At 43.6% G+C, this 144,179-nt stretch overlaps 1 protein-coding gene across 1 annotated transcript; it reads left to right on the forward strand.

Moving 5' to 3' along the window:
- The first annotated feature begins 42,682 nt into the window (after positions 1 to 42,682).
- LOC134609119 (protein THEMIS2-like) lies at positions 42,683 to 96,088 on the forward strand. The gene is made up of 6 exons (XM_063452615.1): positions 42,683 to 42,807; positions 73,124 to 73,264; positions 78,798 to 79,208; positions 89,446 to 90,467; positions 95,761 to 95,902; positions 96,003 to 96,088. Exons 1-6 carry the CDS (start codon positions 42,702 to 42,704, stop codon positions 96,086 to 96,088), a joined length of 1,908 nt encoding a protein of 635 aa, XP_063308685.1. The 5' UTR covers positions 42,683 to 42,701.
- The last annotated feature ends 48,091 nt before the right edge of the window (positions 96,089 to 144,179 follow it).

Consider the following 144,179-nt stretch of genomic DNA (forward strand, 5'->3'; position numbering starts at 1 on the left):
TGACGAACACACCCCCTCCTTCATTGGTTGATCCGGAAGGCTACAAGCACCAATGGGGAAAGATTTTCGGGCTATTTAAACCGGCAGGGATTTTACAAGCAGGATACCGATTGAAAAAGCCTTTCTATAAGGCGAAACGCGTCTCGGACGAGGACTCACCATTATTTTATGGGACTTTTATTTTGTATTTTATGTAAGTGTTTTACTACAATACATTTTAGATTGTCTACATGAGCCTACGTCCTGCATCTATTCTCCTGCTAAACAAAGAAGAGCAGTGCCCTCTTAAAGGCACATTACCTATCACACTGAGAGCCCAGTTTGAATTGGCTCTCTTAAAGGTGAGCAAGCACTTGTATTTGTTTTATTGACAGATTGGGTTGAAGATAATACACTAGGACTTTGGTCCATTGTTCCCTTTCTCTCCCTTTCTCTGAGGACCACCACAAAGCTATTGAAGAAGCCTGGTATTTGCTGTATAATACCCCTGCGTTTATGATCTGAGCCTATCTTTGTCTGGCTCTGAATCATGTGAGTTTGTTACATATACAGCTCTTTTTAAAAACATCCAGTCCAGATATACTGCACCATTGTTTCCATTTTAGATTTTTCCTTTTAGATTTTCTCGTCTGGCATACCCCTTTATTCAAGGGTGAGTTTAGCCAATTAGATTAGCGCTCCACTGGGTTCTGTTTGTTGTGACCCCTCTGTCTCACTTTCATTACCCCACTTTTTTGCATGCTATTGTGTTAAGGTTTGGAGGTACCTACACGTGTGTGAGCTGCTTAGCGGAATCAGGTTCTTCACCACACTATATTTGAAGCGCTTTAAAAGCCCGGTTTATTTGTTATTACTTGTCCATATGTTCAAGTATGAACAACTGAAAAGGTACCTCACCCACATACCTCAACAACCAGATCGGCATAGGGTTCTCACCCCCTTCAAATAAAATTGCATAGACCCTGCCCCACAACCACACGCAGTCTCTTACCTGTACTCCCTACTCCAAACACAAGGGAGTAAACCGGCACCTAGCTACATGGGGAAGTGGGAAGAGGCCCTTGAGAAAACCCTCACAGACACCCAATGGGGGAAAATTTGAGACCTAGATACTGCGCGTTAGCTAGCAGAACCCAAAAGACAGCTTACAAAGTTTTTACTCAATGGTACAAAACACAGCTATTTCCATTACTAAGTTCAGTTCGAATGCACGAACTGGGGCCGTTCGTGCAAATAGTCAAAGTTAAAGTGGCGTTCGATTTGTCGAACACCGTTCAACTCCCTTCGAAGTTGCGAAGTTTGGAGAAGGTAAAGTTCAGCTCTGTTCGTGCTGTTGCGTGTCCGATTTGGGTTCTAGAGATTCAGTGGTAGTGGTCGGTCACTTTCAGGCGTTGCATACGAACAAACTATCGAAGTGTTCCCCTGGCTCATAGGTAGCGTTTGTTTGCCTTGTTCGTCCGAACAAACCTACCGAACAGCACTTTCCTCGCTTGTCGAGGAAAGATGCAGGCGCTTGTATGATTTCACCAGTGTTTGTGCGGTCGAGTGTACGACTTATAGTTCCAGAACCTTGATGACCAGATCCCGCTGCCTGTGTTCATGCGACAAGATGGTCACCATTTTCTCCAACACGTGGCGTTCGGTTATACGATTGGCAGCCACTCAGAGAGAGCACTTAAGTCTGTGGTTTCTTTGATGATTAATGAGCCAGGGGGTGTTCGGTATTTGGTAGATTCATCAATGGGATTTGAGGTTTCATGAAAGAGGATGGAGAAAAGATTATTGGGAAGAAAGTAATGAGTTACAAAAATATTTATCAAACATTAAGTTAGTTTGATGATTCTTGCTATGAGCGGATGGTCTCTACATACTACAGGCCCATCTGTTGGTGGAATCATGCATCATTAATTCAGAGGGTGGATTTTATGGGTGGAAAGAAGGTTTGCATTTGCATCACTAGTCCAATCCACCACCTTGACCATATATATATTTTAGTATTAATTGTTGTCAGAGTTATAATTAAACAGTAAAATTGTATACATAGCAGGTGAGTACAATCGCAGAGATATAAATAAAGAGCATACATAAGCATAAAATCAAACTGGATATCACAAAAAGGAACAACTCATCCAATACTTACTGATGGAAAATAACAGTCCCACAGGTTAGCTCGTATGCTCTATGTGAAAGTGGCACACTCACTTACTTGCAGTATCCAGATTAAAAAGAGTTTACTCAAGCGGCTCTCAAATCTACTAAGTCCTACCATGCATATAGCTTATAAAAATCTCAATGTTATTAAGTGGGAAATTTTGACTTTTGTAGTGAAGCACATTCCCTAGGACACTGAACATGAAGTCTATGACATTATAATTGGTTTTGAAGGTAAGGAGCACCTCAAGGAGCCAGTGCATCCAACCTCATTGTGATCTCCTTAGACACTGTTTGTAACTTCCCGGAACCATGAGGTGTGTTACTCTTGTAGCTTTGAGTGTAGAATACATGTTTGCTTAGAAATCAGAAATTTTAGCAGTTTATCTCTGGGCTAGGCATGGAGGTGTCTGCTTCCGGTGCCATTATATCCTTCTTTAAGACAGCAGTCATCTTGAAAAGCAACAGGTAATTGGTGTTTTGTTTCACTGGGCTCAAGCTTTATTCAACAAAATAGTATAAAAAGAGCAACAATCTAAGAGTACATGTTAATGTCATACTTGTGGGGTGCCAATGAGCCTGTTGAGTGGGCAGGTGTCCTTGGCTGTTTCTCCTTTTTCTCTTATATCTGTCATGAGTTCCCTTGCCTTCTCCTGGACCTTTGTCACATTGGTCCTCTTTCGCATACCCAAACCCTAATCCTCTGTGGATGTTGGTTGTTTTCCAGTAGGCCGGTATTGACGCTTTAGCCGCATTCAAGAGGTGTAGAAGTATTGATTTTTTAATAGCTCGAGATTGTTTGTTGAGAGGGCGAGTTCTGCAGACCAGTCTGGGACATCCCCCAGCACCATAGTCACCTCAGTTTTTACCATGTCCCAATATGGGAGTATGTCGCGGCATTCCCACCATATATGTAGTAGTGTGCCTCTGTCCTCCTGGCATCTCCAGCATGTTGGTGGCACCGCCGGGAAAGTCTGATGTATTACATTCGGTGTTTTATACCAGAGGGATAGCAGCTTGTAATTTATCTCCTGGTAGTAGGAGCTCATGGAGCTTTTGTGTTGCCATATCAGAGCTTTATCCCATTGTGGCATAGTGAATGTCTTACCTAGGGACTCCTCCCATTGTCTCCGGAAGGTGGTATTGTTTGTTTGAGTATTCGTTATTAGTTGTTGGTATAGCGTTGAAACCGCATGGTCCAGTCTGGTTCCTTGTTCACAAAGTCCCTTGAACCATGTTAATTCCCTGTGTAGGCGCTCTTTATGTGTGAGCGTGATATAATATTGTTTCAGTTGTATGTATCTGAGAATAGTCATGATGGTCTTTGGTCTACCCTCCAGTAGCGATTCTAAGTCTCGTATTCCGCCAGCTCGTAGAGCTCTGCTTATGGGGATATATTCCCCTTCTCCCAGGAAGCTCCAAGCTCTGGCTGGCAAGCCCTCACCTATTTTACTATTGTGAGTAACTGGGAGCATTGGGCTAGGTGTGGGCGAGATGTACGACTTTTCCCTCAGCGATTTCCATCCACGTAATGTTTGTGCGACAGGTCCCTCGTTCTCCTCCCTTTTCTGGGGTTGCAGGGCTCCCCCCCAAACCATCGACTCCAAGGCCCCATCCGCGGCTTCTCTGTCTAGCGTCACCCAATGTTTGTGTGGGGGTTCATGTGCCAGTCTAGGATACGCTGTAGTACCGTGGCCTGATGATATTTTCGGAAGTCTGGTAACGCCATGAATCTAGTTAGGCACAGTATGTCGAGTCTTAGTCTAGATCATTCGCCTCGCCACGTAAAGCGTATGACTGCCGTTTTCAGTGAGGAAAATAAGTTTGCTGGAGGCGTGAGGGGTATGGTCTGCAGGAGGTATAGAACCCTGGGGAGCACGTTCATTTTATGCACGGCTATGCGTCCATCCCATGTTACATGGGGGAAGGCCCACCTGGTTAGGTCCGCTGTTATCTTGTGCAGCAGGGGCAGGAAGTTATGTTCGTACAGCTTTCCGCGGTCTGTGGTTACCCAGATGCCCAGATATTTCATTATGCCATGGCACCACTTGAAGTCGAATTCCGATCCAAGCTCCAAGTATTCTGATGTGGGGAGCGTGAGGTTCAGCACCTCGCATTTTGATAGGTTGAGCTTGAAACCTGATATTTTGCCGTAGCGCTCGAACTCCGCTAGAAGGATCGGTATAGTTATTCTAGGGTGCTTGATAAAGAAGAGCAAGTCATCGGCGTATGCTGCAACTTTATGAGTCGATCCCCGTCCGTCATGTCCCTGTATGTTTGGATTCAAGCGGACCGCTCGCAAGAGAGGTTCCAGGGACAGGGCGAATAATAGTGGGGAGAGGGGGCATCCCTGCCGCGTTCCATTGCTGATCGCGAAGTCCGCAGTACGGGCTCCGTTGACCCGCACCGAAGCCCGCGGAGTGCTATATATGGCAGATATCCAGGTGAGGAGCTTCTGTCCCATGCCCATCTCTTTTAGCTTGGTTATCATGTACTGCCAATTGACTTGGTCGAACGCCTTCTCTACTTCAGTTGATAACAGCAGAAGGCGCTCTACCCACGGTCCCACCGCAAAAATAATTTGCACAAGTGTAGGTAGGTTGACGCAGCTCAGGCCCCGTCCAAAGATAAGGCAACAAGCAAGGTGTAGTTCGGTCCGCTCCACCGAACCCTTCTCTGTGCATAAAATGTATTATCATGTTCTATATTTACACGTAGCTCACATATAGCCAAACTGTATAAAACATTATGAAAGAATAATAACAGGGTTTGAATCAACAGTCCCGTATCCCCCCTCCCCTTCTCTTTACACCCGCAGTACATCATATGGTATTGAAATTCCGGCCCCTCTCCTCCCGTTCTGGATCACCCCGTCCTCTGAGTGTTGTGCTTTATAGTGTCCTATGTGTGTAGAGATCTATATCTGTCATGAGTTCCCTTGCCTTCTCCTGGACCTTTGTCACATTGGTCCTCTTTCGCATACCCAAACCCTAATCCTCTGGCCCCTCCGTCCGTAGGGATTCCCGTGTCATTAATGAGTCTCCATTTTAAGAAGGGCTATCGTGTTTCAGGGTGGGGCTATCTGTCTGTATGCAGCTGTGTGTTTGGCCTACGTGGGTGGGTGTCAGGGGTCCGCGGGCAGCTAGGAGGGGAGGCTGCTCGCAACTTGCAGCACTCACCCTCAGTCCATCGCCGCCCGCGGTCTCCCCTCCTCCTACCTGTCGGCGAGCGGCGTCTCCTCTCCGCCGCTCGCCGCTCGCATCCTTCACGCCTCCCAGCGGCAGCATGTATAACGCTGCACGCTGGGAGGTCGTTAATTTATGCAAACGCCGGGGTCACGTGAGTGACCCGGCGTTAAAGCAACAGTACCACAATCACAGTGGGAGGCTTAGATATCTCCCACGTGTGATTGTTAATTCTGATTGGAAGTTATCCAATCAGAATTAAACCTAGGGTATTTATACTTACCTTTCCTGTTCCTCCCTGCCCTGTTGTGGTCTTTGCTGTATAGTATTGATTCTGAACTTGTGTTTTCTGGTTACGTACTCTCTGGCTTGTTTAACTGACTTTGTGACTTTCTCCTACCCCTTTGACCTCGGCTTGTTTATCGTTATCCTGTCTTCTGGTTCCCCTGACTCCTGACTATTCTGTGTGTGCTTAGCCCGGCCACTCTAAGGTCCGGTACGGCACCTTTTCTGCGTGTGTGTGTCTGTTAGCGTGTTGGGTTCCCGGAATTCGTGACAGTGGGGGGGGGGGTTTCTTGCCTATCTATCTATAGTCAGGGTGGTGTCTAAGGTGACCGTGGGTCCGCGTATTGGTCCCCCCTATCTGGCTCCCCTCTGTTGATCTCATGTACTTATGCCATAGGGCAACCCTATATGGGGCTCCACTCCCTCCCAGTCAGTTTCGCTTTTCTGTAGTCAGTGTGGTCTGCCTGGTCAGGGTGGTTTCCTGTTGTTTGAGGGTAGTGCTCGATTAAGTTGGCTTGGGTTGCCCCGGTCCCCATCTATCGCTGTCAGTGTCTGCTGTCTTCTGGTCCCCATGCGTGTAGCGTGTTCTTTTCCATCTTCCCCCTTTCCCCTTTTCCTAGTACCCCTCCCTGTAGATCGTTGTCATATCTTAAGTTGAGCTAGTATTCAGGTAGTAGCACTTTTGTAATATTACTAACAGGTAGTAACATATCACATTAGGCTGATCAGGGACTGAGATCGGATTGAATGAAATGATGGGGGTCGTCCTTCACCAGCAGCGTGGGGTATTCGTGTGAGAGCTATCGATGTGCCCTCCCCCTAGCTGCCCCTTAGATATTGTTTGTATACCCCTTGATGTCCAGGAGTCCCGTTTCTTGCATCATGGGGTAATATGTCATTGAGGTGAGTGTAGGTGAGTCCCGATCTCCCAAGCCCACCGTTGCCCCACCCAAGGCTTGTACCCCCCATCCTTGCCACATGGAGGGGCTATTCCTCTGCATGGTCTGCAGAATAGGAGTAAGAGAGGATTTCTGTGTAGCCTGGTATGTCCCGGTCCCCCCTCCCAAACACAGCAATTTTACCCCACCCCCCGAGCCTCCTGGGGCGTCACGAGGTCGGGCCCAGTGACATCATATGTCCTTTAGGGTGCACTCGGTGTTATGTGTGCACATGTCAGGTGCGCTAGTCTTGTGGGAACCTTGGGTAGCCAGCAGGGTAAGTAGAGGGTAGCATTAGTCAATGTCCCCGGGTGTGTGTACGGCGTGGTGGCGCCGTTTGCGGTTATGGGTACTTACTCATTCCTCCGGGGCCGTCGGATTCCTGTGCCCTTGGAAAGTGCGTCCTGGTGGTGAGCGTGTTTCTTGCCTCCTAGGCGGTCTCTGGGGTCTTGGCAGTGGACCCACCGGCCCCAGGATCCAGTTGAAAACTGATGTGGGCGGTAGGCCCAACTCTTCCATGAAGCGAGGAACCTCTTCCGGCCATCTCAACGGCACCCATCTGTTTTGGTGGCGGGCGAGTAGGGCGAACGGGAATCCCCACTTGTAGGTGATATTGCGCTCTCATAGGGCAGTTGTTACCGGTCTAAGCGCTCTGCGTGCCTCCAGTGTGATGGGGATAGGTCGTTATAGAAGGAGACCTGTGCTCCCCTCCCCTGTACGGCCAAGTAGGCCTCTCACAGGCTTTTTTCATTATTGCTTTCTTCACTGGGAAGGAGTGCAGACAGCACACCAGGTCTCTTGGGCCTTCTTCCAACGATCTAGGTCTCAATGCCCTGTGTGCCCTCTCAAATTCAAAGCATTGGGGGGTCGCCACTTGCATCAGTGTGTGGAAGAGTTCTGTAAGGACTTCCTCTGTGTTTTCTTCCCCTTTTGATTCAGGTACTCCACGTATCCTTATGTTGCATCGCCGCCCTCTGTTATCTAAATCTTCGGTGTGTCTGCGCATTGCTAATAGGATTTCGACCTGTCGGGCCACTGCTGTGTCTGTCGCAGTGAGTTTGCTGGCATGGGCCTCAGTGGCCTGCTCCAACGTGTGGATGCGGCCTGTGTGAGCGGCAACTTCTGCTCTGATTCCTGCCAGTTTTGAGCGCATCGTCTCTTGCAGGGTAGTGGTGAGACTATGCAGGTCTGTTTTGGTGGCCATGGAGGCAGCCAGGCTCTTCAGTTCTTCCCCTATTCGCTCCAGGATAGTGCCGTCTGATCTCACTGGGGAGGAAGGCGTCATCTTGGGGCTTCCCGTGTCGCTGCTCCCGCTGGGTTGGGGCTGTAAAAATCCATCAAAGGGGCCTTGTTGTGTGCCTCTCGGAGTCTGGGGGGCTTCCGGGCATCTATTGCGACCCATTTAATGTGCTTTGCTGACGATTAGGTGATGTAACGGGTCCGGCGGAGCGGAGCGATTATGCAGCCATGTTGTTCAGCGTCCGAGCCACGCCCCCCGACTATATTATTGTTGTGATACGTTTTACTATTACATCCTGCAATACCTCCCTTCACTGCCGGGCCACCGGGTGATCGATCCCCTGGAGCCAGGGCCGGCCTTAGGGGTGTGCGAGCTGTGCGGCCGCACAGGGCGCCATGGACCAGGGGGCGCCCTGTGGCTGACACAGCTCGCACTTTCTCCTAGTGACAACCTGTGAAGGAGAGCTCAGAGCTCTCCCCTAATACAGGCTGCGCTGTGTAGCGTGGCCGCGCTCCGCCCCCCTGCCTCTTAATGCTGCCCTCACTGATAGTCCCCAGACTCCCCACTCGGATCTCAGTGAGAGAAAGGGGGCGGGGTTAAACGCCGATCGGAGGCGGAGCTACATGGGAAGCGGGGCGGAGCTACAGGCAGGCGAACCCTCTGGTAAGTTGGGGAAGCAGGAAGGAGTTCCTGTTCCCCCATCTACCACCACACTGCCCCCTGCTCCCCCATCCACCCCAACCGTGCCCCCTGCTCCCCCTACCCTAACTGTGCCCCCTCCTCCCCACCTACTCTAACTGTGCCCCCTGCTCCCCACCTACTCTAACTGTGCCCCCTGATCCCCATTCCCCACCTACTCTAACTGTGCCCCCTGCTCCCCCTACCCTAACTGTGCTCCCTGCTCCCCCTACCCTAACTGTGCCCCCTGCTTCCCCACCTACTCTAACTGTGCCCCCTGCTTCCCCACCTACTCTAACTGTGCCCCCTGCCCACCACCTACCCTAACTGTGCCTCCTGCTCCCCACCTACCCTAACTGTGCCCCCTGCCCACCACCTACCCTAACTGTGCCCCCTGCTTCCCCACCTACCCTAACTGTGCCCATTGCTCCCCCACCTATCCACTGTGCCCTAGCTACCATAACTGTGCCCCTTGCTCTCCCACCTACCCACTGTGCCCCTTGCTTCCCCACCTACCCGCTGTGCCCCTTGCTTCCCAGCTACCACCATTGTGCCCTCTCTCCCCAGCTACCACCACTGTGCCCCCTCTACCCCAGCTACCACCGCTGTGCCCCCTCGCCCCCAGCAAGCTTATCTGTGCACTGCGCCCCAGCTATCCACTGTGCCCCCCTGCTTCCCCACCTACTCACTGTGCCCCTTGCTCCCCCACCTACCCGCTGTGCCCCTTGCTCCTCAGCTACCATCACTGTGCTCCAGCTACCACCACTGTGCCCCCACTCTCCCAGCTGCCACCGCTGTGCCTTCTCACCCCCAGCTAGCTTAACTGTGCCCCTGCTCCCCCAGCTACCCACTGTGCCCCTGCTTCCCCACCTAGCCTAACTGTGCCCCTGCTCCCCACCTAGCCTAACTGTGCCCCCTGCCCCCCCACCTAGCCTAACTGTGCCCCCTGCTCCCCACCTAGCCTATCTGTGCCCCTGCTCCCTACCTACCCACTGTGCCCCCTGCTCCGCCAGCTACCCACTGTGCCCCCTGCTTCCCCACCTAGCCTAACTGTGCCCCTGCTACCCCCGCTGCACACAGTGCCCCTCCTCCCCACCTAGCCTAACTGTGCCCCCTGCCCCCCCCACCTAGCCTATCAGTGCCCCTGCTCCCCCAGCTACCTACAGTTCCCCTTTCTCCCCCAGCTACTACCACTGTGCCCTTTCTCCCCCAGCTACTACCACTGTGCCCTTTCTCCCCCAGCTACTACCACTGTGCCCCCTCTCCCCCAGCTACCCTCTGTGCCCCTGCTCCTCCACCTTCCCACTGTGCCTCTGCTCCCCCAGTTACCCACTGTGACCCTGCTCTCCAACCTACAACTACACTACCACTGCTCCCCCAGTTACCCACTGTGCCCCTGCTCTCCTACCTATCACTACACTACCCCTTCTCCCCCACTGTGCCCCATGTTCCCCCACCCACCACTACTTTACCTCTGCTCCCCCACCTACCAATACACTACCCTTGCTCCCACAGCTACCACCACTGTGCCACCTGATCCCCCACCTACCACCACTGTGCCCCCTGATCCCCTACCTACCACTACACTGCCCCTGCTCCCCCAGCTACCACTACACTACACACCTATTGACACACACAGTACATGGATAAAGGGGTATGATGGGGGGGGGCGCTGTGAAGATTTTTTGCACAGGGCGCCTTAGGGCCTAAGGCCGGCCCTGCCTGGAGCGATCACTTCCAGGTTGTCCCACATGGCGCCCGGCAGTGAGGCAGAGCATTGGAAGCTATCAGGCAGGTTTCCAGTGCTCTGCCTGTGCTGAGTGCCTCGAGGAGAGAAACCCTGTAGTGTACGTGTTTTATGTGACAAATATCAAAGATTGAGATATTACTTTGTTGTTGAGGTCATTAATCTGCCTGAGCACTTACAGAACAACAGGAAGTATAAACTTTATATCGCAAAAGTGGTTTTCCTTTTTCCTGATATCAGTGTTAGATTGTTAACAGAGTTTGCTTTTGTTGTGTGTCTGCTTTAGTAATGATACTATAAAACAGCATGTAAATGTCAGCATCGTAGGCATCTGTAAGCACGGAATTTTCAGACCCTCTTCTCAAAAACAGCATTGTATATGACAAGTCCTCATTATAGCAGAGGCTATAGGGATATAATAAGAATATTAAGGAGGTCAGAAAGTGGGAAAACTGGGATGAGAGTTGTAGGCGCATAGTGGGAACATTGGGATGAATGGTGCTAACAAAGTATAATTTAGGGGGTGCTAAGGTTTCACAAATATTTTTATAGGTTTGTGGATATATTTTCAGCTAAATCGGCCCCATGATGCCCCAAACGCCTCCTAATTTCTTAATGTATATAAAGTGCTCTATTTAAGAAGCGTTCAATAAAAAAAGAGTAGCTTACACATTCATCCTCCTGCTCAGCTACCTCGCGCGCCACTCAGTGGAGCCGGGTGACGTCAAATCCCAACTCCCAGCATCACTGCGGGGCACAAGGGAGCTGGGCAGGAAGAGCTCAGAGGGCTCTGTCGCGTTCCCCCCCGCCAGCCGCACTGGGAGCATTTCAAAGCCTTGGGGGGCCCTGCATGGGCGAAGGAACCAAAAAAAATCTGGGGGGGGCTGGCATATTCTTATTCCGTAAACTACGAGTTGTTTACCCCATTGTACAGCGCTACGGAATTTGCAGTCGCTATATAAATGATTAAATAATAACATTAAACGGTCACTACAAGGAATGGGGTTTTACTTACCCGGATACAGCGCCGGGATCCTCCTGATGCCGCGCCCCCTATTTCGTCAAAATGACGAAATAGGAGGGTGCGAGCAGGGAGCAATAAAATGCTTCTATTCAGAAGCGTCATTGCTCTCTGGTGCGCATGCGCAGCTTTGCCGCACATGCGCAGATACTTCATAGGGCGGCATTCATGTCTCGACTAGGAGGCACCTCTAGTGGCCATCTGAGTGCCCACTAGAGGTATTCCTCAGCAGTAATGTAAATACTGCCTTTTTACGAAATGGCAGTGCTTACATTAAAAAGCCTGCAAAGACATGCTATAGACACCAGAACTACTACGTTTAGCTGTTGTGGTTCTGGTGACTATAGTGTCCCTTGAATATAGAGAGGAAAAAAGAATCATCACAAATGTAAGAAATAAAATGTCTGTATCATTACTCTAAAAATTATTTTAAAAAAATAAAAAAATATGCACATTCCTAGCTTAATTTTTAGCACGACATATGACACGAACATTTTGTACTTTGCAGATTACTTTTTATATTTGTTTTATACATATACAGATTGTGTAATACTGCCCCTGACTAAGGGTGACCACATTTCCTAACTGCCATTCAATGACACTGTCAGAAATGCATTCCATACATTTAACTACCCGTCTCTACCCCTTCCATTTATATTAGAACCCCACCTACCCCTTCCATGAATATTAGAACCATCCCTACCCCTCCCATGAATATTAGAACCACCCCAACCCCTTCCATGCACAAAAGAACCCCACCTATCCCTTCCATGCATATTAACCCCCCTACCCCTTCCATGCATATTAGTACCCCCCTAACCTCTTCCATGCATATTAGTACCCCCTAACCCCTTCCATGCATATTAGAACCCACCCTGCCCCTTCCATTCATATTAATACCCCTAACCCCTTCCAATATTTTTTCTACCTCCCCCTCCTCCCATCCATATTAGTAGCCCCCCTAAACCCTTCCAATTATTTTTCTACCTACCCCTCTCCCCCTATCCTTTTTAGTAGCCCCCCTAACCCTTTCCAATTATTTTTCTACCTACCCCTCCCCCCATCCATATTAGTAGCCCCCCTAAACCCTTCCAATTATTTTTCTACCTTTGTCCCCCCTTTTACCTGACATAGCAGGGGGACCTCTGGACGTCCGGCAGGCGCAGTGTCAGACTGAGCGCCGGGTAGTCACGTGACACCCGGCCAGGGCCGGTGCAAGGATTTTTGCCGACCTAGGCAGAAGTAAAGTTTGCCGCCCCCCCCCCCATGTGACATCACAATGCCCCACCAATATGATCTGCCATGTTAACTAACGCCAGTGCTGGAGTGCCGCCGTGTTTACATTAAAAGGCCTGCAGGGACAGGCTATAGACACCAGAACCACTACATTAAGCTGCAGTGGTTCTGGGGACTATAGTGTTTCTTTAATGTGAGGTAAATTAGAGATTAGTGCCACGAATAATATACTAGATTGCCTACTTACAACCAGATGAGGATGATGATGGGCTCTAGCTGCAGTCTAAAGCAAATAAAAATAAGAGCTGCGCCTATAGAAACTAAAATAAAAAGTCCAAAATTAGAACGAAGGATAAAAAGTCTTATCTAGATATATTAGGTGCAGTCGTCTGATATGGCAATATTCAGTCCGGAACACTCTTTCTTGATTAGTTCTTCCTTGTGGGTCCACTCATATGTAAGAGACAAGAAAGGGAGCCGGATAGTGTAGTAGGTTAAAAATAAAGAGGTAAAAATAATATAAAACTCTTGAATGCAAACTCACATTTGAGAGAGCAAGAACTTGCTCTGGTGTGAAGGGCGTGCAGCGGTATAATCCCCGCTTATGGGATATGCAGTGAGTGTTCTTCGTATTCGGTGTGTTTCCTCCGTCCTATATACGTCAGACACTCGGATAGAGAGAGACAACCAATAGTGTACACTGATAGGTGACTAATGAGTAAAATAAATAATAAAATGGATACTCACAAGAGGGGAGCAGGTCAACTGCTCCCTTTAAATAGCGCTGGTGGTATTATCCCCACCTAGGATTGCTTGGAGTCCGGAATAATGATAAAAAAGGCCAGGTATAAAGTAAGATAAATAGGTATAAAAATTCAATATTAAAAGGTGGTAAAATATACTTTAATATTAAAAATACACAATATAATAACCATAAACGCGTTTCGCCAATACGGCGTTATCAATATGGGGAAAGAACCTGATACCTGGCAATGGAAACTTTAAATAACAAACACAGTATTTTGAAATTGGCGCCAAAAAATTGGGCAACCAATCACAGCAAGAGTTAACAATAAGAAAATAAAATCGATTTAAAACAGTGTGAATATAGTATAACAGGATAGAGAGCCATAATAGCAGCATAAGTGTATAATTATATATGTAAAACGAACTATATGTACAACAGAACAATAGAATATAGCACGGTCACATGACCGGCATAAATGCCCAGGGGGATGTTGGGAACTGTAGTAGGACGCCGGTGGGCACTGCGCAGCCGCCGGCGTCTTAATAGGGATGCGGCTGGGGGGGGCGTGTATGAAATCACGTCAGCTCGCATTGGACATGCGGCTGACGTGAAGGAAAGGAACGACGGCCAGCACAAAGCTGCGGCCGTCGATATGAAAGGGGCGGGGGGAAGATGGCGCTGCGGTCGTCATGGCAACCAAAATAACAAAGCCGGTCGGCTCGCACAATAGTGCGGCCGGCCGGCCAGGGCAAAAAGCAAAAATAAAAAGGAAATAAGAATTGGGAATAAATGGAATAAAATAAAAACATAAGTTACACATCATGTCTGATCCATAAGACAGTGTGATCAGACATGATTGTAATAAAGGAGGGAAGCATAGATAAATAGTATATAGAGTATAAAAAAAAAAAGGAGAAAGAAAACAACTAAATACAGCATGAAATGGATAATACAGCATATCTGGTTGGGCATGATGGTATATAAGAAAAAAAAAAAAAACTGAAGCATATAAAAAACAGAGGACATCTTAAGGGGACAGTAATCTCAAAAAATATTAACACATAAAATATTAAAAATGCAATATATACAGAAATTATAAGAAGTTAAACAAGTCAAAATCAACATTGAGGCCAAGTGGGGCAAGGGTTTGGAGTTTGTAAACCCACTCCATTTCTTTTTTGCCTAAAATATTCTTAATATTTCCACCCCTCCATGGGATGACACATTTTTTTATCCCAATACATTTTAGCATTTTCGGGTCTTTGTTATGTATAATAAAATGTTTGGATACAGAGTGATTCTGGTATCCATTTTTAATATTTCTGCAATGCTCGCCCAGGCGAGTCTTTAGGCACCTCGTGGTCATTCCAACATACTGGAGGCCACAGGGACATTCGAGCAGATATATAACATTTTTTGTAGAGCAATTAATAAAATCATTTATTTTATAAACCTTATTCGTCCTATTTGATACAAATTCGGTAACCTTTTGAGGGACATCGGGGTTGGTGGTTCTGCATACTATGCACATTTTACACTTACAAAAACCTTTAATTTGTGGAAAAAGGGATACGGAGGGTTTTATTTTTTTATCTCTAGTAAAATTCTTAGTTAGGATAGACTTAAAATTTTGTGCTCCCCTAAATATAACATTTGGGCGATCGGGTATAATTTTGCTTAGTGTTTCATCTTGTTTTAAAAGATGCCAATGCTTCCTTATAATCTTTTTTACATTGTTACTTTTATTATTAAAGTTAAAAATAATTGGTAAGGACATAGCCGTACCTGTGACTTTAGGTTTGTATTTTAAAAGTTCAGTTCTGTCTCTTTTTTGAATATCCCTAATCGTATTCTCAAGTTCTATTTTAGAATAATTTTTTTCAACAAATTTTTCTTTTAGAAGGTCTGCTTGTACATTAAAATCTGTTATATCTGAACAGTTTCTTCTGAGTCTGAGCATTTGACTTTTTGGAGCGCTGTCTAACCAGGGTTGGTAGTGACAACTACTTTTATCTATAGCTGTATTTACACAGATCTTTTTAAAAAAAGTCTTTGTTTGTAGCTTACCATTTGTTATAAAAATATTAAGATCTAAAAAATTAATTTGTTCTCTGCTGTATTCGTGGGTCAGAATTATACCTCTATTATTTGTATTTAAATTAGTGATAAAAGAGTTAAGATCATCCTCAGTGCCGTCCCAAATAAAAAAGAGGTCATCAATGTATCTAAAAAAGGAGACTAGGTTTGCTCTCCAAGCGTGATTACCGAAAATGGCTTCAGACTCCCAATCAGCCATAAAAAGGTTTGCATAGCTGGGAGCAAACCTAGTCCCCATAGCAGTCCCTCTCTTTTGTAGGTAAAATGAATTAAAAAAAACAAAAATAATTGTTTTTTAAAATAATATTAATACCTTCTAAAATAAATTCGATTTGTTTTTCGGCAATTCTACCTTCTCTCGTTAGTATATTCTTTACAGCCTGGCAACCTATATCATGAGGTATGATTGTATACAGTGACTGAACATCGCATGTCACTAGTATAAAGTTAGGTTGCCATATAAAATTGCTTAAAAAGTTTAAAAGAGCCATGGAATCTTGTAAATAAGATCTCATGAGCCTGACTGAAGGCTGTAAAAGGATATCTATATATTGTGAGAGATTGCATAGGAGAGAGCCTATGCCGGAAACAATAGGTCTCCCTGGGGGGGAGGTCTTGTTTTTATGAATTTTCGGGAGAAAGTATATAACAGGAGTGACAGGGAATTTGTTGTTTAAAAAATTAAATTCATGTTTGTTTAAAATACCTAAAATTACACCATTATTTAAAAATTGAATAAAAGTATTTTGGATTTGTTTGATAGGATCAGATAAAAGTTTTTCGTACACATTTGTGTCATTTAATTGTCTATATGCCTCGTTTATGTACATTTGTGCTGATTGGATGACTATCCCTCCACCCTTATCGGCAGGTTTAATCACAATATTTTCATCTTCTTGGAGTTCTTTTAATGCCAATTTCTCCAAATGAGTAAGATTATGGGGGTCGTATTTACTATTTTTAATTTTTTCTAAATCTTTAGTAACTAGTTACTAAAGATTTAGAAAAAATTAAAAATAGTAAATACGACCCCCATAATCTTACTCATTTGGAGAAATTGGCATTAAAAGAACTCCAAGAAGATGAAAATATTGTGATTAAACCTGCCGATAAGGGTGGAGGGATAGTCATCCAATCAGCACAAATGTACATAAACGAGGCATATAGACAATTAAATGACACAAATGTGTACGAAAAACTTTTATCTGATCCTATCAAACAAATCCAAAATACTTTTATTCAATTTTTAAATAATGGTGTAATTTTAGGTATTTTAAACAAACATGAATTTAATTTTTTAAACAACAAATTCCCTGTCACTCCTGTTATATACTTTCTCCCGAAAATTCATAAAAACGAGACCTCCCCCCCAGGGAGACCTATTGTTTCCGGCATAGGCTCTCTCCTATGCAATCTCTCACAATATATAGATATCCTTTTACAGCCTTCAGTCAGGCTCATGAGATCTTATTTACAAGATTCCATGGCTCTTTTAAACTTTTTAAGCAATTTTATATGGCAACCTAACTTTATACTAGTGACATGCGATGTTCAGTCACTGTATACAATCATAAAAATATATTAAGTGGAGCGCTGATTAAAGGAATATGAGTGGGGTTAGACGAAATAGGATACCTAACAACCTATCAAATAACAATATAAATACATAACGAGACTACCCCTTCTCTAATAGTAGATCAAGAACTGACCTTACTAGCAGACTCAAGTTTAAATGTAAAAACAATTTATTGCAAACAATGCAGACAAAATATAAAAAAAGTAATTACTTAAACATAAAACTTTCCTGATACATAAAATTTAAAAGAAAGCCTTAACAAAGTCCAGACCTTATTCAGATGCTCGGCGTCCCGAGTTTGAATATATCATGTTGAAAAAATATAGAACGAATAAAAGTCTTTCTTTAATCCAAGTAGTGGCTTGTGGTGTTTGGAGTCAGACCTCTCCAGACGCGTTTCTCCGCTCCTGCGGCTTTTTCAATGGATGAGGTCTGTCTGACTGAACCCGCTTATATAGCTGATTCCCGGTACCAATTACGTCTCGGCGGCTTTTTCGCAAATTATGAATATAAGACAAAATGACTTTCATATGTCCCAATAGTCCCAGTGTATCTAAATACATCGGTTTATAACATTTGTTACTTCTATTGACCCACAACTAACATTGTTACACTTTTGTTGTTTAGCGTTACTATGGTAATGCCCGCCCAAGAAGATTCAAATGTAACTGCCGTTTTGTTATCGGGCAGAAAAAGAAATCCGAAAAAATTTAAATTTTAAATACAGAAAAAGTGGGATAGGGATATGTGTTATATGGGCAGGATTACATTATACAAGGGTATTTGCTGTTATTTTATAAGCAAAGTATTGCCTTTCTGGTATCCTGTTAGATCCCGATACCATACTAAATGAGATGGATTGAAACTTGTAAATGCAATTCCTTACATTACAGAACTAGAAATGAATAGCAATGCCTCATGTCTAAGTAAATGTGACCTATATCTGAAAGCAGATTTTTCTAAATTTGAAGCATATAAGTGTTTATTATTAAACGACAGAGTATGAATTACTGCCTTTTTTCCATTGTTATGATAGCATCTGCCGCAGTATATTTCAGAATGCCTGATCTTAAATTCTAATAGTCCAGCCAAATCAATTCACTTTCATTTTCATTAGTTTATAGGTATTAAACGATAAAGTATATATTACTGTCTTTTTTTCTCGTTGTTATGATAACATCTGCCTCAGTAAATTTCAAAATACCTGATCTTAAATTCTATTAGTCCAGCCAAATCAGTTCACTTTCATTTACATTAGTTTTATTTATGATATCATATTTTCATTGCTGTGGTAATATCTGCCTCAGCAGAACTCACACTGCCTGTTGTTCAGAAATTTATGGTAGAGAAAAAGAAATAAATGGTCAATATTACTTATACTACTGTATTGTTTTAAATGAAGCATTATTATACTGTAACTTGAGTATATACAGGTAATCCACAGAATTCTGGTCATTTAACCTATTAATGGTTTTCGAAAGGGGATTCATCCTAAGAAATGGCATAGTTCAAACTCAGCATTTAAGCCCTTGGGCTGCAGCGTGTCTAATTGGTACATCCATTTCATCTCGGCTATGCCCAGTTGTTTGGTGTGGTCTCCCCCTCTCCAGTTTTTATTAACTTTGCATATTCCCATGAAGTTCAAAAGGCTCATATCCGAGTTGTGTTTCTGTTTAAAATGGGCAGAAACTGAATGTTGCAAATATCCTTTCTTTATGTTCAGCATATGCTCTCTAATTCTGACGTACAATTGCCTTTTAGTTCTTCCTACATATTGGAGCCCACATGGGCACTCCAATACATATATAACGTTTGTACTTTGACAGGTGATATGTTCCTTTATTTTGAAGGATTCAGATTTCCTCTTACAGTTCCTTTTAGTCACTTCAGATACTCCTTTTGCCTGTTTGCATTTGCTTTCTTTGCATGCAATGCAATCCAAGCAATAGAAGAAACCATTCTTCTTAGATGTACTTGGGGTGTTTATTCTTTTCAGGTGTTTGTTTGTTATTTTCCTTCTCAAATTCGGCGCACCCCTAAAAATAATCTTGGGTTTATCTGGTAAGCTGCTTGCCAGTATCTTATCTTTTTTCAGTAAGTGCCAGTGTCTTGTCAGTATCCTTTTTAGTTTTAGATTATCTTTATTATAGTTCAATATGATTGCTGGGAAGTCTCCGCCTGGTTTTATTACTTGTGATTTGTCTTTATTTATTAAAAGTTTGGTACGGTCTAAGTTGTCGACTCTGCGTATTGCTTCCTCTATTTCATACAATTTATAATTTTTCGACAGGAATTTTTCTTTTACCATTTCTGCTTGTTCTCTGTAAACATCAGAGTCTGTGCAATTCCGCCTTAGACGTCTGAATTCATTATAAGGCACGTTCTTGAGCCACATTGGTAGATGGCAACTCTCTTTAAGAATAAAACTGTTCACATCTACTGCTTTGAAGTGTGTTTTTGTCTTCACTCTACCTGAATCTACATAGATGGTAAGGTCAAGGAATTCTATCTGTGTCTTGCTACAGATGGTATTCAGTTTGACTCCCCAGGTATTCTTGTTCACATACATCAGGAATTTTTGTAGATCTTCCATTTCTCCTTCCCATATGAAGAAAACATCATCGATGTATCGTTTATAACTCAGAATGTTCTTATTCCAGGGATGTTCGTTCCAGATGTAATTATCCTCCCAGTCTCCCATAAACAAGTTAGCGAAACTCGGGGCAAATTTCGTCCCCATCGCCGTTCCCTTCTTCTGGAGGTAGAACTGGTCTTCAAACAGGAAATAATTATTTTTCAAAATGAAAGCAATTCCTTCTATTATGAATGAGATTTGCATGTCTTCTAGTTCTCCATATCTCTTTAATATTTTGCTCACAGAGTCGCATCCTTGTTGATGGTCAATTATCGTGTATAACGAAGTCACATCTGTAGATACCAAGATATAGTCTTCTTGCCAGGAGATGGAATCGATTTCCTTAATCATCTGAGTCGTATCTTTGAGATGTGACTTTACTTTAGACACATACGGTTGCAAGAATGTGTCTATATATTGTGACAAATTCGATGTGATTGATTTGATCCCTGATATTATTGGTCGGCCCGGTGGTGTTCTCAGATCCTTGTGGATCTTTGGTAAAAAATAAAAGGTAGGGGTTCTTGGGAAGGGAATAGAGAGAAATCTATATTCGGACTCTCTCAGAATCCCATTGTCTCTCGCTTTGACCAACATAGTATTAAGTCTGATCTTGATCTCATTCAATGGATCATTTGATAGTTTCCCATATGTTTCAGGTTCTCCTAAAAGTCTGATTGCTTCTTGTAGGTAGTATTCACTTGACATGATCACTACCCCCCCCCCCCCTTTGTCTGCTGGTTTTATGCAGATCTCTGTATTGTTCATAAGGTCTTTGATTGCTTCCCTCTCTTTCTCGTTAAGTTATTCTTTGAGTAGTGGTTTTTCTTCATTTTCCTTATATCATCTGTTACCAATTCTTCATACATTTCCATTCCAGCAGAGACTTGATTAATAGGATAAAACGTAGAGTTTGGTCTTAAACAGCTGTGTAGGAACATATTGTTAGGCTCTTCTCTTACTGGGAGATCTGGCATTTGATCAAAATGTTTTTTGATACTTAATTTTCTAATGAACCTCTTAACGTCAATAGTTGCCTCAAATTTGTTGACATGCGCTGTAGGTGCAAATTTTAGTCCTTTATTAAGTGCTGTAATATGATGGTGTGATAATGTTATTCCTGCCAGGTTAAATATCCCTACTGGTTGTGCCTCTTGTTCTTTTTCTTGCTTGTCCATTGTTCTCCTTCCTCCTCTATTTCTTCTAAATTGGGCTCTTTTCTTTTTGTACTTCTTGGTGTCATTGGATGGAACCATGTGGTTATCTCTCTGGTGTTCCTCCCTAAAAAAACCGCCTCTCTTGTGTTGTTGTGTACCTCTACTTGTACTTCTCTTGTATTTTTGTGTGTCTCTGCTGGCACCGTTGTAATCTTATCTCCTGCGGGAGTGTCCTCTGTTGTGTTATGACTTCTTACGGGATTTCTTGTACATTCCCTGCCTGTGTTTCCTCCTCCGGAAATCTCCACATCCGCTGCGTGTCTTCTTCTTTCAGATGTGTATTCAATTTCTTTGTTTCTATTGCCACCCTGTTCCTTCCTTCTATCAAAATAGGTGTTGGGTAGCATTCTATGGCTGCGTTCACCCTGTCCACCTAATGTTCTAGGCTTTTTACGTTCTGTATTATGTGTCCTTTGCGTCTCCCCTGTTCTTTTGTCTTTCTGTGGGTTACGACTTCTTCCCATATTGCCCTCTTCTATATTGTCCTTAGGTCTCCTCCATCCCTCATTAGTGTATCTTTTTTCATTTAATGGGATGTAATTAGGATTTTCTCTTTCAAAGTGTCTCATTGGTTGTTGATTCGGTCTACCACTCCAATTTTGATTTCTTTTCCCATAAGAATGAGGATTTCGATTTTCAAATTCGTTTTTTTTAGGTCGTTGATATGTGATTCTTTCTTGATAATTTTTCTCGTATTGTGAGTCAAATTTCTTCTGAAAACTTCTTACTCTGTCATTCTTATAGTCATCCGTGTCACGTAGGAATTTCTTCTTCTTAGTCTTCTTTATATCCTCCTCCAGTCTATCTACGCTTTCTGCTATCTTTGCGACCCTGTCTCTTGGGTTGTCTCCTCCTTCCATGGATTCTAGGATCTTTTGTAATTTCTGAACAACAGGCAGTGTGAGTTCTGCTGAGGCAGATATTACCACAGCAATGAAAATATGATATCATAAATAAAACTAATGTAAATGAAAGTGAACTGATTTGGCTGGACTAATAGAATTTAAGATCAGGTATTTTGAAATTTACTGAGGCAGATGTTATCATAACAACGAGAAAAAAAGACAGTAATATATACTTTATCGTTTAATACCTATAAACTAATGAAAATGAAAGTGAATTGATTTGGCTGGACTATTAGAATTTAAGATCAGGCATTCTGAAATATACTGCGGCAGATGCTATCATAACAATGGAAAAAAGGCAGTAATTCATACTCTGTCGTTTAATAATAAACACTTATATGCTTCAAATTTAGAAAAATCTGCTTTCAGATATAGGTCACATTTACTTAGACATGAGGCATTGCTATTCATTTCTAGTTCTGTAATGTAAGGAATTGCATTTACAAGTTTCAATCCATCTCATTTAGTATGGTATCGGGATCTAACAGGATACCAGAAAGGCAATACTTTGCTTATAAAATAACAGCAAATACCCTTGTATAATGTAATCCTGCCCATATAACACATATCCCTATCCCACTTTTTCTGTATTTAAAATTTAAATTTTTTCGGATTTCTTTTTCTGCCCGATAACAAAACGGCAGTTACATTTGAATCTTCTTGGGCGGGCATTACCATAGTAACGCTAAACAACAAAAGTGTAACAATGTTAGTTGTGGGTCAATAGAAGTAACAAATGTTATAAACCGATGTATTTAGATACACTGGGACTATTGGGACATATGAAAGTCATTTTGTCTTATATTCATAATTTGCGAAAAAGCCGCCGAGACGTAATTGGTACCGGGAATCAGCTATATAAGCGGGTTCAGTCAGACAGACCTCATCCATTGAAAAAGCCGCAGGAGCTGAGAAACGCGTCTGGAGAGGTCTGACTCCAAACACCACAAGCCACTACTTGGATTAAAGAAAGACTTTTATTCGTTCTATATTTTTTCAACATGATATATTCAAACTCGGGACGCCGAGCATCTGAATAAGGTCTGGACTTTGTTAAGGCTTTCTTTTAAATTTTATGTATCAGGAAAGTTTTATGTTTAAGTAATTACTTTTTTTATATTTTGTCTGCATTGTTTGCAATAAATTGTTTTTACATTTAAACTTGAGTCTGCTAGTAAGGTCAGTTCTTGATCTACTATTAGAGAAGGGGTAGTCTCGTTATGTATTTATACTGTATACAATCATACCTCATGATATAGGTTGCCAGGCTGTAAAGAATATACTAACGAGAGAAGGTAGAATTGCCGAAAAACAAATCGAATTTATTTTAGAAGGTATTAATATTATTTTAAAAAACAATTCTTTTTGGTTTTTTAATTCATTTTACCTACAAAAGAGAGGGACTGCTATGGGGACTAGGTTTGCTCCCAGCTATGCAAACCTTTTTATGGCTGATTGGGAGTCTGAAGCCATTTTCGGTAATCACGCTTGGAGAGCAAACCTAGTCTCCTTTTTTAGATACATTGATGACCTCTTTTTTATTTGGGACGGCACTGAGGATGATCTTAACTCTTTTATCACTAATTTAAATACAAATAATAGAGGTATAATTCTGACCCACGAATACAGCAGAGAACAAATTAATTTTTTAGATCTTAATATTTTTATAACAAATGGTAAGCTACACACAAAGACTTTTTTTAAAAAGATCTGTGTAAATACAGCTATAGATAAAAGTAGTTGTCACTACCAACCCTGGTTAGACAGCGCTCCAAAAAGTCAAATGCTCAGACTCAGAAGAAACTGTTCAGAAATAACAGATTTTAATGTACAAGCAGACCTTCTAAAAGAAAAATTTGTTGAAAAAAATTATTCTAAAATAGAACTTGAGAATACGATTAGGGATATTCAAAAAAGAGACAGAACTGAACTTTTAAAATACAAACCTAAAGTCACAGGTACGGCTATGTCCTTACCAATTATTTTTAACTTTAATAATAAAAGTAACAATGTAAAAAAGATTATAAGGAAGCATTGGCATCTTTTAAAACAAGATGAAACACTAAGCAAAATTATACCCGATCGCCCAAATGTTATATTTAGGGGAGCACAAAATTTTAAGTCTATCCTAACTAAGAATTTTACTAGAGATAAAAAAATAAAACCCTCCGTATCCTTTTTTCCACAAATTAAAGGTTTTTGTAAGTGTAAAATGTGCATAGTATGCAGAACCACCAACCCCGATGTCCCTCAAAAGGTTACCGAATTTGTATCAAATAGGACGAATAAGGTTTATAAAATAAATGATTTTATTAATTGCTCTACAAAAAATGTTATATATCTGCTCGAATGTCCCTGTGGCCTCCAGTATGTTGGAATGACCACGAGGTGCCTAAAGACTCGCCTGGGCGAGCATTGCAGAAATATTAAAAATGGATACCAGAATCACTCTGTATCCAAACATTTTATTATACATAACAAAGACCCGAAAATGCTAAAATGTATTGGGATAAAAAAATGTGTCATCCCATGGAGGGGTGGAAATATTAAGAATATTTTAGGCAAAAAAGAAATGGAGTGGGTTTACAAACTCCAAACCCTTGCCCCACTTGGCCTCAATGTTGATTTTGACTTGTTTAACTTCTTATAATTTCTGTATATATTGCATTTTTAATATTTTATGTGTTAATATTTTTTGAGATTACTGTCCCCTTAAGATGTCCTCTGTTTTTTATATGCTTCAGTTTTTTTTTTTTTTTTCTTATATACCATCATGCCCAACCAGATATGCTGTATTATCCATTTCATGCTGTATTTAGTTGTTTTCTTTCTCCTTTTTTTTTTTTTATACTCTATATACTATTTATCTATGCTTCCCTCCTTTATTACAATCATGTCTGATCACACTGTCTTATGGATCAGACATGATGTGTAACTTATGTTTTTATTTTATTCCATTCATTCCCAATTCTTATTTCCTTTTTATTTTTGCTTTTTGCCCTGGCCGGCCGGCCGCACTATTGTGCGAGCCGACCGGCTTTGTTATTTTGGTTGCCATGACGACCGCAGCGCCATCTTCCCCCCGCCCCTTTCATATCGACGGCCGCAGCTTTGTGCTGGCCGTCGTTCCTTTCCTTCACGTCAGCCGCATGTCCAATGCGAGCTGACGTGATTTCATACACGCCCCCCCCAGCCGCATCCCTATTAAGACGCCGGCGGCTGCGCAGTGCCCACCGGCGTCCTACTACAGTTCCCAACATCCCCCTGGGCATTTATGCCGGTCATGTGACCGTGCTATATTCTATTGTTCTGTTGTACATATAGTTCGTTTTACATATATAATTATACACTTATGCTGCTATTATGGCTCTCTATCCTGTTATACTATATTCACACTGTTTTAAATCGATTTTATTTTCTTATTGTTAACTCTTGCTGTGATTGGTTGCCCAATTTTTTGGCGCCAATTTCAAAATACTGTGTTTGTTATTTAAAGTTTCCATTGCCAGGTATCAGGTTCTTTCCCCATATTGATAACGCCGTATTGGCGAAACGCGTTTATGGTTATTATATTGTGTATTTTTAATATTAAAGTATATTTTACCACCTTTTAATATTGAATTTTTATACCTATTTATCTTACTTTATACCTGGCCTTTTTTATCATTATTCCGGACTCCAAGCAATCCTAGGTGGGGATAATACCACCAGCGCTATTTAAAGGGAGCAGTTGACCTGCTCCCCTCTTGTGAGTATCCATTTTATTATTTATTTTACTCATTAGTCACCTATCAGTGTACACTATTGGTTGTCTCTCTCTATCCGAGTGTCTGACGTATATAGGACGGAGGAAACACACCGAATACGAAGAACACTCACTGCATATCCCATAAGCGGGGATTATACCGCTGCACGCCCTTCACACCAGAGCAAGTTCTTGCTCTCTCAAATGTGAGTTTGCATTCAAGAGTTTTATATTATTTTTACCTCTTTATTTTTAACCTACTACACTATCCGGCTCCCTTTCTTGTCTCTTACATATGAGTGGACCCACAAGGAAGAACTAATCAAGAAAGAGTGTTCCGGACTGAATATTGCCATATCAGACGACTGCACCTAATATATCTAGATAAGACTTTTTATCCTTCGTTCTAATTTTGGACTTTTTATTTTAGTTTCTATAGGCGCAGCTCTTATTTTTATTTGCTTTCTACTGTGTTATTTCTTAAGGGTATTTGAGGGTTTCCCTTATAGAGTTGCTGCCCACTGTTGTTATCTAGCGCTCACTCATTGTTCTGTTCTTTCTAGCTGCAGTCTGGCTCCACTGGTCTGGTGTAGAACAGGCTCTCTGGAGGCTGTTTGTAACTGTGGTCACAAAAATCAATGTTCTGGGAGAACGGGAAGCAGCTCAGTTTTTTGGGGGCCCTTTACACAGCTCAAGGTCTGGGTCCCAGGGTCCACCTTCATGTTCCACCAATTGTTCACAGGGGGTGGAGTGTGTAGGGGATGTCCTGATATGTGTGTAAGACATGCATTGTGTGAATCTGTGTTTGTATGTGTAAGGGCTGCAAGGTGTGTTTCTGTGTATGTACGGGATTCAGTGTGTGCGTGTGTAAGGGGTGCATTGAGTGTGTGTAAGGGGTGCATTGAGTGTGTGTAGGGAATGCATTGTGTGTTTCTGTGTGTGTAAGGGATGCATTGTGTGTAAGGGTTGCATTGCTTGTGTGTGTGTGTGTGTCTAATTCATTGTGTGTGTAATGCATTGTGTGTTTTTCTGTGTGCAAGGGGTGCATTGTCTTTGTGTGTAAGGGGTGCATTGTGTGTGATTGTGTGTGTGTGATGGATGTCAATCTCTCCCCTCTCTCCCTCCCTTGTCACTCTCTTCTCCCCCCTCTCCCTCCCTTGTCACATTCTTCTCCCCCTCCCTCCCTTGTCACATTCTTCTTCCCCTCCCTTGTTACTCTCTTCTCCCCCTCCCTTCTCACTCTCTTCTACCCCCCTCCTTGTCACTCTCTTCTACCCCCCTCCCTGTCAATTTCTTCCTCCCCCATCCCAGTCAATTTCTTCCTCCCCCCATCCCTGTCAATTTCTTCTCCCCCCCATCCCTGTCAATTTCTTCATCCCCCCCCATCCCTGTCAATTTCTTTCTCCCACCCCCATCCCTGTCAATTTATTCCTCCCCCCATCCCTGTCAATTTCTTCCTCCCCCCATGCCTGTCAATTTCTTTCCCCCCCCCCCATCCCTGTCAATTTCTTTATCCCACCTCCATCCCTGTCAATTTCTTTCTCCCCCCTCAATTTCTTCCTCCCCCCCTTCAATTTCTCCCCCCCTTCAATTTCTCCCCCCTTCAATTTCTTCCTCCCCCCCTTCAATTTCTTCCTCCCCCTCCCTCCCCCAGTCAAGTTCTTCCTCCCCCCCTCAATTTCTTCCTTCCCCCCCCCTCAATTTCTTCCTCCCCACCTCAATTTCTTCCACCCCCCTCCCCTACCTCTGTTGTAGCGTGGCCGAGCTCTGTATGGTCCGCGGGTACAGGGAGCTTTTGTTTCCTGTACCCGGCCGGACTGAAAGGAAGTGCACACTGAGTGTGCACTTCCTGTTAGTCCGGCCGGGTACAGGAGACAGATGCTCCCTGTACCCGCGGACCATACAGGGCTCAGCCACGCTACAGTGAGGGAGTGACAGGAGGGAGCGCTGAGCGCTTCCCTCCTGTCAGCCCCTTTCCTCATGCTGCGCCAGGGCGGCTGCAGCCTGAGGGGGGCCGGCGCTCCAGTCTGCAATGCGTGTGGTTTCCTGATGGAGCCGCACGCAGCCCGAGGGCACCCGTGGCCGGCGGAGCTGGGGGGGATTTCTTTATAACCTGCCCCCGCTTGATTTGCTGGGGGGATGCGTCCTCCCCATCCTCCCCGGTTCCTACGCCCATGGGTCCCTGAGGTGGAAGGGATTGCAGGGGTTAATTCAGTGGTTGCTGGGACTAGCAACATGTAACCAAGGGTCTGGTGCCATTAACCCTTTCACTTCCACACTCTCCCCACTGTCTCGGCTGGCCAATAGCCCACGTTTGTGACACAAGTGAAGTTTACCCTCCCCATGCACTCATTTGCAATGCAGCGAGTGTGGACATGCCTGCTAACCAGAGACCAGTGGCTGCCCAATATAACCGAAAACTAGTGTCTGGGCAGCTAGTACCATACAGGAAGGACCTGGAACATGGGTACAGGTGATGAGGGGGGGAATTGAAGTCATCCTTGTGTCCTGATATGTGTGTAAGGCATGCATTGTGTGAATCTGTGTTTGTATGTGTAAGGGCTGCAAGGTGTGTTTCTGTGTATGTACGGGATTCAGTGTGTGCGTATGTAAGGGGTGCATTGAGTGTGTGTAAGGGGTGCATTGAGTGTGTGTAGGGAATGCATTGTGTGTTTCTGTGTGTGTAAGGGATGCATTGCGTGTAAGGGTTGCATTGCTTGTGTGTGTGTGTGTCTAATTCATTGTGTGTATAATGAATTGTGTGTTTTTCTGTGTGCAAGGGGTGCATTGTCTTTGTGTGTAAGGGGTGCATTGTGTGTGATTGTGTGTGTGTGATGGATGTCAATCTATCCCCTCTCTCCCTCCCTTGTCACTCTCTTCTCCCCCCCTCTCCCTCCCTTGTCACATTCTTCTCCCCCTCCCTACCTTGTCACATTCTTCTCCCCCTCCCTTGTTACTCTCTTCTCCCCCCTCCCTTGTCACTCTCTTCTACTCCCCTCCTTGTCACTCTGTTCTACCCCCCTCCCTGTCAATTTCTTCCTCCCCCATCCCAGTCAATTTCTTCCTCCCCCCATCCCTGTCAATTTCTTCTCCCCCCCATCCCTGTCAATTTCTTCTCCCCCCCATCCCTGTCAATTTCTTCATCCCCCCATCCCTGTCAATTTCTTTCTCCCACCCCCATCCCTGTCAATTTCTTCCTCCCCCCATCCCTGTCAATTTCTTCCTCCCCCCATGCCTGTCAATTTCTTTCTCCCCCCCCATCCCTGTCAATTTCTTTATCCCACCTCCATCCCTGTCAATTTCTTTCTCCCCCCTCAATTTCTTCCCCCCCCCTTCAATTTCTCCCCCCTTCAATTTCTCCCCCCTTCAATTTCTTCCTCCCCCCTTCAATTTCGTCCTCCCCCTCCCTCCCCCAGTCAAGTTCTTCCTCCCCCCCTCAATTTCTTCCTTCCCCCCTCAATTTCTTCCTCCCCCCCTTCAATTTCTCCCCCTTCAATTTCTCCCCCCTTCAATTTCTTCCTCCCCCCTTCAATTTCTTCCTCCCCCTCCCTCCCCCAGTCAAGTTCTTCCTCCCCCCCTCAATTTCTTCCTTCCCCCCCTCAATTTCTTCCTCCCCACCTCAATTTCTTCCACCCCCCTGCCCTACCTCTGTTGTAGCGTGGCCGAGCTCTGTATGGTCCGCGGGTACAGGGAGCTTTTGTTTCCTGTACCCGGCCGGACTGAAAGGAAGTGCACACTGAGTGTGCACTTCCTGTTAGTCCGGCCGGGTACAGGAGACAGATGCTCCCTGTACCCGCGGACCATACAGGGCTCAGCCACGCTACAGTGAGGGAGTGACAGGAGGGAGCGCTGAGCGCTTCCCTCCTGTCAGCCCCTTTCCTCATGCTGCGCCAGGGCGGCGGCAGCCTGAGGGGGGCCGGCGCTCCAGTCTGCAATGCGTGTGGTTTCCTGATGGAGCCGCACGCAGCCCGAGGGCACCCGTGGCCGGCGGAGCTGGGGGGGATTTCTTTATAACCTGCCCCCGCTTGATTTGCTGGGGGATGCGTCCTCCCCATCCTCCCCGGTTCCTACGCCCATGGGTCCCTGAGGTGGAAGGGATTGCAGGGGTTAATTCAGTGGTTGCTGGGACTAGCAACATGTAACCAAGGGTCTGGTGTCATTAACCCTTTCACTTCCACACTCTCCCCACTGTCTCGGCTGGCCAATAGCCCACGTTTGTGACACAAGTGAAGTTTATCCTCCCCATGCACTCATTTGCAATGCAGCGAGTGTGGACATGCCTGCTAACCAGAGACCAGTGGCTGCCCAATATAACCGAAAACTAGTGTCTGGGCAGCTAGTACCATACAGGAAGGACCTGGAACATGGGTACAGGTGATGAGGGGGGGAATTGAAGTCATCCTTGTGTTACTAATTATAGCCCCTCCCCCCCCCCCGACCGCTCTGAGTGGGAGCATTAAGTCCCCCCTGTGTTATTATTTATCTCCCACAAGTATAAAACCTCCTAGCTGCACAGACACTAGTTTCGGTTATATTGGGCAGCCACTGGTTCAGCTCTAATGCAAATAAATGAACGAATGGTGCAAATAAAAATTTATCTGAAAAGGCAGTGTTTACATGAAAATGCCTGAAGGGAGCTATTATACTCACCAGAGCAGTTACATGAAATTGTAGTTGTTCTGGTGATTATAGTGTCCCTTTAAGTTTTCAGATGAAATGAACTAAAACCACAATTTTCTTACATTCCCACGTTCACATTATATATAGGATATGTCTGCCAGATCTGATAAAGAATACCTTTCTACACTCCATATCTCCAACATACAGATATAAGGTCCGAGTACATATTTTCTAAATTTCTCAGGTATATTATCTTTATATTGTCTTTCTTTAGAAATCTTTATGGTCATTGCAATTAGTAACAGCTCTTAATATACAAATACTCTTTGGCTAATCTGCCATTGTGAACTATTTTACCAAATCTGTCTCAATTAATCATAGATCTTTGTTTTTTCTCTACTACTGAACTTCCTAATACATTATGAAATGGTGAAATTATTTTGAGTGTCAAGGGAAACAATCTACACATATCAAAATTAAGTTTTGTTTATTATGTGAGGAAAAACATTTTAATTTATACCTGCAAAACACACAAACTTTAAAATGTTTAATGTTGACAGAGATTTGGTAATATTTACTTCCAGATAAAATATATTTCCTGGCTATTATTCATGGCAGCATATACACAAGGGTTAGCTCCTCCCCTTACAGCCGATAGGACAGGAATAAAACAAATAAGAGTATCCCTGCAGAGATCCTTCAGTCTTTTTCCTGTCCTACAGCCCTTAGGATGTGAATATTTTTGCTCCATTTACTCATGGACGTATGTTTTTTCTCTTCATTACTTTATTTGTTTTTTGCTATTTTAGGGTTCTTTTATTCAGTGGTTCATTTAAACTGTGGTGCATTATGCAGCTGTGTCTTATGCTGTAATGTCTGTATACTGTGGTGCATTATGCAGCTGTGACTTTACTGCCTTATGCTGTGATGCCTTTTTTTTTAATTAAGATGCCTTTAACCTTTCTTTGCACCATGTTGCCTTTTTATCACTTTGCAGGCACTTTTACTTTATGCTTCCCCTTGTTCCCAGAGATTTATTCCCGGCTCCCTGGGCGTTCAGGGGCCATGTATTCTGCAAACCAAGCTCTCTCCTCAGTCTCTAGCCAGCACATGCACTTGGAAGACGCCCGCGCATGTGCAATTTGTGCCTTAAAGGCCCAATACCGATGACTTGCATTATGGGAATACAGATTGCGGCAGCCTTCTTGGATTAGGGCAATTGCCAGAAAGTACCTAAAATAAAGGGAAAATTACTGTAAACATCCCAAACTTATTTGGAAAGTATTTGCTGGTTCTCCAGACATGGGTAAATGCTGTTTTCAGCCAGTTTAAATCTGTTAGACTGTTTTTTTGGTTATAGAATTTGACAGTGCCCTTTTGTACTTTTATACTTCGCCACATGTAATATTTTTTTTGTTTATTTTATGTCTGAATTTTTTTTATGCAAGTCTATGGATCAAAAGTGGACGAGGACCTGTACAAATTTATGCGCCTATTGATGCAGGATTTCACTGCTGTTTCTAGAACCATGAAAAGAGTGTTTAAAGATCTAAATGCTACTGTGGATAGAGATATTAAGAGCCAAAATTGGAAATGCAGTCTGGAGTCTTCAGGTTACAAACACTTCTTCACAGAAGCTTCCTTAGATGTAACTAGGATATTCTCTCGAACAAATGGCTTTATCTACAGCAGTTGGGAAAGCTTTTGATGAATCCATTAAAAAGCAGCTGAGGGCTGCAAGGTTTTTGTATCTCAAAACTGAAGATCCAAGAATTCGGTTCCTCATGATCAGACAGGAGAACCTCCAGTGACCAGCATTTATGAGATACATGCAATTACTGACCCTGCAGGGTATACTCCAGAGGTAACTAGTGGCAGTTGGTATCCTGCCTTTCAAGGTTCTAATAGAGCTATGAAGAAGGTATAGCACTGGAGCTTCAGACAAGAGAATTCACACAGACGAGTCAAAGGTATAGCACTGAAGGAATATGTATGAAACCTTCTGGACAAAGATGTGATATCTTAGTTCCCTTAACAAGAGCGGTTCCTGGGACAATGTTCGCCTCTCTTCTGATGCTAAAACTAAAGGCACATGGAAGCCTATAGTGGACCTAAGAAGGGCCAACAATAGGCTGAATGACAGAGCCTTTGGGATGGAGTCAATCAAATTTGGGATGGAGCCTTTGGGATGGAGTCAATCTCATCCGTACTCTGTCTTCTTCTCTTTCTCCACCTCTCACTAAAATTCTCAATCTCTCTCTCTTCTCTGGTATATTTCCATCGCCCTTCAAACATGCAACTGTAACCCCAATTCTAAAGAAGCCCAATCTTGACCCTAACTCCCCATCCAACTATCGTCCTATCTCGCTACTGCCTTTTGCATCCAAGATCCTTGAAAGAATTGTGTATGCGAGATTGACAGACTTCCTTGAGTCCAACTCTCTGCTAGACCCGCTTCAGTCTGGTTTCCGCGCTAAGCACTCTGTGGAAACGGCACTGATCAAAGTATCCAATGATCTACTCACTGCAAAATCTCGTGGTCACTACTCTATCCTAATTTTCCTTGACCTGTCTGCGGCTTTTGACACTGTTGATCATCAACAGCTTCTTCTCATCCTCCGCAATATCGGTCTACAAGGTATTGCTCTATCCTGGTGCTCCTCCTACCTCTCCCAGCGCTCTTTCAGTGTTTCTTTCTCTGGCTCTGCTTCTTCTCCCCAACTCCTCTCTGTTGGTGTTCCCCAAGGTTCAGTCCGTATTCCCCTACTGTTCTCCATCTATACTGCCTCCCTTGGTAAACTCATTAGCTCCTTTGGCTTCGAATATCATTTCTATGCAGACGACATGCAAATCTACCTGTCCTCTCCTGATCTCTACCCGTCCCTCTTGACTAGTGTCTCTGACTGCCTCTCTGCTATTTCTAATTGGATGGCTGCCCACTTCCTTAAACTAAACTTGACCAAAACTGAAATTCTAGTATTTCCTCCCTCAAGTGTTGTTACTTCTATGTCTGTCTCCCTCCAAGTCAACAGTGCTACCATCAGCTCCACCATGCAGGCTCGGTGCCTAGGTGTTCTCTTTGACTCTGACCTCTCCTTCAAGCCTCATGTTCAATCTATCGCCAAATCCTGTCATTTCCATCTCAAAAACATTGCGTGCATCCGCCCCTACTTAACGCCAGATGTGACTAAGGTGTTGGTCCATTCCACTGTCCTTTCTCGCCTTGACTACTGTAATCCTCTTCTCAGTGGTCTTACGTGCTCCCAACTTGCGCCGTTACAGTCCATAATGAATGCGGCAGCTATCTTCTGTCCGTACTCCCACCTCAGATGCTCGCCTTCAAGATTTCTCGCTTCCCTCCTCCGTTAGATGCTTACCCAGTCTCCACTCCTTCAAAAAATCATTACAAACCCACTTCTTCATAAAAGCGTATCAATTAAACTGTTAATAGCTCCCGACTGATTCCTTCTTCTGCAACTGTCACTAGTCTAATACTATCCTTACCTAATACTATAAAAACCTAGTCTCAAGGGCTTCTAATTTTGCAGCTTACTAGGAAAAAAAAACTTCTTGATCCCAAAATAGCAGTCAGATGTCTCCTTGGATCAAGCAGCTATTATCCCACTAATTAGAAATTATATCCCTGTATGTTATGTTTTTGCAAGTATTTATCCAAAACATCTGTATGGACTTTCTTTGCCTTAGATGGAATCTCCTTTCTTCCAGCCTAAATGTGTGACCTCGTGTCCTATGTATGGTCCCAATACAACAGTGCATGTTAATGAGAGAGGGAGACAAAGTGGTTAATTACATGCATGGTATAATGTCTGTGCTGTGCCTTCGTGGGCACCTACAAATCTCGAATAAACTATGTCTAACTGTCTACATGCAGCGGCAAAAATCCTCTTCGTACACCTGCAGAAAAATAACGTCTGTCCTGAGAGTAACTACTGAATTATCATAGATTTAGGTTAGGAGGGATATTGGAACCATAAATTATCTTAGCAGCAGTACTATCTAATTCAGGAGCATTGATCTGACTAACTAGGGATCAGCTGTTTATTCAGAGACTCTTTTGCAACATTGTTTCTTCAGATCACTACTAGTTTCTCACACTATAGTTACTTCCTATGAGACATGTCAGGATAGGCAGACTGTAATAAGCTCTGTACTTTTCAAGCTATAGTACCAATTAACCCTTAGTGTAAGCTACTGTTTATTGTAACATCACTACAGTTCTGTGATGTTTAAATGGGAGCATCATTTAACCCTTAGTGAAAGCTCCTGCTATAATTGGCAGAGTGACAAAAACGTTGTGCTTTTCTATTGCTCCGTGCTTAGCAAGAGATAACATCACTTAACCCTTAGTGTAAGCCTCTGTCATACAGGGACTTTATACACATTCCAGTGCATATGATCCTTTTCCTGAACATCTCTGTTCAGATATACAACTGAGATTGGGAAAAATCTTTTGTATATACTTTGTTTTGGAGTGTACATTTTACTCCTTTTTCATCTTATTATTAATTTTTGTTATTTTCATTTTGGTTTGGGATTTTTACACTTTCTTATTATTCCATCCTTCTCCTATTATTGGTTTAGTGAATACTTATATATATTTTTGGTAGCACCCTCGGAGATATCTTGTCTCCGTCCATTCCCTATGCTTCAGTATCTTCTGAGGTAATTAAGTAAGCAAAGTCTATATTGTATACCAGATTTTATATTAAAATCAAATTAAAAGTTAATTTTAAATTTCCAACTAGGACTTCGACTCCTGAATTAATAATTATAAATTGGGTCCATGCCCTGTTGTCCTAGGACCCACTATATTCCTCCCATTCTCTACTATTTCTACAATGGCTGATTACCCGAGCCAAGTAACAGTGGTCAAGGTGGAATGGCAACTTTGTCCCGACATATCCTCAGGTTTGACTCAGATTTGGCTGATACCCTATGTAGATCTGATGGCCACTTCTCGCAACTACCAGATCCAGAAGCTTTTTTCTCGTTTTTAGGACCAGAATGCTCAAGGTCAGGATACTCGGACACAAATTTGGATTCTCAGTCTCATGTACATTTTTTTTTCTGTCTTCAACGTTCCTAAAGGAAATTCAAACGAGACAGTGGAAGGCCACGAAGACTCTAACTCCTATGATGAGTAAGATGAATCTGGAACCTCCGAGGGAAATTCCAGTACATCCAGACCTATTATTACAAGGTCCCTTGACACACCAAGATCCTTGAGCTCTGGTGTTGATGCTGGTGTCTCTAGAAGTGTAGGCATCCCTGAGACAGTCAGTAAGATCCTCTTACAGTCCTATAAATACTTTACAAATTACAAACTTGGCATGTATTTGTCTGTTGGTCTCAAGAATAGAGGTTGGAATTACTCCTCAATCAGGCCTTGATATGGTGTAAATTACAACACTCTAGAGGAGCAAAGATTGGCACTTTCCACATGGATGGGTACCCATTGAGCAATGGAACCCCTGGTGCTTTGCTTCATGCAAGCAGCAATTAAATTCAAGCCTCCACTAAGGGTGTTGAAGTCCATAAGTGACCTACCTCTGGTCTTACAGGCTCTGACTAAACCACCATTCGAACCTCTAGCAGGAGTTTGGTGGTGTCAGCACAGAAAGTGCTGTTGCTGGTGGCTGGTACCTCAGCAAGGTCAATGTGTGAATGTGAACTCCAGGCTTGATCCTGTGTATCTCCATTCACTAATTTTCAACAGGATATGGTTGTCTTCCATTTAGCACCAGAAATCCTGCATAAGGTGTCATTCTCTACCTGTACTGAAGTGTACCCATTGAGTATTGGAGCCCCTGGTGCTTTGCTTCATGAAAGCAGCAATTAAACTCAAGCCTTCACTGAGGGTGTTGAAGTCCATATGTGACCTACCACTGGTCTTACAGGCTCTGACTAAACCACCATTCAAACCTCTAGCAGGAGCTTCCATGATGTTAGCACAGACAGTATTGTTGCTGGTGGCTGGTACCTCAGCAAGGTGAATGTGTGAACTCCAGATTTGAACCCGTGTACCCCCATACACTGAATTTAAACAGGATATGGTTGTCTTGCATTTAGCACCAGAGATCCTGCCTAAAGTGAAAACTTTTCAATGCCATTCTCTACCTGTACCAAAGGATTTCGGGGCACTCTCCACTAGTGCAGATGCAGCATTGCGGGCTTCCATGGCAATGGTCTCTGCTGAAACTTTGTAAAGTTGTCATTTGGACCTCTTTGAACTTGTTTGTCCTGCATTACATATTGGACATCACGTCCTTAACTCAGTTCCAATCTTCTAATCTTAGTAGAATTGTTCTGATTATTTGATTGCCAGTTATGTATGTTTCTGTCCCTCCCTGGTAAGCTTGGGTATTCCCATGTGTATATGCTGCCATGACTAGCCATGAAAGAGGAAAATGTATTCATACTTACCATAATTTTCTTTTCCTGGCTATTATTCATGGCAGCATATACTACCCACCCAGTGTTGGTTTTGCTTCTTCTGTGGGAGCTTGTTACTGACTGAGGGACCTATGCTGGGATACTCTTATTTGTTTTATTCCTGTCCTATCGGCTGTAAGGGGAGGAGTTAACCCATGTGTATATGCTGCCATGAATAATAGCCAGGAAATTAACATTATGGTAACTATGAATACATTTTCCTCTATTCTGATTGCAACTGAAAGTGGAATTTATATTGCATACTGTATGGCATCAGCTGGAACTTCTACAGGACTTTAATACATTAAATTCATAAGATGAAACCTGTCAACACAAAATACAAAAAACAGAGTAAAATGCATACAAGCTCAGGAAAGTGTTTTTTTTTTCTTTCTTTAATCCATATACCTGATATATCAAGGATTTTCTTTAATTCAATTTGTACCAGTGTTATTGCTAAAGTAAACAGTAGCGGTGATAGGAGACGCCCTCTGCATGAATTATTTAAAAAGACCAAGATATAAATCCTGATTCAAAACTTATAATGTTGGTTGTATGTAAAGCACTGAAACAGCTGTTATAAGGTTGGGATACAGAAATTATGCAGTGTTACAGACATAGAACTTAGGCAATCATAAGACTTCTCTGCATTTAAGCCCAACTGTGATCCCAAGCTATTAATAAAATGTATTACATTGAGTAACCTCCCATTATCAGTGCTCTGTCGTGGTTTCCATTGTGATTATCGAGAGACCGCAATTATGGTATTGATTCTCTTGGCTTGTTTATTGACTATTCTGATTTCTGCATCCCTTGGACTTTGGCTTGTTTCCTGACTATCCTTGACCTTTAGCTTGCCTACACTTAATATGTACTCTGTATTTTTGACCTTAGCTTGTCTTGTACTTTTCTTTTTAAACGTTATATCCGGCCGTTCTAAGGTTTGGTAATATGCCTTAGGGTTTTCTTTAATTTTTTTACTTGAAGTGAAAGGAAAACCCCTTTTCCTGCCACTATAGGTCCCTATGGTGCCCCCCTCCTGCACGGCTGAAGGGGTTAAAACCACCTCAGCCACTTACCTGAATCCAGCGCCGCAGTCCCTCGGCGCTGGGTCAGGCTCCGCCCACGCAATGGCCGCGTGTGCATTAGACCTCCCCATAGGAAAGCATTATTCAATGCTTTCCCATGGGGAAAATCTGAAACTAGAGGTCCGTGAGGATGTCCAGCGTGAGGTAATGGACTAAAAGTCAGTTTGGATTCAGGAAGCTATCCGGAAGCTGTCTGGTAGACAGCCACAGCGGGCAGACTTAGAGCTGCAATGTAAACATTGCTGTTCTCTGGAACTGCAATGTTTTACATTGCAGCACTAGGTGCAAAAGGGTCACAGCACCCAGACTACTTCAATTAGCTGAAGTAGTCTGGGTGCCTACAGTGTCCCTTTAAGTTCTGCGTTCTGGGCATATTAGTGAATCCTGACACACTGTCTCTCTACTCCGGTACAGTTTCATGGTTTGCACGGCTGTGGCGCCATACACTAGGGACAGATAAAATGTTGCTGGCATTGAGGATTTCCAAAATGGCGCCAGTGGCCGTGTCACATGAGGTTGACTTAATAATAATATTGTGAAAATTTATAGGGGGTTCAGATTTGTGACTTTGTGGGAATAGAGAATTTCTTTAGGAATTCCTTTTCCTTGACACAATAATGACATAATCTAGGAATATAAGAAGTTATTTTAGTATACACTGTTAGGCCATCTTGTCTCTGAGATGTTTAGCCTTAAAGGACCACTCTAGTGCCAGGAAAACATACTTGTTTTCCTGGCACTAGAGTGCCCTGAGGGTGCCCCCACCCTCAGGGACCCACTCCAGCCGGGCTCTGGGGGGAGGAAGGGGTTAAACTTACCTCTTTCTCCAGCGCCGGGCGGGGAGCTTTCCTCCTCCTCCTCTTCTTCCTCGCGACGTCATCGGCTGAATGCGCATGCGCGTCAGGAGCCGCGCTCGCATTCAGCCGGTCGCATAGGAAAGCATTCATAATGCTTTCCTATGGACGCTTGCATGCTCTCACTGTGATTTTCACAGTGAGAAGCACGCAAGCGCCTCTAGCGGCTGTCAATGAGAAAGCCACTAGAGGCTCTGGAGGCTGGCTTAACCCTCAGTATAAACATAGCAGTTTCTCTGAAACTGCTATGTTTATAAAAAAAAAAGGGTAAAAGCTAGCTGGACCTGGCACCCAGACCACTTCATTAAGCTGAACTGGTCTGGGTGCCTAGAGTGGTCCTTTAATCATCTTTTGCACCAGTTTGTAAGGGAATTGCACATGTAGTTTTCCAATGTGTTTTGCACCAACAGATAATTTAGGAATTTAACAGAATTCAGAACCAAGCTTAACTGTTTTATATATGAATGTCCCACCTCTGGGTTCTTTTTACGATTAGATATTTATCCAAAGTATTTATCAAATTCTCCCACTATATTCTTTATATTTAATCTATTAAGATTTAATATTTGCTCTGCTTGGAATCAAACACAAAAGGAATTCTAGATTTGGTAGCTCTCTTTTTTCCATTGGGCTGCTAATAAAATCACCGCTCTGTTACCTTGAGAGTAATTTGTTTTTGTTTCTCATTTCTGCAAAATAAAAGTGGCGTGATCCAGCTATAAAGCATCAAGTGGACTTTGTATTCTTTGCATCTTTTGTGATAACTTTAAAGAGATATGTGCTTTATTGTCACAAAGTTTGATGACATCAGGATGAACCTGTTTGTAGTTTTGTGGCCCAATTTATATGTCATTTGTACTTCTCGGAAGAAGTAGGACTTCCTCAATCTAAATCTGTTGCCTTTTAGTTCTTTCCAACTACCTCATTTTGCCCAGCATAAGATGTTTTGGTTTCTTTTTTGTTTTGTTTTTTAACTTATTTTGTGAAACCACTGTCTTCTGCTTTTATATTATTTTACAAAGTCACTCTACTGAAGTGAGTTAAAATGTAAACACCTTTTACAATACTTTCAGAAAATAATATAGAAATTGTGTAATAAACTGCACGGCATTCACAAATGTAGATCTTCATGTTCCTTCTTTCATCCACGTTGCTACTCAATATAGTGGACAGTTCCGCAATAATTAAATTTAAATATGCACGTACTTGCATCTGAAGGAAGTAAATGAACACAGTTCGCCCCCAGACGTCTCAAACGACTTTCACCCAAAATTGGGAGGCTGACCTCATCATTAGCCAACTTACAGGAGAGAGACGAGGCAGCAGTCATAAATTAATGGCACCATAATCACAACAATGAACTCTATAGCATATGGTGCTTCGAGTATAAAATATGGCAGGGGTCCTCACTAACTCCTTTTCTACTACTGCACTAGTTATTGAAATGATAAAATATATAGCAATGGATCCATGGATATTATAGGAGTGAGGGTGGGTGGTGAGGATGGAATGTAAACTTTTTAAAGTTTAATTACACACCATGATCTGTTGAAACAGTCAACCCTAAACGTTTCACCCTAAACATTGAGCTCCCAGTTTGATTCTGTTTTAGATTCCAAGGTTAATCAGTCCAGATGTGAAACCCATAACAAAATTATACCCACATGGCAAGTTGTATAACTCTTGCAAAACTTGGTTTCTATTGGTAGACAGATATAAAACTACTTTCTAATTTAGAGAAAGAACTATTTACAGGATATATATTTCTTTTTTTTTTTTTGCAGTAAAGGCGCGATTTCTATCTATTCAAGACCGCTACTAGGCATCAAAACCAATAGAAATATTTATAAATTGCAAAGATACATTTACCGTGACTTCATGCCACAAAATTAAGCAACTTAAGCCAAATATCACATATTTACAAAAACAAATGTATTTTGTGGCATCTCGTCATCATCTCAACATATTTGAACAAAAAAGCTTCTGGATTTATGTTAAAAAAATACAGGACAACGGGGGCGGGGTCTGACCGCCATCTCGGAAGGTCACATTGAGTTATCGCTCCTCCAAGTTTTTACTTGCCAAGCTATTCTACAGTGACTAAGCATGATTATCTTACCTTGTGGTGTAAACCCTGGCTACAGCACAACAATAGAGGCACTTCTGTCTACCTTAAAACCCGAGATGGCCCCAATATTCTGGAGATTGTGTTCCCTAGAGGCCGAGGCCTAGTCTGTCATCGAGGACGGGAGGCGGCCGCTCCCTCACTCGGCCGCACACGGGACCAACAAACCTTGTATCAGTGGCCCTGTTCTCCTTCCCCCCATCCCTATGGACCGGTGGGGGTTATCCCGGTCCACACAGGAGAGCTGGTGGCTTCAGGAGACACCTGAGGGGCCTCGGAAGCAAACTCCCTACTAACCGGCCAAGATGCCAAGATGGCTGCCCGGCCCCACAGCCCACACCTTGCAGAGCTACTGGCGGCCTTTGACAAAATATGCAGTGATTTCTGGGACAGTCTTTCACGGAGATCTGACCAGCTGAAGCGTGTTTCCCTCCTCACTACACCAACCTCGATTGCAGAGGGGAAACAAGAGGCAACAATGGAGGCGCAGACATCGTACCCACTCCTCATGCAACCCCGGGTGGGGCTGGACTTAAGCATTACTAACAGCTGGGTTCGTGGAAAAATGGTGTTGGCTTTACTTCCAACTCAGGGCTGGTGTGATCGCCTGATTGGGCCTACTCAGTGTGTCCTGCAGGACAGTCCTGGAGCGAAGATTTTGCATATACCTAAACTGAGCATAAAGAGCTCACTACCTTTTGAGTAATTCATGTCTCAGCTTTTTGTAGATTTTTGGCCTTGAGGCTCTCCTGTGTGTTTCTACTTTTTGTTTGCTACTCTATCACTACATTTAAAAAAATAAATAAAAAATGTGTTCAGTATATCTTGACATCTCGTGCTCTGTCTATACACTTGTATTTTAATGTTTTATTATGTACTGTATGTCACTATCTATATGTGCCTGTTTCATTGCACTTCTAAAATAAAGAATAAAAAAAATAAATAAATACAGGACATGTGTCGATCGGTCCAATTATAGTTTACATGTATACTACCACAGTACTTTGCATAAATATTACAAATGGAAATGCACACCTCAATTTATCTTTGTTGTTCTATGTGTTGGACTAACAGGTGTGGTTCTGGGAGACAACCTGCACAAGGTATAAATCCGAAAACATACCAGTGTGCAGTGTTTCACATTTGTATGTTTTCGCGATACTGATAGAAATTATGGTGTGGTAAATGTTTTGTTAGTGCTTAAGGAACATGGGATGTTGAAACAGAACTTGTCATCCCACATTAACCACACACAATTGAGACGAGTGTTTAAAGGAACACTATAGTCACCTAAATTACTTTAGCTAAATAAAGCAGTTTTAGTGTATAGATCATTCCCCTGCAATTTCACTGCTCAATTCACTGTCATTTAGGAGTTAAATCACTTTGTTTCTGTTTATGCAGCCCTAGCCACACCTCCACTGGCTATGATTGACAGAGCCTGCATGAAACAAAAACTGGTTTCACTTTCAAACAGATGTAATTTACCTTAAATAATTGTATCTCAATCTCTAAATTGAACTTTAATCACATACAGGAGGCTCTTGCAGGGTCTAGCAAGATATTAACATAGCAGGGGATACGAAAATCTTAATTAAATAGAACTTGCAATAAAGAAAGCCTAAATAGGGCTCTCTTTACAGGAAGTGTTTATGGAAGGCTGTGCAAGTCACATGCAGGGAGGTGTGACTAGGGTTCATAAACAAAGGGATTTAACTCCTAAATGGCAGAGGATTGAGCAGTGAGGATGCAGGGGCATGTTCTATACACCAAAACTGCTTCATTAAGCTAAAGTTGTTCAGGTGACTATAGTGTCCCTTAAACGTTAACATTTTTTTAATTTAATTTAACTAAAGTTGGGGAATTAATCAGAGCAGAAAAAAAATAAAAAGATTAATTTAATTCTAGGTTTGTTTGTTTGTTTTCATTAACAGTGAATGCCTCGGGAAGTTGTTATTTAGGAGGAGCTTTTGAGTTTGTTTAGGATAAGTAGACAAATGACGAGGCCAGTTCAAGTTCCTCATATGCATCACATCTAGCTGAGTTATGAGAAGTGTCAGGAAATGTACTGAGAATCTCCTTCTGTGAGAGCATTCTGCCTTAATTCAGTGAAGAACTTGTGATATTGCTTCTGTCTCTTAGTCCATACACTCTGTCATGGATGAGATGGAGAATGCTGTCCCTCTCCGGGATTTTATCGCATCACTGTCTCTTTCCTCTCTTCCAAGGATCCTAAAGATTGCTTCTGGAGTCTACTTTCAGAGTAAGCACATGGGGTCATATAGCAATAGTTTGGGGTTAAGATATTGTGTATATGGATCACTGGACACTGTACTATACTTGTGTATAGCATGTTGGTTTTGTGCATTGAAAGTACTAATAAGGCCTTATATAATTTAAAATTAATGCTATTAAATCTTAGAAAGTTAATAAATAAAGCCTAGAATGCAAATATATAAAACATACTCTATAGGAAATCTAAAAATTTACAAAAAGTGTCTATCTAGAGATGTTTACAGTTTACAGATGTTTACAGTTATTTGCAATATTATGTTCAAAATCCTTATATGCTTGTACTGGTTTGATTGTAATTTTTATCCTTTTTTTCAGCCTATTGACAGGTATCAGGCTAAGGCTGTGTTATAGTAGCTATGTTCATATCGTTCTTGTATGCACTTGCACAGATATCTAACAGTCATGTTTTGCAGGGATTGGAGTGAGTGGTGAGAACATATATGACAGTATGTTATAGATGGCACATAAAAGGAAGAATAAAAGGTTGCATAATATTTTTATAAATGCATATTATTACCCTGTATGCCATTCTTTGAATAACTGGTGGTATGGGGATGTATTAAACATGCAGTGTGATCTAATGATACAGTCAAAGGCCAAAGGGGTTTAAACAGCCCATTCTAATGTTAACACTCCTGCATTGATTTTTCTGCCAGCTTGAACTGTGTTAAGCAAGAGAATGAGAAGCGAGGGGTTGCGCCCTGTGGTGTGGGATATGTCATGCATATGTCTCTGTAGAGTGCATTTCATTTGTTCATGCAAAATGTGAGTCTCTACACCATTCCATACAGATATTAAAGTGGGGACAGGGTGTTAGAAGACGCAAAGTTTATATGAACTGACAATGGCAATACATACAAAGAACTACTGACAGTGCACACACACACACACACACACACAGCGGCACTGACGTGCATGCACAATGATATTGCACCTATAAATTGTTATGCACTTACAGAGTCACTAACTGGCACTCACACCGATATTGCAAACATTAACATGCACTATCACTCAAAAAATACCCTCAAGAGTACGTAAATGCACTTACAGTAAAACACATGCATTCACATGAACTCATATTTTTTGCACTGGCAAAAACATCACTCACATAGGAGCACAGGAACTTATACTCTCTTAACATGACAATCTGAAACACTTGCACACGCTCATAATAATATTGTGCAGACACATATTCACAATCAAATTACATAAATTTACATGCATGCATTCACATACTCACACACAAACATACTACAATAAAATGTATATTTTTAACATTTTAATTTCCTTAAAGTGAACTGATGCCCTGGTCATCATTTTGCCTACAGATTGGGAGTGTTGTGAACAAGGTAATATGAATGCCTGGTGCAAGTGGTGCATAAAGCTATGTTGGTAACTAAATATAACTGGAACTGTCTTTAAGATGGATCTCACAGCTCAAACAGCATCATTTTGTGTTTGAGACCTAAATGCACGATTGGCAGTTAATGAAGGCTTACTATGTCTACTGTGGTGGTATTATAAGTATTTAGTGTTGCTTCCAGACAACCAGAGAAAAGTGATGCCATACATACCCAAGTGGCTTGCTTTATCCTAAATTATTTGATCATTTCATATCACTGGATTTCCTGACTGGTCGCACAACAGGGATCCAGCAATAGCCCTTTTAACACCTTGGATACTGGACAGGCCTACCTAGAGATTCTATGGGTACAGCAAGGATGACACTGGTACGGGACATCTAGGAAATAAAGCAATATATATGTTGTAAAATACAGCATAGCATATATAGTGCACGTAACGCCAGAATTAATTTAAAGGAAACACATTTGTTAAAAACACCTAAAAACACCTAAGGCAACAATCAATGGGAATTCATATACAGCATATGATCATACATTGTAAAAGCCCATCAATGTACAATATTTTTCAAAGGTTCTACTCTAACAATCTCAAAACCATGCACTGAAGACCAAGGCGTAAGTAGAAACCATCGGGCACCGGTGCAAAAATTGCCCTGAGCATCCCCATGTGTCCCGTTCCCCTATGTGTCTCATTCTCCTCCCCAGCCCCTCCATGTGTTTCATTCCCTCCCCCCAGCAACTCCATGTTTCTTATCACTCCCAGTCCCTTCAAGTGTCTCAGTCTCTTCAGTCCCTCTATGTGTTTCATTCCCTCTCCCCCAGCTCCCCAAGTATCTCATTTTCTCCAGCCCCTGCATGTGTCTCATTCCCCCACCAGCCACCCATGTGTATAATCCCATCCGCACAGCCCCTCCATGTGTCTTATTCCCCCAGCCCACCAAGTATCTCATTCAACTTTGGCCCCTCCCTGTTTCTCATTTCCTCAGCAGCCCCACCGTGTGTCTCCTCCCATGCCCCCCAGCGCCACAATGTGTCTTATTCCTCCCAGCCCCTCCAAGTGTCTCATTCCCGCCCTCCCCCCGGTATCTAATTCTCCCCAGCCCCTCTGTGTGTCTCATTCCACCATCAGTCCCCTTATAAGTCTCATCCCATCCCCCCAGCCTCTCCATATGTCTAATCCTTTCATGTATCTCATTCCCTACCCCAGCCCCTCCATGTGTCTCATTCCCTGCCCCCGGGTATCTAATTTTCCCCAGCAACTCCATGTGTCTCATTCCCCCATTAGCCCCGTAATGTGTCTCATCCCATTCTTCCCAGCCCCTCCATATGTCTCATTCCTCCATGTGTCTCATTCCCCCCTGCCCCTCCATGTGTTTTATTCCCTCCCCCAACCCCTCAATGTGTGTCATTCCCCCAGCCCATCCATGGCTCTCTTGCTGGGCACTTCCTTTATTATTATTATTATAATTATTATTGCCAACAGATTCCGTAGCGCTTTACAATATTACGAGAGGGAGGATGTAACTATAAATTGGACAATTACAAGAAAACTTACAGGAACAATAGGTTGAAGAGGACCCTGCTCAAACGAACCTACAGTCTATCGGAGGTGGGGTATAAAATCATTAGGACAGGAAATATCAATTAAATAGGGTGGGACTGGGGCATAGCTGGAGGAGTAAAGCACTGCCCTATAAGAGAGAGCAAGAGACAGGTATGTAAGGTAGAGGTTACTCTGGGAGGCCATAAGTTTTCCTAAATAGATGGGTTTTAAGGCCCTTCTTAAACGATTGAAGACTAGGGCAGAGTCTGATGGGGGTAGGCAGGCTATTCCATAGGAAAGGAGCCGCCTGCGAGAAGTCTTGCAAGGGCGAGTTGGGCGTACTTCCTGTCAGACTACAGTCCACTCAGCCATGCAACACCCAGCGACAGCGTGCCTCGAAGTGATGCTGGCCCACGGTCGCAGGGGTCGACAGGGAGGCTGGGCCCCCTGCTACCGTGGGAATTACGCCACTGACTACGGAGAGACCCAGGTTAAAGGATATTCCATGTAAGAAAAGGTGGCATTAGGAAATGCTTAAACTGGGGTATATTAAGATTGTGGCCAGTGCCGGCACTTCCATAAGGTGGCATAGGCAGCTGCTTTAGGGAAAAGGTCTGGGTGATGGGCGGGAGGGGAATATGCAGGGGATGCATAACCGTAATTTTTATCAGATTAGATAAATAGATGTACACAACTATACAAAGCAAGGCAGAAAGAAATACAGAAGAACATATAAGTAACGGCACCCTGGGCATAAAAGGGGTTAAAAGCCGTTTAGGAGATATTCCCTTCCAGATATACAGGCAGCTACTGAAGACACCAATCATCCGAACAGGAAACCATGTGAAAGCCGTAAACAGCCGAACCGAAACCATACGAATGCTGTAAACAGGCAAATAGGAAAAAACATACAAAAGGTTTACACTCATAGCAGTCGAACTGGAACAGCATACAATAAATCCCCCCAAGAACGAGACAAAGCTCCATGTTGAGGGTCAAGCAGGAACAGAACAGATCTGTGTCTTTATTGGCCTTATATACACATTCTTACACATTAGTACTACCCACAGGGTTTTGCAGAACAACCAATCAATACGTACGATACACTCCCAGCAATTACACACAAAATCCTCCCCTCTGCCTGTGATATAATTACTAAACACAATGGGCTAACGTAATTATCACAGGCAGGAAAATACACAGTTTTACACAATATTCATAATTTTAAAAGTATACATCACATTCACATAAACTTACATTTTCAGAATCAGCATACTCCAAATACAAACATACGTCAAAATCATACAAATTGGTCCAGTGGTTCAAAAGATAGATGGATGTCCTATTTGACCGACTGGAAGCATGGCTTGGGTGTGGTAAGCCAATTATCTCCAGCATACAGAAAACATCTCTATTCACAACAACAGCAAAAATACACAAAAATTCATAACTACTATCATACTGAACAGAACCCCCACATTCAACCTATCCCCAGATGGCTTGGATCTGAGCGCTCAATATATCCAAACAGCGCTCAGATCCCACAAACACAGTCAAATCGCCATGGGGTTTAAGTTTAGCATGGGCTGATGAAAGGGGGCCATAGTCATGAGACAGGAGGCTGGCAATCAGGCTTCTCCATAACCCAGGGAAGCAGGACAATTGGTGAAAATAGGGACAAAAGGCGTTTTGTAACACAGGCTTCTCCAGAACATAGTGGCGAGGTGGGTTTCACCACAATATATATATATTTATATATCATTTTTAAATTGAGGCTTTAGTGATGAGTTAAAAGCAGAACATTGTATTTTGGAAACTATTTCACTTCCACTTCCTGATATTTAAGACGTGTCTTAGTATTAATTACAAGTTAAAAATTAATATACGTGTTTACAATAAATACTGACTTAAAGAAGCTGTACATTTATTTGAATAGTTTGATTACTTTTTAATTAAAAAAATATTATTTTCCCTTTAAGGCCACATTACAAATAATGTGGATGGGTAGGATGATTTACTACTCCTTTTAAAAGGAATTATGGGGTCCTTTTTGACGTGTGTCCTCTGTGGTTGTCCTGCATCACATCTAAAATTATTAAATGAGTGCAAGTTTAGCTTTTATTTGCTGATATAAGCCATATGGATTTATTTAAAGTCAGCTAGCAATTCAATAGTTTGGTTTCTATAGTAGATTAATAATTTTTTTTAATCAGGGAATTACATGTTTTGTAACTGATCATTTTAATAATTCAAAAAAGGAAATTATTTACCAGACTGAAATAAATTAAGAAAGATAAACACAAAAAAAATGTTGTTTAATTGTTCTTACAAGCTGCTACTGTCAGTGTTTTGATTATTTTGGAAACGACCATAACTCAATGGAAAAAATGAAAAAAAGGCTCTACAATAGAAAATAATCCAAGCTGGCCTTTCAATGTCCAGTTGCTAGCTAGCTCCAACTGACTTTTTAAGGCTGCCTGCAGACAAGTATCATTAAACATTACGGTCGCCAAAAAGCAAGAGCACAATGATTTGTAAATGTGCATGCTATTGGATCCATTAGGTCATACATACCAGACATACAATAAGAAAAACTGATACAAGTGCATAAGATGTCAATAAGTGTTGACGCTTGTTCTCAGAATAGATATGACAGGCAGGAAATTGTTGCATCAAGTCCTCTGATGTTTTCTCCCCAGCTGGAATTCCCCAACTCATTTAATTATTAACACTGTCTCAATGGGTTAGTTGTACTCATACACTGAGATTGCAATGCTGTGTTTAATGTTATTATTATTATTATTGCCATTTATATAGCGCCAACAGATTCCGTTAATGGGGAAGTTATTAGTATGAATTAATAAACTGCGATTATGAGCAAACATCACCAATAGTTTTAATAGTTTAGTAACACCCTGACCTGCTTGTCTTAACAGGACCTCCTCAGCTTCACTACTGGATTAAAGGCATTATAAGGCAAATGATTATGATGGGCCTAACTAAGAAAATATTCGGACAGAAAAACATCCCGTCTATTTTCCTGGTTTTCTAGTTTCGCTCTTTTGTGACTTCTTCACTCCTCTCCTTTACTAGTTAGCCACTTGCCCTGTATCCCTCCCTTCCATAGCTAGTCATATCTCCCGTCCCTTCATTCCCCTTCCCAATCAGCAATACCTGCTTCTCACTGCTACCCTCTACCACCCCAGTCATATTTCCTGACCTCTGCCTTCCAAGTCATTCCCAACCAACTGATGTCTTCTGTTTTTCTACCCATAACCTCTTTCCTCTGGCATTCTATGATTCTCCAATCAGTCATATTTCATTCTCTGTGACCACTCAACTCATATTTCATGACTCCTTAGTCTTTTATATTTTCTGTATTATTCCATCTTCTCTCTCCCCGGTAACATCTCCTATTAATATGCTTCCTTTCTTTTTCCAATATCACCTATTCATCCCCATCCTTTCTATTTAGTCATAATACTTCCTCCTCTGCTTCCCCAGTCTTGCATATTTGTCTCCTTAAATATTTTCATTTCAGTCAAATCCCTCATTTGTCTGTGCTCTCTTCTCTTTCCATGTCATCCACATTGGGTGTTCCTCTCCTATGATCAATTTAAAGTAATTTTAATTTACTGTCTTTTTCCCACTGGTAGTTTAGTTAAAATATTTCCCTTTCCATTCACATATATACCTGCCTCTTTGTCCATGAGCTAGCCCACTAATTGTTGATATAATGAAATACCCAATTACTGTGGTGCAATGTAGGCTGACCAGAAAGTTCAGAGCAGTAATTTAAGTTCTAGATCTGGACATGAAATAACAATAGGCTTGTAATCTCTCTTGCATGCTCTGCAGGGTAGTGATGCCACAGAGTGCACTAGATGCCGCAAATTGTTTTTAACTTGTTCACATTAGATATACGTATCTCACAGGGGATATGATAGCAATAACAGTACAAAGGGCTCTCTGGTAACATGTTACATAGCTACATATAAATAGCACATGATAATGCATGCTGAAAAAGAGAGGTTTTTTACTAAAGTCCAAATGGTTCCTTATTGAATGGGGCACACCTATCTGGCTGCATAAGAGGCCATTCGGATGCAATAAGCCGGACACTGTTCACATTTAATCAATTCCACATTGCTGTGTTTTTAGGGTTCTGCCTTCTAAATATATCCATCCTGCCACAGGAAACATGCACTGAGACTCAGACTGTTTGGGACTATAGCACTGTGATCTGCAGAGGGAGTAGGGGAGCATCATCCCAGTATCATTCTGCCGACAGAGCAGCATGCTTCATACAGTGTGACAATGTCCTGGTACAGAGAACAGCTGAAGAAGTCCAGAGCAGTCCAGATTTGGTATATAACAGAGAAAAGAAGAAGATGGACCATCCAACTAAAAGGGCCTAACCCTAATTGTTCAATTTAGGACTTGCTTAGTGTTTATTTTTTAGTTAGTCTTGTATTTAGGAGTTAGTGGCTGCGGACCGGAGATTGTGTTCACGTTAGGTCCTACCACTTCTTAACTACACTGGTATAGGGGGACTCTAGAGGCATCCATTAGACATGTGCAATTCGTTTCGGGATGAATATGTATTAGGATGAATTTCAGGAAATTCGGACATTTGGGTACTTCCGAATGTCCGAATTGCCGAAGTGCCAAATGGCCGAGGTCCCGAAGTTCAGAAATTACCAAATTTCTGAAGTGCCGAGGTTGCCGAAGTGCCGAAGCACAGTTTTGCCTAAGTACTAATATTACTTACCCTGTGGAGGAAGAAGAATGTTACACTTTATACAATTTTAAATAAAAAGTATACAAACGTAGCCAGGATTCCGCTGTAAGCATTTGCAACACTTACAACTATCAAGTAACACACATTCATATAAAATGTAAGTTACTTGGCCAGTCAATGTAATGACAGGAATGAATAAGTAGATAACTCCCTAATTGCCACGGTATTAGGGAGCTATCTACTAAAAGGCTGAGTAGGGGCATGCCTATTAAACAGTGAGCAGGCTGTGGCTGCTCACTGTAAAAAAAATAAAAAATAAACACGTCCCCTCTCCCCCTCCTAACCTGAAGGGAGGACCTATTGTCCTCCCCCCGGCCCCCACCTCTGAGCGGCGGGTGGGGGCCCTAAATCATAATGAGGGGGGGGGGGCCCTATATCAGAATGAGGGGGCTCGCGGTATAGCGATTAGGGGCATAATTTACTAATACTAAGTAATCTTTACTTAGTATTAGTAAATTTGGCTGAAAGACCAATTTAGGTATTTCAACCTTTTGGAAGATAACTCCCGAATACCGTGGGAATTAGGGAGTTATCTATCAAGCGGCTGCAAGAGAAGTTCCAAAACTCCGAAGTTCCGAAGTGTCGAAGTGCCGAATTGCCGAAGTGCCGAAGTCCCGAATTTCAGAATGCCGAACCGAAACGAACATTTTTCCCATGCACATGCCTAGCAAATGCCGGTGAAATAGCTCAGTGGGCTAATGCATCAGCAGAATTGAGTTCTAAGCCTTGGGTTGCAAGTTCAAATCCCAGCAGGGTTGACTCATCCCTTCATCCTTTCGAGGTAGATAAAATGAATACAATTAAATTGGGTGATAGTAACAACCCCTGGATGTACTTGGAAACCAGAGTAAATATATGTACCTTTCCTGGTTAATGTACCCTTCCTGGTTAAATACTTTGTTATTATTATTATTATCCGTGTTGTAAGCTCTGTATTGACTTAGGGAACCTGCCTTATAAGGCAGCCTCTAGATCTGTTCGAGAAAATTGCTTACTGATCGTAGTAGACTCAGGGATTGAGCTTGAACCCCACAGGGGTATTTCTTCCTCCAGACTTGTGGTTGATACCTATCTTATACTACACACTGCCTATATATTTCGGTGGGGGAGTCATATCCTACAGTAACTCAAGGGAGTATACGTGCTGTGTGCACGATTCAGATTGAACCGCACTCTTTATGCTCCCATTCACGCTATAATTTTGATCTCTTGTGTTGCCACTCAGGTAAAATAGATTAACACTATCAGCAACATTTTGTGGTTCTATCTGTATCTGTGGATACAGGTAGACTTATTTTCACCATCCCCGGTGTAGAGATTAATTCGCCCCTACTGTTGGACATTTAGTGGACATGCCACTCTACAAATACCCTAGCATCTAATAAAGGTCACCTGTGAGGGCATTGTCTTTTAGTTCTCTTTTTTATATGTTGTTCCTACATTTTTACTGTTATTTTGGGTTTTCTTTACATTGGAATTACTTATAGCTCTCCTATTAGACAAGGCTATCCAACATCCTTTGGGTACCTCTTTTGGGAATAACTCTCCAGATTTGCTATATGGTGGCAAACATATAGAGCATGTGTGTTATTTAGACGTAGGGTAGTTGTAATGTTGTAGGTATGTGCTATGTGGCTTTGTATGGTTCACTGTATGTGTGTGCGTGTGTGAGGTGGCAGCCTGTATGTCCATGTGTGTGGGAGGGGTGATTGGGTTGTTTAGCTGTGAGTGATGCCTGTTGCTGTGTGTAGGATTCAGTGAGGAATGTGTGTGGGTGGTAGGTGCAAGTGACATGTCTGTCTATTTGTTGGTATCTGTGAGAGATGTGTTGCATAGCGTGGGTAGCTGTGGCTGTTGTCTGTTACTGTGTTGGTAGCTCTGATTTGACTGTCTGTGGCTGATGTCTGTTGCTGTGAGTGTGTGTAGTTGTGCAGTTAGCTTTGAGTGAAGTGTGTGACTATGTGTTGAGATAAAGAATATATGTGGCTATTTGTGTAGATGAGTTTGGGCAGGCAATGTTTATTCCAGCTTCCCCACAATTCACTGTGTAATATATGTCAAAATAAAAATACCCGATTTGGCCGCCCCTGTTGTGGTTGCTAAGTGGGGTAATTTTTCTGTTATCTGGTGTCTAGTTGGGTCCGTTTTTTGTTCCCTGGCAGCCCAGTGAGGTATTTTCTCTGCTCCCTGTTGGCATGGCTAAAGGAGCTCATGGTCTGTGGGAGGGGTAGTTGTTAAATTGGGGGAAGAAAGTGTATTCAATTGGGGGAGAGCACTGTATTAAATTAGAGGAGGGGCAGTGTATTTGTCAGGATTACAAGTTGATCCAGCACGCAGTACTGTGTCACACCTAGGACTAAGGATAACGTATAACCAGACCTTAGAATGGCAGGACTTAACGTCTCCAAGAATAATCAAAATACTAGCCGAGGTCAGGGACACAGAATCAGACACAAAGATGAGGGAAAGCCAAAAGTCAAGGATACCAGATATCAGGGAAGTCAAAACAAAGCCAAAGTCAAATACCAGAAAATCTAAATCATTAACGCACTCTCGGATATCCATAGGCATGAAACCACGACAGGGCAATGAGCAAGAGGAGAGCTGGGTTTAAATACCCCTCCTGTGGATCCAATTGGCTGTAACCGGCCTTTGACCCTAAAGGCAATTACCAGGTTTATATGTGCTTGATTGCTGCTCAGCACAAAACCCTCGTGCGATTTTGATTAGCAATGACCGGCCTTTGACCCCAAAAGTAATTACCAGGTTTCCATGAGCATGATTGCTGCTCGGCACAACTTTTCCTGCCAGGACAGTAATGTTGCTCGACACAACTTTTCCTGTCAGGACAGTAAATGGCATTAACCACATTTTTATGTGCGGATGAATACGTGACATTACCCCCCACCTGAAGACCGCAGGACCAGGTTTGAGAGGAAACTTGGCGTAAACTAACACATTTTATGACCAGCATGGATATCAGAAGCCGAAACCCAAGAACAGTCAGCAGGCCCATACCCCCTCCAATCAACTAAATACTGTAAGTAACCACGAGAAAACTTGGAATCAATGATAGAGGCGACTTCATACTCCTTCTGTCCAGAAACAACCAAAGGAGGAGGGGGAACAATGGGACTAGTGTACCGATTGCAAACAAGCGGTTTGAGCAAGGACACATGAAAAGTTTTAGGTATACGTAAGGACGCTGGAAGGGCCAGAGAATAAGAAACAGGGTTGATTCTCCTAACCACACGAAAAGGACCAAGGAACCTCGGAGCAAACTTCATGCTGGGAACCTTCAACCTAATGTTGCGTGAGGATAACCAAACCCGATCACCCACCTGGTAAACTGGATTGGCACTCCGTCGTTTATCCGCATGAAACTTAAAGCGAGCAGCAACAGTTTCAAGAGCGGATCGAACCTTGGTCCAGGTATCACGAATAGAGGTAAGGTGATCATCCAGAGTATGGATAGCCGTATCAGAAAACACAGCAGGGAGAACAGCAGGATAACGACCCGTATTGACAAAAAACTGACTATGCCCAGATGAGTCAGCGTTATTCCTTGCAAATTCGGCCCAGGGCAATAATTCAGCCCAGTTAGACTGTGTACTATTCACGAAGCAACCTAAATACAGTTTAAGTGATTGGTTAGCTCTTTCAGCCGTACCATTAGTTTGAGGATGGTAAGCAGAGGAAAATTACAATTCAATGCCCAACTGTTTATTGAATGCCCTCCAGAACCGTGACACAAATTGGGAACCCTGTCAGACACAATATTTTGAGGAATACCATGTAACCTGACAATATCGCGTATAAATATGTGCACCAGGTCCTCAGACGATGGCAATTTTTTAAGTGGAGTAAAGTGTGCCATTTTGGAAAAACGGTCAACTACCATGAGGATGGTAGTATATCCATTGGAACAAGGCAGTTCAACAATGAAATCCATCAATAAATGAGACCATGGGATACTGGGTATAGGAAGTGGCTGTAACAATCCATACAGATGTTTATGAGGAACCTTCGAAACTGCACAGACAGAGCAGGCTTCTACATATTCTTTAATATCCCTCCTGAGTGACTCCCACCAAAATTACCTGGAAATGACAGATACAGTTTTATTAATACCCGGATGCCCAGCAGTCACATTGTCATGGAATACCTTCAGCACCTCTTTCCTGTCAGGCAATGGAATAAACAATTTATCTTGAGGTTTGTTGCCTTGGGCTGAGCCGCCATGATAGCACGGAGCAAAGGGGATGATAAAGAAAGGACAGTGGAAGCAATAATACACTCAGGAGATATAATAGGGGATGTCTCTTGTTCTAGATCTGATTCAATGTCAAAATGCCTAGACAAGGCGTCAGCTTTAACGTTCTTAGAACCGGGTGTGTAGGTGATAATAAAGTTAAAGCGAGACAAAAATAATGACCATCTAGCTTGTCTAGAAGACAGTCGTTTGGCATCCCCAATATATGCCAGGTTCTTGTGATCAGTAATAATCAGAATGGGATCCTTGGAACCCTCCAAAAGATGTCGCCATTCCTTAAGCGCTAGTATGGTGGCTAACAGTTCTCTATTACCAGTGTTATGGTTACGCTCGGCAGGAGACAACTTTCTGGAGAAGTAACCACAAGGATGCAAAGGGGCATCCTGACTCTCTCTCTCTGAGAAAGAACAGCCCCGACCCCTGTCTCGGAGGCGTCAACCTCAAGTAGGAAAGATTTACTAGTGTCAGGATGTCTTAATATGTCAGTAGATGTGAACGTTTGTTTAAGAAGCTCAAAAGCCTCTTTAGCTTCTTTAGGCCATATAGTACAATTAGCCCCCTTGCGTGTCATATTGGTGATGGGGGCTATTACCGAAGAGAAACCTTTGATGAATCTCCTGTAATAGTTAGAGAAACCAATAAACCTCTGTATGGATTTTAACCCACTGAGTAATGGCCATTGTAGAACGGCCTCTAGTTTGCGAGGATCCATTTGCAAACCAGAGGCAGAAATGTTATACCCCAAAAACTGAACCTCAAGTTTGCAATAAAGACTATTTTTAAGCAAAGTTTGTAAAACTTGTTTGACATGATCATGATGAGTTTGGATGTCGGGGAAATAAATAAGGATATCATCCAGGTAAACAAGCACAAAAGAGTAAATATAGTCTCTGAGTACATCATTAATGAAGTCTTGAAATACGTCTGGAGCATTACATAACCCAAAGGGCATAATAAGATATTCGTAGTGCCCACTCCTAGTGTTAAACGCTGTCTTCCATTCATGATCCTGCATAATTCTCATTAAATTGTACGCACTCCTAAGGTCAAGCTTAGTGAAGATCTTAGCACCCTGGAGTCTATCAAACAATTCGGATATAAGGGGAATGGGATAGGCATTTTTGATAGTAATCTTGTTTAATGCCCTGTAGTCTATGCAAGGTCGTAATTCTCAATCTTTCTTAAGCGACAGCAGGTGAGGATGATTTACGTACATGGCTTTTACTTAAAGATTCCTTGATGTACTCATCCATGATTTTACTTTCTTGTGGGGATAGGGCATATACTGCTCCTTTAGAAGGCATAGCCCTGGGCAACAGATCAATGGAACAATCATAAGATCTGTGTGGAGAAAGAGCATTAGTCTGGCTTTTACTAAACACCTCTCTAACCTCCCAATACTGTATGGGAATTTCGGGTGTCGGAGACATAGTAGCGGGTAAAGAAACGATGCCCACTTTTTTAGAAATGGGGGAAGCGATTATCTGGAAAGTAATGTCTTCCTTATGCAAAGCTCCTATCGTAATGCAAATATGCAAGGTCTCATGGGTAATAAGAGGTCAACCACTAAGCCTCAACCACTAGAGGTGATGATCTCTCCGGAAATGTCAAAGAGAAATCTGCTTCTGGAATTACTAGAGGACGTATCCATTACACCTAAGACCTGTCCCCTTAAGGTTCTTAGGTGAGGAAGTTTTCCGGACGTATAGGACAAGTATCTCTCAAATGCCCTTTCTTGCCACAATACAGGGAGTGCAGAATTATTAGGCAAATGAGTATTTTGACCACATCATCCTCTTTATGCATGTTGTCTTACTCCAAGCTGTATAGGCTCGAAAGCCTACTACCAATTAAGCATATTAGGTGATGTGCATCTCTGTAATGAGAAGGGGTGTGGTCTAATGACATCAACACCCTATATCAGGTGTGCATAATTATTAGGCAACTTCCTTTCCTTTGGCAAAATGGGTCAAAAGAAGGACTTGACAGGCTCAGAAAAGTCAAAAATAGTGAGATATCTTGCAGAGGGATGCAGCACTCTTAAAATTACAAAGCTTCTGAAGCGTGATCATCGAACAATCAAGCGTTTCATTCAAAATAGTCAACAGGGTCGCAAGAAGCGTGTGGAAAAAACCAAGGCGCAAAATAACTGCCCATGAACTGAGAAAAGTCAAGCGTGCAGCTGCCAAGATGCCACTTGCCACCAGTTTGGCCATATTTCAGAGCTGCAACATCACTGGAGTGCCCAAAAGCACAAGGTGTGCAATACTCAGAGACATGGCCAAGGTAAGAAAGGCTGAAAGACGACCACCACTGAACAAGACACACAAGCTGAAACGTCAAGAATGGGACAAGAAATATCTCAAGACTGATTTTTCTAAGGTTTTATGGACTGATGAAATGAGAGTGAGTCTTGATGGGCCAGATGGATGGGCCCGTGGCTGGATTGGTAAAGGGCAGAGAGCTCCAGTCCGACTCAGACGCAAGCAAGGTGGAGGTGGAGTACTGGTTTGGGCGGGTATCATCAAAGATGAGCTTGTGGGGCCTTTTCGGGTTGAGGATGGAGTCAAGCTCAACTCCCAGTCCTACTGCCAGTTTCTGGAAGACACCTTCTTCAAGCAGTGGTACAGGAAGAAGTCTGCATCCTTCAAGAAAAATATGATTTTCATGCAGGACAATGCTCCATCACACGCGTCCAAGTACTCCACAGCGTGGCTGGCAAGAAAGGGTATAAAAGAAGAAAATCTAATGACATGGCCTCCTTGTTCACCTGATCTGAACCCCATTGAGAACCTGTGGTCCATCATCAAATGTGAGATTTACAAGGAGGGAAAACAGTACACCTCTCTGAACAGTGTCTGGGAGGCTGTGGTTGCTTCTGCACGCAATGTTGATGGTGAACAGATCAAAACACTGACAGAATCCATGGATGGCAGGCTTTTGAGTGTCCTTGCAAAGAAAGGTGGCTATATTGGTCACTGATTTGTTTTTATTTTGTTTTTGAATGTCAGAAATGTATATTTGTGAATGTTAAGATGTTATATTGGTTTCACTGGTAAAAATAAATAATTGAAATGGGTATATATTTGTTTTTTGTTAAGTTGCCTAATAATTATGCACAGTAATAGTCACCTGCACACACAGATATCCCCCTAAAATAGCTAAAACTAAAAACAAACTAAAAACTACTTCCAAAAATATTCAGCTTTGATATTAATGAGTTTTTTGGGTTCATTGAGAACATGGTTGTTGTTCAATAATAAAATTAATCCTCAAAAATACAACTTGCCTAATAATTCTGCACTCCCTGTATAAGCACAGACTCTCTCTTCTCCTATACTGTTTCTCTGCCTCAGACAGTCCTGTACCCCTAACTGCATAGGTTCACGTTCAGACCGTGTCGAGAGGTCAGGGACAACAGGTTTGGAGAATCGAGGTGCTAGTGACATAGTCAAATGTCTAGTTCTGTTTCTAGTAATTTCCCTGGTCCTGAGTCAAAACAAAGCCAAAGTCAAATACCAGAAAATCAAGATCAGGAACGCACTCTCGCATATCCATAGGCATGAAACCACGACAGGGCAATGAGCAAGAGGAGAGCTGGGTTTAAATACCCCTCCTGTGGATCCAATTGGCTGTAACCGGCCTTTGACCACAAAGGCAATTACCAGGTTTACACAGGGCCGGCGCATCCATAAGGCGGCACAGGCGGCCGCCTTAGGGTGCACCGGCTCTGGGGGCGCAAAATTCCAGTGACCGGCAGGAGGGAAGTGCTCCCTCCTGCCAGGTCACCTCTTGGATCCCCGGCGCGGTGTCCGGCTGAACTGAATTGCGAGGCGGCGAGGGAGCTCTGATCTCTCTGATCTGCTCCCTCGTGCGCCTTTTGCTGATGCCGCGGGAGCCGGAATATGACGTCATATTCCGGCTCCCGCGGCATCAGAAAACAGCCTGCGAGGGAGCAGATCAGAGACATCAGAGCTCCCTTGCCACCTTGCAATCCTATTCAGCCGCACGCCTCCCAGCAGCCCCACTGGACCACCAATGAGAGACCCATGCCAGCTCTCCAGGTAGGGAGGCTGGGTGGGAAATCTAAATTAAATGTATATTATTAATTACTGTGAGTGTGTGTGTGCATGTGAGTATGTCTGTCAGTGTGTGTGTGTGAGTATGTGTGTCTGTGAGTTTGTGCGTGTCTGTCAGTGTGTGTGCATGCATGTGAGTATGTGTGTCTGTGAGTTTGTGTGTGAGTATGTGTCTGTCAGTGTGAGTGTGTATGTGTGTCTGTGAGTTTGTGTGTGAGTATGTGTGTCTGTGAGTTTGTGTGTGTGTGTGTGTCTGTCAGTGTGTGTGAGTGAGGGTGTATGTCAGTGTGTGTGTGTGCATGTGAGTATGTGTGTGTGTGTGTGTGTTTAAGTATTTGTGTGTGTAAGTATGATTGTCTGTGAGTTTGTGTGTGTGTGTGTGTGTGAGTGAGTGAGTGTGTGTGTGTGCATGTGAGTATGTGTGTGTATGTGTGGGCATGCGAGTGTGTGTGTCTGTCAGTGTGTGTTTGTCAATGAGTCTGTCAGTATTTGTGTGTCTGTCAGTGTGCGTGTGAGTGTCTGTCAATGAATGAGTGTGTCAGATAAGTGAGTCTGGCTGTCAGAGACGTCTGTGTGTTTGTCATTGAGTGTGTGTGACTGTCAGTGTTTATACACCCCCGACTGTAGCGTGGCCAAGCGGAGTGTACCGTGGTACAGGAACTTCTGTTTCCTGTACCTGTCAGGACTGACAGGAAAAGCTCACTGTACCGGGATTCGCTCCGCTCAGCCTCGCTGCAAGAAAGGTAGGAGGCACACCAGGAAGGGGAGGGGACCACTATGGGGGTGGGTGGCGCACCAAGGGACAGGGAGAGGAGGGGAGAGATGAACACTAAGCGACAGGGAAAAGAGGGAGGAGGGGAGAGGAACACTAAGGGACAGGGAAAGGAGGAGAGAGGGGATAGGAACAGTAAGGGTCAGAGAAGGGAGGGGACCATTAAGGGACGGGGAGAGGGGCTGGATGTGAAAAACACACAGCGGGGCTTGAGAAGGAAAGAGACACACACAAAGGAGCTGGGAAGAGTAAAAGACACAAAGGGGCTAGGAGAAAAGGAGTCACACAAAGGGTCTGGGAGGAGTAAGACACACAAAATGTAGGAGGATGTAAGAGTCATACAAAGAGGAGAGATAGGAGACACACAAAGGCAAAAATAGGAGATATACACTAAAGGGAGTCAGATATTTAAAGACGGGATAAGAAACACAAAAGGGAGGTTAAGAGGCAGACAGGTGAAGATGTTTTTGGGGGGGCGGAAAAATGCATCTTCGCCTATGTACCCAAAATTCTTTGCACCGGCCCTGGGTTTACATGTGTTTGATTGCTGCTCAGCACAAAACCCTCCTGTGGATTTGATTAGCCATGACCGGCCTTTGACACATCCATATCTCCTTAAAATAAATTAGCTCTTTTGTTTACTTTGAAGCCCTACGAGTGTGAGGACGTCCTAAAATAAACCTACGTTTCTATGAAAACTGAAGTTTTGTTTTTTGTTTTGCAACCCACATAAACTTAAACCTTGTTTATTTGGCCCATAATATTGTTCCTATACAGGGGCGGACTGAGAACCCTCAGGGCCCCCGGGCAAAATAAATCAAGGGCCCCCTTACAGGCCCCACCCATACTCCGCAGCAAGCGCCACCCATGTCCCTCCTCCATGCTCCGCCTCCAGCCACACCCTACACAATCTTTAGACACAAGGAACAAAAGTGCAATAATCCCTTCAAGGCCCCAGTAGAGACTACAATTGAGGGCTAATGGGCCATGGAGGGGGGTCTTTCTAGCAGAGGCTATCTCAGTGTCCTTTAGAGAGTGTGTTAGAAAGAATCCCCTCCAGGCCCTATTAGAGACTACAATGGAGTCTAACAGGCTTGGAAGGGGGTCTTTCTAACAGAGGCCATCTCAGTGTCCCTGCTGGAAACAGTCGCCTCCAGGCCCCAGTAGAGACTACAATTGAGGGCTAATGGGCCATGGAGGGGGGTAGCATTCTAGCAGAGGCTATCTCAGTGTCCTTTAGAGAGTGTGTTAGAAAGAATTTCCTCCAGGTCCCATTAGAGACTACAATGGAGTCTAATGGGGCCTGGAGGGGGGTCTCTCCAACACTCTGGTTCCTATTCACAATATAGCAACACAACATAGCTGATACCTAGGCCAAGTTGGTTCCTCTTACCTTAATTACTGTTGCTGGCTGGCAGTCTGTGGGCTTGCTGGAAGGCTGTGGGCTTACTGGCTGCGGCTGGCAGGCTGTGGGCTTGCTGGCAGGCTGTGGGCTTGCTGGCTACTGCCGGCAGGCTGTGGGCTTGCTGGCTGCGGCTGGCAGGCTGTGGGCTTGCTGGAAGGCTGTGGGCTTACTGGCTGCGGCTGGCAGGCTGTGGGCTTGCTGGCAGGCTGTGGGCTTACTGGCTACTGCCGGCAGGCTGTGGGCTTGCTGGCTGCGGCTGGCAGGCTGTGGGCTTGCTGGCTGCGGCTGGCAGGCTGTGGCTTGCTGGCTGGCAGGCTGTGGCTTGCTGGCTGCGGTTGGCAGGCTGTGGGGTTGCTGGCTTTAAGCCTAACTGGTGGCCTGTAGGCTGGCTGGCTGTCTACTGGCCAGCCTGTGGGCTGGCTGGCCTGTGGGTTGGCTGGCTTGCTGGCTACTGGGGCACTCGTAGATTATTTAAAGAAATAATCCATGCACAATAACCACTACTACTCTGTGTAGTCGTTATGGTGCCAGGAGGGCCGGGCCCCCCTCCCAGAGTAAGTAGTCAAACCGTTTAAGAACAGTTTGACAACTTACCTGGGGTCTGCTGGGATATGAGGCTGTAGTAGGGTATAGGAGCAGTGGTGCAATGTGTAAGGGGTGCAGTCTGTGTGAAAGGTTCAGTGTGTGTGAGGGGGTGTAGTGTGTGAATGTGTAGGGTGTGTGGGGCAATGTGTGTACGAGGGGGCTGTGTATGTGTGTGGCAATGTTAGTATGGGGGGCTGTGTGTGTACGGGTGGGCAGTGTATGTGTGTGTGTGTGAGGCAATGTGTGTAAATGTGTATGGTGTGTGTGGGGGCAGTGTGTGTGTATGGTGTGTGTGGGGGCAGTGTGTGTGTATGGGGGGCAGTGTGTGAATGTGTATGGTGTGGGGGCAGTGTGTTTATGGGGCTAAAGTTCACTCTCACCACTGCGACCACCAGGAATACCTGGTGGTCACAGTGTTGAGAGTGAACTCTAGCCCGTAGCTCCAGGGCTAGAGTTTACTCTTGCAAGAGCCGTAACGTTGCCGTGGTAACCGCGGCAACGATCTGTGCTCGCGCAAGAAGGACCCAGAGGAGCTGCAGGCTGAGCTCCCGGGTCCTCTCTTCCTCCCTCCCCTGCCGGCTGCCCGCACGGTGCCTGCGGACAGGGGAGGGGGCAATTGCCCTCCTCTTACTCCCCCCTCCCCCTCTTCTTACCCCCCCTCCCCCTCTTCTTACTCCCCCTTCTTACTCTCCCCATCTTCTTACTCCCCCTCCCCCTCTTCTTACTCCCACCTCTTCTTACTCCTCCCTCTTCTTACTCCTCCCTCTTCTTACTCCCCCCTCTTCTTACCCCCTCCCCCCTCTTCTTACCCCCCTCCCCCCTCTTCTTACTCCCCCTTCCTCTTTTTACTCCCCCCTCCCCTCTTCTTACCCCCTTTACTCCCCCCCTCTCTTCTTAATCTCCCCTCTTCTTACTCCCTCCCCCCTCTTCTTACTCTCCCCTCCCCCTCTTCTTACTCCCCCCTTCCTCTTTTACTCCCCCTCCCCCTCTTCTTACTCCCCCCTCCCTTCTTACCCCCTCTCTCTCTTCTTACCCCCTCCCTCTTCTTACCCCCTCTCTTCTTACCCCCCTCCCTCTCTCTTCTTACCCCCCTCCCTCTCTCTTTTTACCCCCCTCCCTCTCTCTTTTTACCCCCCTCCCTCTCTCTTTTAACCCCCCTCTCTCTTTTAACCTCCCCTCTCTCTTTTAACCTCCCCTCCCTCTCTCTTTTAACCCCTCCTCTCTCTTTTAACCCCCCTCCCTCTTTTAACCCCCCTCCCTCTCTCTTTTAACCCCCCTCCCTCTTTTAAACCCCCCTCCCTCTCTCTTTTAACCCATCTCTTTTAACAACCCCCCCCCTCTCTTAACCCCCCCTCCCTTTTAACCCCCCTCCCTCTCTCTTTTAACCCCCCTCCCTCTCTCTTTTTATCCCCCTCCCTCTCTCTTTTTACCCCCCTCCCTCTCTCTTTTAACCCCCCCTCCCTCTCTCTTTTAACCCCCCCTCCCTCTCTCTTTTAACCCCCCTCCCTCTCTCTTTTTACCCCCCTCTCTTTTTATCTCCCCTCCCTCTTTCTTTTAACCCCCCTCCCTCTCTCTTTTAACCCCCCTCCCTCTCTCTTTTAACTCCCCCCCTCTCTCTTTTAACTCCCCCCCTCTCTCTCTTTTAACTCCCCCCCCTCCCCTCCCTCCCCTCCCTCCCCTCCCTCCCTCTCTCTTTTTACCCCCTCCCTCTCTCTTTTTACCCCCCTCCCTCTCTCTTTTAACCCCCCTCCCTCTCTCTTTTAACCCCCCTCCCTCTCTCTTTTAACCCCCCCTCCCTCTCTCTTTTAACCCCCCCTCTCTCTTTTAACCCCCCCTCCCTCTTTTAACCCCCCCCCTCTCTCTTTTAACCCCCCCTCTCTCTTTTAACCCCCCCTCTCTCTTTTAACTCCCCCCCTCCCCTCCCTCCCTCCCTCTCTCTTTTTACCCCCTCCCCGTAGCGTGGCCGAGAGGCTCTGCGTCCGCGGTGCCGACCGGATTGATAGGAAGGTGCACACACACTGAGTGTGCACCTTCCTGTCAGTCCGGCCGGGTACAGGAAACAGAAACTCCTGTTCCGCGCGGAACAGGAGTTTCTGTTTCCTGTACCCGGCCGGACTGACAGGAAGGTGCACACTCAGTGTGTGTGCACCTTCCTATCACTCCGGCCGGCACCGCGGACGCAGAGCAGCTCGGCCACGCTACGGGGAGGGGAGGTGAGAAGCTGCAGCCGCCTGAGCGCTCTTAAGAGAGCGCTCAGGCGGCTGCAGCATTTAAAGGGGCGGCCGGGCCCCCTGATGGCGGGCCCCCCTCCCGGCCGGGCCCTCGGACCATGTCCGAAGTGCCCGACCGGTCAGTCCGCCCCTGTTCCTATATCTTGGCTGTGGCTGTTCAGTAACCCTGTTCTAAAAGAGCTCTCCTTCTCATTTTACAATGTGTAGAAGTAGGTGACCAGGCCCCAAGCAGGGAATTCCAGAAAAAAAGCCTTATGAGTAATATAAAAAGTACCGTTATTATTCCATCGCCTGTAATACAAAAACTGTAAACCTCAGAGGAAATGATTGTCTAATGTGCTTCATAAAGAACACAGTATAAAAGAAATATCTACAGGCAAATAGTAGGCGCTATATATTTAGTGATAGTGAGTACAAATATTTATTTATTCCAAGTGAAACAATCTTAAAAAAGCTGCACCGGGGGCGGAGCTAGCTAGCTAACGGAGCGGTCGCATGCACCCTGAGCTCCGACGCCGAAAACGACTGAATACCCACATTACCCCGATCGGAATAACGGGTATACGCTCCCAAAACATCACCCGAAGCAGGAGAACATGGGCAAACACTCCCGCAAATCTCGGGGCTCGGGTGAGCACAACACCCGAGATATTAGCTTTTTACTCACCCAGACACCCAGGCCTAAAATGGCGGACCGCAGGGCAGAAACACCTCACGGCTCCACATCGGCCTCCGAGGAGGAAGATCCTGAACTGGAGGAGACTCAGCTGCACACCCGAAGTGGCAGAGTTGCCCCCCAGAGGCAATCCGACCCGCAACTGGCTACAAAAAACGACATAGCCGCGATGGTGGCGGAACTCAAAACGTACATAGCCTCTGAAATGGCGGTCCTGAAAACGGACCTCAGCACTCTAGCAGGCAGGATACAATCCACAGAGGAAAATGTCCGCGGCCTCGGGGTTAAACAAGACATCACTGCATCCCAATTGCAGGGAGTAACCCTCGCATGTGCAGAGCTGACAGCGAAGGTGGGACAGCTGGAAGATGCGGCAAGACAGCGCAACCTCAAAATTAGAGGGATCCCAAACAACATTGATGCTGGAGAGCTCCCACAGTACGTCAGGAGATTACTCTCCACTACACTGACACCCAAGCAGGCTAAAGGTATGCAGCTTGACGGGATATACCGCCTCCCGGGTAGCCTCACAACCAAACCCTCGGGGTCAAGGGATGTCATTGTTTGCTTTCGAACACGAACCGACAAGGACATATTCATGGCGCAAACTAAAGGCCAATCACCATTCCTCTTTGAACAGCACGCACTGTGCTTTTTCCAGGACCTCAGCAGATCTACACTGCAGTGGCGCGCCACATTCAAGGAGGTGACGACTCAACTGCGTACAGCAGGACTTCCGTACCGGTGGGGGACCCCACGGGCACTTGTGGTAGAGAGAAGTGGCAAAAAACACAGACTCACCTCACTGTCCGACGCTAATAACTTTCTGCACTCCCTGGGACTGACTGCTACCACCACCACCAGTCAGAACGGCTCAACACACGTGTGGGATGTCGACAACGTAGCGGTCTTTACGCCCGCCAACTCGAAGGCCCCAGGATGAGGCGCCTCATGGACAGACTCTCTCTTTGCTGACACACAGCCTACAGTTATGCTTGCGTTATGCATTGTTATACTCATGCAACTGGTTTTGTTTATGTTTATGTTCTTTTCTTTTTTTTCTCCTTTTACGCTCCGACTCACCTAACCGTAGATAAGTCCCACGGGACAAGCGGCCCTACGAGGGTAGTTCATGCCTTTGTGCAAAGCGCTATAACCAGCAAGCGCTCCTGAAATGCACCCCCCCCCCCCACAGGCTCCGGGGATATGGAGCTTACTTAACTCCCCACCGGGCTCAATCCGCTTCCGCTGTTTATGTGCACAACACAGCCCTTACAAGCTGACAGGACACCGTTATGTCCATTAAACACCCGCATTGGGGTTCCTGGGAACCAAAACTTTCGGTTACCCACCTGCCACTAAGTTCTCCCTTCCATGCCTTGGCGTGGCTCATTCACCGAACCAAAATTTGGCAGTCTCACTGACTAAAATGTCCCTCCCGGCAACCCACCTTGCGGCCGGCTATCGGTGGCAAACGTACAAACGCATACACAGTGATAGCCCTAGCATGTTCCTCACGTTCTAGCTGGCCTTCCCTATGTGAAGGGCAGTAATAGACTGCAACCACACTAATATCACGACACTCTTCAACATTACTGCGCAATGTACAGTTTTCCATCAATGCAACATGTTATTATCATAAAAGGTGCCTTATCGCTGACATATGTTGATACCCTAAAGTTATCCTTAACTTATATTTTATGTATAGCACTAATTGTCTTTATATGCTTGTTACCCATCTTGGCACTACAAAAATAAAGAATTAAAAAAAACAAAAAAAAAAAAAAAGCTGCACCTTAAAGTACAAGAGGTTAAAAAATCCTGGCGAGGAGGTGACCATATACAGCACATAGGTAGAGAGGAAATGAAATGGGTCCATAAATTGGGAACCCTGGAACCAATGGGTCTTAACATTGAATTTGATCTTTTTAATTTTTTATAAAGGATTAATTTATTATAAAAGATTTTTTTATGATGTTTCTGAACTCTTCAATTACCTGTACTTCTTCTATCTACAATGGTTTTTAATCTATTTTACTCTATTTAGTAGGATGTGGGACATTACAATATAGCTGCTACTACATCTGGTATGACATTTTCTATTTTATGGTATTATATACAAAATAACAATATATATAGTTATTTTACATTTACTTGTATTTAGCTTGTGTTTATAATATTCTTGCATATTAAAATGTTTTTAATTTCCTATATAGGCAAGTGTGAAAGTGCTAGTATTATTAGCTTTTATATTTCTTCATTTTTTAACCTAAAAGTGCCGTTTAGGCGATATGCCCAAAACAATAGAGACTGGACGTTTTAAGTATGGAGTCATCAGGTGACCCAGAACCAATAGACTTTCCTCTTAAGAAATCCACGCCCAGAAAGATCGTCATAAAACCGACAGGACAGCAGGATCCAACATGTGATCTGAGGAAGCCAATCTGGCAAAACGCGTCATCACGCACGACGTCACCACGTGATCGCTCCGAAACCCGGAAGTACTGACTCGAGGTGACACTACCTATCAACCGGCGGATACAAACAGCACATATCGTGACCGCTGGACGAGGAGAATCATTTGGACTGGTGACTTAGAAGCTATTTTTATACATTTTATCACTTTGTGTGAATTACTTTTTAAATTCTTTTCAAATAAAGTGCTTCAGAAGGATTTGTCTGCTGTCCTGAATATTAAAGGTCTCTGAGTCCTGAGATAAGAGGACTTCTGCCATCATAGTTAGAGCAGACTTTTACTGCTCTACTTTTGTAAGTGTGAATATTTCCCCTTACATACACTTGGAGTTTTAAAGACATATTACCCTATGATCTCTGTCTTTTTGTGTTTGTTTTACATATTTGCATAGCCCTGAGGGGTGATCCACGCCAGTGGCGTTAAAATTGTGAGTGTGGATTTGCTACCCCATTTTTCTTCACGTGTTGCACATTGCACATGCACTTTTAACAATAATATTAAGAATTATTATTGTATTGTACACTATTAAGTTATTTAAAGTCATAGCGCACCTTATTTTTCCTGCAATTGTAATGTGCTTCATGCTTTTGAGCATTTAATCAGAGTTTGTGTATCTAAGCACAAAGTACGTTGGACAGTCGTTTCTCCATTCTGTACCATTTAAGTTTTTTTTTTAATCTAGATTGAGGCTTTTTCTGGTTTCCACTGCTTGCGGTCTGGCAGTCTACTTGTAAATGTGGAAATACAGCATGCTTGTTCAGTTGGGCTGCTGAATCCACCTCCCACAATGTATATTTTCAGGAAATGCAAAATGGTTCTGATCTTGTAAAGGAGAGCTAGATGTCCATGTCCATGGAGAGCTAGATGTCGGTATAATAAAACGAAATCACAGTTTAGTTTAATGGGAATTTAGGAATGGGAGCTCTGGTATCTTGTTCTGAGAGATCTTGTTCTGTTACACTGCTGGTTCCTTTTCAGCACCAGGAACCATGGCAGAAGTGCTTGTCCCAAAGGAGTAGTTACTCCAGGATATGTAGAAGCTTTTCCTCTCATTGCCAGTAGACACCAGATAGAACTTTTTGGAAGAAAACAGATTTATTGAGCTGCAAACAATGTTTAAATAAAGGACAATATTTACATCATGGGGACAAACAATGACCACAATGAAGAGTCAGGACAGTGAGTTTGTACAGGACTTTTGAGGCATGCCCTGCTGTACAAACAAGTGATACAGGAAGAGGGTGGATAAAGGTGCACCCACAATGAGCATTGAATACATTTTTATTAAAGTCCAGACACAAAACAAAAATGTAAACCCTTGTTGAAGGGGCATCACGTGATTTAGGCTCAGGGCCATAGAGATCACTTCAAGTCCATACAAAAACCTGTCCATAATCTCTTACCATTAATTATCTACGCATGCCATATGATCTTTCCCTGATTGATGAGTGACAGGTAGGTAGTGGGGGCGCTGTCTTGGGGAACCTGGAACAGGAAGCAGTCAGAGCAACAACCAGAAGAAGAGCTTTTGCATAATCTTTGTAGGTGTATTTGTTTCCCAAATAAAACTGTATAACAGCAGTATGTCCCCATACATTACTTTTTCTATAGTTTTATTTGTCTTGCTAAGGTAGACCATTTTCTGGGGTGTTCTGATTTTAAGTACGTCCTGTGATGGTTGTAAATTACTTTGTAAATTACTCTATAGAGCGCTCAGGTGGCTGCAGCATTTAAAGGGCCGGAGATTGGGGGCGCAGGGCGCCCCCTCCTATTTGGCGCCATAGGCGGCTGCCTAGTTCGCCTTATAGGAAGCGCCGGCCCTGTCTGTATACTTTAGGAGCAAGAATAGGGCCCTTCCACAATGTGTAGATAGCAAGGAGAATTAGAAGATCTATTTGGGGGTGAGGGGATGGAAGGGATTAATTGGAAGAGGAATGTGGCCACTTTTTTTTAGGGTGGGAGAGAGTTTGTTGGCAGGGGAATGTGCCAATCTAAATTGTGAAGGAAGATGGTTAATTGTCAGGCAAATATTGCTAATTTAATTTGGGAATAGAAAGGGTTCATAGGTAGGCAAATGTAGTAAAATCTAATTTGGACAGGGTAAAGGCCAATTGTCAGGGACATGGGGCAATCTAAATTGAGAAGGGAAAGGGTTAACTGGCATTGGGATGTAGGTCCTGGTGACTATAGTAAAGGCTATTTGGCAGTGCCAAGTGGGGACATTTTAGGGAAATGAGAGGTTAAAGGGACACTCCAGGCACCCAGACCACTTCTGCTCATTGGAGTGGTCTGGGTGCCAACTCCCACTACCCTTAACCCTGCAACTGTAAATATTGCAGTTTTTCATAAACTGCAATATTTACATTGCAGGGTTAACTCCACCTCTAGTGGCTGTCTATTAGACAGCCACTAGAGGTCACTTCCTGGGTTCTAGCACAGGTTTCCTGTGCTAGAGCGTCGCTGGACGTCCTCACGCTCAAAACCCCATTGGAAAGCATTGAAATTATTTTTCAATGCTTTCCTATGGGGAGACGTAATGCGCATGCGCAGCATTTCCGCGCATGCGCATTAGGTCTCCTCGGCCGGTGAGCGAGATTAGTCTCGCCCACCGGCCGACATAATCACTAGGAGGAGCGTCGCGGAGGCGGAGACAGCGGCGAGGGACATCGCCGCTGTCCCAGGTAAGTGACTGAAGGGGTTTTCACCCCTTCAGTAACCGGGGATTGGTGGGTGGGAGGGAGAGGGACCCTCCAGTGCCAGAAAAACGGATCGTTTTTCTGGCACTGGAGTTTCCCTTTAATTGTCTGGTGCAGTAGTGGGCACAAAAAAAACCTCTTGCACCAGGGCGCACTGTTCATAAGCTCCACTATTGGTGTTTCTGTTCTTTGTACCCTACCATCCTTAACAGATGGAACAAAAGACCACCTAAGAATGCACATAATTAAATACAAATTAATGTAAGAGACACACTCCTTTACTATTCTACTCCCCAGACATTATTATCAGTATTACCCTTTACTTAACCAGTTCCACAGTGCTGGCTACATTGAGTAAAATGTACAATAATAATAATAATCTAAAAAATATTTTGAAAGACAGAGCAAAATATAGTAGGAAAAAAAAGGATTACCTGGAACAAATATTTCTAAGTAGTGGTGCCGCCGTAAAGACGAAAATATGTATATAAAAAATAAAATACGGGGGGCGGAGCCAAGCTACCATGCTGAGAGGTCGCACATGAGACAAGCTCCGTGCAAAAATGCTCTAAATAAGCCAAATTTGGGGCGAAAACCACAAGTTGGATGGCTGGGGGACCTGGGGAAGTGAGCACCAAACCGGAGTGCCAAGACTCGGGTATCCAGACCGAAATCGGGGGCATTTAACCAAAAATAGACCCGAGGCCTACTCAGACAAAGCGAGGGAAGTGACCGATCTCCACACTGCCTGCAGCCACGCACCCGGAGGTCTCCCGGTACAATTCCTCCCCCCCCCTGCCGGTGAGGGATATCCCGGCACCTAAAACTTCAAGCCTGAGACACAGCAGCAAATCCGAACCGGGGATTGCCCCACACAGCCGGAACAACACCAGCAACCATTAGGCCACTGGGACGCAGCTAAGATGGCCGCCCAGCGAAGGCCCCGAAAGCAGAGCACGTACGCCCAACCACCCACGCACCCCCTGGGGGAGTTCGACCGGCTCTGCGAAAGCCTCTGGACCATGCTACACAAACGTGGAATGGCTTACCACCGGGCAGCAAGACTAGTGGCTACATGGATTCGTCCAGCGACCCGTCGGCGCCATTATTAGGCACCCACCACAGGCATCCAGAAAGGCCGCCAAACTACGCAATCACCGCTGTTCACACTTTAATGGGTGCGGGACAACTAAACAAGCCTGCCATGCCGGTCTCTCACCTGACCCGAGAAACGGCGCTCAGCAGAGCTCGATCCCATCCCTCCAGGACGCAGCCGCAAACCGGGGTACCACACAGTTTCACAACCCACTGAGTACCAGAGACGGACCCCGAAACAAGGCCCTGCACACGAGCGCAAGGAGGAAGAGCAAGGCGACTGAGCAGCAAGGAGCTCCGACGCAAAGCTGGTGGAGATCAGCGACAAAGCTCTCTATGGAACAACCTTCCTGGCTACTGGGACTTTATCCGACGGGCATGGGCTGAACCACTGACTTTCTGCAACCTACCAGCCACAATGACTAGACTTCCACGGACATACCAAATCTTTTCCGAACAGCGGTATTTCTCACTCTTAACATGTTTTCGATATGCTATCTAAATTTTATGGGCCCTGCGTGCATGTACAACTTGCCCATAGGTTGCCCCACGCTAATACATATGAGAATCTTTACCTACTGTGGCCCGCGTGAGAGGAGGGCTGACTTGAGACTAATCCCGACACCAGCTAATTGGACTCGGCAAACCCACCAGCCCAGGATAAGAAGCAAGTTATTAACGTGTTATAAGTTATGCCATACTAACTAAAAACAAAATACAACAGGGAACAGCGCGCACACAAACTATGTTAGCAAACAAATATAGGGATTCAGTTCCACCACATGGTCATATTGTATTAAGCCCACCACTACGTCACAGTACCCCAATATCGGTGGGTCCTACACTAATGTTAAGGCACAACATGAGCTTACACAGACTGTGATGAAACAAGGAGCAGTATACATCAGTGGTGGTTATTGGTTAATTTATTGATGTTTGCCAACATAGACATCCAAAGTTCTCTGTAGTGGCATGTGGCAGTAAAGAGAGAAAAACTCCAAAAGGCGACAGAGTGGTATGGTAATGAAGACTTAAATGCTCAACTAGAAACATTTATATTGAATATTCTTTATTTTTTTGCAATTGGTAAAAAAAAAAAACCTCAATAAAATAATTGCAAAAGAAACAGAATAACAATGGAGGGAAACAGGTGACAGTATGACAGTGAATGGGGAAAACTTAAAGGGATAATGTGGTTGTGAAGGTAGAATTCAGCAGTGATCATCCAGCAGGAGGTAGTGTGGCCAGTAGGGGAAATAAACAGTGCTTTGAGAAATGTGTTAACTCTTGGTACATCACGCCCGTAGACATGTATACACTTTATTATGTTGCCACCCATTAAAATCTTCGACAGTTCCTTATGAACCTACACCGGTGCGTTTGTCAATATTCATTGAGGGGCTCCTCCAGCACTGCAATAAGGGTCCAGGTTAAAACAGAGATCTCGAAATTGGCATCCTGGCATGGCATTCCGGTTTATCGTATACAAGTGTTTTCACCACTGAAAATAACTTTCTTACATCATGTAATGCATGTACTTATTTGTGAACATCAATATATTTAATACATTATTTATTTAGAAGCATTTTATATACATTTAGATCCTTATTGCATAAGTTGGTGTGTACTATGCTATACATGGCATCCTTCCCTGCTCATATACAGTTTAAACTTCCTACTTTAAATTCTCGATATTTACTGTCTCTGATAATGATTAGTAGTTATAAATAAAATCAACTAATTGTTGCCAAGAGTTCCAATTTGGAAACACTCTTCATACAATAAATTGCTTAATCTCAGATAGAAAACTATTTACAAGACAACTCCTGTTTTGTTGTACCACTATTACGTGAGGTCAGTCTTTTATCTTGTACTAAAACAAAAACTATGTTCTAAATTAAGGTAATATATAGGAACAATACTTGCACTTATGTTGTAAAATTTATTTATAGACACAATCATTGTTTAGAGAGAAAAAAACAATGTAACTTGTTCATGTCAAGGGGTTAAATACGTTCTATTTATGTTAAGAACAATTAATAGAAATTCAGTTACATTGTCTGTCATTACAGACATGAATTGCTCAACTCTCCTGTGTTGCATTTTGTGTTGATTAAAGCTTCTTTTGCAAAAAAAAAAAAAAAAAATATAAAAATAAAACTGTTTTAAAAATATGGTTATTAACAGGCATTACAGGGTTATTTAAAAAACATATTCCTTTAAAAAGCAAAATATATTGTTTTCATCCAATGTGCAATGTATAATAATATGAATTGCTTTACTTTCAGGTTCAGTATATGATATACAAGGCACTGAATGCTGTTTATCTACTGGGGATGTGGTTAAAGTCATAAGCACGCATTTGGTGTCTGTTTCCTGCATGGATCTCAGAACAGGGGAAGACATTGATATGCCTTTAGATTTTCAAGGTAAATATAGATTCTTTGGTTTAAATTCATGTTTTTGCAGGTTTCTTGTGCTTGTACAGTAACATAAATATATTTTAAAAAAAAGTTGAACTTACTAGACAGGCCTAACATTAAAGGACCACTATAATCACCCAGACCACTTCAGCTCAATAAAGTGCCAAGTCCCCCAGAGAAACTGCTATGTTTACATTCCAGGGTTAATCCAGCCTCTAGTGGCTTCCTGACAGCTGCTAGAGACGCTTCCCCGACGCTCAATGCGAAAATCGCATTGAGCACGCAGAACGTCCATAGGAAAGCATTGAGAAATGCTTTCCTATTGGCGTTTTTAATGCACGCGCGGCTTCACTCAGGAGCTGACGTCAGAGGATGAGGAGAGGTCACCAGTGCCGAGGGAGCCCTGCGCTGGATAAAGGTAAGTGTCTGAAGGGGTTTGAACCTGTTCAGCCCAGGTAGGTGGGGGGGACCTAAGGATTATATAGTGCACAAACGAGTTTGTTTTCCTGACATTATAGTGGTCCTTTAACTCACCACTGCAAGGTTGGTGGACCCACGGCATACTCACGAGGAGCAAATTTCTACTCTCTAGGGCTATTTTTTAACCACAAATACAACAACACAAATACAACAACAAATTGTAGATATAGAGCAAAGGCACAATATAGTTCTGAAATAATCAGTGTGCTGAAGACTTTTCATAACAACAGTGGAGTAATATTAATACTGACAGGGATGATTAATAAACTCAGATTTTTTTTGCACATTAAATGAAAGGAAAAACTAAGGTAAAAATTGCCGAATTGTGATTGGCTTAATCTGAGAATTTTTCCAGGACAGCTAACTTTGCTTCAGTTCTGCCTTTTTGATTTAGATGTTGGTTTTATATTTTTGGATAAGCTTTGAAAATGATTTACTATTTTTGGATCAACTTTAAAAATATTTTGAAAAATGTTAATATTTTTATATTTTTTTATATATTGCCATACTTTTTTAATATTTTGAAAAAACTATATTAAAAGTGTATCCAAAAATATTAAATAATTTGCAAAGCTTATCTGAAAAAAATAAATTGAGGCCTCAATGAATTAGTTTAGTAAATAACCTAGTATAGGTGTAAGTGCTATATAAAAACATATTACACCATATGCAGGGTGCCATTAAGGGGTTACAAGCTGTACTTCAGTACAGGGTCTGCTCAATTAAGGTAGATGCCAATGTGTTGCCTTAATTTCTACTCATGGATGTCATATTACATCCTTATCATGCTCTAAGAAAGCCATGCACCAGTTCACATGAAGTTGCCCAGCTATTCCAGTCCCACTCCCACGAAACACCAGAGAAGTCATCCTCCTGTGACAAAAAGGTATGCACGCAGAGGTGTGGATAAAATCAATATGTATAGTGTATATTTTGTGTATGTTTTTTTATTTGTTTGACAATATATAGGATCCTTTCACCATTGTTTGCATTGTTAAGACTGCCCACATTGGATGCCGGTATTTTCATAGACATGTCAGGCATCCCATAAGATTGATCAGTGGGCTGGCACCATGGGAGAAGCTTTAGGGTCTTCGGACTACACCTTTTAGGCACCAACAATTTGACAGGTACATAGCTACTCAAGTGATTGGAGGGTGGTCATAAAGCAAGCAGCTTCTCGCCTCCTAAACATATAACAGGAGCTAGATCATGTTGGGCCATCATGTAGTTGTTTTTAATGGGCACTATGTTTGACTGATAAAGGCATGTTCACTTTTCAGTTGATCTGACAGGCATGAGTAAAATATGTCGACTTGTGGTTATTGTAGGGTAAAAGAGCATCTATTCTCAATTATCGAGGTAGTTGATAACCACAGGGCTACTTAACATCTTTGGGGCGGAAGAAACTATGTTGGACTAACACTGTCTTTTTAGATCTTTTTAGAAACCTACCTAAACTTAGGTCCCGAACCCCTCCTTTTAAGAAATGATTAAATGTGTATTATACTCTGTTCCAGCTATATTCTGTGTAAATTGTAACATTTTCACTTGTGTGCGTTTATTATGCACACTCTTGGAAAACATGCAGATTCTTTGTTTTGTAACTTACTATTACTACACAGGGACATTTTATTTTCCAAATGTCTATTGTGATAAGGTAGCACAGGTGGCGCTTTAGTTTGCAAAATCCTAAATGCCCTCATCAGGACTCTGTACTCAGGGCCAGAATATCCCATCCGGCCACCACATGGGCACAAGTCATGCAGAGCTGAAGTGCTGAGGCTGAACAGGTTAAAAAAGGACAATTGAGTGCTAAGAGACTGAATGAGAAGGGAATTAAGTGAGTTGGAAGAAAACAGTGAAGAGTGTGAGGTGTGAAAGGATGAGTGTGAGGAGTGAAGGAGGAGTGTGAGGACTGAAGGAGGAGTGTGAAGAGTGTGAGGAGTGAAAGGAGGAGTGTGAAGGGGAAGAGTGAAGTGTGAAAAGTGTGAGGAGTGAAAGGAGGAGTGTGAGGAGTGAAGTGTGAAAAGTGTGAGGTGTGAAAGGAGGAGTGTGAGGAGTGAAAGGAGGAGTGTGAAGAGTGTGAGGAGTGAAAGGAGGAGTGTGAAGGGGAAGAGTGAAGCGTGAAGAGTGTGAGGAGTGAAAGGAGGAGTGTGAAGGGGAAAGAGTGAAGTGTGAAGAGTGTGAGGAGTGAAGGGAGGAGTGTGAAGAGTGTGAGGAGTGAAAGGAAGAGTGTGAAGAGTGTGAGGAGTGAAAGGAGGAGTGTGAAGAGTGTGAGGAGTGAAAGGAGGAGTGTGAGGAGTGAAGGGGGAAGTGTGAAGAGTGTGACGTGTGGCAAACTGCATCTAGGCCTGTGTAGACAAAAATCCTTGCACCAGTTCTGCCAAGTGCCATTATATTTTGAAAAAAGTTATAATGGAATCAGTACTTTGATTCTAAAAATCTGGAAACAGTTATCCATGTCTTTGATGTAGTTAAGATATGGTTCGTAGGGCACCCCTGTTCTCATTGTTCTCATATACGTGTCACCTGTCACACCCATCGTTGTCCCCTTCATAGGCATGCGCAGCCTATTGCATTAGGGTGTGCACCCTAAAGCTCAAGCACATGGCGTGTGTATATGTATGTATGTATATATATATATATATCTGTATATCTGTATATACACATATATACACACACACATACATACACTGCTGTGTGTGTGTGCTGTGTGAGGGTGGTGTTAGGGTGCTGTTAGTGTGATGTGTGTGTGAGGGTGCTGGTAGTGTGCTATGTGGGTGAGGGTGTTTGTGAGGGTGCTCTTAATGTACTGTGTGTGAGGGTGCTGTTTGTGTGCGGTGTGTGAGGATACTGGTAGTGTGCTGTGTGTGTGTTGGTTAGGGACCTGGAAGTGTGCTGTGTGAAGGTGATGTGTGTGTGCTGTGTGTGGGTGTCGTGTGCTGTGTGAGGGTGCTGTGTGAGGGTGCTGTGTGTGTGTGAGGGTGCTGTTTGTGTGCTGTGTGTGGGTATTGTGTGTTTGTGAGGGTACTGTTAGTGTGCTGTGTGTGAGTGTGCTGTTTGTGTGCTGTGTGTGTGAGTGTGCTGTTTGTGTGTTTGAGAGAGTGCGGTTAGTCGCGGCAACGCTCAGATCTTGCGAGAGGAACCCAGCGGAGCTACTGGCTTCAGCACCCCGGGTCCTCTCCTGCCTCCCTCCCTGCATGTGGGTCGGTGAGGGAGATCTTTGATCTCACCACCGGCCCATGGAGGCTTAGAGCAGAGCCAGCGATCGGATAGTGCTGGCTCTGCATGAGCCGACACGGGAGATCCTGAGATCTCCCCTGCCGGTCTCACTCCATAGGCGTGCCTCGGGATTTGGGTGTGCCCAGGCACACCCGGCATAACCTGTGTGCACGCCTATGGTCCCCTTACCAGCACTTCCTAACTTTTCCCTCTGCTCTCACACAGCTCTCTTTGCATTTCTCTCTCCCTTTTCATCCTTCATAATAAACCCCTATTGGCCCAAATGTGATCCTATATTTGTCTCTTATCATTCATTTCTGTCCCCATCAAACTTGAACAAAATAGATTTTGCTAATGTGGAAGGGAAACTTCAATTTTAGTGATATTTTAGTGATAGCTCACATAAGAGGTCATACCAAGAGGATCCACAGATGGTGTCAAATGTTAAAATGGTTTGACACCCAGCTGTGTGATGGTGCCAAAGAACTACTGGTATTATAACCGCTATAGTTGAGGTGCTTAGAGTTTCCCTATTAAAAAAAAAGATATATTTTATAAAGTGCTATGGCACATAACTATAATTAGTGGGCCTATGCTTATTACAATGAAGAGGTTTGTTCTCTGTACATGTATTTGGCTCCAAAGCATCCAACAAAAACAACTCGAAGGCAGACACCATAACCACTTTAATGTATTGAACTGATGATGGTACCTGGAGTAAGTCAGCTTATCCCCATTACAAGAATCAAGAAAGTCTCCCCACGTGGCTCCTCCTCACTCCTCTCCAAGCAATGGACTTGAATGGGATGTGTGTGGAGGCTGTGTATGATTGTGCAAGGATAGACTGTAATTGTGCTTGTTGGTTGAGTGTGAAATTTATGTGTGGAGTTGTCTGAGTGTGATTGTGTGTAATAGTAATATAGTATTGTAATTTTAAAGTTGACCCAGGCAGGCACACACAGATATAGGCACACAGACACATAAACAGACACTGGCAAACACAGATGGGCACATACACGCATACTTTGGCATACACAGACAGACACACTCAGAGAGGCGCACAAAGACACAGGTATACATACAGACACACACACAGACTCAAATATTAACAGTCAGGCATTACATAGTAACAAGAATAAACAGACATACAGGCTTATATGCATACATAAAGTGATTCTCTATGACAGGGGTTCCCAACCTGTGGTACGCGTACCCCCCAGGGGTACAATCCAGTGTCTACGGGGGTACACGAAAAAAAAACATAATGGCGGTTCTGCCGCTGGTGCAGACACCCTACATGGGCTGTGAAACGCAGGTCTATCGGGTGGCCCATGCTCTTAGGGCCACTCAATAGACATCTGCAATAGATAATAGAAATTGGTAACACTCGCATCTTCCCATACCTAGACATCACAATTCTTCCATCGTCTACATGCATCACTTACTAGGTCATGTACTAAAGTGTGAATTGTTGAGAATTTAAATTGAATTTTTAGGAAATTTTACATTTGAAGCTAAAATATTGATCTAAAAACATAGCAAAGTTGGAGAATTCTTCTAGTTTGTCTGTTTTGGCCTAAAGTGTGAATATCCCTAGAAGGTTCTGTCCTCCCTCAAATGTATTTCCGTACAGGTGGATACTCTAAGATTCCATCATTTTACAGTCGATTATAGAGAATGTCAAAATAATCTTGCATACTGCTCATGTCTGTGTGTTATGTGCTTCATGCTGTATAATGTCGCTGAAAATTTCATGTATTTTGCTTGCATCACAATAAAAAAAATTGTCAAAAAAAACACATTTTAAACGGAGCATTTGCTTTGTATATTACAGGAGTTTTTCATGTATCTGTGGATAAATGTGTGTACAACACATTTGAGGAATTACATAGAGAATTATCTTGTGGTGGACACACGCATCCATTTTGGTTTTCATCCATGACTGATTTCATCGCTGGAGGTCAAGTTATTGGGAAACAAGTTCCAATTCAATATCTTTCAACTTATAGCTCCAAGGAGAGCAGACATGCCAAATGCCAGTTGTACGAAGGTCAAGAATCACTCTGTTTCAAAATACCTTTCAAAACAGAAGGACTGTTCTGCGAGGTTCAGACTGAGGAGTCATATACACTGGAGAACGTTTTGCAGTCACCAGTCTTAATGAAACGTAGCTTAAAATGCAATAGTATTGGAAACGGTTCTTACGTCTTAACTCCTATTTATGAAATGAAGACAATTATGCATAGTGAGTATTTAATTTATTATAAATAATTTCATTATACCAGCACTTATAAATACTTGCAATGTACCACTATTATTCCTCCCCCAAACACTAGGATGAAGAAGTAGTGGGAAATGCAGACAATATGGATCATGTAGGAGATGGGCATACTTTATGCAAGACAGATTATAGATCTGTACATTTTACTTGAAACCCTTATATGAGATGTATACAATTAAATTGTTCTATATCAATTACTTATTCAACTGCAGTTAGAAAATGGGTGGAGATGGCAATGTAAAATGGGAAAAGAGGCTACAGAGGATAAGTAAAAGAAAAGAGGAGAGCAATGAGAAAATAAGTTTAAAGAGAGGGAATGAGCAAGCAGGAGAATGGGGAAAAATAGGAGGGGAATTTACGACAAATTAAAGAAAAATTAGAGTAAAAAGGAGAGAGCATATATAGTGAGAGGGAACGAAAAAGATGGGACTGAGTCGAAAAGATGGGCAGATAAAGGCGGGATGAGGAGAGAGGAATTGGAGGGTTGAGTAGAGCAATATCGGAGAAAGGTGGAAAGAGAAAGAGCAATGAATGGGATTACAGACTGAGGTAAAATATATTTGTACTAAGAACATGGCCAGATTTACATGTCAGATGCCTGTGCGCACATAATTTCAAGTTCAAAAATGGAAACCACTTGGAGCAAAGCTGGTCGGATGGGTTTCTTGTTTTTTATAATTCTTTATTTTTGTTGTGCTCAGAGTAGCAATACAGGCTTGTCCAGCCACAACAGCATCCACCAGCTCAATCATAATAAACAATGGTGGTCATTAGTCTGGCATTCCGAGTAACAGCACACATTTTTGTTTTGAGAAACTAGCACAAACAGTTTGGTTAATGTATGAAAGAGTAATCAAGCATTAAGTAGCAGATAGGTTGCATTGCACTGTGTTTTTGTTTTTAAACGTATAGCATCAAGATTTTGAGATGATAGCAGGGTACAGATGCGAAAAATAGTAATTCAGAGTATGCCAGCTTGGCAACAGCATCATCATTTAAGGTTAGGCATTTGGTACTCTGAAGAAGAGAGACATCTCTTTTTTAGATTATTATGTAACACAAGCGAAGTAACAGGCTATGGATATGTATCTAGATTGGCAGTGCATCATATTGTTACACAAGGATAGACTGTCTAGGCTAATAGAATTAAGATTATTAGGTGAAATCAGGCTAAGCATGTGCTCATCAGGTATATGTTCCATATTTTAAAATGTTAACCTGAGTAGAGGTGGGGTAAAATATATAGTTAGCGTCCCACTGGAGGGGGGTTGAGGAGGGAGGTAATAGGTTTGCTGCTTGAGCTAGCAAAATAAAAACATAATTGAGTAATCAAAAAACAAAATATAACTGGCAGAAAAATTAAACCCTATTGTGCCTCAAATACACACAACACTGCAGCACACTCTGCCCTCCGAATCATGCCAGGGATCTGAGGTAAAAGTTCCAGGCCACCGGGAGTTGTATTTGTGTCGTCAGCCTATTCCAGAGATAGTTAAGTTCATATCATGCAGTTGGTATCTGCCAAGAATGAGAGCATATGAGTGCTCGGGGGTACCTTCAACCTATCTCAGACCCGTATCTGGGACGTCACCTCTGTGCCACAGACTCAGTTACTGATCAATGTTAAGTCCATCCCCTGAGAGGGGCAACGAAAGTCCCTGGTGGTGTCCGGCCCATATCAGGCACCGGGGCTCCGCTGGTGTGGTCGGTGTCGAGGGGGAAAGCCCCTCCTGGCCCCTTCTGGGTGAGTGGGAGAGGTATGCCTTGCTAGAGGTGGGTCCTCTCTTCAGCTTGCTCCGTAGTCTCCGGTCTCTCCCCAGTGGTGCAGGTTGTGGTTTCTTCACCTGCTTTGTCGAGTGTGTGTGCGAGATGGTGGTCCGTCTGACTGCTGCATGTACAGTGCTCTGTGTGCCTGTAGGTGAGGTAAGCAGTATGTGACAGCTTCTTCTGAGCTCCTCGGCTTGCTTTTGTTTAAGATTTAGCTTTAGCCAGAAGTCGGCGAAAATCTTGTCCAGCCGCACCATGCTGGTCTTCCACCGTTCCTGTGGGGTGTGCGCATTGGAGGCGGCCGCCATTTTAGCTGGTTCAGAGTCGCGGGTTTTCGTGCGGCTTAGGTGCTGGCAGAGTTGCGGCCCCTCCAGCAGTAGGTAGGTAAAGTCGCTTTGTTGGTAACCCCCACCAGTTGTGGGGGAAACGGGGGCCCTTACGCCTTCTTCATTTTAATCCAATATATCAGCGGAGAGGTCAGCCAAGGCTACCACAGCTTGATTCTCTGTTACTGTGCCAAATTGAAAATCCAGCCCTGATTAAGAAACCATGGTAACCAGGCACTTTGAGTTACCTTTAAAGTGTATCTATAACCACAAACTTACCTTTCTCCATTCATTTCCTCTTCCCTTCCTCCCTCTAAATATTTTCTTCTTTTTTTGATCTCTTTCATGTCTTACTTTAGCTTATATGTTTCCCCCACACTTGACAAATCTTGAGTGGAGCTTAAGGCAAACTGCCCTTTTTGCCAAGACTTGTCAAATCCCATTTTCCCACAATACTCACCTCCCTGCTGTGTCCATCCTCTGTCCTCTGTAATCACGTGATTCATCTCTCCATTCCCGAGCATTGCTCATGCCCACTCCATATTTTACTGTGCATGCGCAAGATCAGAAACGAGGGGGAAGGAATGGCAGAAGGAGGCAATGACAACACGTAAATGCCAGACTTCTAAAGATGGTGCCGTATAGGGAGAAAATCTGGCACCATACACTTTTACAAGGTAAAAAAGGGGGACCTGTGCCAAACAAAATACGACCTATAGATACATGTGGAACAATGGAAAGAAAGAAAAGGTTGCGTATGACAAAGCCACTTTAAAGTTAGACCAAGTTAAATGTCAACTATATATATATATATAGAGAGAGACATAAGGGAAGGGAATGCACACAATCCGAACTCTTTATGTCCTGTATTTCCCCAAGGTCGCTGCACCCCTAAATGTAATCTAAACAAGAAACATGATCTGAGCACTCCAGGTAGGGTGATACAGACCTTAATTGGACTAAACACATGAGCAAACATTTCAGCCACCCCATGTGCCTTTTGTCAAATCTTTGGAGTGCTTTTTAAGGTAAAAATAATCTTATTATTTGAATGTTGTCTGAAAAAGTATACATTGTATCAATTAGATAAGGGGGCAGCAAGATTAAGAAAATTTAAATAAAATAATACATTTAAAAAACCTTGTATTGGCATTCCAGCAAAATGGAATTATAACTGAAGATTATGCTGGTTTTAGTGTACTTTTAATCTTAATTTTAATAATGACAGAAGGAGAATATTTGCATATCTTACTTTACTATCTCCAACAGCAGCAAAGAAAAACATATAAAACTAGTAACCAATCAGAACATAGGAATCAGCATAAAAGGTGAGGAGACACAAAGCTCCCCCTCTTTCTTGATGCAAAAGTTGACTAATACATGATAATATTAATACCATAAAGATAACATAAGTGCTAAAGCAATAGAAAGAACAACTATAAAAAGGATCTGTAATCGTTACATAATGACGAAGTGGTGAAACAACACACAATTTAGGATCTGGAAGAAAAAATGGGCAAAAAAACAGATGAAGAGTCAGATTTCAATGAGATTTGAAAAACTACACCTTCTGGGAAAAAAGGAAAACACGTCCACATCTAAAGTGTGCACGTCTGACTGGCTACTAAAAGAATCCAAACATAATAGTAATATAAATTTTGCATTCAACTGACATAAGGAGAGATTCTCATTGTCCAGTTTTAACTCTCATTCCAACATCTCCAGAAAGCATCCGGGCCACCAGACGTAGATAGTCCTCCAGAATGGGGGGATGAGAATCACCTCTCGGATTTATGAGAAGAGTCAGAAATGTTTAAATCAAAATGGGGTTGTCCTGTGACAGTTCCAGAAGATCTGGAAACCATGGCTGACTCTGCCACAATGGAGCAATTACAATGGGCACTCGGTTGTGAAGTTGGTGAATCACCCTCGCAATCATTGGAAAGGAGGGAAAGCATATGCGCAGTGAAGCGGACATTGTGGAGAGCCGCATCCACTGCTGTATTTTCTGGATCCGGTAGCCAACTTTAGAAAGTTGGTAGTTGTCTGTTTTTGAGAGGCAAATAAATTGATAGATAGATAGAAGAGAGAATATTGTCACAACCGGCATCCAATTGCTGGAATCTTTCCAATAGCTGGAAAACCAATCTGCCATGAGATTATTCTGCTTGTAATGAGATGTTGCGTTGTAGACAAAAGTTGTAATGTCTTTGGTAATGGTTGACAACAGTCGAGATCGACCTCCGCCTAGCTTATTGATATAGCGAACAGCCGAAATGCTGTGATGCAGCAGTTTGTCTGTCCCTTTGCCAAACAGTGATTGTCAGAGGAGCCTGCCAGAAGTTTCAGGCATAGATATGCAAGTCAGTTTTGTATTGTGATCATATATCCCCGGTGGAGGCTCCTGCACTGGCCGCACTCCAACCCACAAGACTGGCATCTGATTCCAGAATAAAATCCGGTTGTGTGCCGAAGATAGCCTGACCGTTCCAGGCTTGCGTAGCCACCAGTGACACTCCATCTTCGCTTTTTTTCCATCATTTGTATGGGGTTTGGCGGAGATATGTGGAATTTAGGCATATCATTGCCCTGTAATGAAGTTGACATTGAAACATTATAGGGACAATGAGAGAAGACCCACAATTCTTGCCAGAAGGCGGAGTAAGGAATGGATTTCCTTTGTAACACTCTTCATAACTCTTTGTCAATCAAGGTCACTTTTGAAGGTGGAAGGAAGAGAATACATGCGATCAAGTCAATTTTGAAAAAAGAACTGTAAATTGAGTCTGTTTTTGCAAGCTCAACTCCTCTGCATAGAAAAACAGAATATTGTCCAGGTAAACTATGTAGCGAATCATGCATGGAGATATGAGAATTTTCATAAAGCATCATGGTGCCAAATTTAGGCCAAAAGACAGGCACATGAATTGCCAAGGGAGACCTCTGTGACAGAGCTCCAGTACTCTGAGTACCTCCGCCAAGTCTGCTTCCTTTTTGCTATCAGGAATCCTGGAGCATGTCAGAACAAGTCACCGAGGCTTGACTCAGATCACTGAAGGCCTTCTCCACCCTGTACCAAACACAAGACAACACTTGGCGAAGGTTAAAACAACAACTAACTTTACTAGACATTGCACACATATTCGAAGCCCCAACAGCCTCATTTACATACAATAGGGTGTATAGAGTACTATAGTACAAGGAAGGGAGTTGTCAGACAATAGCAAGGGCTGATGGGAGATTTAGGAGGGACAAAGAAGCTAGTTTAAACTGGTCTGGCAGTGTCCATGGGACAATGCCCTGCACAGGAAACAATAGGACAGGAAAAAGGGGGAGGGTGAGTGGCACAGGCAAGCAATTCATTCAACATACCCTGCACCGATAATGGGCAAAGGGTGACCTAAACACAAAAGAAATCTGAAGACCCACACATAGTTGGTTCGGTAAACGAATGGGGGGGGGGTGTTCGGACAGCCGAACAAAAGGGAATAAAAGTGTAGTTAGGGCATTCATTCCGCTACAACCTCGACATCTAAAATGTAAGAAACTGAATGATCGGGTGCACGGAGCCAATAAATAAGTTTTAGTAGATCCTGGAGTAAATGTATGCCTTCCATTTTGAAATGATTGTATACCATGTAAGCATTGAGGTCCCTTAGATTTATCATCGGTTGATATTCTCTGGTTTTCTTGACAGGAAATATGTTGCTGAAGAATCCCCCGCAATCTGTTGCTCCTCAAATAGTTCCTTTCCATCATTGCTAGAGTAGTTCATTTGATGCAGACACTGTTAGAGCTTGGTCTTATGACATGCGTGAATCAGCCCAATGCTGTTTTTGCATTTTGGGGAATGCTAATGTTGCGCTCTCTTTGGAGAGGCGTAAAGAAGCTCTGCTGCATACAAGGTATTGTCTGCCAATTACAATATACAGGCTAAGGGCCATGTAGTGTCCTGAAGCTTGTCTTGTGCTCCTTGCATACCTCTCTCTATGCCATTCCAGGGGTCACGCCTGGATCCGGACAAAAATTGGATCATAAGAGGGTCAAATTCTGGAGTATGAGTTATCTTATCCGGACCAGATGCAGAATTTTGGATCTGAGCCGATTCTGCAGCTCTTTGTCTAAGGGCTTCCTGAGCCAAAGGTCCTTAACTTTGGTCAAATGGTCAGGAGGAGTCCACTCTCCCAAATGTGGGTGACATATATGTTACAAATACCCTCTGTCTGCCGCTTTGTTACAATGTGTCTGTTCCTTTCCTCTAAATAAAACACAGAAGTAATTAACTATGTCTTTTGTATGAACGAATGACCGACCACCCGGCATATCGAGTGTGCCGTCTATTAGTCCCCCAGAAGCTGGAGTTTGCTTTGTTAACCTTTTTCGCCTCCAAACCACCGAACAAAATGGCAAACGACCGACCACCCTGCATGAGGAGTGTGCCACTTATTAGCCGCCCAGAAGCTGCGGTTTGCGGTTAACCGCAGCTTAATTGATGAACGGCTGGGTGGTCGTCGTTCGTATGAACAAACACATGGCGGTGGCCATCTTTAACTGCCCAATGCCCAGCGAGGTTTGCCGTACTGTTTTTGGCCACTATTTTACACGAACCCCACTGGGACCTCCAGACTTTCATCTGTTCGTTTTTAAACATACAAACGCAGCGCCGTTCAGCACTTTCATACTCCCGAAACTAGACCGACCCTATGACAAAAAATCGTGGAACTAATCCTGGGCTGAATTATGCCAAATGGCCATTGAGAAAACTTTAACCCCATGGCGATCCAACTGAATTTGTGAGATCTGAGCTCTTTTTGGACATATTTAGCACTCAGATCCAAGCTATCCAGGGATATGCTGAACCTAGGGGGTGAATATTGTATAATATGAGTTATGTATTTTTATGTGTTTTTTGTTACCGTTTCAACTTAAGAATATTTTCTGTACCTGGAGATAATCAAGTTACTACGGTCACTTAAGCCAATTATCTCCAGGATTGAGGGGAGGGTTCAGAAAGATGCACTTTATTCTGATTGGTTCCTTATGTCCCTGTGTTCCTTTAGGTCCAGAGGGGTGTGCCCCTAGCTTGAAAATGTGTATAAAAGAAATGCAAGTTGTTCAATAAACCAGTCTTCTTACCCTCAACTCGCAGCCTTGACTCGTGTTGTAGGGAAATTCTAATCACTAGCTCTGCTCAGAGCTCCAAGCATCTTCTACACTTCCAGGGATATCGGTAGTTGCTGAAATGAAACGTTTCACCGCTCTCCAAGCTCAGGGACAAGGAAATCTAGGCGGTCCAACCCTCAGCTAGCCTGGGGCAACCGTAGCAATATATTTCTTGGGTCAAATATTTTGTGACCAGTAGAGTGCTTCTAGTGCAGTTGTTAGCTGATAATCTTGACCGCTATTTCCCTAGGGCTCACCAAGGATAGTGTCCTTTAAAAAAAAGTTGAATTAGTTTGTTTATCCTCCATGACTCATCCCTAGAAGCAGAGCAGGAGGTTGAGGTGGAAGTCTAGGTTCAGTAGTGCTATGCTTACTGAGCTTGACTGGTGCTTTGTCCTTTGACTTTCTAGGCCCTTTGCCCTCTTTTTTCCAAACATTTAACTGATCTTGATTGTTATGGTATAGAATAATCTGAAATCCCTGATACGTCCGACATATGTGAAGGTGTCTCAGCTGTGGACCTTGCCTTAACAGTGTCTGCCATCTGTGCAAAAACTTTAGAGAGGTTTTTTTTAATTGTAGCCAAAATTGCTGAATTGATTATATTTTGCAGACCAGGAGCCTGGGTTTGTGACTCTTACATGTTAAAGGTAGTAGTATAGATACAGTCTGGAACTCAATTGCAGGGTGTAAAAAGGAAAACAAACTGTAAACCCAAATTTTTATTATTTAAATTACACAGACAGTGGTATAGTATGGATCAGTGTCCATTGATACATAGGAGATATCCCGGTAACTTGTCTCTAAAAATATGCCACAAGAATTATGCAAGAGGGGCTCACTTAAAATAGCAGGCGCATGTGTGCAAAGACCGCAAATAGCGCAAGAGCATAAATTCACAGTCTAGGTCAACAGATCCAAACGTAGAGAGCTAGAAGGTGTGCCCAAACAGCTCATAACAGCTCCCAAAGCAGGAAGGTGAAGGGAAAAGGCACAACTACTGCAGCAAACATAATGAAGGGACTGTGAATTACCCCAAATCGAGTAAATAAGGAGGCTAAATCCCCAATCTCCAAAGGGCTAAGGAGCACCTAAATTAGTAAAAGGCAGAGTAACCAATATAGAAACATACAAAAAATAAATATGAACACTGTTTGTTGTTAGTATGTACAACATAATACAATAGGAGTAGTTATACTCTGATCTGTATCCTGCTGGAGCAGCAAAGAAAGAGAAGGGGCTCTGTGTCTCATTGCCTTATATATTGATTCCTTTGTTCTGATTTATTACTTGATTCATAGATTTTTATTTGCTGCTGTTGGAGCTAGCAAAGGAAGATAAGTCAATATGAAGCATCATGTCATGCAATAAATCTACAGTATCACAATAACTTTAGTTTAATGAAGCAGTTGTGGTATATAGTTTGTACCCCTACAGTCTCAGTGGTCAATTCTCTGCCATTTAGGAGTTAAATAGCTTTTGTTTCTGTTTATGCAGCCATAGTCACACCTCACCTAACTGTGACTCACAGAGCCTCAATGAAAAAAAACCAAAATCAGATCTTACAGCACAGTGTGTTTAGAAGGTCTTATCTCCTGATCTGTTTATTTAACTTTAATCACACACACAAGAGGTTGTTGCAATGTGCAGTGATATAAGTTAAAAAAAAAATAGACCCTTTTTTAAGCAGTCATAGCTAGGCTGTGTGTGTCTTAGCCAGTGGCATAGCACTGAGCAATGTGAGCATGAATTGGCATGATCTACACCAAAACTACTTTATAAAATTTAGGTTGTTTGTAGCTTAGATTGTTCCTTTAATAGCTATTGAAGATAAAATATATCACCCAATAGTTTAATACAAAATAATGAATTGGAAAAATTTCAGCACCTTCAGATTACTACTAAAGTATCCTATATTTAATATTTAAAGACAAAACCTCTGTGCTGATTTACAAATCACAATTTAAAGAAATGTGTTTTTTTGTTAAAATATCACAATATATACATTTTGTCACTGGCCCCATTGATATACTGTTTATATATATTATATATAAAAGTTGAAAGAGTATACATTTCCTGTCTGTGTATAAATATACATAGCATAAATCATATTAATGCAGCTAGTAATCTAAAAAGGTCTAAATTGAATCATTATTTCTGTTTTATATAAAAAAAATGGTTGGTTGCATGTTTGACAAGGGTGGTAGTTCATTTGGAAAATGGATTTTAATTCCTAAACGTTTAATTTCTTATCATATTCCTACTTCTTTTAAAGTAAAAGTGAAAATATATTTAATATAGGTTTTGTATCCTTTCTTTCTTTAGCTTGCTTATTTTGCTCATGGAATACGTAAAAGGATACTTCCTTGTAATAAAATTGTCATGGGCACTATCTTACTTTAAAGGGTTAAACCATTCATTAAACATTAACCGTTTGTAAGCCTACATACCTTTGTTATTCAATTCTCTGAGTGGTGAGGTAGTGATAGGTAATACTCTCAGTCAATCAATGGCGCCTGGTCCATGGCTTCCGGATTGAAGCCTGGGACCATGAAAGAAAGTAGATGGGTAGAGTGATGGGGCAGTGAGTTTGAGGTTATACTGATCCTAGGCGCAATCTTAAAGTAAGATCGCGCCTGTGATCTCCCAGCACCATAACTACTTAGTTGCGATTAACTTGTTACGATCACTGGAGTGGTGCTTTAAACACAATGGACAAGCATGCTTTCAAACTATTAAAAAATCTATTTATTTGCTTTTGATCATTTAAAGTGAAAATTGATTGACCTTGTAAGCTCTAGAGGCCCCCTTTAGAATTTTGTAGATTTGTTAATAAAAAAATGTTTACATTTGATATAGCAATCTTTTATTTATGGGGCAGCTATTACAAGTAGTTTTACATGAATATTTGCATATTTTACAAAATGTCTTCTTTCTTGTAACAGTGAGAAAAGATCCTGTAAAAATACCATCAAATCTGGAAGTTGACGTAATAGATATCACTAATACATGTGAAGATTTACATTTTATCAAGCCATTATCCTTGTTTGAAGCTTCTCAGTGTGAAGATAAATTCCCATTTGTTGCAGAAATCTTAGAAAGTTCAAAAAGCACATCTCTTATGAAAGATGGCATATTATCTTCACTGAGGAAAGGGCAGAAGATTGTTGTTCAAAAGAAGAATCTTTCCAGAAAAATTTTAGCCACAGCCAATAAAGGAAAACTATCTAGGTTCTTCTACATTCATAATACATATCAGGGGAAGTTTCGTCAACGACCAAGAGAATTTGCAACAATTTATGATCTGTGGGCCCAAGTTACTGCAGGCTACAAATTGAAAGTTGTAGTAACTCAGGACTGTGAAACATCAGAGGGTCCTTCCCTGTACATTGGAGACCATCTTCAAGTTCTTCATCAGACAAAAAACAGAATATCTACTGGAACGGGCTTCCAAGAAGTAGATCTTCTAGTATGTAGAAGGGACTCAGGTGATGATGAGGAAGAATCAGAGGAGGTCACACTCCCATTGTACTTGGAAGGTCGTTTTGTTGAAGAGGTGACAAATAACAAAAGATACACCCTCAGCAACTTAATTCAATCATTTAAACTTCCTTGTGAGATGAAAGTTGTAGCTAAAGATCCATCTATGAACACTGACCCCCTATCATCATTTGCTTTTCTCAGACTGGAAGAGTTAATCGAAGACCCCGTTTTATTAATTAGTGTGTTGGAAAATCCTTTTGAGTGCTTTGAACTTCCTATCAAATATTCTGACTTTTCCTTAACTCTCCTTGAGGACACTGTCCCTAGTAGTAAAGAATTAAAAACTATAAATCATGTAGAAGAGTTAACAGAATGTTTTTATTATGAAGTGCGGAAGCAAGTTCCAAACAATGAACTTCCTCCACCAAGGCCCCCTAAAAGACAGGTCAAAAGTCCCAAAAAAAGTGTACCCACTGACATGAAAGTAAGTATAATAAATTTTTAGGATGAGTATAAATTCATAACACATTGTATGATACTGGTATACGTATATTCAACCTATTCGTATATTCTATGTTGTGCGCGGTAATAATTTGTGTTTTGTAATTTCTTCCTTAAAGGGACACTATAGCCACCAAAACAACTTTACCTGAATGAAGCAGTTTAGGTGTATAGAACATGCCTCTGAAGTCTCCTTGCTCATTTCCCTTGGTCATCTTATGGTTTAAGGACCACAATAGGATGTATTTTAAAAAGTTCAGTAAATCATTAACAAAGCAATATATGATTAAATTTTTAAGTTGTAAAGGGAACCACCAGTTTTTGTACATTAGGTTCAATTTAATGTTAGGAATACTATAGCATTAGGAATTCCGTTTAGTATTCTGTAGGACCTACACTGAAAAACGAATTAGTCGTATATTTTTATTTATTTATTTATTTTTCTTTTAATCGGCCCATGTTTTAAATTTCTTGTGAAATATTAAAAGTAATCACTGCAGGTATAATCTTGTTTCCATTTTTCCTCCTACATTCATATTGGCTTCTGCTATTGCAGAGGAATTTAGTGATGTCCCGAACAGTTCGCCGGTAACCGTTCGCCGGCGAACATAGCGTGTTTGCGGTCGCGAAAACGCGCGATGTTCGGTCCGCCCCCTATTCGTCATCATTGAGAAAACTTTGACCCTGTACCTCACAGTCAGCAGACACATTCCAGCCAATCAGCAGCAGACCCTCCCTCCCAGACCCTCCCACCTCCATGACGAATAGGGGCGGACCGAACATCGCGCGTGTTCGCGACCGCGAACACGCTATGTTCGCCGGCGAACGGTTCCCGGCGAACTGTTCAGGACTTCACTACAGAGGATCACAATTATTGATAGATTTTCCATTTGCCAACGGTTCTTTTTTGATTGTTTTATTTATTTTATTTTTTCCATTCCTTTTGGATGTTGGTTAGTGTGTTGTATTTTAAGCTTCAATATAAGTTAAGTTTTGCGATGACCATTAATTTTACCAGTTACAAGGTTTCTACTTTTTTTTGTCAATTTCAAGTTCTGGATTATACCTATTCTTTAAAGCGGGGGACCTTAGAGCCTTATTCTTTATTGTCATAGCTTCCTATGTATGGAATGATTAGTCCTATTTTGTGCTCCCTACTTTGGTGGTAGAAGCCAGCAATTTTGCTTTATCATCAGACTGCCTCAAGAAAAAGTTCAGGGGAGAGTAAAAAATGAGGGGGTAGAGGGCAGCCCTGTGTATTTCCGCCTTAAATTCTTTATTTTTTCTTTATTTTTGCAGTGCACATATAAACATACAAGTACGTCACGCCACAACAGCGATTTGACCATTAGTTGGTTACTCGAGTGGTGGAACATTGTGGGCAAGAATAAACAGGCACTATTTTATACTATAATGATAACATCATGGTAAACTGGCATATCGAGAGAGACATTTCTTAATGGTTTCTCACGCTAAGCATACTGTTTAAGCACTTAAATTGAGTAAAGGAAAACATAAATAATCAGGCTAAACATGCACGTTAAAGCTATCTATACGTTTGAGGACCATGAGGACCCTCCAGATAATCATGAGAATGATTAATACTAGTTAAAGAAACAAGTGATGAATGGTTCACCAATCTGATATTGGCACAACATCTGGGCTACAGATACTCAGAGACCCACAAGGAAACTCATGTATATATCGGGCTAAGCAGCGACTCTGCCGGGCACAGTGAGTAATATGTCAGAAAAGTCGCTGGAAAGGGTGCTGAGACTAAGTATGCAAAATTAAAGACATACCCTTGGTGACTAATCTAGGTTTATGCCCAGTTGATTGCCGCCTAGCTAGCTAAGGTCAGGTATAGGTACAGGCTTTGTAAAACGTCACCTGATGGTTGACATAGAGATGGGGTATTTAGGGAGAGCCTGCTCAACTTTTAACAATACGGTGATTGACTTAGGACCGTGCTTAGAAGGCTAAAGGTAAAAGACCTTCTGTCTAGGGTCAATAATGTCAGTGGAAATAAACAACATATAAAACCGGGCTTCTTTCTAAAACATGCAGCATCCGTAAAGTTGCATTGTTGTGAGTCACCTTAGCCGATGCCCATAAGTGGGGGGTCAGCGACCCAGGAGTGCCAGAGTCTCTGATGTTATGGCCCTAGCGTGGGCCAGTTTGGTGTGGCTGGTGTAGGAGCAGGACAATCGCTGGTGTACCTTGCTCCTCTGGGCCCGCAGGGTTGTGCTTGCCCGCACGGAAGTAGGCAGAGTTCTTCAGCCCCTTTCTTACGCCGTCTGGTTGCCTAGGCCTCCACTGGGTCTCGACATATCGGTGGGATAGGCTCGGGTATTTTCTCTGAGTTGTATTTCCGCATTTAATGTTTATTGGCTCAGATAGCAATCAATTATCCAGAACCTGGCGTTATGAAGATGTGATTATATTGTTGACACAATCATGCTAAGCAATATATCATTGTGTTTTGGTGGGTGGCTTTATAAAGAAAATAGATAGATTGCTCATGAGGAAGTCTGTATCGAACTAAATGCATAAAGCATTTGAAACAATACAGAGAACATGCCATAATAAGGCATGAAAGTTAAACAATTCTCTTCACAGATGACGAGTGCTGTTATGAATGGGGCAGGTTGAGAGATCCCTGGAGGTATCTAATAATGGTTGTCCACATATGCTGCACTGCTGAAGCACTCATGTGTGGAAAGAAATGCTTTGAATAGTCTTGTTCAGGGAAGCTAAAAGTGGTTTAAAATCGGGTCTGTCCTGATACATTTGGTAGAAAGTGGAGGAATTGTTTTCCAGAGCAATCTGTTTTCTTTTTATTATTCTTTCGAGAGAATAAGGCATGTCATTAGTTTAATTCCTGGTCTCTACATGATATAAATTTTTTGTTAATATTCCAATTTGCTGAAAACTCCAAGTAGACAATACGATTACAGCTGTAATCTTATATGATTCATTCATTTCCCCCCATGTCTTAACAAGGCTTTTTGCAGAACTAAAATGCACTAAAAATAAATCCTATAAGCTCCACATACATATCTGATTATATTTAAGTGCGTCATATCATGAGGTCATAAAGGTCAAGTCTCACTGTGCATCTGACTTTCTCCACTATAAATTTATGCTGAGCTCATACAGCTTGGCTCTTTCGTCTGCAAAAGTTAATTACTTCGATACCATCATAACCACACTCTCCCGCGAACCCAAACGACTATTTCACACATTTAACTCTCTTCTTCGCCCTGCTGTACCTCCTCCACCTACTAACTTGACTGCCTCAGACTTTGCAACTCACTTCACTGACAAGATCTCTACAATCAGAGAAGAGATCTCTCATCTTTCTCCTCTCCCTTGCAATAACTTCACTCCCTCTGCTGTTCTATGTTCATTCGCACCCGCTACATTGGAAGAGGTTTCTGCTCTGCTCCAGTCCTCCCGCCCCACCACCTGCTCCCTAGATCCAATTCCCTCGCATCTCATCCATACTCTGTCTTCTTCTCTTTCTCCACCTCTCACTAAAATTCTCAATCTCCCTCTCTCCTCTGCTATATTTCCATCGCCCTTCAAACATGCAACTGTAACCCCAATTCTAAAGAAGCCCAATCTTGACCCTAAGTCCCCATCCAACTATCGTCCTATCTCGCTACTGCCTTTTGCATCCAAGATCCTTGAAAGAATTGTGTATGCGAGATTGACAGACTTCCTCAAATCAAACTCTCTGCTAGACCCGCTTCAGTCTGGTTTCCGCGCTAAGCACTCTGTGGAAACGGCACTGACCAAAGTATCCAATGATCTACTCGCTGCAAAATCTCGTGGTCACTACTCTATCCTAATTCTCCTTGACCTGTCTGCGGCTTTTGACACTGTTGATCATCAACAGCTTCTTCTCATCCTTAGCAATATCGGTCTACAAGATATTGCTCTCTCCTGGTGCTCCTCCTACCTCTCCCAGCGCTCTTTCAGTGTTTCTTTCTCCGGCTCTGCTTCTTCTCCCCAACTCCTCTCTGTTGGTGTCCCTCAAGGTTCAGTCCTTGGTCCCCTACTGTTCTCCATCTATACTGCCTCCCTTGGTAAACTCATTAGCTCCTTTGGCTTCCAATATCATTTCTTTGCAGATGACACGCAAATCTACCTATCCTCTCCTGATCTCTCCCCGTCCCTCTTGACTAGTGTCTCTGACTGCCTCTCTGCTGTTTCTAACTGGATGGCTGCCCACTTCCTTAAACTAAACTTGACCAAAACTGAAATTCTGGTCTTTCCTCCCTCAAGTGTTGCTACTCTTGTGTCTGTCTCCCTCCAAGTCAATTGTGCTACCATCAGCTCCACCACGCAGGCTCGTTGCCTAGGTGTTCTCTTTGACTCCAACCTCTCCTTCAAGCCTCATGTTCACTCTATCGCCAAATCCTGTCATTTCCATCTCAAAAACATTGCGCGCACCCGCCCTTACTTAACGCTAGATGCGACTAAGGTGTTGGTCCATTCCACTGTACTTTCTCGCCTTGACTACTGTAATCCGCTTCTCAGTGGTCTTACGTGCTCCCAACTTGCGCTGTTACAGTCCATAATGAATGCGGTGGCGAGGCTCATCTTCCTGTCCGCCCGCACCTCCCATGCCTCAACCTTCTGTCAGTCCCTACATTGGCTTCCTATAAAATATAGAGCTCAATTTAAAATTCTGGTTCTTGCTTTCAAATGTCTACATAATGCTGCTCCCACCTATCTATCCTCCCTTATACACAAGTATGTCCCGTCTAGGCCCTTACGATCTGCTGAAGACTTACGTCTATCTTCTGTCCGTACTCCCACCTCTGATGCTCGCCTTTAAGACTTCTCGAGGGCTGCACCGTTCCTGTGGAACTCGCTTCCCTCCTCCGTTAGATGCTCACCCAGTCTCCACTCCTTCAAAAAATCATTAAAAACCCACTTCTTCATAAAAGTGTATCAATTAAACTCTTAATAGCTCCCAACTGATTCCTCTTCTGCAACTGTCACTAGTCTAATACTATCCTTACCTTTTGTGTCATTTTACCCCACTCCCTCTAGCATGTAAGCTCATTGAGCAGGGCCCTTAACCCCTCTGTTCCTGTGTGTCCAACTTGTCTGGTTTACAACTATATGTCTGTTCGTCCACCCATTGTAAAGCGCTGCGGAATTTGACGGCGCTCTATAAATAATATAATAATAATAATAATAATGTTATTCAAAAATATTGATCCTGTAAACATGATTACTTGATTCACACTTCTTCATCATAGGCGTTTTTACCATTACAGATAAGCACAACAGACTACAATGAGAAATGGGGATTGCACAGTGATACTGAATTGCTAGAGACCAGTGCTTTACGTAAGAATAATACATATTCTCCACCCCCTCAGAAATGTTCCGCTGAAATAGGTAAGTACCGCAGTTTCAAGGTTTTCCGGCATTTATCAGAAGCAGTTATCTATATCTGTGATACAGGAATACAGATTTAACCTCTTCCCTCCTATCCAAGGAATGTTAAGAAGCCCTCTGCTCTATGACTGGTCTTCACCTAACAAAGAAAACAAAATCTCTACCAATGCTTTAGACCAGGCATAAACAACCTTCGGAACTGCAGATGTTTTGGACTACACCTCCCATGATGCTTTGTCAGCATTATGGGTATAAGGGCATTATGGTGGATGTAGTCCACAACATCTGGAGTGCCGAAAGGTTGCCTATCTCTGCTTTAGACAATCCCTCGGTCTGGCTCAGAGGAATTTTAAATATAACCTCTTCCCATCCTTTACAATTGAGTGTATATAATGTAATTAAAATTGTGTTTGTAGCACACACAAAAAAGGAAAGAAAAATTACAAATAATACGAACATTTTTAATATTCATTATAAAGCTAAGGGGTTTAATGTTTACATATGTTTGCAGGACATTACTAAACGTGCTCAGAATATTAAAAAGCTGTAGCTGGTTGAAGATCTAAACTCACACTTTTTTTTGCCATTGTAATGCATCCTAACCACAAAAATACAAATCTATAAATCCCTGCAGGGGAAGGGTAAAACTGATTGGATTTTCATAACATGTTAGATAACATCCCATGCTAATATTATTATCATTATTATTATCATCATTTATATAGCACTAACATATATCCGGCAGAGCTTTACAAGTAAAAAAAAGGGGGATATTTGACAACAATATCTTTGTTGAATTAAGCTGATAAAAGTGGTGTGGAGAAGTACCAAACAGTGGCGGGAGAGAGAGTGAGCTGGGCCATGGAGGTGAGGGTAGTGGTAAGGACAGTGAAATGAAAGAAATGTCACATAGGAAAATGGAATGCTTTCCAAAACAATGTGAATTCCTAAGAAACTGGAAAGCCATTTAAAAACCTTGCAGATGAGAGTTGGCAATTTTTGAATGAGCAGATGTCAGGAGAAGATTATTTGCTGAGCAAAGGCAACAAAAAGGGGTATATTTGTAAAGAGGAAATATTGTGAGGAGTGGAGTTAATGGGGCTTTGTGGGTTAATTGTGCTGAAACCAGCCTCGCCACTGTCCACTGGAGGAGCCTGGTTGTTCGCCTGCTCCCTTTAGACTATGGCCCGGCAGTTAAAACCTTTTATTTTCCCTGCAGAAAAGCGTATTCGTGCCTTTCTGCAGACTGTTAAAGCCATGCTACCCCAGATAGCTATGACATGGAGCCCAGTCATTTGGCTCCATGGCGATTGAACTGTATGTATGTGATCTGAGCGCCATCCGGTAATAATGTGCGCTCAGATCTAAGCTACCTGGGGATAGGTAGAATGTGTATGTTCTATGTGATAAATGTAACATAATGTAATTTTATGTCTTTTATTGTCCTTTGTCTGCCATGTGGCTAATGGAGTTTTGCCTCTGTCCTTGGAGATAATTGGATTTCTTCCCAATTACCTCCAGGACAGAGAGGAGGGATTGTGATGCATTGTGGGAGTGTTTAAATGTGTATGTCTGTGATTGGTCAATGTCCAATATGTTTCCCAGTTTCCCATCTGGTCCCCTAGGGGAGTGTCCACCAGGTGGGAGACCTGCATAAAAACCGGGCAGGTAGCCCCAGTAAATCAGATTCTGCTTGACCCTCAAAACAAAGTGTCGTCTCGTTATTGGGGGAATTGGATTGTATGCTGACTGCCAGGAGTGTAAACCTTTTGTATGGTTTTTCCTGTTCGGCTGTTTCCAGTGTTCATGTGTTTTCTGTTCGGGAGTTGGCGGATTCGTGTAGTTTGCAGTTCGGGAGATTGGTGCTTGCAGTAGCTGCCTGTGCATTGGAAACCTCTGGTGAGCAAAACGGTCCGTTACATTCATTTTTGCAGTTTGAATTGGATCCCGAAGGGTACAGGAAGCAAATGTAATCAATGGTAAAAATATTAGGTGTAGGAGAAGCAGTCAGTCAGGAAGATGAACCTGGCTGCAGTATTCATTGCAGACTGAGGGGAAATATGGGTATGAGGAAGGCAGATGACTAGTGAGTTGCAATAGTCAAGTCAAGAAATGATGAGTGCATGAACAATTGCCTTAGTTGTATCTTCAGTTAGAAAAGTGTGAAAGCGGGCAATATTTTTAAGGTGGAAGTTACAGGATCTGGAGACAGACTGGATATAAGCAGATAAGACCCGAGTCAAAAGTATCACCAAGTTAGTGAGGTAAAGGGGTTGGGGTAATAGTTGTCCCATTAGCGTGCAGGGAGACTAATGGATGATGATTATAAGAGGGGGTAAGATGAGGAGTTCAGTTTTAGAAAGATTAAAGGGACATAATACCACCAAAACAAATTTAGCTTAGCAAAGTAGTTTGGGAATATATATAAATTTCCTAGTCCCATTGTTCAATTATCCACCATTTAGGAGTTAAATCACTTTATTTTATGCAACCTTAGTCACACCTTCCGGCATGTGACTTACATGGCCTGCCTAAACACTTCCCGTAGAGTCATCTAATGTTTTCACTTCTTCAACTGCAAATTCTGTTTAATTTAGAATGTCTTATCTCCTGCTCCGATAATAGCTTGCAAGACCCTGCAGATAAAAAAATTTTTCAAGTAAGTTAATATCTGATTAAAAATGAAACCATTTTGTTTTCATGCAGGCTGTGTCAGTGATGGCCAGGTAATTGAGGCTAGGGCTGCATAAACAGAAACAAAACTGATTTAACTCCTAAATGGCAGAGAATTAAGCAGTGAGCTAAAGTTATTTTGGTGACTATAGTGTCCCTTTAAGTTTTTAAAAAAAACAGGAAGACATCCCGTTATAGATGGAAGAGTGGCAGTTTGTGACACATTCCATGAGAGCAGGAGGAGGTCAGGGGAGGAGAGGTAAATTTGTCTACCAGCAAATGGTATTGAAATCCAAAGAAGTTAAAGGGACACTATAGTCACCTGAACAACTTCAGCTTAATGAGGTTGTTCAGGTGAGTGCTACAGCTACCCGGAGCCTTTTTCTTGTAAGCACTGTATTTTCTGAGAAAATGCAGTGTTTACATTGGAAGCTTGGAACACCTCTTGTTGCAGTCAATCAGACGGCCACCAGAGGGACTTCCGAGTTCAGAGGCCCTAAAAAGGCCTCTCGTCCGATGCATTCTGGGTGAATGCATCAGACGGGCTATCAGCACACAAAGCACTGTGAACGCGCTTTGTGTGCTGATAGCCTGTCAGCACTGCTGTGGGCGTGGCTTCAGCTGACAGCTTCAGCTTCAGCTGACAGCTGAAGCCCGAACCCACAGGGACGCTTACGGTCCACAATAGTGGTTGAAGGGGGGGAGGGAGACCTACTCTCCTCCCCCCCCCGGCCCCCACCGCTGTGCGGCGGGTGGGGGCCCTAAAATGATCAATAAGGGGGGGACCTATTGTCCCCCCCGGCCCCCACCCCTGAGCGGTGGGTGGGGGCCCTAAAATTATCGATAAGGGGGGGGACCTACTGTCCCCCCCCCGGCCCCCACCCCTGTGCGGCGGGTGGGGGCCCTAAAATTATCAATAAGGGGGGGGACCTACTGTCCCCCCCCGGCCCCCACCCCTGTGCGTTGCGGGTGGGGGCCCTAAAATTATCAATAAGGAGGGGACCTATTGTCCCCCCCCGGCCCCCACCCCTGTGCGGCGGGTGGAGGCCCTAAAATTATCAATAAGGGGGGACCTACTGTCCCCCCCGGCCCCCACCCCTGAGCGGTGGGTGGGGGCCCTAAATACAAAGGGGGGGGGGACCCTAGTTAACCCCCCCCCCCCCCCCCAAAAAAAAATTATCTCCCTACCTACCCCCCTCACCCTAAAAATAATGAGGGGGGGAACATAAAAACCTGTAAAAAAAAAAGAGATAAAAAAAAACTTACCATTCGATGTTTTCTTTCTTCTAAAATCTTCTTTCTTCAGCCCAAAAAAGGCCAAATAAAAATCCATAATAACCGCCGCAATAAAAAAATAAAAAAAAAACGAGCGCAAAAAAAATAATCCGTCTTCACCCATGGAGGGCTCCGCGCAGACTGAGCTCCGCAGGGTGGGGACGGCTTATAAAGCCTTGTCCCGCCCTGCAATTAGGCTAAGAACACTCTGATTGGTGGGTTTAAACCAATCAGAGTGCTCTTTGTCATTTTACAAGCGTGGGAAAGTTCTTTGGAATTTTCCCACGCTTGTAAAATGACACAGAGCACTGTGATTGGATGGATTTCAAGCCATCCAATCACAGTGCTCTGTGTCATTTTACAAGCGTGGGAAAATTCCAAAGAACTTTCCCACGCTTGTAAAATGACAAAGAGCACTGTGATTGGATGGCTTGAAATCCATCCAATTACAGTGCTCTGTGTCATTTTACAAGCGTGGGAAAATTCCAAAGAACTTTCCCACGCTTGTAAAATGACACAGAGCACTGTGATTGGATGGCTTGAAATCCATCCAATCACAGTGCTCTGTGTCATTTTACCAGGGCCGGACTGGCCTACCGGGATACCGGGAAATTTCCCGGTAGGCCGCCGACCCTGGGGCCGCTTTGACATGTGGCTGCACCCACAAGACAGGAAAATATTTCCTGTTTGTCCTTCCGCGGCTGCGCTTCTGCAGCTCATTAAAAAATTAGAGCCGCGAGCGCAAAGATTTTCCTTCACCAGCCGCCGGATGTGAGCGGCATATGACGTCATATCCGGCGGCTGCGCGGTGGCGGCTCCGCGGCGGCGGCTCTACACTGCACAGCATAGCGGCGGCCGGCGCATCCCTTCCCTGCCCTGCCTGTGCAGACCATCCAGGACCATCACTATTGAGCTGAGTTGAAGTACAGGTAGGAGTAAAGGGGCTTGGGGGACCTATTGTTTATTACATTTGGGGAGTGCATTAGGGGGGAGCCTATTTAATACACTGCTGGCCCCCCTCAGGGAAAAGAGGAGGGGAATTGGGGCACTATCTATAGGGGGAGGGATTGGGGCACTATCTATGGGGGGAGGGATTGGGGCACTATCTATGGGGGGAGGGATTGGGGCACTATCTATGGGGGGAGGGATTGGGGCACTATCTATGAGGAGAGGGTTTGGGGCACTATCTATGAGGAGATGGTTTGGGGCACTATCTATGAGGAGATGGTTTGGGGCACTATCTATGAGGAGATGGTTTGGGGCACTATCTATGAGGAGATGGTTTGGGGCACTATCTATGAGGAGATGGTTTGGGGCACTATCTATGAGGAGATGGTTTGGGGCACTATCTATGAGGAGATGGTTTGGGGCACTATTTATGAGGAGATGGTTTGGGGCACTATCTATGTGGAGGGGAATTGGGGCACTATATATGAGGAGGGGAATTGGGGCACTATATATGAGGAGGGGATTGGGGCACTGTCTATGAGGAGGGGGATTGGGGCACTGTCTATAAGTTGAGTGATTGGGGCAATATCTATGGGGGAGGGATTGGGGTACTATCTATGGGGAGGTGGACTGGGGGGTAGAATGTATACTATCTATGGGGTTAGGAGGAAATTGAGTACTAGGAGGAGAATATAGTACTATATACGGGGGAGAAGAGGTGAGTAGGTTACTTCTATGGGAGAGATTGGGTACTATCTATAGAGGAAGAGGAGGAACATAGGCTATGAACTATGGGGGGAAGGGAATGGGCTACTAACTACAGAGGGCAAAGACTAGGCTTCTTCTACCTATGGGAAATAGGAGGGGGAAAACAGACTATGGAGCAGTAATGGGCTACAAGCTATTGGAGATGGAAATGGACTACAGACAATGAGGGATACAAATTGACCACTTCATTCACAAGAACAGTTTGACCCACTACACACTTCTGCACCTTTACGCTCATCAAACCTCCAGACACATCCCTGCATTCACACACACACACACAGACTCTCCACACACACACACGTCCCTACATTTAAACACATTGACCTGCTCCATATTTATGCACCTGTATCCACACAAAGTACATACAAATATGGCCCTGCATTTACACACACACATAAAACTATCAATACAAATATGCCTCTGCATACACACAAATTGAAGTTGTGTACATACTTGAATAAATAAAATGTAATTAAAAAAAAAAAATACTGTGCACAAGCATTTGAGGTGGCTCATAACGTTTCACATCTGGCTGGCAACTCAACCCCTTCTAATCTGCATTCACACACCAACATTCCCCTGCACTCCACTATCCTGCTCCAGTTGCTAATTTATACACATAATATAAATATATATATATATATACACTCACACACAAGGCTCAATGACATGGGGCTGGCATAGATTTTTTCCAGGGCTGCTGTGTATCCCCAGTCCGGCCCTGCATTTTACAAGCGTGGGAAAATTCCAAAGAACTTTCCCACGCTTGTAAAATGACAAAGAGCACTCTGATTGGCTTAAACCCACCAATCAGAGTGTTCTTAGCATAATTGCAGGGCGGGGCAAGGCTTTATAAGCCTTCCCCCGCCCTGCGGAGCTCAGTCTGCGCGGAGCCCTCCATGGGTGAAGATGGATTATTATTTTTTGCGCTAGTTTTTTTTTTTTTTTTTATTGCGTCGGTTATTATGGATTTTTATTTGGCCTTTTTTGGGGCTGAAGAAAGAAGATTTTAGAAGAAAGAAAACATCGAATGGTAAGTTGATTTTATCTCATTTTTTCTTTTTTACAGGTTTTTAGTTAATGGTCCCCCCTCATTATTTTTAGGGTGAGGGGGGTAGGTAGGGAGATATTTTTTTTTGGGGGGGGGAGGGTTAACTAGGGTCCCCCCCCCTTTGTATTTAGGGCCCCCACCCACCGCTCAGGGGTGGGGGCCGGGGGGGACAATAGGCCCCCCCCCTTATTGATAATTTTAGGGCCCCCACCCGCCGCTCAGGAGTGGGGGCCGGGGGGGGGGCAGTAGGTCCCCCCCCTTATTGATAATTTTAGGGCCCCCACCCGCCGCGCAGGGGTGGGGGCCGGGGGGGGGACAGTAAGTCCCCCCCCTCATTGATAATTTTAGGGCCCCCACCCGCCGCGCAGGGGTGGGGGCCGGGGGGGACAGTAAGTCCCCCCCCTCATTGATAATTTTAGGGCCCCCACCCGCCTCACAGGGGTGGGGGCCGGGGGGGACAGTAGGTCCCCCCCTTATTGATAATTGTAGGGCCCCCACCCGCCGCTCAGGGGTGGGGGCCGGGGGGGGACAGTAGGTCCCCCCCTCATTGATCATTTTAGGGCCCCCACCCGCCGCTCAGGGGTGGGGGCGGGGGGGGCAGTAAGTCCCCCCCCTCATTGATAATTTTAGGGCCCCCACCCGCCGCACAGGGGTGGGGGCCGGGGGGGACAGTAGGTCCCCCCCTTATTGATAATTGTAGGGCCCCCACCCGCCGCTCAGGGGTGGGGGCCGGGGGGGGGACAGTAGGTCCCCCCCTCATTGATAATTTTAGGGCCCCCACCCGCCGCACAGGGGTGGGGGCCGGGGGGGGGACAGTAGGTCCCCCCCTTATTGATAATTTTAGGGCCCCCACCCGCCACACAGGGGTGGGGGCCGGGGGGGGACAGTAGGTCCCCCCCCTTATTGATAATTTTAGAAAGCGAGCTGAGCTGTCAGTCAGACAGCTCAGCTCGCGAACGCGCATTCCGCGGTAAAGCGCTCAGGTTCATTCAATGCCGCTCTATGAAGAACGCGATTGGTGCAGCGCGAAGCCGTCCCATTGGGCCCCGCGATTTCGTCATTTTGACGAAAAAGGGGGCGCGGCCGAGCGGGGAGCTCGGCGCTGGAACGGAGGTAAGTTTTTAATATAAAAACACCGAATTTTTTTTTTTTAATGAATGAAAGTTCATATAAAAGCAAGAAGGAAGGCTGGGGGACCTGTCTTTCTTGTTTTTATATGGTGACTATAGAGTCCCTTTAATAAGGTTACAGAGAGAGGCAGTTTAGATGGAAAATAAAAGAAGATGAAGAACAGAGCCTTGGGGAATATCAACTGAGACAGACAGGCAAAGTAACACACTTTGATACAATGTATTTTCTTTCAACTATCTATTTAAAATAAAGAATAGAGAGAAGAAACAAAATGTAACTTTTAATTAATATAGTGTAAAAAATGTATGTAATAAAAAAAAATATGAATAAGCAGAGTAAATATAGCTTCTGCTTAGATGGGAGTAAATAAAAACTCCTAAATCACAAAAGGAAAAAATAAATAAAGTAATAAAGAAATATAGCCCTATTATTTGGATAACAGAAAGAGATAACAGAAAGAAATAAATAATAAGAATTCAATAACATCACTCTGTGAGTCAATGGTAGTTAGAAGTAAGAGGAAATAAAAGTAGATACAGAATAACAGCAAATGTACCTGCTAGCAAAAGTAACAAATGTTGCTGGTCTTAAAAATAGAGAGGAGGGAAAAAGATAAATGCGGTTTGAATACTAGCAGGACACAAGCCCTGCAGAAGATTGTATATATAGGCAGGAGAGAAAGCTAAAAGTAGAGAGACTAGCTTTCCTACTCTGCTGTGCCTTCAAGGGCACCCCTTAAAAAGTACTAGTAACCACCTCCCCTCCTCTAAGTAGAGTAAATATAGTATGTTTACTAGAAATCACAGAACGAAAACTGGAATAAAAAATAGAAGAAAATGTGCAAATGAAATAAATAAATAAATATAAAATAAAATAATAAATATTGTATGGGTGGTATAGTCTGAATATATTAAAGCATGTCCCTCATCATAGAAGCTACACCATACAAATAACGCCCCAACGCGCGTTTCGCCGTTAAGGCTCTTCTAGGGGATCTATTTAAAATGTAGCATTGTTTCCAAGCCAGGACTGTCCTAAACTAGTATAAATTTACTTTATACTCATTCCTATAGCAACACACCACAGCAAACAAAATAGAAACACAAGTAGAATCTCTGCGTATTTAGTGTGGTCTCTAAAATGATAAAATAACAGCAAAAATAATATATATGTACAATATTAAGAAGTGGCTAAGCATTGTAATAATTAGTCTAAATACCCAATATAAATAGTTCACTTTATCTGCTATGATTCCATACAGCATTCCAGCACGTTTCTGACAACAAAATAATAAAATAAAATTACAATTATAGAAAATATTTTGTTTAATATTGTAAATATATATATTTTTTAAATCTCCAAATCAACTAAAGATCAGGGTAAAACAAACTCTATAAAAACTCTTGAGCCATGAAACTTGGTGATCCCAGAAATGTCCACACCATATTAGACAATTCAATAATGTATTTAACCCCTTAGTGACCAGACCGCTTTTCTATTTTCTTACCGTTTGGGACCCAGGGCTGTTTTTACATTTCTGCAGTATTTATGTTTAGCTGTACATTTCTTTCCTACTCTTTTACTGTACCCACACATATTATATACAGTTTTTCTCGCCATTAAATGGTCTTTCTAAAGATATCATTATTTTTATCATATCATATAATTTACTATAAACAAATTATAAAATATGTTGAAAAAATTAAAAAACACACTATTTAGAACTTTGACCCCCAAAATCTGTTACACATCCATAGGCGTGCGCACGGGGTGTGCCGGATGTGCCTGGGCACACCCTAATCCCCGCGGCACGCCTATGGATTGAGTCCTGCAGGAACGGAGTTCCTGCACTTTTTTTGTGCAGGAACACCGTTCCTGCAGGCACTCAGCCCTTCCTCCCCCCATGCCCCCCCTGTCATGGATGGGAGGGGGGGGGGGGCAAGAGGTTATGGAACAACCTCCCCCCCCGGTCGGCTCTCTCCATATCAGCCGCGGCGAGGGAGCTGTGTGCTCTCTGCTCCCTCTCGCCGCGCGCTGTTTGCTGATGCTGGGAGCCGGAATATGACGTCATATTCCGGCTCCCAGCTACAGCAGACAGCCCGCGCGGCGAGAGGAAGCAGAGAGCACACAGCTCCCTCGCCGCGGCTGATATGGAGAGAGCCGCCCGACCCACTGGACCCCAGGGACAAGTCCACGCCAGCACTCCAGGTAGGGAGGCTGGGTGGACATTTTTTTAATTAAAAAAATAATAATTTGGGTGTGTGAATGTGTGTGTGTGTCTGTGACTGTGTTTGTGTGTGTGTCTGTTTGTGTGTGTGTCTGTTTGTGTGTGTGTGTGTGTGTGTCTGTTTGTGTGTGTGTGTCTGTTTGTGTGTGTGTGTGTCTGTTTGTGTGTGTGTGTGTGTGTGTGAATATGTGTGTGTGTGTGTGTCTGTGAATGTGTGTCTGTGAATGTGTGTGTGTGTGTGAGTGTATGTGTGTATGTGTATCTGTGAATGTGTGTCTGTGAATGTGTGTCAGTGTATGTGAATATGTGTGTCTGTGAATGTGTGTGTCTATGAATGTATGAGTGTGTGTCTGTGAGTGTATGTGTGTGTGTTTGAGTATGCGTGTCAGTGTGTGTGTGTATATATATATATATATATATATATATATATACACACACACACACACATATACATACACACACTGGAGTGTATATTATTTTTTTGGGGGGGTGGGAATCTTGGTTCCCACACTTTATTCCCCAGGACTTTATTCTCCCCTGTCGGCTCACGCAGAACCGGCGCTGAGTGTCGGCTCTGCTCTAAGCCTCCATGGGCCGGCGGGGAGATCAATGATCTACCTCACCGGCCCACAGCAGCATGAAGGGAGGCAGGAGAGGACCCGGGGAGCTCTAGACAGCAGCTCCGCCAGGTTCCTCTGGCGAGATCTGAGCGTTGCCGCGGCAACGCTCAGATCTCACGAGAGTTAACTCTAGCCCCGCAGGCTAGAGTTCACTCTCCACTGGACCACCAGGGATGGCACATGGCAGCAAGGATCCCCCCTCCCTACATAAGGTAAGAAGGGAGGGGGGATATTTACTAATCTGCCCCCACCTCCACAATCTGTCCAAACATACAGCACACACACACACATATGGCACCCACACACAAAAAGCACCTACAGACATACAGCACTCTCACACAAACAGCACACACAGCACCCTCACACACACAGCACCCAAACAGCACCCACACACATACAGTACACATACAGCACCCTCACACACACAGTACACTAACCGCACCCTCACAAACACACACAGCACCTTTACAAACACACAACACCCTCACACACAGCACACTAACAACACCCTCGCAAACACACACACACAAACAGCACCCTCAGAAATACAAGACACCCACACACATCACACAAACAGCACCCTCACACACACAGCACCATCACACACACATCACACAAACAGCACCCTCACACACACAGCACCCTCACACAGCACACTAACAGGACCCTAACACACACACACAAACACCCTCACACACAAACAGCACCCTCACACACACACACACACACAAACACCCTCACCCACATAGCACACTACCAGCACCCTCACACATACACACACACAGCAGCACCCTTACACACACCACCCTCACACAGCACACTAACAGCACACACACACACACACAGCAGTGTATGTATATATGTGTGTGTGTGTATATATATATATATATATATATATATATACATATACATGCGGCGTGTGTTTGTGCTTTAGGCTGCAATAGGCTGCGCACGCCTATGTACACATCTACAACCGCCAAAAAACAACCATACTAAATTGTTTCTAAATTTTGTCCCGAGTTTAGAAATACCCAATGTTAACATGTTCTTATTTCCAAACCATTTTTTTTCAAAATTAATCAAAGTTACATTGTAAAACTGATATCTGTCAGAAATCCCCGAATAACAATTCACATGTATATATATTGTTTTTAAAAGAAGACAACCTAAGGTATTAAACTTGGGGTATTTTTACTCTTTTCATGCAACCATTGTACCACCAATCTATGACAAATGTAAAAAAAAAAAATAATTGGTGATTTTTTTTTTGACACAGATAGCAATTTAAGAATACATGTACTGAGAACTTTAAGGGTTACTGCCAAAGAACACCCCAATATGTGTTCAGCAACATCTCCTTCGTAGAGTGATACCACCCATGTATCCACCCATGTATAGGTGTGTCGGGTTGTCTGGGGGCTAAAATACCTTATTTGGAGGGTGCGCATTCCAGTTTTCCAACTTGGAGTTTTCACATTTTCACTTGGAATTTTCCTATTTGGGACATTTTTAAAGCCGGCCAATGTAATTTACCCCCCATCAAACCATATATTTTTGAAAAGTAGACAATCCAGGGTATTCAATATGAGGTATGTCTAGTCTTTTTTTAGTAGCCATTTAGTCACAAACACTGGCCAAAGGTAGCATTTATATTTGTTTGTCTATTAAAAATGCAAAAACCAATTCTGAATGCTAACTTTGGCCAGTGTTTGTGACTAAGTGGCTACTAAAAAAGACTGAACATACCCCATTTGTAATACCTTGGGTTATTGTCTTTTGCAAATGTTATGCTATCATGGGGGTAATTCTCATTCCTGGGATACCATACACTCTCAAAGGCAACATAACCAATCTGGCAAATTTCAATGTGAAAAAGACAGCCTTATACTTGACCCTGTAACTCTCAAAAACACTATAAAAGCTGTACATGGGGGATACTGTTATACTCAGGAGACTTCACTGAACAGACATATTAGAGTTTCAAAACTGTAAAACGTATCGCAATAATGATATCATCATTGAAAGTGCTGTTTGTGTGTGAAAAATGCAAAAAACTTCACTTTCACTGACAATGTCAATGCTCTGATATGTTTTACTGTTTTGAAACACTAATATTTTAGTTGCAAAATTGCAATCAATAAAATTACTTAATTATGTAAAAATATTACATAAATATGCATGTAGAATTTAAATATATATACATATTTATATATTTGAAGTCTACATGTATATTTATGAAATTATTTATGTAATTATGTATATGGACATATGTATATTTCGTATTATTTTTATTTATTTATATATACATAGATAGATATATATAATTTTATTCTAAGTATTTTTTTATATATTAATATCAAAATACAGTTAGAAGAAAATGACATATATATAATTTTGTAAATTTTTTTGAATGTTTACATTTTGCTATTTATTTGTAATTGATTATTATTTATTTTATGATAATATATATATACAATATATATAGATATTATATATGTGCGTAATTTTTATATTACTATATGCATATGTTAATAAAAAAAATACACTTAGTATGACATTATATAATTATATATATATATATATATATATATATATATATATATATATATATATATACACATATACATACATATCTCATATATATGCATATATATTTTATTATTTATTTATTAACATAATTTTTTTTTTACTTTTTTCACCAGCAGGTGGACTGCCTGTCAGTTCAGGCAGTCCCGCTGCTGGCAGCACTATGGACACCCATTGCGGCCATGTGACCGCTCTTTCAGGGGGTCCTGATTTGCCGAGGGGGGACTGTCTGGGCTATCAGACAGTCCCCCCAGATGGAGAAGATCGATCGCCGGCAGCAGAACTGCGGCGATCGGGTAACTGAATGGGATTAAGGGGATTAATATTGGGGAGGGGTTTGGTATTGGGGAGTTAATACTTTATTTATTTGAGGGGGCTTCCGATGTTCTGCATTACACTGCCGGGCTCCACGTGGGGAAATCCAGGGGAGCGATCACTTGGGGGCCTGGCAGTCAGGGGGGGATATTGCAGAATGCCTCAACATCGAGGCATTGCTGCAATACCTTTAGAGCAGCAGGAGGCGATCATGATCGCTTCCAGTGCTCATATTGGCCGCGGATGCACAGGGTACATCAGCGGTCTTTAAGGACCGTTTTTTGTCTTACGTACCCTGTACGTCCGTGGTCACTAAGGGGTCAGTAATCTGTTAAGACTAATTAGAACATGGATAAGCCACTTCTTAATATTGTACATACTCTAAGCACCAAAAACTATTTTAGCTTAAAGGGACACTATAGTCACCAAAACAACTTTAGCTTAATGAGACAGTTTTGGTGTATAAATCATGCCCCTGCAGTCTCACTGCTCAATTCTCTGCCATTTAGGAGTTAAATCACTTTGTTTATGAACCCTAATCACACCTCCCTGCATGTGACTTGCACAGCCTTCCATAAACACTTCCTGTAAAGAGTCATCTAATGTTTATCCAGGGCTGCCATCAGGGGGTGACAACCATAACGGTTGTCACGGGCCCGGCGGCCCTGGGGGGCCCGGCCGCCCGGGCCCCACATGGTGGGACCCATCGGGTGGCCCACACACTTACGGCCACCCGATGGGCCCCCTCCTTCAGGGTCCCGGTCAGCGCTATGGCCGGTATAGCGCGACCAGGCCCCTTTAAAAAAAAAAAGCAGCCGCAAGTGCTGCTGGGAGGAAGTGGTTACGCGCGCGCGCAAGTGAAGAGGGAGCCGCGCCGACTCCCACCATCCCCAGCCACCCTCCTGCAAAGAAAAGGTAAGAGACAGGAGGGTGGCTGGAGCACTGTGTGTGTGTGTCTGTATGCATGCATGTATGTCTGTCTGTGTATGTCTATGTCTGTCTGTCTGTCTGTGTATGTATCTCTATGAATGTCTGGGTATGTATGTCTGTGTATGTATGTCTGTGTATGTCTATGTGTGTATGTCTATGTATGTATGTCTATGTCTATGTATGTATGTCTGTCTGTCTGTGTATGTATGTCTGTGTATGTATGTCTATGTTTGTATGTCTGTGTATGTCTATGTATGTATGTATGTCTATGTATGTCTGTCTGTGTATGTCTATGTGTGTATGTCTATGTATGTATGTCTATGTATGTCTGTGTATGTCTATGTATGTCTATGTATGTATGTCTATGTATGTATGTGTATGTCTATGTATGTATGTCTGTCTGTCTGTGTATGTATGTCTGTGTATGTCTATGTATGTATGTATGTCTATGTATTGTGATAAAGTGAAGGCAGAGAAGCCATTTAACCCCAGGGGGAGTATATGTAGTTTGTGTTTTGTGCAACACAAAGCGTTGTTTAGTTATGGGCCCCTGGGGTGGAGTATTTGGAGAGAAGGGTGGGCCAATGCTCCACTCCACAATTTAGTGGTTTTCATGGGAGACATAGATCCAGGCCAGGGTTTTTTGGACTGTCTCCAATCCACTGCTCAGCTGCTGATAATCAGCCGTAGCAGTGGGAATAAACCACTCCCTGCTAGGCAGGTAGAGGGGGATTGCTGGCTTCCTCTCAGGAAGCAGGTAGGAGAGAGGGTGTTCTCTCCAGTAAGAGAGTCAAGGAGACTAGGCACTGGGAGTGCTGGCTTGGAGCACTGGGAGTGCTGGCTTGGAGCACTAGGAGTGCGAAAGTGAAGCAGTCAAGGCTGGCTTGGAGCACTGGAGGGCTGAGAGTGGACAAAGACTGTAGGTTGGTGAATCCAATATTGTTTTGTTTAGTGTAACCCCTGAGAGATAGGGAACCTGATATTAGTTAGTGCTCAGACGAGCTAGGTTTTTGTTTAAAGGGATTTATGTTTTCATTTACTGCTGTCTCCTGTGTGGATTTACAATAAAGTTGCCTGAATTATATGAAAATAAAAGGACTGTGCATGTGTTTGCCCTAGAGGACCGTGCTATCTACAAACAAGGATCACAGTATGTATGTCTATGTATGTATGTATGTGTATGTCTATGTATGTATGTCTATGTATGTATGTATGTCTGTGTATGTCTATGTATGTATGTCTATGTATGTCTATGTATGTATGTATGTATGTCTATGTATGTATGTATGTATGTCTGCATGCATGTGTGTCTGTCTGTATGCATGCATGTATGTCTGTGTATTTATGTCTGTCTGTATGTATGTGTATGTATGTGTATGTCTGTATGTATGTATGTATGTCTGACTGAATGCATGCATGCATGTATGTCTATGTATGTCTGTCTGTCTGACTGCATGCATGTATGTCTGTATGTATGTCTGTGTGTGTATGTATGTCTGTGTGTGTGTGTGTGTGTGTATGTATGTCTGCATGCATGTCTATGGATGTATATATGTATGTATGTATGTCATTATATATGTATGCCTGTATGTCAGTATGAATGTATGTCTGCATATCATTATGAACGTATGTCTGTGTGTATGTGTGTATGGATGTCTGTATGCATGTATGTCTGTATGTATGTGTATGTGTGTATGTCTGTATGTATGTATGTATGTCTATGTATGTCTGTCTGGATGCATGCATGCATGTATGTCTATGTATGTCTGTCTGACTGCATGTATGTATGTCTATGTATGTCTGTATGTATGTCTGTGTGTGTGTGTATGTATGTCTGTGTGTGTATGTATGTCTGTATGTATAGAGAAAGATACACAAAAAGCTGGAGTAATCCAGACTAGCTGAGTATAGTACTGGATGGGTAGATAGATAATTTACTATACGATATAGGTACTGAGTAATCTGAATTGAGTAATAGGTATTAACTCAACCTAGCGTATTCCAGCCTTAAATGGCTCACCTCCAGATAGATCCAATGATACCTTGGCACCTGTTCGTTCAGAGATACCCACTGGGTACTGACTTTATTAGGCAATTGGGTACGGTCAAGTCCAGTGGTTAGAGCGTGTAGAATAGGTGTCTGTCAGACGGCTGACCTAGGTATCTGGAATGGGTCACTGAAAAAGTCTGGATAATAGTTTGCGCCGAACGGTTACTGATTAACTCCACTATGCACCACACCTATGGTAGTATAGTTGTAAGTGACTGGTTGAATCAGAGTCCTGTATCGGCGTTAGGGGTGGCATGCATCTTCACCACTGTAGATAAACCATTAGCATCTAGGTACATATATGACACTAGAAATAACTGCTAAGTCCCTGTAGCGACACTCTTGAAGTAGTCACAAGATCTACTGGGATGTGTACTGCATGCTTGTTAGGATAACCCCATAGTACTTAAGGAAAAATCTTCCACAGACTATAATATATAGAGAACTGTGACCCAGCGAAAGGAGGTGAAAAAAATAGTTAAAGTGACTATATGTGCAGAACCATACTTAGGATGTTGGTTGCCTGCACATAGTGATAGATAGCCCTAGTGAGAAAAAATAGTGAGTGAAAATGAGCCCATAGAGCCCGACGCGCGTTTCGGTGCTTGCTTAGATGCACCTTCGTCAGGGGCTGACTGGAGACTGGTCCCATGTCTCCTTTTATACGTAGTCAGATAGCTGTGTCTCTGAGATTGTCCAATCGTAAGCCGGTTTTCTGAGTATTCCGGCGCCAAAACTCCCCCACGTGATGGTATGCAAATAGGCAGGTACAACCATCCAATCATAGGTGTTCTATTCCGTGTGGTTGTCTAAACGTATTAACCACCTCAGTGCCGTAAACGTCCACATGCATCTAAGTATCTAGAGGGAGCTGTATCCCTTTTGCTATTTTGCTGTGCAACAGAAAATTACATCACATGGACTCAAAAACGGCCTGGTTGCCACTGTGTGTGCCGATCGATATTTAAAGCTGATTCTCTCTGCTTCTTTGTTGTATAGCAGAGAGAAGCCAGGCTTTAAAGGTCTCTCCGTCTCCAAATGTGACCTGCGGCTAGAGCGGCATTCCACTGTACGGTCCTCACAGCATATTAACCGTCTCAGTGCCGGTGAATTCCACCGGCATCTAGGTGTGTGCGAGGAACCGTATCAATGTAGCCGTTGGGATGCGCTTACAATATATTATAGAATTGCAGGTTACCAGAACGGCATGGTTATCACTGTATGTCAATTATGGTGATAGTGTATTGAACGAGGTTAATGTTGCACTTTATGTTGCTGACAGTTATGGGGCAATACTGCTACACGTAATACTTGAATACAACTGATTCGTTATATTTATTTATATATTATATAGCAAAAGGCAACCAGAATAAGCGTTCATATACGTTAGAGGATTAAACAACTCTCCTAGTAGACAAAAGCTGTTAGGAATCCCTCTATCTTAGGATATAACATGTAACCCTAGGCTTTACACTATGTAGTCCTCTAGGGGGAGGGTATGGATTCTGGTTATCTTTGTATTTTAACGTAGGTGTCTACCGTCTCCTAAGTTGTCACTTGATGCCTTGGACTCCTTCGTACAGATTGGAGTCTTGCTAGGGACGTATGCTTGAGATTAGACACTGTCTATACGATAGCTACTATATTAAATGCTATACTGCTAGAAATACACTGTATTTTCGTGGCTATAACCAATCTTATTAAAGGTGATATCAATCTTCACCTCTAGTGGCTTGCCATATTAGTCAGTGTATTTATTTAGAATCAAGGTCAAGCATATATGTACTTGCATTTAGACTGTTCTGGTGGTAAAGTGCATTCCTCATACACACTGCCATAGTCATGCTGATAGTGGGTTGTAGTGCTATTAAGAACATATATAGTATTAGATGGTTATGGAGAAGAACTAATTGTAGAAAAATGGGGAGTTAACAAGGTACTCTATATGGACAGTTAGGTCCTAGAGACACAGCAATTATAATAGAGCATATAATGCATATTTACATATTTACAAATTTACAATATATACAGATTACTCTTTTGTACTAATAAACATTAATAGTAGAGCGTGCTCAGAATGGAAGTAAGAGATGGGTTCTGTACTGCCATAGAGAGGTGGTATATAGACGAGAATGAGAATGAAAAATGCTTTTAGACATGTCCCTTGTAGAGGCTTCTCCGCTCCAGATAAGTGTGTATATCAAATAAAAGGAGTATAGGGAAAACCTTCATTTAGTCCGTTTGGGGATAAAGTTTTCAGTGTGAAGATCCAATAGCTCTCCCGTTGAAGTAGCTTTATATCTATATCCCCCTTTCTAGGACCTAACTTAATTTTTTCGATGCCATTGAAGCGTAGGCCCTGTGCTGAGCCATCATGTCTTAATTTTAGGTGTCGAGAAATGACCGTATCGAGGTGTCTAGAGGGATTCACAGAGTTTACATGCTCTAGAATTCGTTTTTTAAAAGGTCTGAAGGTCTTTCCTACATATTTCAGGTTGCAGCTGCAGGTTAGTAGGTAGATTACTCCTGTTGTCTGGCAGTTGAAGAAGGTATTAGTCGTATATGTTTGCGTGTTAGTTGAATCCGAAAAATCTTTGGATTTTTTCCGGATATATTTGCATGCTTTACACCTGCCACATTGAAAAGTGCCAGTTGCTGGGGTCCTCAGCCATGTATTCTCTGGTTTTTGTAGTGAGAGGTGGCTTGGCACTAGTAGGTCCTTCAAATTACGACCCCTTCTGGCTGTAAGTGACACGTGTGAAGTTAGGACCTCTTTGAGGTGTTGATCTTGATATATGAGAGGCCAATATCTTTCTAAAATCTGTTTCACTGGGTCCCAACCAGCGTCAAAAGTGCCAATACATCTGATCAAGTTTTGTGACCTGTCTTTCCTAGGGGTGTCTTCTAGGAGAGTAGTTCTCTCGGTTACCAAGGCTCTTTTGTATGCGGTTTTTAGGCACCTATTCGAGTAGCCCTTTGCTTTAAACTGTGATCTTAATAGCTTGGCTTTGGTTTTGAACTCGTCCAGAGTGGAGCAATTTCGCCTCACCCGGAGATATTGGCCTACTGGTATCCCAAATTTTAGAGGCCTAGGGTGATGACTTTGCCAATTCAGAAAATTGTTGGTGGCTGTAGGCTTCTTGAAGAGGGTGGTAGGGACGTGGTGTCTATCTTCTGAGATTTTTAGGGTCAGATCCAGAAAATTCATTTGATTGCCCCCCACTTCATAGGTCAGCCTAAGATTCAAATTGTTAATATTAAGTGCTTTTACAAACTCCTCAAAAAACTCAGTTGAACCTGTCCACGACTAGGCCTAGAAGAAAGAGATATGAATTTGCTGGATAATCTGGTGGAACTACTCAACAGCAACGATCCATCTAGTGCGCAGGAAGCCCCATTCACTAACCTGAAACCGAAAAGCAAATTCACCCCACATATACCGGAGTATAAATACATTGACCTATTTGTAGAACTATCCTGTAAGGAAATAGAGGCAATTGAAACTGACTCCCAATTAAGATCTCAGTCTAACAATCTGAGCACCCAAGAAACCAGAGCATTGGCCAAACTGAAAAGAAATGACACAATAATCATTAAGCCATCCGATAAAGGAGGCAACCTGGTAATCCTGGATAGGACTGAATATGTCAGAATGGTGCACAGACTGCTAGATGACAAAGACACCTATACAGCACTAGATGCAGACCCAACTAATAGATTCCTGTTGGAACTAAAGGATATTCTTGACCAGGCGTTTCAGGATAAATTAATAAGCATAGAGGAATACAAGTTTATGCTCAATAAAAAACCTACCATAGCCACCTTTTATTCATTACCAAAAATACATAAGCAACAGGAAATTTTAACCGGGAGATCCATCGTATCTGGTAATAATAACCTTACCCAGAACTGCAGCATTTATGTTGAACGCATTTTAAGTGATCTTGTCAAAGCTCTCCCCTCATACCTAAGGGACACGAAACAAACTTTGAAAGCTCTGAATAACCTGACATTATCTCCTGAGGCAAAGCTGTGCAGCCTAGATGTAGAAGGGCTATACAGCTCTATCCCTCATGAAACAGGCTTAAACAATGTACAATGCTTTCTCCAGACAAGAGATTCATCTCTGGGTGACCATAACCAGTTTGTGCTACAACTCCTACATTTTATCTTAACGCACAATTATTTCCTGTTTGAAGGTACCCACTACCACCAGGTGAGAGGGACCGCGATGGGGACGACTTGTGCCCCCTCGTATGCCAACCTCCACCTGGGGTGGTGGGAAAAGAACGTTGTGTTTAGCCAGCAGTTCATGAAATATCTTGAATGCATCAAACTATGGAAACGCTACATAGACGATGTGCTGATTGTGTGGACAGGTTCAACTGAGTTTTTTGAGGAGTTTGTAAAAGCACTTAATATTAACAATTTGAATCTTAGGCTGACCTATGAAGTGGGGGGCAATCAAATTAATTTTCTGGATCTGACCCTAAAAATCTCAGAAGATAGACACCATGTCTCTACCACCCTCTTCAAGAAGCCTACAGCCACCAACAATTTTCTGAATTGGCAAAGTCATCACCCTAGGCCTCTAAAATTTGGGATACCAGTAGGCCAATATCTCCGGGTGAGGCGAAATTGCTCCACTCTGGACGAGTTCAAAACCAAAGCCAAGCTATTAAGATCACAGTTTAAAGCAAAGGGCTACTCGAATAGGTGCCTAAAAACCGCATACAAAAGAGCCTTGGTAACCGAGAGAACTACTCTCCTAGAAGACACCCCTAGGAAAGACAGGTCACAAAACTTGATCAGATGTATTGGCACTTTTGACGCTGGTTGGGACCCAGTGAAACAGATTTTAGAAAGATATTGGCCTCTCATATATCAAGATCAACACCTCAAAGAGGTCCTAACTTCACACGTGTCACTTACAGCCAGAAGGGGTCGTAATTTGAAGGACCTACTAGTGCCAAGCCACCTCTCACTACAAAAACCAGAGAATACATGGCTGAGGACCCCAACAACTGGCACTTTTCAATGTGGCAGGTGTAAAGCATGCAAATATATCCGGAAAAAATCCAAAGATTTTTCGGATTCAACTAACACGCAAACATATACGACTAATACCTTCTTCAACTGCCAGACAACAGGAGTAATCTACCTACTAACCTGCAGCTGCAACCTGAAATATGTAGGAAAGACCTTCAGACCTTTTAAAAAATGAATTCTAGAGCATGTAAACTCTGTGAATCCCTCTAGACACCTCGATACGGTCATTTCTCGACACCTAAAATTAAGACATGATGGCTCAGCACAGGGCCTACGCTTCAATGGCATCGAAAAAATTAAGTTAGGTCCTAGAAAGGGGGATATAGATATAAAGCTACTTCAACGGGAGAGCTATTGGATCTTCACACTGAAAACTTTATCCCCAAACGGACTAAATGAAGGTTTTCCCTATACTCCTTTTATTTGATATACACACTTATCTGGAGCGGAGTAGCCTCTACAAGGGACATGTCTAAAAGCATTTTTCATTCTCATTCTCGTCTATATACCACCTCTCTATGGCAGTACAGAACCCATCTCTTACTTCCACTCTGAGCACGCTCTACTATTAATGTTTATTAGTACAAAAGAGTAATCTGTATATATTGTAAATTTGTAAATATGTAAATATGCATTATATGCTCTATTATAATCGCTGTGTCTCTAGGACCTAACTGTCCATATAGAGTACCTTGTTAACTCCCCATTTTTCTACAATTAGTTCTTCTCCATAACCATCTAATACTATATATGTTCTTAATAGCACTACAACCCACTATCAGCATGACTATGGCAGTGTGTATGAGGAATGCACTTTACCACCAGAACAGTCTAAATGCAAGTACATATATGCTTGACCTTGATTCTAAATAATATACACTGACTAATATGGCAAGCCACTAGAGGTGAAGATTGATATCACCTTTAATAAGATTGGTTATAGCCACGAAAATACAGTGTATTTCTAGCAGTATAGCATTTAATATAGTAGCTATCGTATAGACAGTGTCTAATCTCAAGCATACGTCCCTAGCAAGACTCCAATCTGTACGAAGGAGTCCAAGGCATCAAGTGACAACTTAGGAGACGGTAGACACCTACGTTAAAATACAAAGATAACCAGAATCCATACCCTCCCCCTAGAGGACTACATAGTGTAAAGCCTAGGGTTACATGTTATATCCTAAGATAGAGGGATTTCTAACAGCTTTTGTCTACTAGGAGAGTTGTTTAATCCTCTAACGTATATGAACGCTTATTCTGGTTGCCTTTTGCTATATAATATATAAATAAATATAACGAATCAGTTGTATTCAAGTATTACGTGTAGCAGTATTGCCCCATAACTGTCAGCAACATAAAGTGCAACATTAACCTCGTTCAATACACTATCACCATAATTGACATACAGTGATAACCATGCCGTTCTGGTAACCTGCAATTCTATAATATATTGTAAGCGCATCCCAACGGCTACATTGATACGGTTCCTCGCACACACCTAGATGCCGGTGGAATTCACCGGCACTGAGACGGTTAATATGCTGTGAGGACCGTACAGTGGAATGCCGCTCTAGCCGCAGGTCACATTTGGAGACGGAGAGACCTTTAAAGCCTGGCTTCTCTCTGCTATACAACAAAGAAGCAGAGAGAATCAGCTTTAAATATCGATCGGCACACACAGTGGCAACCAGGCCGTTTTTGAGTCCATGTGATGTAATTTTCTGTTGCACAGCAAAATAGCAAAAGGGATACAGCTCCCTCTAGATACTTAGATGCATGTGGACGTTTACGGCACTGAGGTGGTTAATACGTTTAGACAACCACACGGAATAGAACACCTATGATTGGATGGTTGTACCTGCCTATTTGCATACCATCACGTGGGGGAGTTTTGGCGCCGGAATACTCAGAAAACCGGCTTACGATTGGACAATCTCAGAGACACAGCTATCTGACTACGTATAAAAGGAGACATGGGACCAGTCTCCAGTCAGCCCCTGACGAAGGTGCATCTAAGCAAGCACCGAAACGCGCGTCGGGCTCTATGGGCTCATTTTCATTCACTATTTTTTCTCACTAGGGCTATCTATCACTATGTGCAGGCAACCAACATCCTAAGTATGGTTCTGCACATATAGTCACTTTAACTATTTTTTTCACCTCCTTTCGCTGGGTCACAGTTCTCTATATATTATAGTCTGTGGAAGATTTTTCCTTAAGTACTATGGGGTTATCCTAACAAGCATGCAGTACACATCCCAGTAGATCTTGTGACTACTTCAAGAGTGTCGCTACAGGGACTTAGCAGTTATTTCTAGTGTCATATATGTACCTAGATGCTAATGGTTTATCTACAGTGGTGAAGATGCATGCCACCCCTAACGCCGATACAGGACTCTGATTCAACCAGTCACTTACAACTATACTACCATAGGTGTGGTGCATAGTGGAGTTAATCAGTAACCGTTCGGCGCAAACTATTATCCAGACTTTTTCAGTGACCCATTCCAGATACCTAGGTCAGCCGTCTGACAGACACCTATTCTACACGCTCTAACCACTGGACTTGACCGTACCCAATTGCCTAATAAAGTCAGTACCCAGTGGGTATCTCTGAGCGAACAGGTGCCAAGGTATCATTGGATCTATCTGGAGGTGAGCCATTTAAGGCTGGAATACACTAGGTTGAGTTAATACCTATTACTCAATTCAGATTACTCAGTACCTATATCGTATAGTAAATTATCTATCTACCCATCCAGTACTATACTCAGCTAGTCTGGATTACTCCAGCTTTTTGAGTATCTTTCTCTATTTCTATTACTAGGGGTTAAGCCCCAGGACACCCCTGGAGTGTCCACTAAGGTGCTGTTCCACCGGTGCAGTGGTTCCAATTCTTTGGACCCATTTTCACAAGTGGAACCTTTCTATTCATGTCTGTATGTATGTATGTCTGCATGCATGCATGTATGTCTATGGATGTATATATGTATGTATGTATGTCATTATATATGTATGCCTGTATGTCAGTATGAATGTATGTCTGCATATCATTATGAACGTATGTCTGTGTGTATGTGTGTATGGATGTCTGTATGCATGTATATCTGTCAGTAAGTCTGTATATATGCATGTATGTCAGTCTGTATGTATGAATGTATGTCTGTATGCCATTATGAATGTATGTGTGTATGGATGTCAGTGTCTGCATGTATGAATGTGTGTATGTATGTGTGTGTATGTATGTATGTTGGTGTCTGTATGTATGTATGTATGTGTCGTTATGTCCTCATGCATGTGTGTCTCATGCATGTGTCCTGCAGAGAGAGCTAATGTTGAAACTTTTTTGTAAAAAAACATTTCTGCAGTGTGTTTAATTTAGAATTTCTTAACTCCTGATCTGTTTGTTAATTACAACTTTTATTATTCATGGAGGCTGTGTGAGTCACAGCAAATGAGGTGTGGCTAGGCTTCATTAACAGAAACAAAGGTGATTTAACTCCTACATGGCAAATAATTTAGCAGTGACTCTCTACAGGGATATGCAATATATATTAAAGATGATTTATTAAGCTAAAGTGCTAAGAGTATCCCTTTCATCTCAAGGTTGTAAAATTAATCCCCGATTATGAAATCCACATACTGGAGGGTCCAAAATGTTAAAACTTCCTGGATGGTGTGTGATTACTGTGCCAGGAGTGCATTAACACTCCCCCTTTTTTGTAGATTTTGTTAGGGAGCTGGCACCAGGGCACCTCTGCCACCATAGCAACTATGATGCACTGGAGTGTACTTACATCATAAATTGGTATTTATTTTGTACACAGATTATAAACAAGACCATGACTATGAAGATATGGAGACTGAGCTGAAGATGCTACGTGTGACAAATAAGAAAGCTTTTTAAAACTTTTAATCATTCCTAGCTGCAGGCAGAAGTCCATTTTGACAGATTTATGTACTTCATTTCTGGCATTTATTTACTCTTACCTTATTGCTCAGAACTGTGTTATGCTTACCTCATTCACAGTTAAGGTTTTCAAGGACAAATACATTCTACTTTCAGACACGTCCACACCAAATGCATATTTGCACAGCTGTGGCCGTGTGCCCATGATCTGCTTGTTCTGAGGAATTGGTTTTACCACTTCTATGCCTGTGCTAATGTGACCACTCAGCTGATTCACAGCAAATATATATGTGGTTTGTCTAATCTAATGAAACATAAGAACAGGCATGCAGACACTGAACTTTACTCATAGAGATTCATTGATCCAATTCATCTCTATGAGGAGATGCTGATTGGCCAGGGCTGTGTTTGAATCATGCTGGCTCTGCCCCGATCTGCCTCTTTGTCAGTCTCAGCCAATCCTATGGGGAAGCATTGTGATTGGATCAGGCTACCACTTCTGATGATGTCAGCAGACTGCTTGTTTTTCTGAGTCAAACAGCATGCAGAGTTACAGCTTCTGGCTTGAATACAGTAAGATTTTGCTACTTTTAGGGAGACATGAGGGGCCTAGGGGGGCTAGATGGTGGTTTTAACCCTATAGGGTCAGGAATACATGTTTGTGTTCCTGACCCTATAGTGATCCTTTAATTAATTCGGTCATTGTGTGTATATAATGCAAGCAAGCCTTATACATTGCTCAATATAACATTTTTAATTCTACAAATTTGATCTATTCAAGCAATTCTTCCATAATCATATCAATATTTTCTTTTATCTTTTCCCCTTTTCTAGATTAATTCTCACCTGGAGAAAAGAACATTCTTTACTGTAACCATTGTCCTATTCTTGATCTTCAGTTGCTAGAGTGCTTCAAATCCATATGTATATATACATTGAAACAGAAAATGACAAATGTTACTCCTCAATGTCTCAATTCTCAATCACAATTAGAATCTGCTGATTCATTAACAAAATGTGCTTTTTTTTCTCCTTGGCTTGCTGACTCTAATCAGCTGTTTGCAAGTCAAGCTTGATAGTCTGACGCTAAAATAAATATTGTCTTAATATGCCGAAGACTTAAATGGCCCAGTGAATAGTCTTATAAACTATTCCAATTACATAAGTCCTCCATTGCCAATGTAGCTCAGAGAAGAGAGCTTATATCTCTCCTGGAGGAAGTGACCCAAGTAAGTTGTCAAACCATATGCATGCTGCAGTGGTTATTGTGCTCGAAGTGTTCCTTTAAAAACTTGCATCCTACAAGGGACAAGACTGCTCATGGGAAACCTGGTTCTACATTGGTTTGTTATACTTTTTTTATTGAAAGCTCATATATTGAAATAAAAATCTGAAAATTAAAAAGATAGAAATGTGAAAACAGATAAAAATTTGTTTTTTTAACTTTTATATAGAAAATTTTAACTGAATAATCATATTAAAATAATATTGTATGAAAAATATGTTAATTCTCTGAGGAAAATACCTGTACTTTTTGTTAAGTAAATAAATATGCTTATATTGTATTGGTAGAATGTTTATTCATCTGATCAAATCAAAGATTTCTGGAATCCAAGGGTCCCATGTCAATGATCATAAAGACAGAGAAAAAAAGAGGAAGTTTATGTGTACTTTAACTGTAACTATTGTCTATTAATAGTGATGTCGCGAACACAAAATTTTCGGATCACGAACGGCGGACGCGAACTTCCGCAAATGTTCGCGAACCGGCGAACCGGGCGAACCGCCATAGACTTCAATGGGCAGGTGAATTTTAAAACCCACAGGGACTCTTTCTGGCCACAATAGTGATAGAAAAGTTGTTTCAATGGGACTAACACCTGGACTGTGGCACCTACTGAGGACCTACTGTCCTCCCCCTGCCCCCACCCCTGCGTGGTGGGTGGGGGCCATAAAAATAATGAGGGGGGGGACCTACTGTCCTCCCCCGGCCCCCACCCCTGCACGGTGGGTGGGGGCCATAAATCACAATGGGGGGAGGACCTACTGTCCTCCCCCCACCCCCACCGGTGGGGGCCATCAAAATAATGAGGAGGGGACTTACTGTCCTCCCCCCCCCGACCCCAACCCCTGCGCGGTGGGTGGGGGCCATAAATTACAATGGGGGGAGGATCTACTGTCCTCCCCCCGGCCCCCACCCCTGCGCGGTGGGTGCGGGCCATAAATCACAATGGGGGAGGACCTACTGTCCTCCCCCCGCCCCACCCCTGCGTGGTGGGTGGGGGCCATAACAATAATGAGGGGGGACCTGCCCTCCCTCCGGCCCCCACCCCTGCGCGGTTGGTGGGGGCCATAAATCACAATGAGGGGAGGACCTACTGTCCTCCCCCCGCCCCCACCCCTGCGTGGTGGGTGGGGGCCATAAAAATAATGAGGGGGGACCTACTGTCCTCCCCTCGGCCCCCACCCCTGCGCGGTGGGTGGGGGCCATAAAAATAATGAGGTGGGCCTACTGTCCTCCCCCCTGGCCCCCACCCCTGAGCGGTTGGTGGGGGCCCTAAAAAAACAATAAGGGGGGGACCTACTGTCCCCCCCAGCCCCCACCCCTTAGTGGTGGGTGGGGGCCCTAAATAAAAATCCCCCCCCAATCAAAGGTGACTAGGGGTCCCCAAGCCCCTAGTCACCCACCCCCCCACCCCAAAAAAAGTTACCCCCTACCTAACCCCCTCACCCTAAAAAATAGTGAAGGGGGAATGAAATAACTAACCTGTAAAGAAAAATTCAACTTACCATTTGACGTATTTTTTCTAAAATCTTCTTTTTTCAGCCCCAAAAAAGGCCAAATAAAAAGCCATAAGAACCAACGCAATTTAAAAAAAAAAAAAAAACGAGCGCAAAAAAAAATTATCCATCTTCACCCATGGAGGGCTCCGCGCAGACTGAGCTCTGCAGGGCGGGGGAAGGCTTATAAAGCCTTGCCACGCCCTGCAATTAGGCTAAGAACACTCCGATTGGCTGGTTTAAGCCAATCAGAGTGCTCTTTGTCATTTTACACAGCGTGGGAACATTCCAAAGAACTTTCCCACGCTGTGTAAAATGACGCAGAGCACTCTGATTGGTTAGATTCCAAGCCCACCAATCACAGTGCTCTGTGTCATTTTACACAGCGTGGGAAAGTTCTTTGGAATTTTCCCACGCTGTGTAAAATGACAAAGAGCACTCTGATTGGCTTAAACCAGCCAATCAGAGTGTTCTTAGCCTAATTGCAGGGCGTGGCAAGGCTTTATAAGCCTTCCCCCGCCCTGCAGAGCTCAGTCTGCGCGGAGCCCTCCATGGGTCAAGATGGATTATTTTTTTTGCGCTCGTATTTTTTTTTTTTTTTTTTAAATTGCGTCGGTTCTTATGGCTTTTTATTTGGCTTTTTTTGGGGCTGAAAAAAGAAGATTTTAGAAAAAAGAAGACGTCAAATGGTAAGTTGAATTTTTCTTTACAGGTTAGTTATTTTATTCCCCTTCACTATTTTTTAGGGTGAGGGGGTAGGTAGGGGGTAACTTTTTGGGGGGTGGGGGGGTGGGTGACTAGGAGCTTGGGGACCCCTAGTCACCTTTGATTGGGGGGGAATTTTCATTTAGGGCCCCCACCCACCACTCAGGGGTGGGGGCTGGGAGGGACAGAAGGTCCTCCCCTTATTGTTTTTTTTAGGGCCCCCACCCACTGCTCAGGGGTGGGGGCCAGGGGGGGAGGACAGTATGTCCTACCCCCATTGTGATTTATGCCCCCCACCCACCGCGCAGGGGTGGGGGCTGGGGGGGAGGACAGTAGGTCCCCCCCTCATTATATTTATGGCCCCCACCCACCGCGCAGGGGTGGGGGCGGGGGGAGGACAGTAGGTCCTTCCCCCATTGTGATTTATGGCCCCCACCCACCGTGCAGGGGTGGGGGCCGGAGGGAGGACAGTAGGTCCCCCCCCATTATTTTTATGGCCCCCACCCACCACGCAGGGGTGGGGGCGGGGGGAGGACAGTAGGTCCCCCCAGTGTGTATCAGGGTCCCTGAGGACAGGTGTCAATCCATATCTGCCAAGTGACCCTATGTAGGGAGAATAGTCCCTATTCTGCTCTGTGTCAGTGTGTATCAGGGATCCTTAGGATATGTGTCAATCCATATCTGCCAAGTGACCCTATGTAGGGGGAACAGTCCCTATTCTGCTCTATGTCAGTGTGTATCAGGGATCCTTAGGATAGGTGTCAATCCATATCTGCCAAGTGACCCTATGTAGGAGGAACAGTCCCTATTCTGCTCTGTGTCAGTGTGTATCAGGGATCCTTAGGATAGGTGTCAATCCATATCTGCCAAGTGACCCTATGTAGGGGGAACAGTCCCTATTCTGCTTTGTGTCAGTGTGTATCAGGGATCCTTAGGATAGGTGTCAATCCATATCTGCCAAGTAACCCTATGTAGGGGGAACAGTCCCTATTCTGCTCTGTGTCAGTGTCTGGGGGGAGTATCTGCAGTAATACAGAGTGTCTGGAGGGAGTATCTGCAGTAACACAGGGTGTCTGGAGGGAGTATGTTCAGTAACACAGGGTGTCTGGAGGGAGTATCTGCAGTAACAGAGGGTGTCTGAAGGGAGTATCTGCAGTAACACAGAGTGTCTATAGGGAGTATCTGCAGTAATACAGAGTGTCTAGAGGGAGTATCTGCAGTAACACAGGGTGTCTGGAGGGAGTATCTGCAGTAACACAGAGTGTCTAGAGGGAGTATCTGCAGTAATACAGAGTGTCTAGAGGGAGTATCTGCAGTAACACAGGGTGTCTGGAGGGAGTATCTGCGGTAACACAAGGTGTCTGGAGGGAGTATCTGCAGTAACACAGAGTGTCCGGAGGGAGTATCTGCAGTAATACAGAGTGTCTGGAGGGAGTATCTGCAGTAATACAGAGTGTCTGGAGGGAGTATCTGCAGTAATACAGAGTGTCTGGAGGGAGTATCTGCAGTAATACAGAGCGTCTGGAGGGAGTATCTGCAGTAACACAGGGTGTCTGGAGGGAGTATCTGCAGTAACACAGAGTGTCTAGAGGGAGTATCTACAGTAATACAGAGTGTCTAGAGGGAGTATCTGCAGTAACACAGGGTGTCTGGAGGGAGTATCTGCAGTAACACAGAGTGTCTGGAGGGAGTATCTGCAGTAACACAGGCTGTCTGTGGGAGTATCTGCAGTAACACAGGGTGTCTGGAGGGAGTATCTGCAGTAACACAGAGTGTCTGGAGGGGGTATCTGCAGTAATACAGAGTGTCTGGAGGGAGTATCTGCAGTAACACAGGGTGTCTGGAGGGAGTATCTGCAGTAACACAGGGTGTCTGGAGGGAGTATCTGCAGTAACACAGAGTGTCTGGAGGGAGTATCTGCAGTAACACAGAGTGTCTGGAGGGAGTATCTGCAGTAACACAGAGTGTCTGGAGGGAGTATCTGCAGTAACACAGAGTGTCTGGAGGGAGTATCTGCAGTAACACAGAGTGTCTGGAGGGAGTATCTGCAGTAACACAGAGTGTCTGGGGGGAGTATCTGTAGTAACACAGAGGGTCTGGGGGGAGTATCTGCTTGTAACATTTACATGCACTAAAAAATAAAAAAAATAAAAAAAATTGAAAAAAAAATTGGTTGCAGCTTCCGAATGAATCTAAAATGGATGCTTTCCAGTAGGTGGGAGGGTCTTCTAGGGAGGGTGTGCTGCTGATTGGCTGGAATGTGTCTGCTGACTGTTAGGTACAGGGTCAAAGTTTATTCAATGATAAAGAATAGGGGGCGGACCGAATATCGCATGTGTTCGCCCGCGGTTGCGAACGCGAACATGCTATATTCGCCAGGAACTATTCGCCAGCGAACCGTTCGGGACATCACTATCTATTAACTTTAGCTTTGCTAATTACATTTTAACATGTGCAATCAGTACCTATAATTATGATTTTACTTTACAGTTTCCATTTTTACTTATCGTCTGATAGTTTGTGTCAGACAGTTTGTTTAGCATTTTTTTCTCCATAGATGATCATTGTAATTACTGCTCTATGTTTATTTCATCCAATAAGTCTTTTATACATAGATATTTCTTCTTGGGTCAAAGGCTCTCTATATTAATATATGTCTATATTAAGGAAAAGTACTAATACGCAATCTGACGTTCTTTATAAAAAATATGCATTTATTCTACTTCAAAAGCAAACAATAATATACTTAACAGACAGGGCCAGATCAAGATCCCAGTGGGCCTGGTGCTGACAATTATGATGGGCCTAATTACAGAAGCTTATTGACCAAAAACACTAAAACAATCATACCTAGCAAGCGTCATGTATCTGATGGAGATGGTGTTGGAGGGAAACTCAAAGGATGCAGCTATACGAAAAAACACATATTCTATGCTAATCTCTCTCTAATTTATGCTTTCATCTTTCAAGTAAATCCATACCCCCTAACAGCAGTGTCCAGTGAAGCAGGCAGTCAATGGGCAGGGTAAAAGGGTGTGCCACTGGCGCGAACCACGTGACCTAACCTGACAAAAGGGGTGAACATGCCCAAAAAGGGGGCATGTTTGTCCAAAGAATTGGAAGGCCAGCCTGGCATGAATGCATGTCAGGCTGCCTACCAATCATGCAGGCTGTCCAACGACATACTATGCAGGCAGCACCCTGAGCTTGACATAAATGCATCAAATGATGCGCTTACTCCAAGCTTTCTAAGGACTGTCCCCTAGCACTCACATGTCCACTTGTCTCCTTACCTTCTTACTTGCAGGCAGAAGTTCCTGGTATACAGTCTGAGACAGAGAAAAGGTGTATGTAGTGAGTGTAGAAGAAAGGGGACATGCCACAGTGTTAGAGAGACCAAAGTCTGCATTACTTAAACTAATTTTATTGTCTGCCAGTCCACACAAGTTTTGTTCCCAGACATCCCTCTTAAGCTTCCAAACTTAAAGGGACACTATAGTCACCAGAACAACTACAGCCTATTGTATTTGTTCTGGTAAGTAGAATCATTCCCTTCAGGTTTTTTTGCAGTAAACACTGTATTTTCAGAGAAAATAGCTCTGATGGCCACTCCTTAGATGGCTGCTACAGGTGCTTCCTGGAGTAGTACTGCCTAGTGTGCAGCACTGCCATCCAGTGTCTCCACCCTCTGCATGCAGATACTGAACTTTCCTCATAGAGATGCATTGATTCAATTTATCTTTATGAGGAGATGCTGATGGGCCAGGGCTATGTTTGACTTGTGTTGGCTCTGCCCCTGATCTGCCTAGTTGACAGTCTCAGCCAATCCTATGGGGAAGCATTGTAATTTGCTCAGACCACCACTTCTGATGATGTCAGCAGACCGAGTCAGTTCAGAGGCAAAGCCAGCAGCTGCAGACTTGAATACAAGTTCTTACCCAATATGTTAAAACCACCATCTGGCCCCGAAGAGGGGCCAGATGGTGGTTTTAACATAATAGGGTCAGAAATACATGATTGTGTTCCTGACCAGGGCAGCACCCTGAGCTTGACATAAATGCATTAAATGATGCGTTTACTCCAAGCTTTCTAAGGACTGTCCCCTAGCACTCACATGTCCACTTGTCTCCTTACCTTCTTACTTGCAGGCAGAAGTTCCTGGTATACAGTCTGAGACAGAGAAAAGGTGTATGTAGTGAGTGTAGAAGAAAGGGGACATGCCACAGTGTTAGAGAGACCAAAGTCTGCATTACTTAAACTAATTTTATTGTCTGCCAGTCCACACAAGTTTTGTTCCCAGACATCCCTCTTAAGCTTCCAAACTTAAAGGGACACTATAGTCACCAGAACAACTACAGCCTATTGTATTTGTTCTGGTAAGTAGAATCATTCCCTTCAGGTTTTTTTTGCAGTAAACACTGTATTTTCAGAGAAAATAGCTCTGATGGCCACTCCTTAGATGGCTGCTACAGGTGCTTCCTGGAGTAGTACTGCCTAGTGTGCAGCACTGCCATCCAGTGTCTCCACCCTCTGCATGCAGATACTGAACTTTCCTCATAGAGATGCATTGATTCAATTTATCTTTATGAGGAGATGCTGATGGGCCAGGGCTATGTTTGACTTGTGTTGGCTCTGCCCCTGATCTGCCTAGTTGACAGTCTCAGCCAATCCTATGGGAAAGCATTGTAATTTGCTCAGACCACCACTTCTGATGATGTCAGCAGACCGAGTCAGTTCAGAGGCAAAGCCAGCAGCTGCAGACTTGAATACAAGTTCTTACCCAATATGTTAAAACCACCATCTGGCCCCGAAGAGGGGCCAGATGGTGGTTTTAACATAATAGGGTCAGAAATACATGATTGTGTTCCTGACCAGGGCAGCACCCTGAGCTTGACATAAATGCATCAAATGATGCGCTTACTCCAAGCTTTCTAAGGACTGTCACCTAGCACTCACATGTCCACTTGTCTCCTTACCTTCTTACTTGCAGGCAGAAGTTCCTGGTATACAGTCTGAGACAGAGAAAAGGTGTATGTAGTGAGTGTAGAAGAAAGGGGACATGCCACAGTGTTAGAGAGACCAAAGTCTGCATTACTTAAACTAATTTTATTGTCTGCCAGTCCACACAAGTTTTGTTCCCAGACATCCCTCTTAAGCTTCCAAACTTAAAGGGACACTATAGTCACCAGAACAACTACAGCCTATTGTATTTTTTCTGGTAAGTAGAATCATTCCCTTCAGGTTTTTTTGCAGTAAACACTGTATTTTCAGAGAAAATAGCTCTGATGGCCACTCCTTAGATGGCTGATACAGGTGCTTCCTGGAGTAGTACTGCCTAGTGTGCAGCACTGCCATCCAGTGTCTCCACCCTCTGCATGCAGATACTGAACTTTCCTCATAGAGATGCATTGATTCAATTTATCTTTATGAGGAGATGCTGATGGGCCAGGGCTATGTTTGACTTGTGTTGGCTCTGCCCCTGATCTGCCTAGTTGACAGTCTCAGCCAATCCTATGGGGAAGCATTGTAATTTGCTCAGACCACCACTTCTGATGATGTCAGCAGACCGAGTCAGTTCAGAGGCAAAGCCAGCAGCTGCAGACTTGAATACAAGTTCTTACCCAATATGTTAAAACCACCATCTGGCCCCGAAGAGGGGCCAGATGGTGGTTTTAACATAATAGGGTCAGAAATACATGATTGTGTTCCTGACCAGGGCAGCACCCTGAGCTTGACATAAATGCATCAAATGATGCGCTTACTCCAAGCTTTCTAAGGACTGTCCCCTAGCACTCACATGTCCACTTGTCTCCTTACCTTCTTACTTGCAGGCAGAAGTTCCTGGTATACAGTCTGAGACAGAGAAAAGGTGTATGTAGTGAGTGTAGAAGAAAGGGGACATGCCACAGTGTTAGAGAGACCAAAGTCTGCATTACTTAAACTAATTTTATTGTCTGCCAGTCCACACAAGTTTTGTTCCCAGACATCCCTCTTAAGCTTCCAAACTTAAAGGGACACTATAGTCACCAGAACAACTACAGCCTATTGTATTTGTTCTGGTAAGTAGAATCATTCCCTTCAGGTTTTTTTGCAGTAAACACTGTATTTTCAGAGAAAATAGCTCTGATGGCCACTCCTTAGATGGCTGATACAGGTGCTTCCTGGAGTAGTACTGCCTAGTGTGCAGCACTGCCATCCAGTGTCTCCACCCTCTGCATGCAGATACTGAACTTTCCTCATAGAGATGCATTGATTCAATTTATCTTTATGAGGAGATGCTGATGGGCCAGGGCTATGTTTGACTTGTGTTGGCTCTGCCCCTGATCTGCCTAGTTGACAGTCTCAGCCAATCCTATGGGGAAGCATTGTAATTTGCTCAGACCACCACTTCTGATGATGTCAGCAGACCGAGTCAGTTCAGAGGCAAAGCCAGCAGCTGCAGACTTGAATACAAGTTCTTACCCAATATGTTAAAACCACCATCTCGCCCCGAAGAGGGGCCAGATGGTGGTTTTAACATAATAGGGTCAGAAATACATGATTGTGTTCCTGACCCTATAGTGTTCCTTTAAGCAAGAGTATGTGAAGAGTATTTAGGGTTGCCACCTTCCTTGGAAAAAAATACAAGCCTTAATCATTTGTATAATTAATTAGTTATGCGTGACATCACATGATGCAAATCACAAGGAGTGACATAAGAGAAAATTCTGTAAAATCACCAACAAACTACTCACTACTCAGTTTGATTCTGCTGTATAGATGGATTGCTCCCATTGTCTCTCTGTCTCCCAGTATCTCAGTCTCCCAAGTCACCCAGTGTCTGTGTCCCTTTGTATCACAATGTCAGTGTCCCCATGACACACAACCCCCTAGTCTCCCAGTGTCCCCATGTCTTAGTGTGTCCCCATGCCACTAGGATACTAGGGGACATAGTGAGACATGGGAACACTGAGAAACCGGGGGACACTGAGACACTTGGGGATACTGGGAGACATCGGGGCACTTGTGGATACAGACATGGGGACACTGGGAGACATGGAGACACTGAGACATTTGGGGACACTGGGAGAAATGAGGACACTGAGAGACATCGGAACACAGACTCTGGGAGACTAGGGGACATTGGGAGACATGGGGACACTGAGACACTAGGGACACTGGCTGGGAGACAGAAACTTGGAGACATGGGGACACTTGTGGACATAGACATGGGGACACTGGGAGACATGGGGACACTGGGAGACATGGGGACACAGACATTTGGGGACACTAGGCACACAGAGACATGGAGACACAGACACTGGGAGACTTGGGGACACTGGGAGACATTGGGACACTGAGGACACTGGCTGGGAGACATGGGGACACTGAGACACTAGGGACACTGGCTGGGGACATGGGGAGACATGGGGACACTGTGTCCCAAGTGTCTCTGAGTCCCAATATCTAAGAGTCTCCCAATGTCCCTATGTCTCACAGCATCCCCATGTGTCTCAGTGTCCCCATGTCTCACAGTGTCCCTTAGAGTCTCAGTGTCCCCATGTTATCCAGTGTCCCCAAGTGTCTCAGTGTCCCCAGGTCTCCCAGTGCCCCCTAGTGTCTGTGTCCCCATGTGTCCCATAGTGTCTCAGTGTCCTCATGTCTCCCTGCTGCCTTTCCCCCCATCCCTCACTTACCTGAGCTGTAGAGCTGCTGTCTGAACTCTCTGTGCTGTGTAGCTGCTCCCCCGTGGATCAATGAGTAGTGGAGAGAAGCAGGGATATGCTGTAACTTCCTATCCCTGCCACTCTCCACACACAGTGACCCCTACTGGCCGGTGCTGTTTATACTGAGAAAAATACCTGCAATTGTATTGACGAGTTTTACTGCAACACCGGCTGTGCCAGTAAAATACCAGTCAGGTGGCAAACCTCAGAGTAGTGTGTAAAAAAAAAAAAAAATGTTTTAGTTTTTTTAAATGGGCCTATTCCATGGGCCTGTGCCTGGAGCTGCAGCTCCATCAGCCCCTATGTTAATCCGGCCTTGTTAACAGATGGTATTTCTTAACAACGTTACAGAGAGTGAGAGATCTTAAAGGGACACTCCAGTGCCAGGAAAACAAACCGTTTTCCTGGCACTGCATGTCCCCTCTCCCTCCCACCTCCCATCCCAGGTTGCTGAAGGGGTTCAAACCCCTTCAGTGACTTACCAGAGTCCAGCAGCGATGTCCCTCAGGGCGCGTCCAGGGTCCACCCATGCTCCTCCCCCGCCAACGTCGGGGGAGACCGATTGCGCATGCGCGGCCACCGGCGGGGAGAGACCTAATGCGCATGCAATGCAATGTTGTGCACGCGCATTAGACCTCCCCATAGGAAAGCATTGAAAAATGCTTTCAATGCTTCCCTATGGGGATTTTAGCAACGCTGGAGGTCCTCACATAGCATGAGGACGTCCAGTGACGCCATAGCACAGAAAATCGGTGCTATGAACCAGGAAGTGCCCTCTAGTGGCTGTCTAGTAGACAGCCACTAAAGGAGGAGTTTTCCCTCCAAGGTAAATATTGCAGTTTATGAAAACTGCAATATTTACAGTTGCAGGGTTAAGGGTAGTTGGAGTTGGCACCCAGACCACTCCAATGGGCAGAAGTGGTCTGGGTGCCTGGAGTGTCCCTTTAAGTAGTTTTTAATATCAACAAGTCAGGAACACATCAGGAGAGGAGAGTGGATCTTAAGAGGAAGAGAACATGGTCCTTTGTCCTCAGTCCTTTATAGGCAAAATTACGTAAAAACTTTTCATTTAGACTCTGGCCACATAAGGAAACTCCCCATATAAGGACCCTACCCCCAATCTCCCTATGTAGCACATTTCAGGATCCTTATGGTTCAGAACAGCAAACACCATCTGTTCTTTTTAACCCTTTAGACAGCCACACCGTAATATGTATTTGAATAGGAACATATAGAATATGTAATATTCTACAACTATTTAAAGCAGCTATGTCACTTCTGAATATTGCATTAAGGAATTTCAAGGAAATCCTCACGCAATCCAAAGATACCAAAAATTACAAAAATGTAAGTACAACCATGTCTTATGGTAAAGTCTGAGGCTCCTTCTCTATTGTGGGATCCTCCACTCAAACTGCTCCTGGCAAATAGAACTCTTTTCCATGATTGCAATGCCACCAAGTGACACTCTTGTGTTTGTTATGAATGGCATGAGTACTGTCTCTTGTCACCCAGAGGCAGGACGAGATTACCCACATGGCAGCTCCCTATTGCATGGTCTCAGACAGAGGCCTGGAGGTCTGGCTCTGGCTGTGAGGTCACTCTTTGAGTCGGTAGAGAGATCAAAGCCATCTCCCTACTCTGCTATTTACTCCCTCATTATGCTCGAGGGAACATTGTGATCTACATCAATATCAGGTGCTGTGAGTATATTTTTTTTAATTATTTTTTTTAATTTATATTGTATTGAGTTTTCTCACACAAAACACACTTCAACAATTTATGAGAGAAATATCATGTGAAAGACAACGGTTCAACAATTTCTTATTCCAGGCTGTCTGTGTAGGTTTACATCTTTATTGTACAACATTTGGGTCTGCTTCTTGTGGGGGCCCTCCTATGGACCAGTGTGCGTGTAGGCTGCCCTGAACTTGGGGTCGCCCTTTCCTTTATATGTTAACTAGGTGCTGATGCCCACTCGTGCAGCTGTGGTAAATTGGTAACTATATTTTAACTATATACATAACCTCTGAGTGTTCCCTGTTATTAAGCTGTGTATCATGTGCTTGTCCTCTGGTCATAGGGGTTCTTAAATTCTCCTGTCGGGGCTAGCATGGCAATGTCATGCGGGCAGTCTCCCCTAGGCTTGCGTGGGCCCAGTGGGGGACTTGTAACGGCCGTGTGATGGCCTTAGGTATGCAGTGTGTGAGGGTTTAGTGGTGTGCACCGGCTTTGGCTCTATGGTCCTTCCGAATTACCTGCAGGCTTCTTAGAATTGCTGCTTGGTCTCCCTGGGGGGTTAGTGTAAATGTTTCCCCTTCCCTCTGGGCCACTAAGTATCCCTCTATATTTGATATCTGCCTCCCTCAGTTGTTTTGCCACGGGTGTGAGGTGCCTCTTTGCCATTAGCGCGGCAAACAGGAGATCCCCGTATATAGCTATTGTTGAGCCCTCAAATCTGATACTCTTAATCTCTCTGGAACGGGACTTTATGGTGGACCTAGCTGTAATGTCCCTAGTGACAGCAATAATGTCTCTTGGTGCTTCCTCTGGAGCAGCTGCCGCCTTTCGGATCCGGAATGCTGCGGTCACTAGTTCCGTGCCAGCACCCCTTGTGGCTCCCATGTGGTGCAGTAGGCGGTGTAGGAAGGGCAGGAGGTCTTCTCCCGAGATTCTTTCTGGCACTCCTCGAAGGCGTATGTTCTTCCTTCTATGTCTGGACTCACCGTCACACTTCTGGCAAGTGTCTGGACTTGGTGGGTGAGTTCCTGGATCTCTTTCTGTGCGGTTTGTAGCTTTTGGTTCCTGGCTCCTTCTCTGGCTTCCCCATCCGCAATCCGTGTGCGCAGAGTTCCCAGCTCGGCTTGTGTTGCCCGTAGGTCCGCCTTCCACACTTGTCTCATTTCCAGCAACAGGTTCTTTATGTCCCGTTTGGTAGCCAGTGAGGAGTCCTCGTTGGATCCGGACTCGCTTTCGTTACCGCTCGCAAAGCCAGTCCCTCTTATGTTGCTCTGTCTCATGTGTTCCCTCAGAGGCTTCACTATCACTCAGCTCTGCCGGCGCCATTTTAGGAGCGGCCCGCGGGGTAGGCCTTTCAAATGAGAGCCTGATGTCGGGCATTTGACGAGTCACCTGCATTTGGGGTTTCTTATTTTTACTCCCCATTATGTCTTCTGGGTGGGGTTTCCGTTTTTCTTTGCTTTTGGAGCGATTTTAAGGGTGATTAGACAACTTTTTGTGGTTTCTTTAGCGGAGCTCCTTTCAAACACGTCTTGCCGCAGCTCGATCAGCCACACTGGGTAGGCGGCCGCTGCCCAGCTATCCTGCCCGGCCAGAGGTGAGAGTGTAGCGCGGGACTAAGGGGGTCCGGCCCTGTTCCCCCCCCCTCTGGGCCGGCGGGGGTGATCCCGGTCCCACCCTGGGCCTGCCAACATGCAGAAAACCAGCACACCTGGCTGCGACTGAGCTTCCCTAAAAAGCGGAGGCCGCAAAGAAGATGGCGGACACCGCATAGTGAGCCACCCAAGCGTGAAAGAAGGCGGACACATCTGCCACGCACTGTCTGCGGGATGACATGACAGGCAGGGAAATCGCCAAATACCTGCTGAGAGCCACCCGGTGACGGAGAAACTAGAAACATGCAAGGATAAACTCACGGCGGGAGACGGAGCCCCGGCAACGACCTCAGTGACAGCCGTGCAGAAGCCGACAGCAGCACCATAAGGGGAACACAACATGGCTGCGGAGATATCTCTCCACCTGAGGCAGGCACGGGACTACATTGCTTGTACATTGCGGGGAACCGATTGCTCTGCCACCCTGCCATCACTCTGCCACGTAACTCGATACGCAGCCATGGACTTCCATCCTGCTGATACAAAGCGGGTCTGGGGTGGACAACCTTATAGAAAGCGAAGACATGAAGACATCTGACATAAAAATGCATATTAACTGTAAGCTATTGTCACTACTCACTAAAGCAATCTACTAGACAGCGGTAGCTATAGCATGTACTTAGCTTGTAAGAACAATTATGTATTGCTAACTCAGCCCATAGCTAGTTTAACATGTCTTATCACACATATGTTTCATTCCGAACACGCGTGGTTACCTTAGCATACTACGCAAACAATCTATAACATGCCTAACTAACATGATTTAAGCCTGTTCATATATACAAAAATAGTGCATTGTACTACCACACCCTAATGCTTTCCATGTTATCACTCTTTGTATTGAACTAAGCATGCGGATTGCCTTTGGGGTACCACGTGCCTGAATGTTAACACCATATGCACTGCAAAAATAAAGAATAAAAAAAAAAAAAAAAAAAAAGAAACGTTGCGTTGCATTCTGTCACAATAAATCTGCCTGCGGCTTGAAAATTGGAGTGCCTGTGAGTTTTTTCTGCTTGGATTATTGTACTGGGATTGCTGGTCCTGCTCTGGAGCACCCTTGGCCGCTGGGATCGAGTGCGGTTCTCACCACTTACTCTGTAAACTGGTGTGAGTGACATTTTGTGTATATTTCAGTAAGAGTGTGTTAGTGAGAGTGAGTGACATTGTGTGTGTACTTCAGTAAGAGTGTATGTGTGTAAGTGACATTGATTGTATACTTCAGTAAGTATGTGTATACTTCAGTAATAGTGTGTGAGTGACCATGTATCTAATTATATTTATTATTATATTAAATATTCATATAATTATATATTGAAACAAAATGTTTTACTTACAGTGAACCTGTTAGACAGATTCACTTTAACATAAATTAAATACCACCATTATTATAAATTAAATACTGTGGCGAAACCAACCTCGCCACTATGAGCTGGAGAAGCCTGGTTGCTCGCCTGCTTCCTTTGGACTATGGACCAGACTTTAAAAAGCTTTATTTTACCTGCAGAAAGGCATATTCGTGCCTTTCAGCCGGGGTGTTCAGTAGATTCCAGCTACCGAACAAACTACCGTATGAGGGACCACCTAGGAGATGGAGTGTGCCGTCAATTAACCGCCCAGAAGCTGCGGTTAACCGCAGCTTAATTGATGAACGCTGGGTGGCCTTTGTTCGTTTGCCGACCACGAGGTAGCGGCCATTTTAATCGTGCGAAAGACCAGCGGTGTTCGGCGAGGATTCTATGGAACTATAAACGGACACTTAATTGCACGAACACCGCTGAGCCGTCTGTCGCCTGGGTCCTATCGTACAAGGTTAACCGAACACTGGAATTCGGTATTTCTATGGGAATTGTAGTAACCCAGATAGCTATACCATGGAGCCTATTTGTGTGATTAAAGACTTTGGCTCCATGGCGATTAAACTGTATTCGTGTAGTCTGGGTGCCAGTCACTTAATAATGTGCACCCAGACCTGAGCTATCTGGGGATATGTAACATGTCTGTGTTGGGTGGAATAAAAGTGACTTTATATATTTGAAAGCATAATACTGTATTTAGATCCCCACATGTGTAATGGAGTCTTGTCTTTGTCCTGGGAGGTAATTGGATTACCTCTACAATTATCTCCAGGGCAGAAGAGAGGAAACCAGGATGCATTGTGGGAATGTTTACTGCTGTGTGTCTGTAATTGGTTTATGTCTGTCCTTTGTTACAGTCGGTCTCCCCCTCCGGCAGCCGAGCTATGCACCTAAAGGGAAGACAGTCAGTCTCCAGCAACCAGGCTCCAACCAGACTACTTCCGTGGTAGTGCTGGCACCAGGACAGAATACCGCTGGTCTCTGCCCCCTCAGCAACCCACCAAGGCAGCCTAACTGTTCCCCACACAGTCATGGTGAGACACCTGGACCTGGACAAGTTTGTAATTTTTTCAGGTGTAGTACCCAGTTATTGTGGGGGGGCTGTACTAATAGTTGTGTTTTGTGGGTGGGTTGCTGGACTAACCAGGGCACTGACCGGCAGGAGGTCAGGTACCCTGTTAGTCTAGTTGGTAAAGGGGAGAAGTGTGGCGAAACCAACCTCGCCACTATGAGCTGGAGAAGCCTGGTTGCTCGCCTGCTTCCTTTGGACTATGGACCAGACTTTAAAAAGCTTTATTTTACCTGCAGAAAGGCATATTCGTGCCTTTCAGCCGGGGTGTTCAGTAGATTCCAGCTACCGAACAAACTACCGTATGAGGGACCACCTAGGAGATGGAGTGTGCCGTCAATTAACCGCCCAGAAGCTGCGGTTAACCGCAGCTTAATTGATGAACGCTGGGTGGCCTTTGTTCGTTTGCCGACCACGAGGTAGCGGCCATTTTAATCGTGCGAAAGACCAGCGGTGTTCGGCGAGGATTCTATGGAACTATAAACGGACACTTAATTGCACGAACACCGCTGAGCCGTCTGTCGCCTGGGTCCTATCGTACAAGGTTAACCGAACACTGGAATTCGGTATTTCTATGGGAATTGTAGTAACCCAGATAGCTATACCATGGAGCCTATTTGTGTGATTAAAGACTTTGGCTCCATGGCGATTAAACTGTATTCGTGTAGTCTGGGTGCCAGTCACTTAATAATGTGCACCCAGACCTGAGCTATCTGGGGATATGTAACATGTCTGTGTTGGGTGGAATAAAAGTGACTTTATATATTTTAAAGCATAATACTGTATTTAGATCCCCACATGTGTAATGGAGTCTTGTCTTTGTCCTGGGAGGTAATTGGATTACCTCTACAATTATCTCCAGGGCAGAAGAGAGGAAACCAGGATGCATTGTGGGAATGTTTACTGCTGTGTGTCTGTAATTGGTTTATGTCTGTCCTTTGTTACAGTCTTCCATTTGGTCCCCTAGGGGAGTGTCCACCAGGTGGGAGACCTGCATAAATACTGGGCAGGTAGCCCTGAGTAAATGAGTTGCTGTTTAACCCTGAAGCTGGAGTGTGTCTCTTTCTTGGGGGGAAGGGGACTGTATGCCGACTGCCAGGAGTGTAAGCTGTCCATATTGCTTTTCCTGTTCGGCTGCTTCCAGGGTTCGTGTGTCTGCTGTTCGAGAGTTGGTGAATTCGTGCAATTTGGGAGTCCGGGAAGTTGGTGCTTATGGTAGCTGCTGGTCTATGGAAAAGGGGATTATCGCCTAAACGCATTTTTCCCCTTTTTGGCTGAAACGGTCCGTTACAAATACCACCAAAGCAATTTAATGCATAATTTATCACAGCTATAAATTATGTATTCAATCTAAAATGTATGTATTTTTTCAGTATGTGTGTGTATGGGTGTACACATTAAGCAGTATGTGTGTCTGGATTTATGTATTAGGCAGTATGTGTGTATACAGAGCCGGCTATAACCTCAGCACACAGACACTTCACTCCCGGCACACAGGCACACTGCATCCCAGCACGCATAGATACACTGCATCCCAGGCACACAGACACACATTATATATCCCCACATACTGCATCCCCAGCACACAGACATTTCAACTCACTGTTTAATGAATAGACAGGAAAAAAAAGGGGAAATGACAAAAGACAATTACAGGGCTATTCGCTAAACTGATCATTTTTGGAGCTTCAAAATTAATTAAAAGTTAATTTCAAATGTAAGGTCAAAGTAGCTAAATTTGGAGAATGTTTCAAGTTTTTTAGTTTTTTTTTTGTCCTTAAATTAAAGAAATTTACTTTGAATTTACAACAATTCTTACTTTAGTGAATAACCCTATAACGAGAAACCGTGTAGAGAGAATCTGTAGCATACAGTTAGCAGAGAAATCATGAACAAAGAGTCTGCAAGTGTTGGGAAAACAGAAACTGGATGAAACGCTAATGAGAGAGATTGTTAAGAGTAGGAATAAGCACTGTGGAGGAAAGGGACAGCTGATCAGACCTAATTGTAAACCAAATGACAAATTGAAGCCAAAATAGCTGATTTAGAAGAATTTTCCAACCCCGCTACAGTCACAGTTCAGCAGTTCTTCCTTAAACTTTGCTTTGCAATTCTGTTTTCAATGCTCTGAAATTCAGAGTTTAGTGAATAAACTTCTGAAATAATGTAGTTACATTCATGAGGGGGCCGGCCCAAGACATTGTGCTGCCAGGATCCAAGCAAATAACATATGTAACCCTGTGAAGTTACACAGGCTGCATTATCTGAAATGCCCAGTAGATGGCACATGGCCCCAGTATGTTGTTAATAAAACATTGAGCATTGATCACATGACTTGCTGAAATCAGTGAGAGGAGTGTGGCATCATCGCAGTTCCTGTTAGGACTTCCTGCACAGCTCTGGGGAAGGAGGGCCTAAAGGATTCTAGAAGGATCACATGCTGAGCTGAAAAGGAGGACATGTGAGAGACTGTAGCACAGAGATGGAACCTGGCGGAGAGAACTTGTTTCACCCAAGATCACACCAGAAGAGAGAGGAGACTGCTACTGACTACCTGGTTAATTGTGTTGTGAGGGTAAGCCAAGCCACAGGGCACCTGTCCTCACTCACAGTAAAGACTCTGAGGTCCCGTATGGACATTACACATCTGAGGCTGCGTCAGTGACCCTGTGGAGCAGGACTTATTAGGGCCCCAACTCTCCTATGTGCACCAACGGCCGCTAGGGCGAAGATAAGGGGGTGGGATGCAGGTGTGCTGGTGGGTGAGTGAGGAAAATCCACATTTGCAGTGTTATCTGTTACGCCATTGTATTTTCCTATGTATGTTGGTTCAATTGCTATTTACCATATAAAGTTAGTTCCAGTTAGGCTCTGTCAGTCTCATTGCACCAAGTATGTTCCCAGTGGGACCCCACATCCCTACCCCGGATGCTCCACTGGGTGGAGGCGCTGCCGCAGACATGTACCCCAGCTCCCAGATAGCGGAGGCTCAGGATCCGCCTGTCAGGCATAGTGAGTTAACTAGGTTTAAGGACCCCAAAGACACTAGGGGGCATCCCCAAAACCCCGTTACATATGGAGGCGCTGCTGAGATGAATTGGGGTACAACCAGTGAGAATAGGCTAAGTCCTCAGGCCACTCCCTCCTTTGCAAAAGAGTGGGCCCAGAAAAGAAATGTACCATTACAGCAAGCTGTGATGTTATGCAAAGTCCCATCCTGCTGTGAGATGAATCACGTCATCTTGTGTATAGAACTTCGACTGGGAATAGAAATGGCGACCGTCAGGGATATCCTGCAGGATTCTGAAGGCCAAACTTACATGTTAATATATTGTCATACAGACTTGGGAGACCACGAGATGCCTACCAACATTCATTTATATGGAGCCCCGGATGAAGGATGCTCCTTAGTGTACGCTCTCCTTGATAAGAAAGAAAGGGCCTCACTGCAACAACCCTTTAAATTAGAACGGAAAGATTATGTCACAGAAAATTATTCTAAGCTCCTGACCCCCATCTCCGGAAAGGCCGGAGCCATTCCTAAACAAGCTGCCCATCCTCCTAGAGGACAGGGGATGATTACTCCTAAAGTAGAATCTCATCCATCTACAGCATTACTGAAACCAGACAACCCTGAAGTACACACCCTGCCTACAGGAGGTAGTGATGTATCGGACATACTACAGAAACTCTCAGAAGCCATAGTGACGGCAAACCACACCCATAGTTACCGCAAACTAAAGGTGTTTTCTGGGAATCAGCCTGTTCCTGCAGGAGAAGAGCCTTTTGAGGTCTGGAAGGATAATGCTATGCAGTTGTTGGAGGAATGGTCTTGTACGGATACCATAAAGAAACAGCGGTTGGTGGAGAGTCTTTGTTTTCCCGCTACAGACATGATAAGACTGTACAAGGGAGTAAATGGGCAAGCTACTGGGCACGACTATCTACAAGTTTTACAGGATGCTTATGGGAAATCAGAAGATTTGGATGATCTGTTGGTTAAGTTCCTAGCCACTAAGCAGAAGGAGCCTGAAAAAGCCACTGACTATATCAACCGGTTACAATTATCGCTTGGAAAGTTATTTCATAAAGGAGCAGTCACTGCCCCTGAGTTGGATGCTCGGCTATCTAAGCAAATTCAGAGAGGTGGTTTGACCAATAATCCAGTTATGATTCTGCTGAGAGCCAAATTGGATGATAAAGTTCTGCCTTATTCCACATTAATAAATACAGCTAGGAGAATGGAAGACCAGACGTGTCCACCCCTACAGAAGGAGAAAGAGGATACAGAACTGTCAGCTCTTAGGAAGAAGGTGGCAGAATTGGAGCTCTTATGCAAATCACCACCAGAGAGAGCAGCTTTTCCCCCTGGAAGTGGGGGGCAACACAGGAAGACTCAGAAAAAGCTGTTTCCTGAGGATTCACCCCGCCGAGGGGACTGCTTTAAATGTGGAAAGTCAGGGCATTTTCAGCGGGAGTGCCCTGCGAATTCCATGGAGGTGGATGTGGAGGTGCTGGCAACCGAGCTCGAGGAGACTCAAATGACCAGGTCTTACAAGCGAAGGAAGACCCGGCCTACATATAGTCTATCTGTAGGGGCCAAGATTTGGCCTAAATCTTTGATACACGTACAAGTGGAAGGAATTCATGCTTCAGCATTGCTAGATACAGGTTCTCAGGTCACCATTATCTACAGAGACTTCTATGAACGTCATTTGAAACACATTCCTATGGAACCTGCAGGAGAGTTTCAGCTATGGGGCGTTGGGTCGCTGTCAGGATCGGGTCAGGGATCCAACACGCAGAGTACAAAGAGTAGCAGATACGTATACCGGTCCTTAGAATGGCCGGACTTAACGTATAACTACGATAGAATGGTCAGAGACAAGCCGAGATCGAGGGAACGAGAAGACAGGTAAGCGAGAGACAAGCCGGGTCAAGGATAACAGAAAGACAGGAGAGTAAATACCAAAGCCGGATCAGAACCAAAAGGCAAGAGAATAACAAAGCACTGTGTGACTAGGCGGACTAGAACCACGACAGGGCAATGAGTAAATGAGAGAGCCACTGTTAAGTATCCTGGCTAGGGAGAGAAGACACGCCTCCGGCGAGTCCTGATTCGTCTCCCGAGATTTGAGTGACAGGACGTTCCGGGTCGGCGTCATGACGTCGACCTCCGGTCCTCCTGCTATAAAAGGAAGTGACTCCCTCGCGGCCGGCGTTAGCAAGACCGAGTGAACCGCGAGGGGCCGAGGAGACATGGCGTCCGGACGGATAAACTTCTAAGTCTCTACCTCTCTCAGAGGTAGAGGCTTCAGGTACCCTGACAGTACCCCCCCTCTCAGATACGCCCACCGGGCGGAAGGAGCCGGGGCGAGATGGAAATCGGGAGTGAAATGCCCTGCGAAGGCGAGGAGCATGAACATCCTCTTGTGGTACCCAACTCCTCTCCTCAGGACCATAACCCTTCCAGTCAACCAAATATTGTACTCTCCCCCGGGAGACACGAGAATCAATAATGGAGTTAACCTCATACTCCTCCTGACCCTCCACCTGAACAGGGCGCGGAGGGGCGATTGTGGAGGAGAATCTGTTACAGATTAGAGGTTTCAGCAATGACACGTGAAAGGAGTTCGGGATGCGTAAAGTAGCTGGGAGAGCTAGACGATACGCCACTGGGTTAATTCGAGTCAAGATCCTGTAGGGACCAATATAACGAGGAGCGAA

The sequence above is a fragment of the Pelobates fuscus genome, chromosome 1 (genome assembly GCF_036172605.1).
Source record: "Pelobates fuscus isolate aPelFus1 chromosome 1, aPelFus1.pri, whole genome shotgun sequence".
Lineage (NCBI taxonomy): Eukaryota > Metazoa > Chordata > Amphibia > Anura > Pelobatidae > Pelobates > Pelobates fuscus.

What these genes read in the sequence shown, in the direction of transcription:
- LOC134609119 (XM_063452615.1), top strand. Translation starts at nt 42,702, where the DNA reads ATGGATGAGATGGAGAATGCTGTCCCTCTCCGGGATTTTATCGCATCA. An exon ending in TATGCCTTTAGATTTTCAAG is followed by an intron (nt 73,265 to 78,797) that starts GTAAATATAGAT and finishes TGTATATTACAG; the next exon opens with GAGTTTTTCATGTATCTGTG. An exon ending in GTGTACCCACTGACATGAAA is followed by an intron (nt 90,468 to 95,760) that starts GTAAGTATAATA and finishes TCTTCATCATAG; the next exon opens with GCGTTTTTACCATTACAGAT.